At 37.9% G+C, this 136,768-nt stretch overlaps 2 protein-coding genes across 4 annotated transcripts; one reads left to right on the top strand and one right to left on the bottom strand.

Moving 5' to 3' along the window:
- The first annotated feature begins 15,156 nt into the window (after nt 1–15,156).
- Nucleotides 15,157–77,325, top strand: LOC128890584 (uncharacterized). 3 transcript variants are annotated; one of them, XM_054149233.1, is made up of 4 exons: nt 35,637–35,896; nt 44,609–44,673; nt 69,467–69,504; nt 74,064–77,325. In XM_054149233.1, the coding sequence occupies exon 4, from the start codon at nt 74,130–74,132 to the stop codon at nt 74,997–74,999; it is 870 nt and encodes a 289-aa protein (XP_054005208.1). In that variant the 5' UTR covers nt 35,637–35,896; nt 44,609–44,673; nt 69,467–69,504; nt 74,064–74,129; the 3' UTR covers nt 75,000–77,325. The 3 variants fall into 3 exon arrangements, with proteins under 3 accessions (XP_054005206.1, XP_054005208.1, XP_054005207.1); XM_054149231.1 differs by lacking the exons at nt 35,637–35,896; nt 44,609–44,673 and adding an exon at nt 15,157–15,439; XM_054149232.1 differs by lacking the exons at nt 35,637–35,896; nt 44,609–44,673 and adding an exon at nt 66,476–67,173.
- Nucleotides 77,326–77,711: 386 nt separating this feature from the next.
- Nucleotides 77,712–80,252, bottom strand: LOC128890621 (glutamine amidotransferase-like class 1 domain-containing protein 3, mitochondrial). Its single transcript, XM_054149276.1, has 4 exons — nt 80,244–80,252; nt 78,572–78,861; nt 78,201–78,364; nt 77,712–77,926 (listed from the first exon to the last, which is right to left on the bottom strand). The coding sequence occupies exons 1-4, from the start codon at nt 80,250–80,252 to the stop codon at nt 77,712–77,714; spliced, it is 678 nt and encodes a 225-aa protein (XP_054005251.1).
- Between the last annotated feature and the right edge of the window lie 56,516 nt (nt 80,253–136,768).

Raw genomic sequence — 136,768 nt, 5'->3', positions numbered from 1 at the left:
TTAATAAACTTTTTCGATTTTCTGTTTGAGATTACCAGGAGAGCCAAAATCACCTGCGCCAGCGGATAACTTTTCTTTTGCACACATGCATATTATTTTGTAAATAAATGACGTAATATATTTTACCAAAAAAAAAATTTTTTATTTACTTTCCTTAATCATACCTTTAAGGGGAAAAAACATTTATTTAATTTTATGCAATGGTTCCTGAGAAAAAAATGATTGAAAATATGATTTTTTTTGTGCGTTCACAGTGAAATGCCCCCTTAATATACTTTAGTTACAAAATGATATACAATCTTCAAGTTAGGGTGAAACTGTATCATACCCGATTTTCTTTCCCTTCGTTATCTATTCCGATCTTTCTTTACGAATTTCCCTTAACATTAAGAGAATGCGTTTCTGCACGTGGAGACGATCACGCTGTTCAACTTGGCACGAGACGATACTCAAAGGTCGCTCGTACCACGTCTTGTTCAAGTACCGATCAAAATCACATGCCATCGCGAATACGACTGTCTCGTGTCGAGGTTTAAGGTTCACCTCCGAGAAGGTGAAAGAATAGAGGAGGGAGCGTCTTGGCATTTGGGACGGCGATTGTCAAGAATGCAAGGACGAGTTGGATGATACCAGCCTCGCGTATCCTTCTCTCTTCATCTGTATTGTAATAAAACTATTGTATAAACGATCCACTCGTGGTAATCTTACAAACCGAGTACTATTCTGCTGCGTTCTGGAAGAGAAACTAGGAAGCCAGCAGAGTGATTCCACAACACACTGGCAGTCGACATTAGTGATACTCTTCTTGATTTATTCGCAATGATTTTCAGTGCTATAAATGAAATGAGAGTTAGAAAGTGAAGCTATGTGTTTTGTCGTACCAAGTAACAGCGTGTCGAATCTGTTAAAAGTACGGAAAACCTTTTATTCGCTTTCCTCGCATTGCCAGTGAATGGTACAAGAAATACACCAACTCTTGTATTTAAATTTACAACATCTATGTTATTCAAAACAAATCATTAAAATCAATATTGAATTGTATGGTTAACGAATTACATATAATAACTTCGCGTGCAGCGTAAAGAACCTTGTTGTATAGACTAATGACTGTATAATAATATTCCGAGTACTATACCACAAACGGGAAATGAACGCAATTAGCCCCATTACGTAAAAGTTTATTCAAGACAGAAATGATCGCTTTTACTAAAATGCTCCAGTATTTTACGACTACGCTGAGAATGTTCCTTTACTATACAGTTACTAATTGCGCGTTTAACAAGATGCGAACTACAACTTTGTAGAGTATTTACTCTGAAAATTGGATCTTTGGAGATAATTTGGAAATAAAAAATATGTCTGTTTTGAGATTTACGTGGCTCAATGAAAATGAAGTTTGAGAAACACTGAACTAGATCATCGAGCATTCTCAACGAATTCCACCACCTATGTAAATGAGCAAGTTGCAAGAGCGTTGAAGAGGGTTCACGTAAGCGATTTACGATTCGTTTAACAACATAAACGTAAGCGGTTCACCGGTAAGATATATTTGCCTAATGTACCTGGGATGTACGAAAGATCGGTGATTTAATGCAATTAGGTCGTTGCTATGCGCGACAACGCACATATACATACTCTTCAGGGGAGCTGGGTATTGGAAATATCGCACGGAGGAAGAATACATACTGTGATCTCAGCAGCGTATGAACTATTCGAAGAAAGGGTAAACGCAGGTGTCTTTGTAATGTGATATGATGTGCCATTAACGCACTTATAGCCGTATTCATATGTACCCATTGAATGAAATGTAGAATGATGGAAGATGCACATTGACCTATTCGCCATTGGATTCGTAGCAGTGATTTACTGCCTGTTCGGCACAGCCGCGTGAATCTTCTCGCGGGTTTGTTCAGGATGCGCGTTGCTCGCAGTCACGTGAATTTAATATGAAACAGGTAAATTCCAGCGTCTATAGTTTGAATGCGGTAAATTCTTAGCTGGAATTTGATCCATCAATTTGCTACTATGTCAGTAGCTGTATGCCATTTCCATTGTATCAGGTCATCCCGCCAGTTCATGCTATTTCTTGTTCTGGTATTCAAATTAATATGTGGAACGTACTTTTAAGTGTTATGAAAATATGTAATCATCCTCTTTCTTTTAATTAAAGGAGCTATTAATATTCATGAAACTATCAGAAAAAAAATTTCCACATAAATTGGTCAGTTTTTCTTATATGTAGAATGTGCCAGTATTAAAAAATGATAAATTGAGTACTCTTGCACTCGAAGCTTTATAGCCAATCAATGAGTCATAAAAATGTAAACGTGATGTAATGTATATATAGATCAAAGCTACGCATTCTGTACTACTGGGTAATAATAGTGTAACTCACTCGTACGATCTATAAATGTGTTGCTAAACAATGCCACCGATAATAATCGAAATTTATGGGCTTTTTAAGTTGTTACTTCTATCAGTGTTACATCATTTCAGATTTATTGTCATTTGTAATTATTACGTACTTGAGTGGGTATACACATGCGCACTTGGTTCGTGAATTTTGTAACAATTGTGATTGCGTTTTATGTGACACGCCTAACCTGGAGAATTCTGCATGCAGAGTTTGGTCTACGCTGTTCCCAATAAACTCGTCAACAATAGTACAATTATTCTAACCGCTGACATCGATGATTTAATTTATACTATCATTTTAATAAGAAGACGAAGGTCAATGAACATTCAACTTGGATGCGATATTTTTTGTACCGCTATAAGCCAATCTAAATAATTTCTCGCGTTTGTTAGTTTAGAACAGAAAACCATAAGAAAATCAGATTAGGATAGCAGAGAAACTATACGAATGGAGTACAGCTACTATGACATCGATTAAATTCAATTACTTTTATAAACAATGAAGAACAAAATGATCAGTAATCTCATTTAAAAATCATTTTAAGGTTGTAAAATCTTGGGGTTAATACTTTCGCGACGACGAGCAAAGGGAAACTAGAAGACACATTACGCTTGTGTTGATTGTCAGGAAACAAATTACAGAAAAGATATGTACTTTCAAATTACACAGATGTAACTGTTTTCAACATAATTTCATGATGTTTATTTGTTTCTGTTATGCATTTCAGAACGATCGAGACCTATCATTTGATGAGGTAACTAAAAGAGAATTCTGCATATTTGTAGTGACAAGCTCTTCCTATTACCACGTTAGGAGATTTCTAATACTAAATAAGATGACAGTATCTTCAATCAAAGAGAAAACAGTCTATAAGGCCTCTTTGAAAGAGAAAGGCCACTAAATATAGGCATGTTTTTAAGAAATTGTTGAGATTTGCCCTATTCGTGTATATTATACATATACATATACTACTATATATTTTATTATGTATTATAATTTCATTAATAATATATAATATCATATAATATCATTGTATAATAAACAAATTTGATTTGTAATTAGACATTAGATTGATTAGACATCAATAGGTGCTGTAAACAAATTACTTAACAAATCAATTTCTGAAATTACTAGAATCGGTTGTACGGATTGTTTATTTATAAGTAATACATACCATCGTAATTCCACTTTAAACTATACATTTTTATGTTTATCGTAGTTACCATTGTAACTACCATAATTATGACCATACTTCCTAGTTGTTAAGACGTTCCTGTTCTTACAGTTATAAAATTTTAAATACTTTTTAGTAGGTTTTCATAAGTAGCAGCTAGGCTCTTGAAGATACGTTCACTTTAAACGTTCACGTTACTACTATATTGCAAGTTTACGTGAGAAAACAGTTAACAACATGCTGCGTAACGAAACTTGCAATCAACTAAATAGTTTCGAACTGCGTATTCGATTTTGTAAAACTAAAGGCATTGCCTCGGTAATGGAATAAGCAGGCATGACGAAAGTTTACTGCTGAAACTGAACTTTATTATTACTTTCAGTGCCCTGAATCTCACTGTTGGTGTTTCACCAACATCTTTTATAACCTATACTAGAACAAATTAAAAAATACATAGAATTCTGACTGTTTAATAATCCGACTTGGTAGAATCGATACGTTGTAATACTGACACTAGTTTATAAGTTTCATTAATCTAGTCTATTTAATTTTATTCAATTTGGTGAATTAAATTTGGAAAATTCAATTTGGAAAAATATATATTTCCGCTATAAATCTTTTTCTTTTGTTTGTGTTCAGTTCTTCGATTCCACTCGATCAATATTTCACTACAACGTTTTAATCCTGGAAAATATGTTACTATATGTCTACTATGTATCTCCAGCATTCGTTCAAATTACGCCAAAACAATCATTTCATAGGTATTGCGGTAAATTGTACCATAAACAACCAGTTTCATCGTTCATCTTGCCAAACGGTAATTACCATCGTAAACATTAGCCTTAGAAAGTCTGCTGCAAAGAAGATCGAACGATTGCGGGTAGTTTAAATAAAATCGCGCGACGATAGCGCTGTCGTTGCAACAGCTGGATATTCTCTGGGCCGTATGTACTCGCTTTTACTCTCGTTTTCGTGACTATAAGAACCGGGCGACCGCTATGAAAGATCTGGGACAACGATATTGAATGTCGATTGCATTGTTCGGGAGACTCTTCTTCCTTGCTCAATCCTATTTGCATAACAAATTGCTCACGTTGAAATGAGTAAAAATACCTTAAATACTTGGACGATGGGACTAACAATTAACGGACGATAGAGGCTTCGGAAAATATCAGCGAAAGGGTAGAAACTAGAGATCACGGTTTCGAACGGGTATTAAAATATACGGGTACACGGAACACGTGTATTTTTAATACACGGGTATTGAAATACGCTGGCACCCGGATATCTAAATACACGGGTACCCGGGTATCGAAATACACGGCACGCATACATCGAAATATACGGATACAGTATCCAATTAGTTTTGCATACAAACTTTTATGTAAGAAAGAAGCTTTTATTCTAAAATAATGATCCTTGTTAATTTTGAAAAAATTGATAAGTAATAAAACAAATAAATAAAAAAATATATAAACATAAGACGAATAAATGTAACATAATAAATTTTGTAGTGTAATTTGTAAGACTTTATTTATTAGTTAAATTAAATGTTCAAGTCAATGTCCTACCCGTGTATTTCGATGCACGTGTACGTACCTAGATATTCGTGTTTTTCGATACCCGGGTACCCGGGTATTAAAAATACACGGATTAATTAATTTTACCCATGTATCTGGGTATTTCAATACACGTGAAGTAGGGATCTCTAGTAGAAACCAATACGGGCATTACATTTTTGTTTTAAAAGGAACAATGTATTACTTCTTTTAGAAGAATATCCATTGGCAACGTGTTAACGTGTCTTTCCAAATTACAGAAAGTTACGTTACACGATTATATGGAGCAAGATGATTTTTTAAATTTGATTTGTTGGTAACGATCGTTAAAATGACTTTAAAATTCGAGCGACCTGTACAACACAATTTTCATGCAATAAAAAACTCGTGCAAAAACATGATAATATCGATAGAACGCCGTATTCATCGAAAACGCGGCAACTTGAATCGCTTTCTGCGCAGGATAGCAAAATTCATTAGTGCGTTACGATCGCCGTTTCTCCCCTTCGGGAGAACGAAATCGGGACCCGCATCACGCGGAGGATTAATAGGTAAAGTAATGATCGATCACGGTAGATCGAACACGCGGAATGTCAATCTTTGAGAACGGTAGAGGTACAACGGTTGTATATCGATCAGAGATCAATCCACGGGAGACAGCTGTACACAGGAATTGCGGTTACAATCGCGCACCGCACCGAGTCCCATAAGATTTGTCATTTTTACTGGTAACCAACAAGGTGTCGAGAACAGGGATCGTTATCGCGCAACTCGCCAGTATGCCTTCTAAAATTGGTAGCGTGCACTCCGTGGTCCTCATTTTCAACCGTGATACAATGGGCCAGACTCGTGGAAACGATGGTGAACTCGAATAATCAATTCATCGATACATCTATTCACACGGAAGATTGGTTCCCGAGAATGTCGTGTAAATCGAAATCATGACTTTTTGAACGAAAACTGTGTAAATTACAGTGTATATTAATAATATTTAACATAGTTTCCAACGTTATTATAAGTAAAGTGGGTGCATTTTTTAGTGTTACGCATAACGTAAATAAGTAAAAGATTAAAATTTTTCTGCAACTTGTTTTATTACGATTAAGGATTCGTAAAATATTTAGGATACTTTACCTAATAATAACTCATTGTGTGTGTAAAACTCTTAGCCAAAACTAAAGACCAGCGATTTCATTCAATATTAACGAGTAGTATTCAGTTGAGAAAATATTTGTTATAAATTTATATGTGTGATACCTAAATGATTGATTATTAGCGATTAACGATTGACGATGCATTACTTGCAACATGCGACTCGAGTCACGATCATTGAAACAATTATATGTGTTACTATTATTAACTTTTTATGAACAAGTGAAGTGCATAATAGTGACCTATAGGTAAATATTAAATATATAAATGATGTTTGCGAAAACTATACGTTGGTGTCGTATGAAATGTAGGTGAGCAGACAATCTATGATTGATTTGGTAAAACACAATTGATGTAATAATCGAAACCGCGATATTAATTTGTAAGAAAGCACCTAACGATCAATCATTTGTATACTTCTCTCTACGCATTGTGTAGATCGGTGATGTATCTTTGGCGGCCGACTGTAACGTTAGGAGCCATTATTTCGCCGGGGTTAGAGATAAGCTGGTGTGGAACGCCGTTTAATCGTTCATTGGTAATCGGTCGACGCTCGTACCTTGTTATCCGCCTACACTCGAGGCGTCTAGATACCGCACGTAACACTTTAGTGTTGCTACTACAAAAGGGATAATTGCATTCGATCGTGACTCAATCCAGCGTTGCCTTAATGGACGCTCCGAAATGCGAGATTCGCGATCGATGCAACAACTGCCGATTATGGAAGATCTAAAGGTTACGCCGAATAATGGGCTTGGTATTCGTGAAAAGACGTTCTCTATAGTTCTGTCGAACGCTTTGTAATATTTTATACACTGACACGCGATCGTACGAAACTCTGACGTTAACGTTCACGGTTTAATATTTTTCTAAAAGCCGATGCCATAAACGTGATGACACGTAGTAACATTACGACTACGGAGATATCAAGAATTTATGATTGTATTGAATAACGTAAGTTTCAATACTTTCGTAAAATTTAAGAAACGACCTGCGAAACATTACAGATAAAATGCATGAAAAGATGAGATATAAATTTTATGTTGTTCGCCGGTGTTAAAGAGCGGAATTTCACTATTTCTGGTTAGGAGATTTTCTTTATTCAAAGTGGAAACAAACTGAAATTAGATTTCGTAGTATTACCTCATAGATGTATAGGGTGTCTCACTAAAAACAGGTTTTTAAAGTTTAGACTTTTTAGAGAAAAGAATTGCAGCATGCAACAAATCTAGAATATACTCTAGAATATACTCTATTAATTAATGTAGTAATATTAATATTCGTTTTGCATAAGTGCGTGTAATTTTTGATTATGTTCAGCATATATTTCTTGTATTCGGTTTTATAAATGAATCAAATCTGCAGTCTAGTGATAAATGAATATATTAATGATAGTAACAAAAGTACAAGAAAATAAGGTTCTTTTAATTCTACACACCTTTGCTTGCGTAAAGGGAATATTACACATAGAATCACAGGTGCCTAGAACATCCGTGCAATAACGATCATTGATCAATCACGGTTTGCGCATCGCGCGTGGCATTCAAATGAGGAACAAATCCCGTTTAAACAATTTAATTCTACTGCGGACGAGTTCGTCAAAAATAGATCATCTCTTAGATTATTTCCATTAAAAGTTCGAATTTTTCAGTTGAGGTTTTCCTCGGTGCTAAGTATAATTTAACACTGTAACAATATTTCACAACGTGCATTGTGACAGCGCGTTGAAAGAAATTTCGCAAACATGTTCATGCAACACGAAAACGAAACATCGACTAATGTTTACTGGCGAATGCTTTAGATTAGACTGAAATGAAGTCGTTACAATCGGCAGTAAAAAAACCTAGTTATCGTGAAGGATGTTTACATGCATTCAGTCTCATTCCTTTTCTGCTATACTGTGTACTTATACGACACAGGCAGTACAGATCACAGCTAGGATTTTAAACCAGTCGAACTTGATTGTAACGAGCACTAGGAGTCGATAAGGACCGCCGATTTATTTAAAAGTGGGTTAGACATAATTAAAAATAATCCAAATAAAACTTTTATAATACTTCATTTGTAATAATGTCATGAAGATCTAGTGTAAAATATACAAAAATTGAAATTTCTTAAGTGGATGGAATTTCATCAGCCGTTTCATGTGCACTCGTCTGTGCATTACAAATTTTACATTTAAATTATAATGTCAATATGACATCATTTTAAAACTTACTAATGATGATGTAGATTTCGTAAGAATTCTTGCTACAATTGTGGGTTTCTCAACGATGGTTGGGAACAAAAAGCAGATTGCTGTAGGAACGGAATACATTAACAAATATTAAACATACTATGAACCAGTTGCATAATTTCCTTTTAAGACACACTTGTTTTCTTTTTCAAATCTCTATAAAATCTCAAATTTAATTGCCATTCTGGGATTCAACCTATAAATATTATCACGTGTTGTTTTACTTTATAAATAATATTTCTTTCTCTTGTACATTATACTGTTCTTAATTACTAATTGTTGTTTAATAGAAATAATTTACAATAATCATTTTGTTTTAAAATATTTGTAGTAATGTCCTTGTTAACTTAGTCCAGAGTAATGTTTATCAGGTTGAGACAAATTTTATGTTGACAGTATATATATTCATATACATATATTTATATGTATATGCGGGGTGGGCAAATACTTTTGCGAGTAACTGTATATCACGTGCTGCAATGAACATGCTAAATAACGTCATTAAACGTTTCGTAATGGAATGTCATTCGCAACTACGTTAAGAAGTATGTTGTGTTGTGCATCCCATGAATACTATCGCAAAGTAAATGTAAGCAAAGCAATTTATACGAACCACGAAATCATACGAATTTCTATACAGTTGATTAATAGCGCCAGTCTCGTCCGATTGCACTGGATTACATCCCATTAGGGTAGCCGCGTTAGAATCGCGATGTTGAAGAAACAAATCATAAGAATCTATTGGCTTATTAAGAAGGCACTAATACTTTGTACCTTCGATAGAAAATGAGAGTATGGAAAGAAGAGAATGTACGGACGACAATTCAATCTCACCATTATCTTTTCACCGTGCTGTTAATCGCCGGACACGCGGAATGTGATTCCTTTTAAACACGCTTGATATCTGATTGTATTATCGCTAGATTACATACATCTCGATTGTATCTAGAAAAAAAAGTGTGAAATGTTATGTCCTTCTCTCAATTGGCTCTAACGCACACAAGCAAATTTGCACTGTATTCCGTTCGTAGACCTCGTAACTTTTTTCAGGTCGCGTGTTACCGCATTACTAAACGATCGCAAAGATTCGATTGAATCGTAAAAAATGTGTTTTATGAACTGTAAAAGCAGTCATTAGCTTTACATGCAGGCCGTGTCGACATATGTGATCTATATTTCATATAGAAATGCGTTTTATTTAAAGAATAAAGTGTTGTACGTCATTCAAATAGATTCGTAAATCATTGGCTCTTGATTTTATGGTATCAATTATGAGTAAAGTTTGACTGGAAACGGTTTTATAAATTTAAAGAATGATGTCGTTCAGAATTTCCTGTGCCATAAGGTAAATCTTCTATTAATGAATTATTAAGCAATGAATTATGAAAGGAAAGTGTAAATGAAGAATTCTAATCGTTACGTTGGTGGTATAATACAATAACAAACTTCAATTATCCAGAAATAATATAAATGATCAAGAAGTAGAGCTAATATACTTGATCTAATAGAAGATGATAGACGTTACTGATGTCTACATTTTACGGACTAACAATAAGCTAGATTTTTTATGACGTGGAAGGGAAATTCATATTATTTATTAAGACAGAAAGTGGAATGTATTAATATTTAAAAAAAGGAAAATATTAACTCTGACAAAATATCGGGCTGTCTGGAAAGTCCATGCCGATTTTTAGTAGGCGGTATCGGTCTGAATATATCGGAATGGCTGAAAACAAATAAAATGTGTACATTCCTTAACAGGTGGAAAGGTTGTGGAACGAAATGGTACATATATAATTCAATAAATATATATATGAAAATTCACATATGCCTTTGAATTTTTCTTAAAAATAGGCATGAACTTTCCGGACAACCCAATAAATACGTTCAAGGAACACAACACATCAACCATGTACAAGAAATGCAAAACATCAGACATAGCATATCAAGATACGCGCAAGTTATGTGTATCAAAGTTAACATCGAACATCGGAAAATATTTATGTGCTTCGATTCTCTCGTTAATTGATGGAATAACATTAAAAAGGAGAAACACGATTTAATTTCCGTGAACTTTTCCTGCGAATAACGGGGTAATACATTCATGGCTATAAATAGTCGATATAACGTCGTAAAGAGTGTGACAGTAAATGCCTTGATCGAAGAAAGTCGCATAATGACTCGAGCAAATGATGGTCGTTGTTCTCGGCTAGGAAAACGAATCGAAGGCTTCATAGGTGGTAATCTGATGAAGTAAAGAAAATAAATCGACAGAATGTAGTTGTACAAGCATTTCGTTTATTCATTAATATTCATACGATACAAATAATAAATTCTCACTCTAATTATGTTCAAATTAATACCGGTCGTCAAGTAATAAGAAAGTTCATCGATTTAAACGAAATAAATCAAAATAGATCATGTTTCAAGTGGTATTTTTTTAATGCTTTTTCATTTTTGCTCGTTGTTCTCGGAATACATACAATTAAACATACACAAAGAAATGAGTGTTACACCGTGACCGTTTTCTGAATTTATCGTCGGATCCACATAGGTACATCAACCCACCTACCATTGGTTCAGCAATGCAACCTGCCATCAGTGTCACACCGTGACTATTTCCCGAGATTATCCCCATACCTACCATCAACTAACTAACATACCCCCACCACTTAATGTCTCTCACTTTCATGACACATTTCCGTTTCAAATTTCGTGACGATTTTCTCATTATACCACCCAAAAGTAAAAGATTTTCAATCTTAAAGAATGGAACCCTTACTTCTATCTAATCTTCTGAGTCGCCAGAGATGAAATGAATATGGACACAATTAACTCCTAGTCGTACCATTTAATTTAGAACCGCGAGTGGATCCATAGTCGAGTATAAAATCGCTCGATCGTTCCCATGCGACGTAACTTGACTCGTGTTTTTCGTGTTTACTCCGAATTCCGCACGAGTCTCACACGTTGTCGTAATCCAAGAGGTTAAGCACCGCGGACGTCCATCTGATTCCTTAATCAATTACGTTGTACGGTCAAAGCCCTGTATATTTTGTTCCATAATCGAACGTAAGTATTCTTAGCTTGGCGTCTGTACATGGAAGCGTGCCTCAATGGAAGATGAATCGATTTCAATTGACTCCATGAACGCGATTAAATATTGCATCAGCGATTATCCTACCAAGCCAGTTTCCATGATGCAACACTCAGTTGTCCCGGCACGGAGTCTTCGTTCGCATATCAATTTCATTTCATTTTTATGATTGAAAATTTATAACACCATAGTTGTGAACGATGTCGCATTCGAGTCAGCAAATGGAAAGGACCAGGTGCGGTTCAAAGAGTACTTTGTTGTCGTTCAATTGCGTTACTTAATCCAACAGAAAATTTCTATGCAAATTGTAAAAGTGAATACTTGAAATTAAATTTAATTTAACAAGTTAGTTACCTTGTACAAATAGGGATGCTCTATTTCTTCTTTATCATGTTGCAGGGTACACTCGCGAATAATAACTTGAAAAAATGGTAAGCTACCTTTAAGTAGAAAGCATTGTTATTAAATAGGGGCATTGTGCAATTGAAATTATTATGACATCAACTTATGCGATACCTGATAATTAGCGTTGTGATTTCAATGCTACCGAGACCACAGGCGGAACTAATTCGTGGAAGTGTTCGAAAAGGAGTTTACCTTCTTTTTGGTTCCCTGACATTTGTAAAATGGTCTCGAAACAACGGAATGTACATGACGTTGATGTACGATCACGAAAGTGACCCCAGAATGTTGCAGGTTATGAGTTAGACTGGAGCACTCGTACTCGTGCGTTAGGCAATATAAAACGTACAGCACTCAGGAGGATCGCCAAGACTTTCGAAACACACGAACGAATTATGCCCAACAACCAAGGATAATAATCTCAGCTGCAATAATGTTCCATCTTGTGAACGACCGACAAGGTGCAACAGACAATGATTCAAACGACTCCGGGACCGTTCTTCGGTGATTATCAAATGCACACCACCGGCCAATCGTTAAAAGGTACGAAAACTTGTAACGCAAAGGAACAGAACGCTCAGCTCTCAACGACTGCGAATAGAAAACACGTCCTGCCTTTGAACACTGTGACAATGACCTTAATGTAACCAAAAATGTGTGAAGTAACCCGACATAAACGCTCCATTAAGTTTTTGAATCGCGCAAAAGAATTTCGCCGACACCTTTAACGGTTTTCACAAAATCTACTTCCAACACTTTAGGTGACCTACACAGTACACAGTTTTTCCCACTAACAGTTGCATGTACTTCTGTACGCGCGTACAGAGTAATGCGAAATATGTGATTGGTACAAGGAAGCGATAGCATCGAAGATCGATTTCTCGTTGAAACAGATAATTTCGCCTTCTGCCCCAGCTCGAGCCGACGATCGAGATAACGATACCACGAAAGTAAACGCGGAATGTCAAATCAAACCCTGAATCGCATGGGTTTGAGCATAATTCATGTCCACTGAAGCTTAATAATCGATCAATGCGGCGGAAGTAGCGCGATTGTTAGTATCGAGCAAATGGTGATAAGTCGCGTCAACGTGGAATAAATTGTTAAGTGAATAAAACTGTGCCCATTGAACTGTCCGGCACTTCGTTTGCATATTCTCTGTTATTTTACACGGAGTAAGTTCCTTGTCTTTCACGCGTGAATCAGCCGTTCGTGCACTTCTGTCACGGTTAAATATACCTATCTATCGGGATAAATAGTCTTAATTGTAATAGAAACGAGTATACAATAAGATCCAGTGCTAAACGAAACAGCGTTAAACGGGGTCATCTTAACACGTAAATAATGCTGATAAGTAGACTGCGGAAGTTTATGCACGATAAATATGTAACATCCATATGTAAAATATGCATGAAAAATATCCAAAATATGCACGAAAAGTTTGTAGTATAATGTATGTATAATGTATAATAGTATGTAGTATAATAAGTAATATATTATTATGTTACAGAATATTCGCTATGCACACATATATAAAATACTTGTCACAATTATTCTGGTGTATTATAATTCGCGTGATAAAAAAATTACGAGCATTTTATATATAATATATATATTATATATTATATATTATTGCATATGTTTTTAAACATAAATATGCGAAATAAAAAATGTATTTTTACAGTACTTTAGTTTCAAAACAAATTTCTGTCTAAGTCCCATTATTTTAATTATTTCCTATAAAAATATGCATTTGCATAAACTTCAGTCTAGTGGTAAGTGAAACAGATCAAAGAATAAGAAAATTGATCAGTTCTTTTTTTGTTTCATTTTGTAACATTAATAGTTAAATCGTTTTTTATTGCATCAATTACAGACTTATTTATTGCTAATATCCATGTTTATTCATAAAACATTCATAAAAATCAAACACAGTTCGAGTAAAGATGTCATGTCTATGACGAGGAAGGTTCTTCCTCATTTGATATTTTTTTTTTGTGACCCGGTCATCTAAAGTCGTTTGTCTAGGTTTGTCCTGTTCAGCCAACACTTGTTGATAGCAAGACATCGCATCACTGACACTTCATCTTGCCTTTGAACTTCCGTCAAAATTTAAATCATTTTGTACAAACTGAAGAAAAAAACTACCAAATACTACCGCGTAATACTGAAACAGCGTTAAGCGGGGTTTTACTGTACGTCTTTGAACTCTGCATGTATAATATTAGGTTGTCCCAAAAGTTTCTTTCGCTTTATTAATAAGTAATAAATGCACAATATTTTATGTTTTATGTTACATTACTGAATTGTGCACGATTCATTTTGCTCCATTACTGTTACAACATGAATATCTACGAAATTAGATTGTTTATTTATATAAATACGACCACATAAAATAATTGAGTGCATCTCGCGAAAGAAACTTTCGGGACAACCTAATATTTATGGCTATTATTGTAACAAATTTTACTTTATTATTACACGTATTTATCAGCAACTGTAATCTCAGCTTCCACGAAAATTAATTCCTCAATTTACCTTACTAGTAGCTTACTTTATAATCGTTATGTAATCTTAATCATTAATGTTATGAAAATATTTGCCGTCGATCCTTAGAACATACCAATAATTGAACAAGAGATCTACTAGTAAATCCGAAGAATGAACCGTATTGAAATGCTCGTTAAAATTAATGAAGCAATTCATTCTTTGTACAATTGTGTAGTTAGTAAGAACTTACCCGTATTCAACTAGATATGTGCAAATACATTTTATACGGTCTTATTAATAAATCTTACAAAATTACAGTGAATAAGAGGCTCACTAGAATATTGGCAAAAATTTTATCAGCATGTTCAACAAATTATACTGCTGATATAATCATCTCCAGTATGAAGTATATAATTAAACTGTGACCAACAATTTTCACAAATTTCCAAATTTACTCACTCGCTATGATATTTGATAATGTCCCGATTAATTGGATGACAATGAACCGTGGGTTTCTGTGACGTATCAAAGAGTCGTGCAGAATCCCCCCTTCTAGAAGAAGTGCTTTCCTGCGCACGTATAAAACCGGTGAAAGCGCCTGCCGGCCCTCCAGACCATCGCGTAGTACGACAACAGCAGGAGCTCCGACGAATATCGTCACAGCAGACTCAGATCAACAATTTACGATTTTTTATCGATCGAAAATTTGTTTAGCTCAGTCGAAAGTATTCGTTCACCAGTTACGCGTAATCGCTCGGGAGCCGGTACTCTTTCATGTCTGTCGGCTACTTGTGATTAGACTAGCATAGATCAGGAGTGACAATGAAGATGATAGTTGCCAGAACTCTGATCGTCGTGTCTCTAATCGGAACACAGGTGTTGGGATATCCTCCACAAGAGAGACTCATGCCTGGTAAGTGAATTTATTGTTTCTCAACGCTTTCAGAATACAATTCACATTTGGTACTCAGTGTTATTTTCTACTGCTACAAAGTGAACTAAGAGTTACTTCAAATTGATGTTATTGGATTAAAGTGTGTCATAATATAAAATTTTTATAAAATTACGACGTCTCTCTTGTGACAGTTTTTATAAAATTATCTTATATTGTTAAGTGTAGAAATTTTAAGTCATCTATGTCATTTTATTCGTTCTTGTCATTGTAATACGTAGTGACGCTGATGGTGTAGCAATAACAAATACGGAGCTATTCTGTGTGAAGATATGAATTAAAAATGTGGAATGAAATTTTGTCGTGCAAGGTTTCGATTTCGAGAAGATCAAATTTAAAGATTCACCAGACACGAGTACACTTGACTGACAGTGAGTCTTGACTTTTTGCATCTCGGTTCACCTATGCAACTTTTGCTTGATTTTGTGTACATAAAAGTGACCAAGACCGTAATTCAAAAACAAATGTGGGAAGAAATGTTCTAACCTCTGTTTATTTCATCAGGTGAAGTAAACGATGACTGGGATATAGTCTTCTTTACAAACAAACTGTGACATTAAGATTTATGATAAATATCGATAAATGAGCAGCCACTAGTTTATATTGACAATAAGTTAGCAGCAATAACAGGAAGCACGTTTACAAAACAAAAGACGGAGTAAAGTATCATCTTAGTCAAATGCATTCTCATGTGACAAGTTTTCAAAATTACTTTCCCTTACAATAAAACATTGCATTAGAAAATTTGATTCAACATTTTTGATTTGAGTTTTCATACAAAATTAGCCGCACGTGCTACAGCTACATATATCTCGCGGATTACTATATACATAACTAGTATTGCCTACCTGTCGCTGTTAGGTGAATATAACACTAGTGGTATCACCGTAGGAAGGGATTCCTTCCCCTTCCCATTTTCATCACTAGGGTTGGAAATTCCCAAAATTTTCACTTTTCTCATAAACGTAACGATATTATTTCCAAGCTTGTAAAATTCTCGCTCTCTCTTTCTTTATAATATAAAAAATATAATAATTATTTTAAATCAATTTCTTATTGTTGAGAACAGTAAGAAATTATTTAATGTCAACAAATTTGAGTAATTGTTGAAGTGGAAATAATGACGTTAGAAGTTTCGAGACATTAGCTTTCATCATATTTGTAAACAAAGTCACGTATCTATTTTAACTTGTATACCGTTGTTAACCCAAAAGAGACAAAAATAATGATCTCCATTGTTTAAGGTAATTCAACGTTGCTCTGCCAATTAATGTAGCATATTCCAAATCGGTTCTACTTAATCTAGATGCTTAAAGTTCTGAATACAAAGATTCCCTATGCCTTACACGTTCTGTCAATTATAAGCATTTGATTAGAGGTACATTGACACGTGTCAGAGAATCCTCCGCCTCGAGTTGACAGGAGTGCTGGATTATTCTTGATACCCTTTGTTATTTAAGTAACCCCATTTTCGCCTGGAGTGTAATCCGCATTCTAAGCGGATTGCACCACTAACGCGGATGAATCACCTCGATATTATCATCCTCAAAATACACTAATATTACAAAATCAAGAAATCACTTATCATTAACACTTTAGCTTGTCGGTTTCATTATTAATATATAGTAACAATCCCTTTATAGTTCCACGTTAGCAAATACCATCAGGTACATAAAAGGCGCTAATCCCGTAAAGTTTACTGCCTTCAGTCGCGGCAATTATTTCGCCAAGACCATCAATTTTCGCCAATTTTCTTCTTTCTCTTTCCCTTTCATGTCTCCTGTTCTACGTTTGCCTTCGTTCCAGACAACTATAGCCCTACCCGTTTTCCATCCTTCGTTTCTCTTTCTCTTTCACGAAAGTAGAACACTTCCTTCTACAGATGCTAATCATGGTAATCTCACAGTATGCCGTCCCTTCGGTACGTGACAACATTCAAAACTGTTACAGTACCTCGGAGACGTCGACATTTTCTTTGTCCTCCATTGATATGCTTTTTGCGTTGAACCTTGAACGTACGAACCAACACCGCTGGTACTCTATATTATTCTTTGTCGTACAAATAATTTCATCAAATTTATTCATGATTTTCCATTGTTGTGAAATTTTTTTCAATAGATTTCAACAGAATGGAATCATGTGAAAAGTGCATACAAATCCATTGTGAGCAGAGAAGTAAGTTATATGTAGATACGGTTGGAGAAATATTAAGCGTCGACGAAGGGTTCAACATTTCCATACACAGACAATGTTGAAACTGTATACATTAATTATCTATGCGTTCTCTTAAATACTCTATAAATGGGGGGAGGGTGTATTTTATTGAACATTCTCGTTGGTAATCGTGCCAGATTATCATTGATCCGCGAGGATTTACGGTTACGTTTGGATCCTTACAACACGCTTTTAATTGGCCTGGTTACCATCGAATCAAGGTTAAAAGTTCTTTTGAGAATGTTTAGTTTATTATCTTGCAACAAGGGCCTGCGGATCCATGTGTTCAGTAATTTCCTTAAGTTGCGCACGTTTGTTTAAAAATCAAGAAACAGCTCAGAATCAACTGTTCCGTAACTTCGTGTTCGAATGATTACGAATACACATATCACTGACGACATTATCTATCGTTATTTTTGTATCATTTGATAAGAAGTATTTTTTCAAAGAAATATCACGAATAAGAGTTCATGCGAGAATGAGGTATTTATGCAAATTCATACCTTTATATCTACAAATGAAAAACAAATACGTAAATTGAAATATGTTTTGTCTTCGAAATGTTGCAACCTATATTTTATTCGTTATATATTATATATTTATACATTTATAAACATCTTTGTATATTTGTATACTTTTACGCTTGCCATAAATGCATAAATATCTGCAGTCTAGCCATTATAAAGCATTTATACATACAGTCAATCATACGGATTGGTTTCGAAATTAGATTTTACACCAGAATGTGTTCTTTTGAAATGTATGATCGAGGAAAGACTAAAAGCTCCATGATCTTCTTTAATAAATAAATGAGAAATTTACTTCGGAAAGGCACAAAATTAATTCCTACGTCTAATGCTTTATAACAATATTACGTTAAATGAAAACTTTTTGAATAGTCTAGAAAGTTTACACGTGAAAATGGCATAAAATTACGAATAAATCATAATTTTAGACGGAAATAAAAATTTACAGTGACTTTCTCCGTCGAAACAATATTTCCAATTACTTCGCACAATCACAGGATTTCTATTGTGCTTCTAAGGGGTTCCGTAAACTGACACGTATTCTTTCGATGGACTTCCGGTTTCCAATTAACTCCGTATACAGTTAATTTATCGGTGGCCTAATCTGGCAGTCGATAGCACTTGCGTGCAAAGCTCCGATACGAAGAAATTGCGGCTACGTAAGTCGAGGAAGTTCTCAAGCAAACAAGTTCCGTTGTGTGTTTCACCTGGTTGCATTGGCAGCGTGCCGGCGGTGTTTGCTGGCCAGCAAGGACTGCGAGTGCATTTTTGCCAGGAAACATCGATCCCGAAGCAAGCAAGGGCGACGAGCACATTACGGACGCAAGCTCGGTGACTGGCGTTGGCGGAGAAACCAGCGATGGTGTGGGGCAATCAAGGATAATAATAATTCCTCCGCGGGCACACCGACTCAGGGATTACGTGCTGCACGTGATTCCACGTGCTTTTGCACGTGCTAACTGTAACCGATCAACACTAGAAAGAGAACGATCATGAGAGAAAGAAAGTCACGCTCATACGCCTTTCCTCGTACGGGTTAATACCGTCGAAGGAAAAGCATGACCGGTCACGTGCACGCGTCAGAGACTCGATTCGATTCACGCGACCGGTCGTCCTGTCAATTAACCACTGCGTCGTCTTCGCGTCTCTTGTATGTACAACATAGTAGTTCGCCACAATGCGACCTTCAAACCCGTTTTGCATTGGGGCACAGACGCACGTGTTCCCGGAGAAATGCATTTCGAATGGAAGTATAAGTGGCACGATATCTACTCGCACATGCAGAACCATCGGTCTGTAACTTCTGCAACAAACTCACATTGGTCAACCATCTATTGCTTGAATGTAGATGTCTTCAAGTTCTGTTTGTTTGTTAGTTCATTTATGTGAGTGCGTAGTCTTCCAAACTTGACTATATCTTTTTTCTAATCGTAAATGATTCCAAATTTCGAGAGGAAAGTACAAAATAAATTCATCCACAGATTCGACATCATGTTTCCTACGAAAGGAAGCAAAAATCTTCGGGAAATATACCAAATAAACGAGAAAGTATTAGGTTGTCCCAAATGTTTCTTTCGCTTTATTAATAAGTAATACATGGACAATATTTTATGTTTTATGTTATGTGTATTACTGAATTGTGCACGATTCATTTCGCTCCATTACTGTTACAACATGAATATCTATGAAATTAGATTGTTTATTTATATAAACACGACCACATAAAATAATTGAATGCAACTCGCGAAAGAAACTTTCGGGACAACCTAATACATCTGAGAAAGTTGATGTTGATGACCTGATGGTCGATGGGACGTAAAAATAAACTGATTAAGCAGAGATAAAGATCACAGGTTAAACGTGTTGCCAACCATGCCATTGTCGATTGGGATAAGTAAAAGTGAATTCAGAATTCACATCGATCGCAGCAGAAAAAATGTAGATTTCACCATTGATACTTGAAAGTAATTACAATTGACTACCATACAGTTGTAATCAACACTTGCGTCGACACACGTTTGCATCTTTGCTTACGCAGACGAACACGAAACATATACGTTGTACTCGGATTCTTTAAAAACATGATCAACTAATCCATCGATTACCGATAAGGAACTGAACGAAATACGTCAGAAACTACATGTTGGCGCGCGTTGATCCAGTAAGTTATTAGCGAAATCAAGGTACGTAAATGCACGGAAGTGAGTTTACCGTACATGAGCCTTCAGCGTTCTGGATATGCAAATCCGCTATTACTATTGCTCGCTTAAGACAGCACACCAAGGTTACGAGTACAGCAAGGTTATCTTCGAGTATTAATTTATACTTCGTGTTTATAATTTCGTATAATTGATACCGTTAGGTATTTTCAAGATATTCGATCGATTTCATTCATTTTTACATTATACGTAGGCACGTCCTCGTTTAGATTCAAGCACATCGTAACAATTCATTTCAAACGATATACTTTTCTAAACTTTTCTGCAAAACTTATTCACATTCGACGATATCCGACAGTTTGGATTTTAATTTCCAATTTAAATAGAAATTTATTCCTTCGTATCAAATAACTTTTGTACAAACATTTTCTTGATATCTTCATGTCCTCGTGAGACATTGCACCATTCCGTTTTAAACGAAACGCCTTGTATATTGTTACTACCCCCTTATTTCTAGCATCCACTTTCAGAAGATTTCAATAGAATGCGTATCGTACGGTTAATCAGAAATAGAAATTTATTACCGTGAAGCTCCGTTGGTCACGGGTTTATTACACTCTATATCCTTATCAGTGCACAGAAGTTTTGTAACGCACTTGTAAGTCTCGCGATTACGTGGAAAGTTGTACGAGAAAGCAGCAATATCTTCGGGTCATCTACTTTCCAAAGTTCTGTGATACCAAAGCGGGAGCCGTGATTCACTTTTAGGTCAGGCGAATTACGTCCGAGACGTAAGACTAAAAATTCGCAACGATCGCGAGCGCGCAGTGTCTGCGTTTAATTACCCGTGGACTTTTTATGAATAGCAATATCCAAAGCGACCAAATGAACTGTCGTAAGATCGCTATTCTCCCTGCTAGTGTTTTCGTGTCTGAAACATGATCTCGTGCCCAAGGGATTTTTCGAATGCATGGCAACGCTCTAAGCACTCTTATTGGCAGCAGCAGGAGTTGGTTTAAACACCAACTTTCTACCATACAGAAAATATTATTAGTTTCGACGTGACTCGGAGATTTACGAGGATATGAATGCGTACGTTTATTGTGCCGAACGTGAAAAAATCCCCAAAGGACCACGTGGATCGAATTTACTCCAGCAATTAACATTGTTCGGTTGTCGTAATTATAGTTTTATGGTGAGTTATAGCTTCGAGGTGGGAGTTGAATACAGGTTTGTTAGACACGATTGCTGATGTATTTTTTACCCTGTGGCATATACAAATATTAAATTGCAATTAAGCTGCCAGCGTCTATGTTACTGCCAAATGACTACACTTCTTCTCATTCCTTTTCATTGTTTCTTGAGAAACTACGCCAAAGAACTGATCCACAATTCTGTGGCGAAAAGAAACCGTTGGAATAACGGAATTTCAGCACTGTTGTTTCAATTGCATCACTCTAAGTGCCATTGTAACTATACTATGCAATGGGTAAAATACTGAATTCAAACGTGTGAATTTAATTTGTGATTTGTATAAAGAATTGAATACAATTGTAGTTATCCTTGTTCCATACTAAGAATGAGCATGGAACTCCTGGAATCTCAAAGGAAGTACTTTGAAACAATTTGCCAAATCGTATTTATTTAATCTTTCCAGAATACATAATAGAATAATGCGTTTCGATCTTTACATTAGATCCTTTTCAGAAATTCTTTTATATCAAAATAATAAATCAAATTTATGATGGTGAATATAGCAATAGCACACTTAGGAAAAACTTGAATTACTTTTTATCATATGCAAGCATTCATAACGTTTAAATAAATTAAGACAACGTTTTGTAAATTTATCTTACAAGTATTTGACGTTTATTAATTTTGAAGTGCAAATCTTTCAATTATCGTTTAGTATACACCTACGGAGCAGCTGAGACAGCTACGGTAGAATTTCTGATAAAATCTCTGCACGTACAGACCTTTAACACGTGGTAAGATGAAACGCTGCCTAGTTAACAGGTTATTTCTCCCAATCTAAGCAGAAAATGCCATTTTAAGATTTTGTTGCTGATACTCGCAGAAGTACGAGCTTATTCGGGCATCATTTACGCAAATGAAAATTACTTTATACGTAATATTTTAAATCAGTACTTTAGATTAAATGCATCTGTCATTTAATAATTGTTGGTATTTCGTATAACTCTCACATCAATCTCTAACATTAATTTATCACCGGACAGATATATTAATGAATTCCATCGGAAGCTAAATAAGAAGAACTAACTTGAAGGTACACTGGCCTCAAAAATACTTGTCTATACTACTACAAGTACGATGGAGTAATCGCCAATCAACTTGTGCACTCAACCGCATTCTACCAATCGGAAGTCGAAACGTGCCAATGCATTTGTGGTTGTATGAACAAGTTTTTTTGAGGCTCGGTTACATTGCGATACGAGTACATGCTTAAGGAAATACAATGAACTTTTTTATAAGTGAACACGACTTCAACTTTCTTTTAAACGGAAGATGCCGAAAAGACGGTATGATCAAAATCGTACATAATAGTTTCTAACTTGCAATTTTTTAATTTTCGAAATTGGCTAACACATACAAATGTAACTAATTAGAACAATTCTTTCTATTACTATATAGCATAACAACTGCAGTATTACGTATATCTTTCTTGGATCATTTTAAATATACAACTTACCTCATTTAATAAATTGCACATATTACTCAGAATAGACAATAGAATAATGAATATTATTTATTTATTAGATTGAATCACTTACAAAAAATTAAAAATTAAAAATTAAGATTTCATCTCGAAAGAGGCGCTTCATACAATTATGATAGAACTTCACTTAGGTAAGTTCGTTTAATCATATAAAAACAGTCTATAATTCAGAAGATGCCTATAATATGTTTCAGAGAAATTCTCGGTTTTGTTTAGAGGATAAGAGCCCCCTTCGGAGTGTTTGAAAATCTGTGATCTAGATAAAAGTGTGCCCAAACGCTGGCCACCGTTTCAAACGAAAGCGTAGCGGTCGGTTTTTTCTCGTTCGTCTTTTACGATTGTCGAGCGGCACGGGTTCAGGTAGACCTGATTTCCGTCGAGCCATAAACGCGTTGATACTGTTGCACCTTTATGCAGAATTCACGTGCACGAGAGCGTGGCAGCCGGTGCGCTGTCCGATGCACGTGACGAGAGGCGCATTGCGCCGGGCACAGTCACGTGCACCAGCCGAGCACTCTGTCTCGCTAAGGTAAGGGAATGTACAGATTTGTCAGTGTGTTCGACGCATACGATGAAATATACATGAATCATATAAGACGTTCATACGTTCATCGGTTTTGGTAACATCGTTCCGCTACCTTTGTCTCAGGTGGTTGAAGCTTTGTACAAAAAAAAAAACAGTTTGAGAAAAAATATGTGAAGGATGAATTTCTTGTATTCACATACCAGTAGGTAACAGATTCGAGTCTATGCTGGTATCTAATACACATACACACGCACATACAACATATCAATTTAAAAGTTACGACACGTTTTATTTATAATAAAACGGTTAGTTTGATCGAACGTACAATATTATCTAAAAATACTCTTTATTTTGTTACTGCCAGTGGGCGTAATTCTGCTGTGATTTTTCACGTGTGTCAGGTTATGCATACTGACAAGTAATAGAATTGGAACAAGCGTAATATCTCGCATAAGTCAACGTTTTACCCCGTAGCAAACAATCGCGACCTCGTTACTTTTTATTTTAATATATAGTACACACCCGAGGAAATAAGTGTGTTGCTGGTATGGACACGGAAACAGTTGAATTATTGCACGTTTCATTTTTTAACAAATCTTTGCGTACTTATTGCGTACATACAGCGATGTTACGTATATGTATATTTATAAGTACGGCTACAGTCCAGCGAGGTTTTAGAACGGTTGATATTGTCAAGCTGGATCATTCTCTAGGTCAGCCTTACTCTACACTTAATGGGTAATCACGTTTATTGGCCGCTAATAAACCAGAAAACGATTAACTCCTTACCGTAGAAAATCCGGTTCTGTTTTGCTACGTTGAATTTAATACACCATTTATGGCCTGATAATTTATTTACAAGAAACGAATGTCGATATTCGATTTAAAGAGGATCAATGTGCCAAATTATTATTTAAAAATGTCAAACTCACTTTTACTTGAGTACTGATTAACACTTTTTTATCGTGCCGCTACCTATCATATCCTATAACGTTATTTATTATTGGTATCAATGACAGTCATTATATTATGCTTATGTCAGAGGTGTCCAGGTTAAGCTCCTAGAAATCTAAATTATGACATATTTGTCATACTACTTATTGAAATGGTAGGGTATTCTCTGCTTCATTGGTCGTAATTCAGATTTCAGGGAGCTTAACTTGGAAACCTCTGACTTGCGTCATTGCGCCATATGCAAAGATATTTATATCGAATTCAAAAGAAAATGATCATTTTTGCTGTAATAAATAAAAGGATATTTTTATTTATAACAATAGGTGGTCCTTGAACTTATAACACATCTTCAGTAAACATAGTAATACAATTCTTTATATAAATTAGCATTAAATTTTTTTTTTATATCTCATTATTTCATTTTTTCGTAATGCATGACTCAATATTGTTGAGAGTGAAATGTGAATATTTTTTACTCAATATTTAACTAACGTTATTAGGTGTCATTACATTCGCTTATTTTCCACTTTTCCACAACAATAGACTTGACCAAGTTCGTTTTCTTAACAAACACCTCGCAAATCTATGGTCGAGTGTTGAAAATCTGATTTTTATAGAGTTCGTTGCTGCTGTTTTTTTTTTTTGTCGCATTCACAAGTACTCGTTTAAGGTATACTTCTTCCGAAAAAATTCGTGTTGTCAGTGTTCCAAGAGTTATCGACTTGTCCATAGTTGTCTTCCATAGAGCACATGAATTTTGTGCAGACGTCGATTGAAACCGTGAAACCGTGCGGGTGAAACCATGAAGTTTCGTAACATTCGCACGTATCAAATGCTAAATGGAATAGAAACACGCGATCTAAAAGACGCAGACGGACGTCGATCGACGAGTTTCGTTTCAACGTTTCCCATTCCTGGCGACGAGAATGCGCAGACAGCCTGCTAGAATAAAAAAGAAAGACTGTCGTAAGATAGGTTTTACAACACTTCTCTTCGAGTGAAATTGAGAGATTACGTGCATCTCCTTGTTCGTCCTTGCGCACTTAGGTGTTCGCGAACTTCCTGTATCGATGCGATTCCTCTGTTGTACATTAGAGTCGGTGAGCTAAAACCACCATTTTTCAAACTTTCCATGAAACAAGTTTCTTTCATTTTCCTTGTACGGTCACTTCGAATAGAAAGGCACTTTTGTGCTGAGTAAACGTATAATTGCAATTCTTTCACTATGATTTTTCCTGGAATTTTATCGATCCTGTCAATAAGGAATGCTAAGTGGAGAAGTATTTTCACTTATTATTTTCTATGTCTCTTGGAAAATAAGTTATACAATCATTGATGGCGCGAGTTGAATAACCTAGCTAGTCAACTTTGTGTTTGGGACTAGTTTTAAAACTTCAACTCGTTGACTGCCATGATGGTCATTGATAACTAGCACACTAGTCCTACAAGGTGTTGCGGATAGCGTGGTTGTTCCAATTACTAATAATGGTATAAAGTAATAATAAGAAGAATATTACCATTTTGTGCACGGTAGTGCAAATCTTGAGGACATCCTTGGACACGAAAAACATGCATGGCATTTCAACGTGCTGTATCTGTACAAATACACTTACATTTACTGCGTGTATTGCACGTAATGTGGTTGTTTCTATAATTTGGATATTTTTGAATACATCGCATGCTACCATTTATAAACATGTCGCTGCTACGACATCATTCGGTATTGTCGGTAACTGGTTTCGAAGTTCGAGCACAGTCAACAAGTTGATATTCCGGGTCGAAGGATCACCACTCGTGCATGTCGGCTTCTATATTCCAGTCATCCTTGAACGTAAAGATGCAGTCACGCTTAGCTTACAGTTAGTAGGCGAACAAAGAGGGAGAGACAATGAGTAATCTCTCGGGCATTCGAAAAATTCACACCCACGCTCTCCCTTATCTTTGTCGCCGATTGTTTTGCTTTAACCTTTGTCCGAGTAAATAGTTATACGATGGAGAGATTGCAACACTGTTTGTCGGTGTGCACAGATAAAACTTTTAATGAGCACCTCTACGTGATTCTCGTTTTATGTCACATTTTACACTTTCGCTTAATTAAATTTAACGAGCCCGACATAAGGAAGGAGATTAAAAATCATAATATCCGAATATAATATTCCATTACATCTTTTTGCTGGTAATTAAGATTACGAAAGCGGAGAAAGTGAATCTGTGCTGCAAGATTATTTACGGTTTACAGTGCGGCGTACGCATCTCGAATTACAAAATCGACAGCTTTCCGAATTGTGCTGTCTCATTACGGACACCCAGAATTAACCCGTCATTGCATTCGGCTGCATATATCCGCAACATTCCAATATTTCTTAATGTAGCGAACAATTACACCCTCGAAAATAATAAGGAACAATACGAAATAATAAAGAATTTAAGAAAAATAATAAAAATGCAAAAATATACAACAAACATAAAGACACGTTTACAGTAAATCATCGTAATAGTATACGAGAAAATATGCCATATTAAGGCCAGTGACAAGCGTGTCGAATTACAAGTTAAAGCTTTGACGGTATGACATGATTTATAATGTTGTATATACTGTGGTACATAGTGTATTTACATTGAACAAGAACCAGCATAACGTGTTACGCGGTTTAATTGTGAACTAATTAATCAATTAGTAATGACGATCGATAAAAAACGAGAAATTGGGTACGAACGGCGCGTAATCAGGAGGGCAAACAATTAAATGACCTGAAACGGGCCGCGCATTTTTTTTTACGTAAGAGTGCATTTTTCCTGGTGAACGAAGGTAAACGTTTGCGATACCTTAACCGGTGGAAAATTGTCTCTTATTTCTCAATTAAGAAAGAAACGGTTTAAAGTGTATCGCGCCGCTCGGTCTCTTTTTACTGGCGAAGGCTTTCGATATTGGGACAGTGAGAGGAGGGAAGAAACGGTGAGAGGTGATGAATGTCCACGAAATGATATGGGCAGGCCTAAGAGCCATTCCACATGTCGTTGACTGAAACGACCACATAAATTCGTCGACATAGTATAAATACGTGTGTCAAGGCGTTGCGACTGCACATACTTAACCCTTTGATTACGCGGCGATTTTTGCTAGAAATTCAAAGGTTCAGATAATAACGAACGAATAAACAGCAATTTTTTTTGGACAAAGAAATATATTCACTCTGTAACATTGTTCATTCTGTTCTATGATCTTTCTCGATATTTTGGGCAAATCCATGATTCTGTGTTTGTAGAAATCCTCATCAAATTAGTAACTGACCGAACTGCAAAGAGACAACCATCACCACTAACCGTACGAACTTCTTGACCAATCTAATCATTTTTAATGCAGAAAATTTATTATCCAATGCAATATCATAAAATTCCATACCTAGCAGAATAATAACAACGAAATCCTCGCCTCATAAATTACACCTTTCGAAAGTGTGTAGAATCCGCTTACACACTTTTCGTGCTCGGTGTGCATCTTCCGAAACATTGCATTCGGTATGCATCGTTTTAATCGTTACATTTATCACGTATCCAGATTAATAACTGCATCAGAGATTGGCCAAAGCTGTCAGTTGTTCGTCCGATGTTTGAATGCGCTCCTCGGTTTCGTAAGAAATTATTCCCGCGCATTGGCGCCTCTGTGTGCAAACGCAATTGTTCGAGATGCATAATAGTCGGCCACTGAAGAAACGCTATGATAGAAATCTAAGAATCCGTTTATACGGGTCGTTCGTGATTAAAGGATAAGATTAACGGCAACGTTCCAAGCGGGCACAATGACTGGAATCGTTTTACCATGGTCTTCGTCACGAGACGTAGCGGTGGCAAAGATACGTGCCGCGGTTTCATGCAAACGCGGCAACGTGTCAAGATAATCACGAATACACTTGCAACTGCATCTACTCCCAAGAAACCAGATTCCCTTGATCTTGCGCGCCGAGAGAATTATTCCACACCGCAACACGTTGTGGCGCGAAACTATAAAAATAATCGCGCTCTCTTACATATTGCCCTAACACCACTACCGGATAGCATTACACCCACGATTGGTTTGGTTAGCACCACCTTCTCGTTGCTATCAGAACATTCCTTTCATTCTGACACCATTTCTCTTGTCAACGATATCGTAGTAATACTAAGTAATAGTAAGTACTTTTGCTTTTTATAAATTGATATAAATATTGAAAATAAGTTGTTGGTTACGAATAGACTGCGGATGTTCATGCGCTTAAAATATGTCGAAATATACAATTGACACGATGTGAAAGAACCAAACTGTTATCACAGGAGTAAATTACTACGCGAGTATGCAGAATATACATAGCTAGTAGCTCTTAAAATGAAATTTATGCATTTTTCGTCGCTATTATTTATGCAACTTATGACCAGTCGCAAGTCATGGTTTAGCTTTTAAGGTTTTAGCTTTATATGCCGTATCAAGCTTGATCGATCGTAAATTCGAGCATAATCGTGAAAGTGGGTACGAAAGAACGACTTTTATTCCGAAAACCGGAACGTCAACAGAAGAAGAGAAGAAAAGAAAAGAGGGGGGTGGGAGGAATTGCTTAGACTGGAAAGTTAGAGATCGTGGAGTCACGATTTTACCATAAAAATATTGGTCTCCAGCTTCTTTATACATTCTACCAGATCGTTTCGTATATATTATACGGGGTATGTTCAACATGTCTAAAACCTGAGCTGAAAGTTAACGAAATGTGTTTAATAGACACGAATTGGTAAATGTTATTTCCAAGTCATAGATAGTTTCAATTTAATGTGTTGTTATCGAGCAATCAGTACACGGTACGGAGAAACTAACATTGAAAATTTCCAGCAGAAAGTGACTTCATAAAACTATAAAACCGATTATCACTTCATATTCATTCTGTCTGTTATAGTTTTTGCTGCATTTGCGTTTTTGTTGTTGCATCATGAAAGTTATAGTGTGACAGGACGTGTTTCTATTTCGATGACAAAAACTTTGAGCGCCCACTCTTAATAAAATCTTTTTATTAATCTTCAAATATTTCCTATATATCGTAACATATTTTGCATAATTAGATACTTCTCTAGGCGTGTTCAGTTCGCCATTAGACGATTAATGTTCATTGAAACGTGCAATATAATTACATTTATATATTATTGCTTATTTAATTAGCTATTACTTATGTATGCAAATTTTCTGAGCTAGTAGAAAGTGAAATGAAAACTCTAACTGATATCGATTAATAAGTATGAAGGTACGATTTGAGTAGAAACTGTTTAGAATTTTTATTTGCCAATTTTGAATTTGACATTTGAAATGTTATTGTGATCGACAGCAAGGGAGATAAAAAAAATCGAGCATTAGAACGCATCGACAGCGTCAACTGCGATTTACGTGCATTCGAATGCGGCGATCCACAGTTCTCAGGTGCTTCTAATTGGATTGTACGAGAATAACGACCCGACTCGTAACGAGTATCGCTCACGTGAGAAGATGGTAACGCAGCTTAGCCGGTGCTTGAGGTGCAGCGATGAGTTCCATACGCTCACGATAACATTCTCGGTGTATCTACAGGAGTCCGAGACTGTCGTGAACTTTAGCACGAGTTTAGTCCTTGAGTTGAGATGCAGCTCGATGCATCATGCCGTGCTGAGTATCTTGCACCTAGCTCTCGTGACTCGATCGGCTGACCGTTGGAAAAAGTCATTGTGATGCACGATGTTACTTTTCCTTTTTCTCCCTAGAAGACCATAAAACAGGTCTGTAATTAACTTCCTTAGGCTATCACGTAATCCCTTCGATCATATATCGCAAGAAAATACGCATTGGCTTGACATACGTCTCCTATTGTCGTCCTCAATTTCCTTCTAATTGGTTAATGATACTTTTGTAATCATCACTTCGTATAAAGACAGCCACTGCCAGTTCAACAAATTCACATTCAGAATTGTTCAGACCTATCCATTCTTGCGTAACTCAAATTTTCTGCCGTATGACGCAACGAATGCAACGGATTATATATTTTTTTAATAATCGATAATATGATTTATATTTTACAACATAAAAATAAAACCAGTACATATTTATATTCAAATTAAAAGTCCATGAACTCTTAAATTAATCATGATTATGAACAACTTTATAGCACTATGTTATTTAGCATTCTTCACCCGCGTACATGTAAAATGTTGCCAGAAATGTTCATAATTGTGTAATTCATTGAGATCGTGTGTAACTTCTGATTACAGCAGTAGAAAGAAAATGTTTTGTATTATTTATTAATCACACAGTACCATGATACGTATATATAGGGGGTCACGTGACTTACGTAGGCCTTTTAAAAGTGCCATGCACTTTTGCATGATAGACCTTGAGTCGACGAGTCCCTGGAATGCAATTCACCGGGCATTGTTCGTGACTCGTGCTGTCCGCCGACGTAAACTTTACTCGAATATACAGTCGCTCCTTTTCTTTCCCCTATCCACTAACCACTTTCACACTTGTCGATTAACAACTTGACGCAGACACGAAAAACTAATCATTTTTCTAGTGGAAACACAGCAAAAATATCATGTTCCTGTCGTAAACTTCTATGCATGTATATAGTTTGCAACGTCACACAGTTAATAGATAACATAAAACGTTTGTGCACATAACAGTTACTTTTCATAGTTTTTCAACGAGGAAGGAGTTTATTACTCCACTTGTACTTCCTAGATGTATCTACGACCAGCAGTTGATCCTGCTGTGTTTAAACAGATTATATACATATGTACATCTATTCCACATAAATATTAAATGAAAATACTTGGTATTTCTAACAAGTACTTTCTATCTGCACGCATACTTATTTCTGGCAAATGTTCTGTTTCTGTACAGTTTCGTGGAAGTTACTCAGCTTTCTAGTTTCCACGAAAACATTTATTTTTTGATTCCACGCCCAATGTTTCATGTTTCTCATCGTTCTTGCATCGTTTCAACGGTCGAAAAGTGAACGCAAAAACATTTATGCTTGAAGAATGACTTCGGTCTAGCTCGGTCAGGCCGAACCTCGACGAGTCGCTGTCAGTGCACAGACGTGTTCTATAGAAACAAACTACGGGGAATGTGCCTGAATTATTTACGTAATATACACGTAACTATGATATTATTTATATTTTGGTGTTACTTTTCGTCGAAATGGTAGATCATTGACACGCTCCGGAGGTAATCACGAATTGGCGCAATATAAAACTGAGTTTACCGACGCAGTGAATTAAAGTAACGATTTCTTAGCGCTATAGAGTATCGTTTATACGTGACTGTGCTTGCAATTACAGGTAGCTTGTTCGGTGGCTTGTGTTCGCGTTTGATTTTATACCGGTTACCCTCGTCCGGCGCACTTCTCTGAAAAGCAAAACAAGCGTCATAACCGTCGCTGCAGAATCCGTTCAGACGTCTAAAATGCGGCACCGTTTCGCAGAAACCGCTAGTCACGTTTGATGTCACTGCTCTCGGTTTTTTGATTTAGCAACATCGAGCATGCTGCTTTTTATTCGTGAAACGCGTGCCCATTATTACGAAAGTGGCTGAAGTTTCTGTGCCGATCGAGCGACCCAACTTTTTCTTTCTATCAGTCTTAATCAGTCGTCAGTCGATTCTTAATTTATTCATTATTGTGTTTCTTTTCTATTTGTGTCGTACTGAGGTTTTGGTTGAGAGAAGTCACGTGTTATATTATGAATGTTGGTTCTTTTCTCTACGTGAATATTTATATTTCTGTTTAACTCGTATTGTAAACTCACCTATACCATTATTATTGCACCAGCGCACACTCAATCCACCGCTGTATTCCATGTACTAAATAAATAACATCATTATAGTATTCGTAATGAATGTGCAAACAGGCATTTCACACAACCAACAGAATGTGTATAAAATCGAAATCACGGCAATCTTTCCGAGAGCAAGAAGCATTTAGCACTTTGAGCAGTTATTTGAACAGCTTCACAAGTCTCGTAAAACATGCCATACCTTTGAGTTTCACCTTAACTCGTCGTAAGTACGGCATTTCATAAATTCAACCACAGTTTGGCCAACGATTGAATTTCGCTGCAATACCATGTCGGCGGTTCTCCAAACCGTGGCTGTCTTGCGTTAGTCGCGTTGCATTTTCAGACACTCATAAATAAGGAATGTGATCAGTTTGTTCAAATTTCAACGTTTCGAGCAGTTTATCATAACACTTAAAAGTTGATGATGTCGATTGGTTTAAAACTAATTACATTTACCAACAGTGCAACATAGCAGCCATCTTTAAAGACCCGATGGACAACGTGAATTAAAAAAACCCTATTCGAAAAAGAGGAAGAGAATAAAATAAAAACACAAGCATAGCATGGAATTTGGCTAAATGGTAGTTATATTTTATTTAGAATTACCAGAGGGCTGGCGTGTAAACGACTCGTTAATATTCCTAAGTGATCAGCTGAAAAACGTGTTTGCCCATAATGTGTTGAATTTCATGACAGCTCAATTTGTTAATCAAGGGAAAATACTTTCTGATACGCTTAGGCTGGTTGACACGTGCCCAGCTGGCACGTGCAGTTCCTAGTATACAATCAAAGTGAAGGTTTCGAGCGACAGCGCAGCAACGGTATCCACGTGCTGAAAATATAATCACGTCGGATGCAAAGCTCCGGTAACGTAATATAAACGGCGTTGTTGTTGAAATTGAACGAAATCGACTGCTGGTATAATTAGGTAACCGCCTCGCACGCCACCGGAATAATTACACTCGAAAATAATGCCGCGCACCTGATTTTAAAACGATCGTATCGGAAGCCTCATTTACATAAATAGTCGTGCACTTCGTATCACTTTGCTCGTTGGCGGCGAATAACGCGACACGATCACCGTTTAACGCGGAATCTTAAAAAAAGTTGACGATACTATCGATAATCGACACGCGATAAACCAATACACGCGACAGTTTACATTTATTATAGACTTTGAAGATTATAGATGGCGAACCTGCCGACGTTATTGAGTGGTTGGAGTTGCTACTCTGGAAAAGTGGAAATGGATGTTCATTTGTCTCGGGTGATTTGAAATTTATTAACCGTTTCTGGAGGGCTTCCAGGTAACCTTCATATGACGTGAAATTTATACGACGCGATTTCAATTTAACGCACTTCATAACTTGAAGGAATTCTTCCTCTTTTATTTATAGTCGCATTATCCACTTTATAGAGTTCTTCTTCATGAAATTTCCCACATGATAAAATGATTCTTTTTTGTATAGATTAATATATTATACCTAATAAGTGCCCTTAAAGTTCACCTTATAATTTTCAATTGATTTTTAACTTGTGTGTTTTAAATTCGCAATCTTAGATTCGAATCATTCATGGTCTGAGTATATTAATAACATTCTCGACGCTAATAATTGTTCATTACAAGCGGAAGGCGCCTTACGTGTCTTTCACAGAGCAAAATTGATTAAAGGGTAATTTTCTCACGCGAGCTGTCTTGTAATCCCCTTGCTCTCGTGAGCATAAGATCTATGCGAGTGGTATAATGAACCCCTGCAATTTCTACAGGAACGACAGCGTTCGCATTACAGTTAATACACACGTGTGCATAGTCCAACATCGTTTTTATCCAAGGTGTTGCGCTCACTGCGACTCTCGCATTGTCCGTGTTGTTTATCTGGGCTGATTAACAACCTTTTTTTCGTAAGTCTGGCCCCTTATGAAACCTGAAAGAAAATCAATCGTTAGTTTAACGTCGTTTCGTTTCAATAAAAGCAGCACGCAGCCCCGGATTTGTCTTGCGTGTATAGCGCGTTTCACTTTGCACGATCGGTTGACGCGATTAGTCCTCGGGCAACGTTTAATTCGACTCCGATTTCGTTCAGGGCAATATTTTATCGTTCAGCGACGTATCGAACAGTTGCACACGAATCTGGATCACCGATCATTTTCCGCAGCCATTCTGCGAGCTCCGATTGGAAGAGATTTGCATTCCTTCGCTGGAATTACCGACGAAACGAATCCGAGAAGAATAGATGTGCATAGTTTTGCTGGAGGCTGTGCGGCGGACTTCCGGGTACATTATGGTTCTGGTGTAATCAAAATTTCACGACGGAGAATTTATATGCTTCTTCAGGTGGATCGAGCGTAGATTCGCGAGATTCTTCCGCGTCGATGAATTAGACTTTTTGATACAGTCGACGTAATGTTAATTAGTTTTGGAGCAGTCTAGAAATATAATCTCACTTCCTAACGTTTCGAAATAATAAAGTTATCCCCCTTCGGGAGACTAGGTCTAATCCAAAAATTGTGAATGAGAACAAAGTGGAGAAACGTATCTTTGACCTTAACCTGTATAGGAGAAAGTTATCTGATTTGGATCACTTGGACTACTTTAGATCCACTGAACAATGAATAGCGTAGATTGAAACTAAATTTTTCTCTTTGTTTTGACACATTCGCGACCGCTTCAAATTATGTTCCTGGTTATGAAACATTTATAAAAATCTTTTCATTCTATACAGTACATATTTTCAACGTTTATATTCGAAAACATATTTTGTAATTTTTATCTTCGCCCTAAAGATACGAATTCGCGATGCCGAGTTTCAGAATTTTATTATTTTCGTCAGTATTCGGTATTAGAAACGTAAAGTATTTGCCAGTCGCGAATGTGTTAAATTCTTTAAGGCATATGCAAAGATAGAAACGAATAAGTATCTTCATTGAAATGTATGTGTTCTTCTATGAGACTGCTCCCAATTGGAGAAGAAAGAATCGATATCTGTTATTTACGATAGTACTAAACTATCACATTTTATAGGGATAATAAAACAGTATTCATCGATTAGACGTCTAGAAGTATGACGTTCGTATTGAGTAATCGATGTTGCGCGAAATGAGGTGCAATTAAACGCCAGGAAAGAAACCTCGCCGAGGCAAAGGATAAAAGTCAATTGGAAATACACGCGATGCGAATTACGCGAAGAATTCTAATCCTCTTGCCACGACCGCGGAAACCAGATGGCACGGGGATAAGATTCGGTCTGTTCGTTCATTAACAGTAATCAGTTACGAAGCGTCGAAGAAAGCGGAATTCACGGGTTTATTGGGAATGCGCGAAGAATCCTGAATTCCGTGCAAATAGGGAAAGTGAAATTGAAATCATACGCTGTTACTCCACTTGTCGGTGCTCCTTTGCGTTGTGAGATTAAACGATTACACTTCGCGGAAATTTACCGTAGTCGAGCAATTTTGCCATGGATTCAGGTGATTACCGTAAGTCCTCGGAATATCTACCATTCTATAACGTTGAGGGAGTTGGGCAACATCGGGTGTACGCTTTACGTCTCTGTATCGTCCCAGTGATTTAATATTACGGATGATACGGTTCTCAGCTAATGGGACACAAAAGTCCCAAAAGTCCAAAAAGACACCTGTCGTTTATTAAGAAATTCTCAAGCCCCATTTTAGAAACTCTATTATGAAAGATGAGATATAAATAAAATATCTAAAATTACATAATTACTCTCGTTACTGTAGAATTGACCCGTTTTAAGAACATAATCATAAAGATATTGTGACACGTTACGATTAAAAGTTTGTAGTTACTTCACGCAATGTATCGATGTATTTTTCAGTTCGTTAATTAAAAACGTGATTTGATTCGTTCTTAGACCGTAAGAATTATTATTGTCAATTTAACCATATTTCCAAGATAGAGGAGAGCATGCAAATTTTTTTTAGCGATGTTCGTTCATGTGTACCGAATCGGAGAAACAGTTCGAAGGACCAATTGTTGCGTCATTATAGAGCAAGCGAAGTTTGGGTAGGAAACTTGAAACTTATGTAAACTGGAACTTGTGTAACACTTCGTGTAAAATAAACTGAGAATCACTGATCGATTGCACAGGATCTGCTTCAGTCGCTGTACAATGCGTGAACAATTATTGGAATACGAAAGAACAACGTCGTGTGCAAACACGAATGCGCTCGAAGGAAAATACTTATGTTTCCTAAGGGCACACGAGAAAAGAAGTTTCTTACTCGGTATAATGAGTATGTGCCAATGACTTCGGAGATAATTACGTCAATTATCTGGATGCAGAGAGAAAGAGAGAGAGAGAAAAAGAGAGAGAGAGAGAGAGAGAGAGAGAGAGAGAGAGAGAGAGAGAGAAGCGCTCAACGAAACGGAGTTTCACTTTATTTTCGAACACTTGATTAAACAAATTCGATCTATCGTGCCATTATTTGCACGCTTACTTGATTGCTTTCTAACGTAAAAGTTGCACTCTTCCTCGTTGCGTAATTGGATTTAATACGGAAATAGTCTTCTTCGCTCCTTAAATGGAGATAATTTTTCTTTAGGATGCCATAATGTTTCATCGTTTTTCTAACTGTACGCGTAACATCTACGTATCAGTAGTATATGAAGTTTAGAAACACGAGGATAATTTATTAGATATAAATCGCATTAGTTAAGCACTTAAATATAGTCAAGCAGTAAATTCGATTAAATCCGATAAAAGGAAACAGTTATTAATTTATTCAACGCTGGGTGTAATTTCTATATCAAGTATAATCAAGCAGTAATTGTAATTTAATTCGACCAGAGAAAAAACTTTACTAATGTAATTAACACTAAGTGTTAATTTATAATGAATATATCACGTAAACATGAAGATATTGAATTGAATGTAAACGTTATAATCACACGCTTAAATGTAGTTAAGGATTAAGTGCATTTTAAACCGACAAGAGAAAGAGATTGCAAATTTATTTAGCACTCGAACTGCTCTACTATTATAATTTTTCTAATACGACGAAAAGCCATGAGTTCTAAAATGTAAGCCGATATAAAATGGTTTCCCGATACAATTACGAGCTGAGAGCGTAAATTGTTGGTTTCATCGTGCTTTACTAAATAACGTCGGTGTTTAATAATAGACTACGGTAGTTATAACCTCTTGGTAATGTCAGCGTTATTACGACATCCCGGACGCGTTGGCACAAAATTATTATCGACAAGCAACAATGGTTGATGCAATTAGAAACGAGCAGCGCCGGGTGCCTGGCGAACAGAATGTTTCCATTTACGATAAGAATATCGATTTCGAAGTGCTCGGTCGGGCGAAAATTTCTATTGAACACAAAATACGAAAAGCGAGCCACACACAACCGATAGTTAAACGAGGAAACGGAAGAATTCACGATTTTAATGCGATAATCGACGTGGTTCAGTGAGCGTAAACTGTTTCTGGAAGTCGGTCTTTCTTTCGGTGTCGCGGTTCGCTACCTGCTATGGGTGGAACACATTTTCGTATTTTTATGCCTCTAATTCAATTTCAGTATTTTTTCCATACTATCCGAAAGATTAGATTTGTTTGTAGAAACAGGTGAACGTAAACTGTCTTCGTCACGCGCGTGCAAAAAACGTTAAACGACTCAAGTGATTTCAATTAGATACCGATCCGTCGCTCTACCGAATTAATTAAAAGTTTATTTCACTGCGGTAGATAGCTGAACAATGAAACGCAATTAAAATTAATCGTTCATTATATCGGTGACAATCAAGCGCAGCCTTGGGCGCTATGAGTCTCGAATGTATCAGCGTATTCAGCATGAAACTGCTTCTGTACCAGTATATGAGTGTTGCTGGAATTTGGGTAATTGAAATTATATTTCTATCAGTAGCAAATTACTTTGGGATTATTAAAAAGAAATGTTAATTTTAAAAATAAGTTTAACAGATGTTAAGCTGATATTCGAACGTGGGACATTTACTTTATAAGTAAATGTGCATAATGTAGTGTGTCGCATTTCAGGTAAAACGGTTTTCGACATATTAGGTACGTTAACCAGGTCGAAAGTTGCCATTTCAAGAAAAACGTCTGCCAAGTTTGACGTAACACAAAATATATACAAAATTCGATTCAAATACATATTAAAATGGTAATTTTACAATATTCCTTCTAAAACAGATTTTGAAACAAACATGTATAAAGAATTAGAAAATCGATGTTTTTTTTTACCTTCAAACTAAGCATTCTTCTTACATAAGAACTATAGTAACAATTATATAACCAAATTAGAAAAATTTCTTGCTGTTATATAAAATAATGCAGTTTATAGTATATCGTTTGTACCGCGATATAATAAAAACAGAAGCGCACAATCAGCGATAATCTTGTTAAGTTAGCGATCGTATAGATTCTTCTAATTTGTGAACGTTAGTACGTTGAATTTCGTTATTACGGAATACGTTTGCAGTTGCAACGTATTCCAGGTTCTGAAATGTTTCGTAGTGTCATTATTGATCGCCCATTCGTTGCGATTGATTTGCGATTGCACTACTCTACGGAGCGTGTTCGTGGTTCTGGTGAAAGCTAATTTTTTACGAATAAATCGTTCCACGGCAGTTTGAGCACCAAACATTAAGAAACGAACGAGAAAACTAGCTTTTGTGAAATTGTAATCGGAACAAATAAAGTGTGTTATTGCGATTCATTTATGATGTATTATTACCTATAAAATGAGCATGACAGCTTGAATCAATTTGTTGGATATTAGCTTTGAGCCTTTAGGAATTAGCGCGTTGACGATGAAAGTTAATTCTATAACACATAAATGGATTTTACGAATAACTCCGTATTGATTCTAATTTATTACTTATAAATTTTACAATCTAATATCGCCGTGCGGAAGCTATCAAACGAAATTAGTTTCGCATAAAAATAGTAAAAATCAACCGGAATTATTAAATGCAAAATATCGATAAATAAACTGCTAAGTTTTATGCAAATTTTTACTTTTACGAATATATACAAATATGGATATACAATTGAAATTGAAATTAAAGTATTTCTTATCTTCTAAACAGTGTGACGTGTATTTTACTATTTACATTTTATATATATTTGAACTTGTACGCATCCTTGTATATTTTTGTATATTTACGATTGTCATAAATTTAAAATTAGGCATAGTGGAAAGTGGTCATCGATTCACATCGATCTTGTGTGCCAAATTAACGATACGGACGTTGAAGAAGATTTCCGCACGTCATTTGATCTCTCAATCATGAACGTGCTTTCTCATTGCTTGACTGACAACTGTATAATTATCGACTTGGAAGCTTGTGTTATGCTCGTTTATACGATATCGCGAGCTGTGGACGTGAAACGAACCTGCTCGTCCATCTTCACCAATTTAACGATCCGATCGTGCTCGAATCTACAGTCACGTTTCTCACCTGAACGATAATTCGACTTGTTACACCAACGAATATCTGAATTGTTTATAAATCCTTCGATAATTATTCGAGTAACACACAATTATTTGTGACATTACACGAGTAAACATTTTTTCAATGAAAAATCTAATTTTCATTTAGAAGTGAAATCCTGTTTTCTTTAACTTCATTGTCTAACTTTGGCCAACTGTGGGAACAAGTAAATTCACATAAGTTAAAAAACCTTGATCGTACGTATATACAATATATTTTTGTAGAGCCAAGCAACCACCGTTCGAAAGTGGCGGAATGCTTTTTCCTGGACCGCCGAGTCCTTTAACGATTGTATTAATACACTGGGAAGGAATATTTGATGTTTTTCTCCATAGCGTGGCTATAGTTTCCAATTCGATAGAGAATCCAATGGGAATTTGATTGGTTCGTACGGCACGATTAGATCGTTTTAAATTGACTATTTTGCGTGAACAAAAAGAAGATCGTCCGGCTTTCCGACATTACTTTCTCTGCAACGCAGGCTGAAAAGTACGCAATATCGTACGCACTCGGAATCGATTATTTTCAAGCTTATTACGCGCCATCGATTCGCTTTTCTTTGTTTGGGATCGTATCCTTCGTTACTCGGCTATTGAACGCTGCAAATCAGATTAGAGTAATAACTTCCAGTCATCGATGAGAATTAATATAATTACAGGGGTTATTATCGCGCAACGCTTCCTTTCTAATAATCTTCTTTGGTAATCTATGAAGTATTGTATCATACTCCGATGTTTCTCCGCGCATTCGTAAACGGAACGAATGTGGTCATGTGAGGAAACAATCGGAAAATCTTAGTGTTTAAGTAATTCCGTTGCGATTCTGTGCAACGAACAGCCGCATATGAAATTTCATAAGGTGCAATTGAGAAAGGAAACGGAAGGCTACCGCATAACAATTACACGTAACTATATTAATCATCGACTTGTCCATTTTCATTGATTAAAAAAACGTTGTAGCTTTATTAGTCGCTGTGAAACCGTATTGCAACCGAGTAGACAATCGGTTAGAAGTAAGAGAGCCCGTTTAGTTTGAAGAGCGTAAAAAAGTAGCGTATCTCTCTGAAATGCAGTTAAAGCGAGTAATCTAGTTTAACCCGTAATTTTGAAGACCATAGAAAAAGGAAATGATCGTGAGACCTTTCGAGCAGGCGTCCTTGGATCGCGGAAAACGTTTCCAGTGCGTTCGTAAAATGTGTAACTGTTCAATTGCATCGTGAAAAAAAGAGGCAGCTGTAACGACAGCATTCTGTGCTACGAGCATTATAGATTATAGCATTGACACCGAAGTATTAAGTCTTCACTGTAGAATCATTTATCAAAGGATCGTGCAATTCCACCTTTTTATCGTCTGTTCTACTTAAAGATTACAAAATCGTTTCTATCTTGGGCGTTGTATAGTTACAACTCTATACATGAATGAAAGTGTAACATATTCTCCATTGCATACTTTATCTTTTCGACTAGTTAGAGTACTTCTGTGTTTCGACCACAAGTATGTCTTTGGTCCTGTTCAAGAATATCATTATAGATAATGTGAATTCAATGTATAATAATCGCATCTCATAGGAACCAAAGTGTTAATATAGAGCAGCATTCATACGTGTGCGTCAACAGCACACTGCGTTTCGTCATTAGAAAGCGTTTTCATCAAACAGGGAAAGTTCTTTATGTCTGGCAGATAAACGGCAATCGATCTTTCTCAATCTGTCAGCAAATTGACCGAAACACACCGTTGACGATGAAACTCATTTTATTTCACTTAATGAACACGTAAATCTGTCGCATAGACGACTTTGTCGACAGGCTTATTTTCCAGTACACGATTCCTTTAAAGACCTTCGAACGTAATGAGACGTTGATAAAAACAACACGATAAGACGTCGATATCATTAATTGATACATCTAGTCAGTTTCTACGTGATCTGAATTTACCGAGTGCGCACTCGAACGGGATCGTGAACCTGTACGAGCCGCTCCAGAATCGATATAATTTTCCGTGATAAGATTACGTCACATCCCATGCCATTCGATCAAGCTCGGTAACGATAATTACGATACCTGGAGCATCCAGCGACGAATCACGTGTCTAATTAACACCTATATCGAGCAAAGTGTATCGGAATCAAATGCAATTAAGTTGCATCGCTCTTAAGTACCTTCTTACCGTCCAGGTAGAAACTAAGACACGCGCCGATAATCAATGAATTGCCGAACCCGCGAAGTTGTTACCTGGTGAAACTATATGAGCTCGCATGCGATAAGTTTTCGCATTGTTGCATGACTGCCGAGAAACGAGTCGAGCATCCAAGCAAAGCTCGTGTGCAATGCGATAGAGCATGCGCTATCTTGCAATGCCTGTTCGCGTTAGATCGATTCGTTTCCAATAAAAAAATCTGAAAGTGAACCATTTGACCGGGAAATTCGAGAAGAGGAAATCGTCGGGGGAAAAAGGTTGATTGCTCAACGAGAAGAACCCAACGATGCATCGATAAAGAGATTCTTGCATTTGAATAAAGCGGAACGTTTCCGCAATTAGTACGCCAGCGTAGGAGAATCCGGTTCTTCGAATACTTTCTACTAATAACGATTCCGTACCCGATCGGATACACCTGGCATGTCTGTCTATCGGACACTGGACGATCTCTGGACGCACGTTGAATTATTATCATTCTCACCGGCAACCATGACCTACCGAACTCGTAATATGACGTGCAACAAGCGGGATGCGCAAGATGATGTATCCGCAGATCGCTATCGATGGCTTTTCATGCGAAGGTCGGGCATATATCCAGTGATTACTAATTAAAGATACGTACGTCGACATATTGAATTTAATAATTTCTGCTGAGGCAACGTTCGAAATATGATCTTCGATATTCAAGCCAATGCTCGTCGAAGGACGAGGATGACCTCTTGGATCCCGATTATCTTCTATTTCTGTTCCATCGATCATCGCGGCCTTATTCGTTATATTTACAAGTGATAGGAAATTTCTTATGAAAATAAAAGCATGATTTTATACATTCGATATTTCTCTACGTATAATGATATATCTGAGTAACAATGGTATATCCGGAACTAGTTCCATTCGAACAATAATTAAGTGAACAAAGCTCTATTTCGTGACGCGATCAATCAACTTAGTTTTATTCTGACAGAAGTGGATGGATGATCGCCACTCTCTGATGCGTTCGCCTCTGTTCGAAGCAACTGGGTTCTACACGATTATTGCATTAACGTTGCTTAGGATATACGCTTAGCTGAACTCGTGGGTGGCCCCGTTACTCTAAATAAGTATTCAGACACTAAATAAACACGTGGAGTACACATGATTACGGAAACGTTTCGCAAACCACTAACCGCCTTATTGTTTCCCTACAACTAACCTTTAAATCTTTACTAAAACCGTAGCAACAGCTACCATTTTTAATTTACTTCTAATCGAAGTGTCTTGTCGTGGTGGGTTAAGTATTCGAACGAACGTTCATACAATTCATTCTAATCGTTCTAAATTAAATTCCATTTGAACTACATTATCCCAGTTGTGTTATTTTTGATCTGTTACGATAAATCCCAGAAAAAGTCGACCAATTTTCTAAATTTAAAAAGCGAAAATATACGAAATGGCATTATTTTTGTTTTTTATCTTTATCGAATTGCCAAAAATTATATTAACAAAGTAAATAAAAATTTGATTTCCTTCATCTATCAGTTTTATATGAACGAAATAAAAAATATGTCAAATGTGTGAATGGCTGACAATGTTGAAACCAGAAATCGAGAAAAACTTTGAAAAACTCAGTACAAAGGCGGCGCAAGGAATGATGCAGGACCTAACTAACTCATTAATTTCGAGTGTGCGTGTAACTGAGTTCCAACCTGTATACGGTACAATTATCTTCGAAGTTAAGGCAAGCAGCGTGCGCTAGGCTAAGCACTCTTGCGACACGAACACCGTCGCGCTCCGTTCCGATAAGCTCCTTTCGTGTCACAAAAGAGCGTCGCCTATCGCAACCGAGTTGCATACAATTCTTGACTACTTACGGCGAGCCCACGGTGCCGATCGCCCTACTGGCTTCGTACTACGGTAACGGCCGTGGAAACGTTCCGCTTCGACATTGCTACTTGTATATGCAAATCGTGGCTGGCTAGCCCGACAAATCTGAACGGTGAAACGTGCAAGATGTAATAGAGGCACCTGTCCGTCTCTGTCGTCCCTCACTGTCGGAAAACGGTCTCGAATTTCGCGCTGACAACCAGTTGACGGTGTACGAGAACAGTTTGAAGGAATCTGGGTCGAAGTAACCTTACGGCTTGAGTGCAACATTCTAAAGTAGTACTTCCCTCTGTTAGATCCTTCAGTTAACAAATGGAATCATTTTATTTCAACTGCGTCAACTAATTATGCTCCTGAATTTTGATCAACTTTGATTAAACTGTTCTACGTGGAAAGCATTCCATCGTGTAAGAAGCATTTGGAGCATATTGTCACGTTTAAGACATCGTTCGTGAATGAGCACAGCAATTCTTATGAAATGTTTACAAAATTAATAGTTATCTAACGAAACATATCAGTGCTGAAAGCGGAGTAGTTATGTTTCTATTTTACGACTTTTAATTGTAAAGCCACTATGTTATTCTGAATTTATGCTTAATAAAATTTTATAGATTATTTATTTATTTATATTTCGTTTTATGTTACAGGTAAGGATGCAACATCTTTTTATTGGGGATCATTTATCGTTTAAATATAAATACGAGGTGAACAGGTACGATACTTATTTATTACATGTTTATTGCTACCTGAGAGGAAGGTTACGTCACAATTCATTCTAATACATCAGTTTATTACAATTTTAATTCAAGAAACTGTTTCTCTAAAAGAAGCAGTATTTGCATACAAATTTTTAATGGTATACCGGATGTTTATTCACGTTATTCAAATATGTAGTCCCAATCTCACTGCTCAAGGAACAATTTTAGCGCCATGGTCGTTCGAAACGCGCTAACAGGCCGGGCCGTCCAAGCTCATTACGCGGGATGACAAGTTTGAATGACAGCGATAGTGCGCTTTAACGCGTGCCACTCAATGATTCTTTCAACGCTCAATGGACAATGGAACACGGTGTGGTGACGATGTCGAGTGCGGAAAAGCGATGAAAGCGTCGACTGGTCGATCGATTAATAGATATCACGCATTTTGAAGGCTCTGCCTATCGGATCGAGCGCTTGGTCGAACCAGTGGACGGTTTGAGAAATGTTTGCGTAATTTCTTTCCGATTACCGGCACCAACGAAGCGCGCGCCTCGCGCAACTACTCTGGAATACCATTTCAATTCATTTAATGCGATTACGTGCGCGCTCATCGCTCTCTCCACGTGTTACACGTCGACTTTATAATATTATTCGGACTGGTGCAACTGGTGGCCGTTCACGCGCTCGTCCATACAATCGTGCACGCACCGCTGCCGCGACGTGTTTACACGTGGTTTCCTGCTATACGAGCCCACTCCGCTGGCGAGCATGAAGAGAAGTCGACAAGCTAATCAGAGTACGACGTTCGTGCGTAACTATCAGCTCGTGCTCCGTAAAAACCGTGAAGCGCCGACGGTGATCTCGATTGGCGCCGTTATTCATCGGCTTGTTGTAACATGTTGCGATATGTCGGCGAACTAGAGTCTAATTAATGACGCTGATATTAACGGGAATCAACTTCCGATGAAATCGCTCTCTGTACGCGATTTTTCCTTTTGCTCGAAACGGAGTAAATCTCTCAATCAGTGCACGTGAATGGTTAGCAGGAATTTAATCGTTTGATAGAAATAACGTACGTATTTATAGAGGACGAATATTTTTAAATAAGTAGACCTTGCTGTTAGGGTAGCTTCACAATGGAACGAAATCTTATTGTACTTTATCCTTGTAAAAAAAATTGAGGAACGCGTTTAACATTTACCAGTGTGTCTGTGTGAAATTTTAATCCCTTATGTGCTGTTCGTGAATTAGAATTAATTTTAACGTTATTGCAAAAATGAGTGCAACAGTGAACATCGAAAGTACATATTGCAGAACGTGCTCCAAATGTAGAAAATATCAAACTGCCGCAAAAGTGTTTGGATCTTCACACTGTGCATAAAAAGAACTATAAAAAAAATGCTTTTTGTTTAAAAAAAAAAAATGTCTAAGAATATTTGTACAATTATTTTGAACATAGCGTGACACTAAAGCCTCATGCGCAGAATCCGGATTTTAATACTCTGGATTCGTCTTTAGGTGAATGTGTGTGGAACCGAGTGCAATCAGCACCGGTGAATGATGATGGAGAATTACAATAGCGAATAGAAAATGTATGTCAAGTGATTCGAAGGAAGCCAGGAATTTTCGACACAACACGCAATTCAGTAATTCGAAGATGCAGAACACGTGTGAAAATGAAAGGAGGACACATAAACCATTTTGTAGGCATCAAAAGAAGATTACGGAGAGATAATCTTTCGTTTAGAAATCGTATATAGCGAACAGAAGCAAACAGCCAATTGTGTTATCAAAACTACCCTCGCTCCAAATGTGAAGACTGACCGTGGAATGTATGTTGACTTATAATTAGTTTTTTAATTCAGTGAACGCTATAAACATTTAAAATGAAATCTTGTATATTAATTGCAGCTGGGACCATCTGACTCCTAGTTCAAAGAATAATAATAATAATGTACAAACAAGGAGAAAATATTTATTTACGTAATTAGACAACTATTTTGATTTATTTATTATAAATTTACAAAATGCATGAATTTAAAAACTTGCATTTTTATAAAATAATTGCAGAAAAAACGAAATGCTTCAGTGTAAAATCATTCAATTACCAGTTCAATATTTATAGCGTATAACACCGAAACGATTTACCCAGTTACTCTATGGTATAACGTTTTCATGATATTATGAGATACATAGAGAAAGATGAAGATATTAGAAGAACGATGATTCACGAGGAATAAGGAGAAGAATATAGTGAAAGTAGAAAACAGTACCTGAGTTTGCGCAGTCGGGAATCGCTAAACGTGTAATGACATTGACTAAATAGGATCGGAAGCATCATTGGAATATTTATTGAAGACGGCGCGGCGTACGTAGGAAATGGTGAGAAAGCTTGGAAAAGTGAAAGTTCGGAAACATGCCATTTGATTAAATGATACAGGAGATACATGTGTGGATGTCAGTGTCGTAACTGTTATTGGATTTAAGTGACACTTCATAATTCTTCAGTTCGTGATATACAAGATGTGCAACATTTATCCGCTAACTTGTATTTTATATTGGCCATTATTTTAACGCAGCTTTTCTTCTAGATTACATTAATTGAAAATGGTGTTAGTCATCGATACATAAAGTATATACATATAATAATTCTCAATGAAATTGAGAAAGTTCTCTGATCTAGATAAATCGATCCTTTTTCCTTGCATTTTCCTGCAGCGTTATAAACACATTTTTTAATGACTAGATTGAAATTCAATAAATTAATATCTGACACATACTATTTCACGTCATTACTAAAGTACATTATTTTAAACACTTACTAAGCTGAGTAATACAATTTAATGTTAATGATCCTTCATTAGGTAACGCGTACTTTCTCTGTGAATTCTCACATGTCCTTGAAATGGCACATGGTCATATCAAGAATACATCATGAACTGGTTTTAGTTAAACTGGGTATAGTTTACGATTCGACAAAGACATAATGGTGCGTCATATTTATCTTTTTAAAAAAAGTTCAAAGTAGTAATGAAATACATATTATATTTCATAACTGTTGGAATATCGTTGATCTTGAATTGTTTTGCTCGAGAAAATATAATCAGATGCATTGGAAACTAGAACACTTCTTAACGGTAGACTTCCTATAGTGGTCAGGAACTAATTTGCAACCGTATCTTTTTAACTAAATACCAGAAGTTGTTGGGATTTCGAGGCCTCTTTCCTTTTTTAACCCAACCATGCTTTCGAAAGACACAACACCTCATAATTACCGGTCACAGCAATTTCGAGAACCAGGCAAATGCCAAGCTAACGAGCTTAACGTGTGCCAATCGTGGGTGCGTTTGTACGACATTCATTCGACGCACGTCTCAGCCGTTCTACGGTTTTGCAAAATCACTTGCAGCGTCCACGAAATCGCTCTCAAGTTAATTTCGCAGTAGGTGCGCGCTCCTGTCCGCTTTCCGTTTGAGCGACCATAACTGATTTAAGCATTATTCGCGTGAAAATACCATTTCAATAACCATGCAAGCAATTTCTAAACGCATTACTAGGTATTTAATTATTAAATAGATTTAGTGGATTATCGAGTAATTTTGCTTCACACTTGTCATTTTGGATATGTATTTTAGACCATCTTTGTGAATTGCGTTCATCAAAATTTCATAAGTTTGACATGTTCGATGTAGACGTATTTACATCCGTACCATGTAATATGACCTAAGGAAATATTTAAATAACCTTGACGTACACAAAGATTAACGGAAACACTATTTTATTTTAATAATTACTGGGTGTTGAAATTAATTTTGAGCCTTTTTAAAGTAAAATTACCATTCAGTCATAATGGAAAATCGTACAACTTTTATGCTGCGATAAATATTACATTTTGTATAAACGTATCAGGTATTCTAACATAATATAGCAATATAAATATGAAATATTCCTTCCTTCAACTTGAGAAATCGTTCAAGCTAGTAGTTCTCGGATGCAAATAGGTACGATTAAAAAAAAAAAAAAGGAAAACACGTTCAAGACCCGGTTGTGTCAACGCTTCTGCGGAGAACGGCGGGAAGAAATGGGAACTGGTAAAGGGGTAGGAAAGAATGGCGGGCGCCGAGTTTTCTACGGATGCCGGGAAAAAGCGAGTTCCTCATATCTCGCACCTTTTAAGCGATCCGATCTGGTGAAGTAACGTCGCCGCTGGTGTCTCTTTCGTCGACCTCCTTGCGCGGCTTATGTCAGGATCAGATGGACGTTTGCGAGCTCGAACGGCCGCTCGGTCGACCGACGAAAATGGCAGGTGAGACATTCTCTCGCTGGTCAACTAACGTAAATAAGGACGCGCTATTTGTAACGGCTACTTTGTCAAGTATCACTCACCATTTTGATCGCTCCGTCGGGACAACGCTGACACGGAGAAATCGACGAAGAATTCGGGGTACTGTTTTCTTCGAAATGTCTTCCGCCTCGCTGTCAGATTGACGCTCGTCCAATCATCATCGGCGTCGGCTCATCGGGCGCAATAATGGGTGACTCGTTTATTTTTATTACTTTCGAAACAGTTTTTGTAGTCTCTTTTGCAATCAAAGTAATTGACGCAAGCTTTTGAAAGGTATATTTATTTATACGTATATGTTCGTACAAGATTCTGTTAGAGGCTGTCTCGAATGCAATCTCAAATATATTTATACGCCTCCACTACAAGGACCTACTGAAATTCGTCAAAGGAAACTGTTAACGAAATGAGAGTTAGATTGTACAACACTGCATCATCTTACACAAAAAACCTCACACACTTGACCGCAAAGGGTTAATATACAGGAGGTGTCATGAACACAACAAAATCAGGTCGTCATTAAAGGAAAACTTTGACTCAAATAAATAAAATTTGATAGTATACGGCGTAGTCGCTAATAACCTAAGCAGTTGATGCGACGTTCGATCCTATGGAAAAAAACGATTCTGTTAAATTTACAACTCATCTGCTTAATTTATGCCTCCTGCAATCATTATACATTGTTCTATTCATAATTGATCAAAAATGTTTATAAAATAATTGCGAACGAACATTAATCAATTTTGGTTGAACGTTGATTAAGCATTATCATTTACAGAAAAAATACACGACCCTAATACCTATGAATACTAGAACCACGTTGTAAGAGAAATAAAAGCTTTCATAGCTTTTGATTAATGGAAGTGTTCGCTGTATGTTGAAACTCCAATTGGATTTGGACTTATAGTAAAATCAATCTTGCGATCGTCGTTGCACTGATGCGTGATAATGGAGAATTGCGACTAAGCTGTAACGTAATTTAGATTAATCTCTTATTACACTTACCTTTATTGTACTATCTCTTCTTTAGACATCTGTATGGTGAACTTTGCAAATCTATTTATCAGACTTTATACATTACTAACGCCCGCGCAGTCTCAAAACAAATGGTTAGGCAAGTGGTTGAGTTCTTTTTTTTTTATAAGTCATCGAATCTTCCTGCAATTACAAGAGGAATTACAGAACTGAACCGTCCAGGCAATCGTAACGTCCAACGTAAATGGGAGAGAAACAGTTTCCAGCTGGTTGACTACGTAAGGACGCATAGTTCTCTACTATTAGTATGTGAAGTATCACTCTTGGCTACGTATGCCAACAAGAAAACAAGGAAGTCTTCGTCAAGTTCTTCATCTTTGGAGTTTTTTTTATAACGCCTACTATGTCTTACGTCTGCTCGCTATGAAACAATTAGCAATACCTTATCCAGAATATCTATGCAAAATGCAATTACGTGCAAAAAGAAGCATTGAGTAATACGAGTGATTAATGACTGTTGCGAATAACAATTTGTCTCAGAAATTAGGAAGATATCGAAAACGTCAAGATTTAAACAAATCTGTGAAAGTGCAACGGTTAATTTCAAACTTTATATTGCATTGAATTTATTCACAAGAAGTGCGATGCACGGATTTATTATTTAAATATTCAGGAAGGAAATATTATATTTCTTGTGAAATATTTTTTAGAAACGTTTAGAACGTGAATATTTATACTCAACATTGACAAAATATCTGTTTTAAAATAACAAACAGATTAGCAAAGTTTAACAAGATTTTTTACTCTGGTGTTTATTTTTTATGGCCTATATGAGATTTATTATTAGGAAATATTCTGTTCAAATAGAAAACTGTTCAGATATTACTCTGTTCAGATACGGGAGCCTTTACCGTATCTACATTGCGAGAGTAGCTCAAATAATTATCACACGTAGCGACAACGCGTGTAATATTCAAAGTCATCGGTTCACAATTAACAAGTTCGCGACCCTCTGCGATCAGCGCGTCGCAATTTATCCAGCAGAATGAGTGATGAATATTCATACACATGCATCCATCCATCCCAGCGGCGATTCGCGAATGCTCGATCGTAGATCATCGCATAGGGACGAAATGAGGGCTGATGATGAATTCCTCGATTACCAGTCGCGGACGACTTGGACGTGCACGCAGGGAATCGCGAACACGAAACGACCGCTTTCTCCAAGCCCCGAGCAAAGTGGAATATTTTTCCGTCTTCTTGTCCAAGAATTATTCATCCCGTGTATTATTCGTTATTCCAAACGACAGGAGATCGCTCGAGGGATACGACGAAGGCGCGTTGCCCGATATCAGCCAATGATGCCAATACTAAGATCGATCGGATCACGAACAACCATGGTCAAGAACTGCAATAAATTTAAACAGCCGTTTCTTCCGTCCCTCTGTGTCGGCATTTATTATTGACTACAACCACGAGGCATTTTGTTTTTCCTGTCACGCTAAGTTCCCTGCACTTTTTGATCTTACATGTTTCCTCCAAGGATTTATGGCACAACCTATGGAGCAAATAGTTTAAAAAAATCTCCAACTTAACGCATTGACGCAAGATGGCGCGCATATGCGTCATTGAGATTTTTATGAAAGTTAATGTTAACTCTATCGAGAATGCTTGTTTTATCAATTATAAAATGTATGTACTTTTAACGTGTGTAATTAATAACTTGATCATTGTACATAATTACAGACGTTAGATCTACCCGGTTAGTAGAAACTGAATGATTAAAGAATATAAACCTTGTACATGCGTGTCTGAGGTGCATGGATACCGTGGTAAAGAAAATACTAGCATAATAGACCGGAACGGGGAAAATTCATAATTCATAATTAAGAGATACATCTTGTTAGACGATTGAAGACCTGGAAAGATGTGCTAATAAGGACTGATTAAAATCATCTTTGTTATACGTTGCTCTCCAAGAAGAAAGGCTCATTTATGCCATTACCATGTAATTTGGAGCAACACACACACGCACGCACGCTAAGAAGTACCTACACAATCGTACAAAAGAAAGTGTTCGTCACGATCGGTCTCGTTCACAGGGTAATCAGATCATTTTTCGTTCGCTTTCACCAGAATTTTAACGGGACTCGTAAACTGCATGCTTATCAAAAATTAAGTCTTCACAAAGATTTCCAAAGTTGGACCACTTGAGATATTTCCTTAAATTTTAATATTTATAACGAACAAACAGAAAATAGTTTTACCGAATATCACGTTGTATATGTTTAAGTTAGTTCTATGCAACTTGTAAACTTTAGATTTGTTTATATTTGACAGCGCTCCACGTATTCACACGAGATCGACTTATCATTTAAATATCACCGATATTTACTTCGTTTTCAAAATTTGACTTGGTTTGATCAAACAAAGACACAGCTGATAAATAGATTGGATTCTTCGCAACGCAGACAAATGATCATCTACTAACTTTCTACTTCACGCAGAAAGCTCACACCGTGAACGCCGTGAAAGTGCATTAATTTGTATTCTGCGCAATGTTTGTCTCGCGATAAAACGATAAAGTGAAACAAGACACGCTGCCTATTATTTAATTAGGTTACGGAAGGGAAGTTATCATGCTCGTTGTACTTACGAATTTTAATATAAATCGAATTGCACTTTAACACAACGAACTGTACCCTTTAGGGAGGGTAAGTTCGACGATCGTTTCGCAACAGGATATCGTATAAAACTAGGATGTAAAAAATTATTTTGCCACAGAACGCTGACAGATACCTTTGTTATTGCCTTATTCCTTAAATAATGGCAAACCCGACAGGCCGTAAATTACGACCGGTTTTCTGCAGATTTGCATACAAATCGTGCACCAAGGCCCACAATGGCGAGGGCTTGAAACTTTAACACTCTCGAAATTATACAGCACCGCATACCAAAGACATTGCGGAAACCGCTTTGTTCCGGAGTGATTGATGCCGAAGGAACAAATTGGCGGGCGCAATGTCCGCGATCGGCACAGCGCAAGGAGAGTAGAGTAGCGTTTAGAACTTTTCGGAACCAAACGCATATAACTCGAAACATGTATATCTCGATAGCGTCCTTGTCGTCAACTGCGTGCACTTTATCATGAACAGATGATAAACCACTGTGCGGTGAGAAATTTCATCCCACAAGAATTTCTTCCATTGTTAATGCTTAAGTAGGAAATAGATTGTATCTTCGACGATGAATTATTGCGTTGACCGATGAAAGCAAAGCGTAATGTACAGGCGAACACCTTAAAGTGTTTTGTAAGGTACGATACCGATACAATACAGGAGGGCACATTATACAATTTTTTATGAATGTTGTAAATAGAATTTGATTTTACTATCTCTTAGTGGTGCAGCATTAAATTACAGCGGTAAGAAATAACCCAGGATAAAATGTCCTTAACACTGTTGCAGAGTAGAATTAATAAATTAACCTCTAAGAATGATATACAATTTAGATATACTCAGCTGAAATAGAAAGAAAACAAGATGAGCTTGTAAATTACTCATTTATATTATTATGTTGAAATCAATGTGGCCATACGGTCCTCAAGCATCTTGAAGATTGCAATACATAGTTTTCAATAAAAAAATCTTAGGCTCTTCTCTAATGCTCCATGGCACGTCCTAAACGATACCATTTACCATCATATAAGAATGCTAATAAAGACCAAAAAAATCACTAACAATAACAAGCAAGACCACATTTGTATCATATTTATTGGTTATGAGAAGTCGTAGCCAATTTCAAACACAACTCATATTTCTGTTATAATTTATTACCGTATTTGACTTTACAACCCAGTCGTTTTCGTTTTATATCCTATTCATTTTTACTCAAACCTTTTCAAACGCTATTGCACATGTAGCGATTAGCTGAGTGAATGTAAAATTTAACATCACTACTGCCTGTAGTATTACCTAGAAAATGCAACGGATTTCTCTGTCAATACATACATATATAAAATAGCAATGTTACAAGAAAATATACTTGGAAACCGTAGGACACCATAACAGAAGTCATAAACTTCTATGTGTGTCGAAGCAGACATAGGGTCCAACGGGTATGCGATATCGAGTTAGACTGATATGTGGTCAGCAAATGATTAAGAATGCTTACTCCAGATCATCGTGAGAAAGTTGGAACATATTATACGAAATAATGGTCGATTATCGGAAACATCACGTGAATGTAGGAATCGTGCGTGACTCGTGAGCCTTGGCAAGCATAGTGGATATATTGTCCTGTAAGTAACAATCGAGAGAAATACGCACTCTTACGCACTCGTGAATACTCCGACGCCCACCTATCAGGTAGCAGCAATGCGCCACCTACGTCGATCATTCAACTTCAACGCGTAGCGTTGTCTGTCAGCTGCGCCCACTTGTTGACGCGGTGCAACGTGTCGTATTTCTTCCAAGTGGTCATACAGTCACGTTTCAACGAGAAAATCTCTCAACTGTTAAATTTCTGCAATAAAAGGAACAAATTTTATACGTTCGGCTTACCGTGGCGCATGATGAAACAATCGTGGCTAGAATAGTATTCAGATGAAGCATATCCCATCTAAATAGTTATATATAAAATTAAAAGTTCGATACATTTCTTTACACAAGGATGGTTTAATTACATTGTTTATAACATGCTGCAAAGTGCAGATTTTATCTTCTTGAAATTTCCCAGATAATAAAACGATTCTTTTTTATAAAGTTTAGAATAATATATCTAATAAGTTTCCCTGAAATTCATCTTGTAATTTTTAATTCATTTTTAACATAAAAAATGTTATTGCGGATTAAATATAAAAGCTAGGTACATCGTGTCGCTGATATTTTTTTAGATCTATTGATAACCAATATTTTTGTATCACATTATTTTCACGTACATCAAACCGTTTGGTCAAAATTGGAGTAATTTTAAGAAGTTCGAAGTAAATAGATGAAATTGACCGACTCGGTACATTCAGTGTTAACTTGAATCTCATCCAGCCATCATTATCTTCTCGCACGTTCAATTTAGTGCACAAAGCCTTATTCACTCATTACCCTATATAACCACCAATGCTTCATCACGTGAAAATTTCTGAAAGAATGACCGATGGTTGCGGTATTCGTTACTGTTCCACAGTATCGCGATACCTATTCGCACTTTTCCTTCTTGCCGGTTTATATCGCATTACCGTGCCTGCGAAACAAAGCCAATCAAGATCGCTCGATTGACATTTACCAGTCTGCGCACCGTAATAAAGAAAATACCTATCAGCCGAACCACTTTCCATAGCGTGGGACGTGTATTGATGCTCGTAATCGGCGAAAGAATTAGAGCAATCGAAATCTAATGTCATCTATAATGGCCGCTGACCATTGAACTTCTAATCGGAAAACCAGTATCGGTCTCCCGGTCGGGGAGCAAGCAGGTACAGGTTGTTACAATAAAGCCGGCAGGCATGACAAATAACTGAATCGTTTCGTTACCGTGCGCCGCATTAATGGCGAACGTTGGTTCCACAAGGGCGGAACACCCGTGGCGCAAGACGCAATCAAAAAGAAGACTCGAGGACAATTGTGTCCAGCGACAACTGTGTCTGTGACTTCTTTCGTTTTCTATCGCCTTGTAAAACGGGAACCCACACGTCATAAATCAGTTAAGGAATTACGTGTTGACAACTCATAAATAAAGCGACAGCGCGCTGTCGCGCGTATGGGTATGGACACACCTGATGCGGATGAAGAAGTTTGTACAAAGTGAACGGTCAAAGTCGGTATTAACTAAATAGATTTGAATGTAACGATCGATAAACACGGTCGAATTATTATATGAAGAGAAAGTAATGGATCGTAATATCTTGGCTAATATGACTCATTTTGACTCCTACGCCGTTCCACTGCAAGACGAATGATACACTGGATTAGAATATATACGTAATTAGTTACTAGAGAATGCGAATGACTAAAGCGTTCTCGCTCTGATGAGCGCAACATTCTAGACCACGGCTGCACTTGTGCAGAAAAAAAAACGGTTATAAGGATGCTATGTCCTTGACGGTTAAAACGTGCTTTCCTCTTTCAGTTAGAATTCCCATCAATCTCGATTGAATGAATGTCTAGTAAATGAAAGACGTAACTGATTCTAAAGCGTTGATAAACGATCTTCGAAGGAATGGAATTCTATAGCTAAAATCTTATTGCGTGAACTGGGAACGCGTTTACTTTCACAGAATTCGTGCTATTGCCGCAGTAACAAAGTTTTGCGTCCCTCAGAACAGACATCCGAGTGCAAAGGGATATTATTAGATGTGCGAAGATCGTATCGGTAAAAATTGTGGTCAGTGTGTACAATGTATACAGGGTGTCCCAGCCTAAGTGATACAGAGCTCTAACTCCAAAACTACCGGCTGAATGCAAAATTTCAAGTATGGAAATTGCATGGTAAAATGGGGCTAATGTTTCAGCGCAAAGGAACGTTTTTAACGTTCACGTATTTAACGTGATATGATGGTCAAGTTTCGTTTTTCAAATGGAACTGTATATTTTTTTTTTCATTAAGCTTTAATGTATTTACCCGATTTTTATTAATTTTCAAGGAATAACGCTTCAAAGTTTGCTAATTTTTAAGGAAAAATCTGGGTTCGGTCCCGGGCGGTCCCATTGATGCAGTAAGCACCATGCGGTTCTTGAAATCGATACGGAGGGTCTCGTTTGGGATTTTAGGTCCAACGAAGGAAAACGGGAAGAATTCCAATATTCTGGGCCTAGAATCCCAAACGAGACCCTCCGTATCGATTTCAAGAACCGCATAGTGCTTACTGCATCAATAGGACCGCCCGGGGCTGAACCGAGTTTTCTCCTTGAAAATTGAGCGACATGCGAAAATGGCGACCAACACCGGGATTATTTCGGTGAAACAATATCTAGTAAATATGTTGCGAATTATGTCGTGGTTGGTCTTATTTTAATCAGAAAAATGCCAGGAATATAATGGTAACAGTTTTACAACAAAAACGGTAATAATAAAAAAAGTTTGATCGTTGCATTAGCATTGTCTCATCGAGATATCCGATCCCGGATGATCATGTTACTGTCCATTTATCGTAGAGAAACTTGTGCATTTAAGGAGACTGTTGAATTATTATATATATGTATTAATCGGTAGTACACGATAGAATGTTTTAAATTGTTTTTGATGAAACGTTGTCTATGAAAACGGTTCTGGTGATTCTAGAGTAACCACATAATAGAGACTGTCTTTATTGTATTAGGTAAGCCATTATAACTGTGTCCGACTATAACTTAGATAATGCGAAGTTTAAGAAAAAGGTGTAGAAGATTAAGAATCTTCGTGATCGTGCTCGATACGTCAGTCATAACCCAGTCGTCCGCTACCAGGAAGTCAGTCGCCTTATGGCGAGGAGAGAAAGTCATACGAACATCATGAGTCTTGTAAGATTCTACTGTTCTCGAAGGAAATTGTACCGATCACGAGTACTTGCGACTGACGCCGACGCTCTATTTCGAAGCAATCTTTACGAGTTCTTTCATTCTCCGTTCGGTGATAAATTGCCATAGCCTAGGAAGTAAGTTTGAAATCCGTCACTCCAGAATAAATTTACAACCATCAGGTAACCGATACGTGCCTATCGAAATGGAATTAAAGCGTCTTCGCTCTTCCAACTAATGCCTAACATTAAATGAAGAACCAAGCACGTTTTAGACGGGATAACTTCACTTTAGCAAAAATTAATTCACTGTATATATATAAATATATACCGATGTTTACCTTTCAAGGATTACCTTTAGTAATCCAAACGTACCTATGTATAATTCGATGAGAGCATTATACATATAGTACAGGATTCTTCATCAATGTATAGCAGTGGATATCAGTAATCTTATTCACTTTCGTTGCTTACATAATGATTGATAAAATCAAATGTACTTATTTAGTTATAGTCCAGTTACTTAATATATAATTAAATGCGTAATAAAGTACGTAGGTATATGATGTTTAAAGATTGTTATTAAACTCGGCAACGAGCACTAAAATATATGCCGTTCGATAAGGTGTTATTTGATGTCCATGTTCGAACATAAATTTATTGAAGAAAATTAAAAGGCGATTAATAGCCCGGGGTGGTATTTATTTGATTCTTAATTAAAGAGAAAGCGTCGTCAGATTCCCGTATTTCACATTCCTCAAGTAAAAATACGCAGCAATCCACCATTTCCGTATAATTTTGTAAAATTAGCTGCCGATATTCCAGTTCTTTAGAGTTTGCTAAAGCGATAACTCATCGTTAAACAGCGAGTAAGAGCAGGTGATTCGATTCACCTGTTCTTTCATTAAAATACTTTGTAATTATTGGTCTGTTCTGTTGATAATCATTTATTCGATAATATTAACGACACAATCTACGTTTACATAGAATTGTATGTAACATATTTCATTATGAACTATACACTCGTTGCACCGGATAATAGGCTGTTATTATATTATTACATATGTTTGAATATAGCTAAAGACGGTATGATCTCAATCTTTATTACTGTAACTATACATATAAAGCAGAACGTGTGTTTATAGTTTATTACAGAAAATTACTATAACGACATCGTGATATCGAAATTTAAGTTATCAGATCAAATACTTTTTAAATATTCTCTAATTTACAACGTAATTAATTTATTTAATAATACTTTCACTAACCAATAAAATGTATCGAATATTACACATTCCACCGTCAACATTCAAATAATATAATAAAGAGCAGATTTGAATTATATGACGTATAAATTTTATGCTTTTACATGTTTTTACATTTTTACGTGACCATCTATAGAAATTCATAAATATATGCTTTTGAAAACAAAAATCATGGATACAAGCTGAACTAATGTATGCATCCAATAGCGAAAGTGTAATCGAACGCATGGTTTTAATACTGAAAGATATTCTAAAACAAGTGTAACGACTTAACCACATTGCCAAGGCCAATCATGCCTAACGACAAAGACAACTAAAACATCAGCGATACGGAACCTGATACCGTACAATCGTACGTATGGTACTTTCATCTCGCTATTGATCCATTTATAATCGTTGAATAGTATTCCGTATTATTGAATAAAATGTAGGTGCGATGTAGCGTGTATTTCGCACATATATTAACCAGTAGCGTGTGCGTGAAACGTGTTTTTCAACTTCATTACTATTCAAAGATATTTAAGTCTAGCACGTGTCGATAGCCCCTAATCGATGGAAGTTGTGTCTCGTAATCCTACGCATTACTAGTACATGTGTGCTTGGAGAGGACATACTGCATATAACATTCCCTAAGTAAACATAATTGCCACGGACTATAAAGAGTTAACGATAATGTTCGATAATAATAAATACATTACTTTTAATAACCGAGAAATATTAGGTAATGAATAAGCGAAAATATAGTGTATCCGAAGTATAATTTCCATTTATTTTTGTACCATTGTATAACATTGTCGGTTCTATTGGGCATTTAGAATATTATCCGAATAAAAATGCCTCTTGTATTTAATATGAATGTGGAGTAGTCTTTTAGTTCACTTTTATGTACAGTACTTGGTATTTAATTAAAATATTTATCAGTTTGTGATAGTGATGTATGTATATGCTAGTAGTTAATAAAATAACGTATACTTTGCTTTAAAAATTCCATTAATTTTCGATCCTAATAATATTTCTCACCTACGTGCAATCGCTTGAAGGAAGTATTATTTTTAAATGTCGGAAATGTTAATTAATAGCCCCCAGTGCGTGCATTAGTTGCAAATCGCGTCTTGAACATTTCTTACGAGACAAGCTATTTCCTCAATTTGGTGTTGGATTTATTTACCTGCAAATCAATTCGAGAAACCGGCAAATCTTGATCACGAAGCCTTATTAGTCGTTTACTCGATATATGGATCGTGATACGCATTCCATGTTAGGATGCGGAAGCTGGATGCATCCGATCTTAGATAATATGCAATGGTATTCCACCCGCGTCAAGAATTATGGGACTATAAACGTCCATGTGGTTCATCTGATTTATCAAATTTCCAATTTGAATTGGCCGAAAAAAAGTCGAGAGGCAATTAGAAAGTACGATATATGTATTGCAATATATTCAATCACATAACTGATAATAAAATTTGTGTTTTACATAGTTTGCTTGAGGGGTACTTGTTTACCGCTATAAAAGTAAAGTCATTGATATTGGAACGTTTTATAATGATTTTTAACGATTAAAATATGTACCAACTATTTTGGGATGCTTCTTTCCTTTGACGAGCATATCTTCGCATTTCATGCATCAAGTTGTTTTATACATGTAACGTCTTAACATTATCAGAATATAGTTCCGTTAACTTTTACATTACGTAAGTTATGCGTAGACTGCGGATGTTTATGCAAATTTTCAGTTTTATGTACACGATGAAGAACAGAAACGTAAATGAAAGTATGATTTGTTTTCTAAATATTATAACTATGTATTTTATATTTTATATATTTATGCATTTGTGTACATTATTTCATAATTTTGTGTGTTTGAATATTCAAAGAAACTCCAGTGAAAAATAATGTTTGGAAACTTTCTTCGAGGTGAATTTCTCGTGCTAATACAAATCAAAAAATTCCATCTTTTTTCTGCTATATAAGGCTACGTTACTAAAATATACACATATAAAGTTTATATACTTAAACGTTTCATTAATTTTCAATCATCATGAGTAAGGATTTCCGGTCGTCCTTGTAAATTACGACAAGAATGTACAACACGAAATATTTCATTTACCTAGTAATAGTCGACGTTAAATTTTCCACTAATCTAATCGTCGTTAATAACGTTGCACGAGCGTATCTCCGATATTTCCGGATGAAAGCAGCGGGCGGCAGAGAGATGAAGTCGAAAGTGAAAGAGGCAAAGTACGCGCGGTCGGATTTTTCCCTTCGAGAGAAAGTTCTTGATTGGACCCTCACGCTCGCCATGATAAATTAAACGAAAGTTTAAGTCGTCACGATCCCTAGGAGACGATCGCTACCTCGTGTAGCACGCCGACGATACGTAGCCGGAGGTGCTTCGAGATGGTGTGCTGCACTATGGCGAGCCGGATGCTTTCACTCTCGAGAAATATTTTCGAGGGACGAGGTTCTCTTTCTCTCTCGCGATTACAGATTCTCTCCTTCCACAGCCTCCTCGCGAAACGTCCTTTTCAATGCGATCCTCCGGCGAAGAAGGTGTGGCTGCAAACTCCCACGTTCCGTAGCAAGTGATTCCCATGATACCGAGCCTGGACCGTTAATGTTGCGCATCGATGCGCCTTCCCCTTTCTGCGGTTTATGTTTAACACAATCGCGATCACGGACGCGAATTCGCGTCACTCTTGATTCTACTGGTGACGCGAGTTAGCGTAATTTTGAATTCTTTCCCTGGTCATTGTTAACACATTCACGCCCGGCAGATATTTTTAGTTTCTATTAATTAATTTATATTAACGATTAGTTTCATATTTGAATCTTCGAATAATTTATCATTATTATAGAAAATGAAGAAATATGTATATACTGATGAGATCGAATTGCTATTCAGTGTTGATATTCAGTCCACCAGTGTGTAATTTGACCGCTGAATCATGGTGAATATAAATCAGCATGTATGTTCATCGTGTAATATCGCAGCTGAACATGCAATCTACATATGAAAACCTGTACAGAAAACTAAAATTTTCATGTAATATATAAATTCAATTGTGGTGTATTATTACAGAAAAGCGTCATAACGTTACGAATTCCCCTAAAGACTGATATATTCATCTGAAACTGCTTTCAAGTAGAAACATTCGTGATCATGTACATGTACACGTGTGCACAAGCACGATCTCCGAACGTAACCACCCTAGGCAGTTTGAATCTATTGAAATACATAGCAACAAATGAATGAGAAGTGCTCTAGAAGCTAACCGAGCCACGGTGACAAGATCCTTGCTACCTGCGCGAAGATTAATGAAATAGCGTTCAATTAAATCTGAAGCAGCGTCCCTGCCGCGAATAAATGCAGATTATCACAACAGTTCGACGCGTCTTCCATCGTCGGTGTACTTTCAATTACCCTCGGATTGTGTCGGTGTCGTTGATTTTAGATACGGATACAACCGCGTGAAGTTTGCGATCACGATGGCTAGGATTAACGAGGTAGTCTCGCGTCTGGTAACGTTAGTTCCTGGAACACACCGCGTTCGTCACTTGAGATGAAACCGTTCTCGACTAAATTGCGTTTCGAAATCGTTAGGGTATTCGGAATACCGCCTCGATAAAGTGCTTGTCTCATTAACGATTATTGATGGAAAACTTCTAGCATGCAAGTAGGATTTCTTTCGCACAAAGGTGCTTTATTACACCTCTGTTCATCAATTGTGCTATCATTCGAAGAGGTTGAAGGTACGACTTTATAATGCAATACACCAAGCCTGCTCGACCGACCAATCGCGACGCGCGACCGTCTCCTTTGGATAGATCTTTCGTTCTCCATCAATTATTTCTACCTGGATCGTATCCTGCTTTAGTCCTCTTAATTTTTGCCAGAGCACTTTCGTTTGAAATCTATACATTTTATTAACCAGACATTTCTTATGATACCTACCTTACAGTATAAATCATTGCAAATATTTTATATGGAGCCCTGTGAAAATTCTAGTTACATTTAGTAATTAGAATTAAATTTATACTTTATTTAATAAGGAAAGCGTTAAAAATCACTAAAAAAGACTGCAATAAGTTGCATAAGTTGAGTTAGTGCTTATTAAAATTACTTTAAAATATCGTTATTCCAGTTCACTCATCAAATTTCTTTATCATCTTACCTAAGGTAAGTTTCTTTCTGACATTATCATAAATGAGTCTCGCTTACGTCTACAAACGGTTTGGAAATCATTAATAGATTTCCATTTCGCAATTAGAGATACTCCATTCATGTTACCGTCGTTCTTTGATCGTGGTTATCTCTCCCTCTGATATAAACAAAGTTTCCCTTGGCTCGCAGAATCTTCGCGATCAAGTTTCCCGAATAGGATGCAGGAAGTGCGCATTCCTGGCGCGCAACGAATTCGCGTAAATTTATAATAATGTAACCTTGTCTCCCGGATCTTGGAACCAAAGATAGCTTTCCACTTAATATACTAAATGCGAGTATATTAATTAAACCCACGGCACGAGTGCCCCTGGTACGCGAATTTAAACGTCCCGATTATGCTTACGTTGCCGTTCACCAGTCGATAAAATATTACCCAGATATCACTCAGGAAGGTCTCTCAAACATCTCGTTACGCCGCTTTGATGCGGGAGATATTGCTTCTGGCTTCCAGTGGATTTTTCAAAATGGCCCGCAATCTGAAAGTAGGAAGCGCCTAATCCACGATTTCAATCGTCCGGGCACAAATTTTCCCTGCGTTTCGCGGTGGGTACGTAATATCCCAAGTCCTTTCTCATTGCGACTCAGGGCGAAAAAAGGAGCAAGAGTGTGTTTCGTATTTCGAACGATGGTAATCACTTCCTCGTCGGTTTGCCGAACGGTCATAAGAATCCGGTTTGATTTGCGATTTGATTATGTCGTTCCCTTGCGTATTACAATTTCAAAGCAGTCCCGTCTACCTAGCAATGAAAAACTCTATTTTGTGTTTGCGATGTACCGCGGCTGAACGTGTAATCTATTCTATTGCCACTAAACCCATATAGTAGATCACGTGAATTCGTATGTTGTTCTGCCGGAAGTGGTCGTTCGGTTGGAAAAATTCTACTGGAATTGCGATACTAGCTTCGAAAAGGAATTTAATTATTTTCTTGTCGTTACATGAGTGGTCGTGAATGGGAAACTGAGCTCATTAAAAATATAAAAACTTGTAGCTAGTCTTTCTTAGTTATTTCATTGACGAACGAAACTGAGTGCAAGAGCAATTGTACTTACAGTTTAATTTTAAAACTTACTCTTGACAACGAAATTTATTTATATACTTATATCATTAACATTAAAACTACCGACGAAAAATATATATATAACTAACTTTGTAGTGCAGAAGTGTTGTCAAAATCAATGTATGTCATATGTGTATGTATTATCATATATATATTACGTGACACGTTGTCACGTAAACAAACGTGGAAAAAAATTCAATGCGATGAATCCGATGCCACGCAAGAACAAATGCGTACATTACATTCCAGGGTAGACAAAATTAAGTTACAAGCGAACGATAAAGAAAACGATATGAATATCGTAGGAAACAGATCTGAAAGTACATTAAACAACAGAAACGATATAGTACGAGTGTCGTCAGTAGGTAGGTGTAAACAATGTACGCATAGATTGAGAGGACACGAAGATAAACAGTGCGCGCATAGGTCGAAGATAAACAATCATATTGCCGTAGAGAAATCTTCCTGTACTCATTTTCGTGTATAATAGTATGTATGGCTAGTTGTTAATTTAATTATATAAGTATGTTACTTCTAAGAAGAAAAGTTGTAATAAGATTGTATAATATAATGCTAGTTTACAAGCGATAGATTTGTGACAAGTAAAATTTGTGCGAACTTCAACTGTGTTGGATGTTTTACTCTAGGCTTATTGTACAAGTGAAATAGGACTTTGCTTACCTTTTAGTGTCTAGTTCAAACACCATAGTGGAGTCGGAGAACCACAGTTATTTAGATATATATATTTTTGACAATAATCCAGTAATTTTAAGACGAATTTTCAAGTACATACATTAATGTTTTATATGTTACATGCTATATTTTGAGCAGAATATAGTAATTACTATGAAACTGAATGTACAATGTAAAAAATATAAATGAAAACTAACTTAATATCAATGTACAGCAAGCTATCCCGTCGATCTCGTTACAGTAACAGAGGATTCCCCCGAAAAGAGCCCAGATTCGAAATGTTGGGTAATAAACTTTATTCCCATGTGCATGTATACTGTCGCTATATTTGTTCCAGCTTGCAAATTTACATAGTACTTCAATATAATTAAAACAATAATCTGCTGAACCCGTTTTGATCATCTTTCCATCGTATACTTACAGCAAATACGTAGGAGTATGAATGCAATTAGTTCAAGGTGAAACTCAATGAAGACATAAATGCGACAACAGATTCCTTGAAACTGAATCAGTAAGATGTTTAATTATGAAAAGGAATATTCATAATGTTTCTGGACATGAATACACTCAGTTGTTTAATATAGGTACTGAGTAATACTTTATGAGCACCTCCATCTACTCTTTTGACGTGGATAATACCATCCAACATTTTTGAAAGTAAAGGATACATAAAATAAAATGGGACATATCAGAGTTTGTATATTCATTTCTTTTCTGTTATAATATGCAGGGCTGGCGCAAGGCAAGTTCAGCGCGTTCGCTGGAACCCGGCCCCGTATTTTGGCGGTCTACGAAAATGTTGATTAACTTTTTACGGAATGATGATACCATTAACAGATGCAAGACATTTTTTTAATAACGATGATTCAGTTTGAAGGAGTGACAAAAATCATCAAAGTATTATTATTTAATATTCATCTTATAAGAAAATATATAATATGCAACAGAATTTGTAAATAAATAATTTCTCGTTGAATTTGAATGTGAATTCAGGCCCCGCAAAATGTTTGAACCCGGCCCCGCAAAAGGTCACCCCGGCCCTGATAATATGCTATCACTTGTTTCCATTTAAACTAGAAATTGCTACTTGCAGAGGGTTCCCAGTAACAAGCATTGATGATAGAATTTTCTGATAGCTCCTATTCGAAGTGACAACGATAGACTCACGAGCGCAGAAATGGCAGATATGCATGTAACGTTTGGTCGCGCTGATTGCGACGCCGTTTTGGCAAGACACCTATACGCGGCATGTTTTCTTAATAGACATTTGCCAAATAGGAACGGATTCTATAGAATACTGGTTCGTTCCAAAAACGTATTTCTATCGGTGATAGAGGCAGAACCGCTACATCTATATGTTCAGTGTAGCGGCTTTTCAATCGCACCGATGAAAATGATATGGATGGCATTCGAATGATTGCAAAAATGGAGAACGTGGGACGGGTGATTGTCTGGAGAATACAGCACGATGAACAACCGTACTCGTACCACGTGCAAAGGGTGCAAGGACATGCTCACAGTAGCTCTCTTTCACGAATGACCTTCTACACGTGGTTCGCTGCAGATTTGTGTTGCTAACCTAAATTTGTAGCGTTCTATGTATATCAATGACTGACAAAAACTACGTTTTTCAGAGACGGTACGTTGAATCTTCACAATGATCGGTGAGCCGAAGGAAAGCAGTGTTATTACGTGCAAAAAGAATTCGTGACGATTCAATCGGACCAGTTTTTATAACTAGAAGATTAACTGACGATTGTTGTAGTATTTTTCGAATTATTTTTAATTCTGTTATAATCTAATTGTGTTACAATTATAGTTTTTATAATACAATATCGTTACACCCATTCATTTAAAGCACATTAAGACATTATCCATTATATTCTTCTGCTTTGCAGAGCCACAAAAAGTTCTACCTGAAATGTCCATTGATCACTGATTATGAGAATATAAAACAACAACCGTGGAGTAGGACGCGACTTTCCAAGTCGGCAGGTTCATCCTATTATCTCGTTATAGTTAGACAGAAAGAGACGCTGTTTTTCTTTTTTTTTTAACCACAAATGGCGGGAAACAGAAACAATAATGAAACGTCACCTCCGGTTCATGCCGCGAACAATGGAGTAAACAATGTCGAGAGCGCGCCACAAACGGGACAAGTTCCCGCTGGGATGATCCTCATTGTTGTTGAATTCAGAAAGTATCACCAAGGAACGGGGCTTGCGTAAACGGCAGATTAACATTTGATAATCGCTACTGTCGCACAGTAGAAGAAGAACGTACATATGTCCTGAAGAAGTGACGCGTCAACCATACGTTATTACTCAAGAACACGACCACGTATCTTTCGACATCGACCGGCTGATTGTTCTCTTGCACGGATGTTACCGGCAACACATCTTTAGAAAGTGAAGAGGGATATTGATGCGTCTCAAAGACTGATATCTGTGTCATCGCGTAACATAAGGTATGATCGATAGGACGGAGCATGTCATTCGCATTTTGGAGACGAATGTTCTAAACGACGCTATCACCGTCAGTTTTATCATCAACGGGAACAAGAGTTTCCGAATGTAATATGAAAATTGACACGTTACTTGTACCTCTATTATGGATATATTTGGTATATGAATAGGTTTGGAATAAGCTAATTAAAACATTTGAATTCGTAAAAATAATATAAAACAGATTGAATTTTATCTTCGACGTTTTTTACTGTTCAAGCTAATTTATAGGGCAATGTGACGTGGAAAGAATGTTTCTTCATGTGTTCCGATGATTTTTGTATGTAGAAATATGTTTTCAATTCTGGAACTGCATCATGCATCAGTTCCCATTTAAATGTCTCATCCTGTATATATGTACATACATCAAAGAAACTGCACATTTCTGGCAAACGTTCTTGCCTACACATTCAAGATTCTCCGTTTAAATAAAGTTTAACAAGATACGAAATCGCATTTCATTCTTCAATGATGAAATATCGTAATTCTCATAGCACATCGGTGAATCGCCTTTTAAATGTTTAAAGTTCATAGGAGCGGTACTGTGTATACCTAGTAAGCACCAATACTAAACGTCATTCTAATATTCAACGCCTCCTTTGTACTGCTGCAATTCCAAACTAACTAAAATCAAACAACCAGAAACGTTCTTTATCGTCAAATATTTAACATTTATTACTGTATACGATAACACTACGAACGTGTAAACTTACCTCTTTAATTTCACCAAGATTCTTTCATTACACTTGTGTATTTATCCTGAAGTCGTTAGTCCTTCTCGGTGCGAGAAGAAAAATCAGTGGAACTCGATTCGATCGATAGTCTCGGAGATAAACATTCATTTATACAGCCAGTTTTCGTAACTAGTTTAGAAATTTTATAATTAGTTTAGTTAATTATAAGCGTACCAGTGTGCTATTCGCGCAGTACAGTACTTTGTGGAATGTTTACTGCCACCATAAAAGTGCTGATACAACATGCAGATTATAGGCAGATATTAGTTCAGTATTATAGTATTTGGGGTATTCATTAATTTCAAGTTGTATCAGTTACTAGGCAACTGTTTTCAATAAGAATCGTTTGTTATTTGCGGCAACACGAATAGAAATTTATTAAATGTATTTGTTCAAAGTATGATGCATTAATAATAGTATTGAATATATTACAAAGAGTTATAAATATTCCAGTCAGAATATCGAAACATACATTCAGTCCCTCTTCCTTGTTTTCGTTTCTTGTCAGCATTGCGCCGTAGGATTGCAAAAGTCTAAACAAAAGACAAGACGCGTGCACTCCAGCGTATCAAAGGGAATCGGCAAAAAGTTTGGCTAAAGTTTCCTTATTATAGCTTGAGATACTTTCTTCGATTACGTAAAAGTTTTATCCAATTAGAAACGACCATGAGACAGAAATAATTTTCCCTTGAATTCTGTTCCTTGCGAACTTATAGAGAGAAAATCATGGAGCAAAAAATAAGCCGCAAGCAGGAAATGCACGAGGTGAATTTAACTGAGTATCTTGTCTTTCAAACTGTACTTGACAGGTGGAGCCAAGGGAATGACTGTACGAAACGTTTTAACTTTGAAAGCGCTCCACGTGGATCTCCGGAGACGTCGTTGCTAAACGTTTGCAGCCTATCATCGCTGTAATTGACTTTCTCCTCTGACAACGATGAAAGAAAACTGTCGTACCTCCACGCTCGAATAGGTTTCATTAATTAATCCTTTCAAACTCGCCTCCAACTTTGCATTTTTATCGATTTATATTGTGCTATTCTCAACAGCGTAGCTCGCGAAGTTGTGCAAGTCTCATCTCATTTTAAATCCCGACAAATCTAGGCATGTCTGTAACGATATTAGAAGGATTAAATTATTACTGCAGCAAGGATGAAATTAATTAAAAATATCTCTCAGTTATTAACACATTCGCGATCGGCAGATATTGTACGTTTCTAATACCGAGTACTGACGAAAATAATAAAACTCTGAAGCTGGACGTTAGGTGAATAAAAAGATTTTCGTAATTTTTTCATAACCAGAAATAGAATTTGAAGTGACGTGAATTCACGTTAGCGGTCGCGAATGTGTTAACACTAACTCCACTAACATTTACTTTTACATTTTTAGTATGAAATAATTTTATTCCTTTCCTGTATGAAACTCTAACAGAATTTTTAGTAATATTGGTAACGAATCACAGAATCGATATTCATCTCTAAGGTTGATCCTATTTCAAAATTCTCGTTCTTTGTTTCAGATGGAGCTCCAGTCCCCGAGGATGCTGTTGAACACGAGGTAAGAAAAAAACAACGGTAAAAAGCTGATGAAAGGTTGCCTGATAATTGTAACCTTTTATCTTCAAAGTTCAAATAAGAAAATTAGATGCTATTTATAAAATATGTTCACCCAACCTCGTTTACTGTGACTCGGTGTAAATTAATATGGAGTCATTTACTTCGCCAAGTTATTAAACTTGCTGGCTTTTCATTCTACATATTAGCATATTTCGTGATAGTTTATGAGTTTATATTTCATTTATAAAATATGATCTTATTCGCAGCATAAAATAAGAAAGAATACGATTAAACATTTATTGCGCCAGAGAATCATTATAAATGCATCTGCAGTAAAATCCATATTCTCGCCTGCGTTAACTTTTTATTTTAGATGGTGTTTCTTTAAAGATGTTATCCTATCTTACGTTATTCAGTGGTTCCGCAATATATACATTAAGGTTTGTAGATAGTATCTGAATAAATTAAGTAAGAAGGCATAAAAACTTTCAGTAAACTTTCATCCATTCATGCCATTCAAAGTAATGTTTATTATGATAGGTAATAATGACGAGAATTAAAAATGTCTGCATCGAGATTTTATATAACTGTACCAAACTTGGTTTTATTATGTAATTATATAATACTTAGTAATAGAATTCATGTTCTTCATAAATCTTGAAGTATTAAATTAAACATTTCACGAGTATTTAAAAACTATTAAGTTGCGCCTTCTACTTTGGTTATCAATTTAATAACTGTCATTGACGGATACGAGGACATTATCGTGTATTATTATGAAAAATTATGCGATATGAGACGTATATAACATGTCCTAACGAGGAAAACGCATATTCGCATAGAGTTAAGGAAATCAGACAAAAATATTTAACGCAACATTAATTATGACTAATAAACGACGTTATTAGCCTATTACGTGGTTATCTAAAACTATTAAACGTGCCTGACATCGTACCGCCAATTAACAATATTAAAAACCTAAGTAAATATTATTAATTATCATTTCGTTCTGGTTTGGTTATGTATATCAAATTATTCTATACGAGATTATTGACATGCTGTTTCATTTTGAAGGTATTATAATTGATTTTAATTTTAATTATAGGTAATATTTATACATCTGAAGATCATTCTAATTTGTGTAATATCATTTCTTCACATAGCTTCACAAGGCCTGATTGATTACGAAAGGTAATTCTACATATTTTGTACATGGAATGTATTACTTTTACCATTGATCAGCTTTGCGTGGATAAAATTAGATTTTAATTTCAATTTGAACATTTACAGATCTGAACAATCATTCCAAACCAGGTGGTTAATTAACTCTTGCATTATAAACCAAATCTTTCTTCTATTTACGTATACCAACAAGCCCTGATTAATTGTGAAAGGTAATTCTAGCTTCCATGGAATATATCACTTTTTACCATTGATCAGCTCTGCGTGATTAAAATTTGATCGGCAAGCAACGCGTTCGTTTGATTCGACTAAACTAGATTTATGCAAGCGTTCTCTCATTCCAACATGTAAATCGAATCATGGCATTTTAATGAATCATTCTCTATAATGAACTACACCAGTTTCATTCGTATAAATGAAGAGACTCCCTTATTAGTAGTCGATCAATCATTTTTATGATGTGATGATAGTTTTGATCTGGAATGAGATCAAAATAGCGTAGGCCGATATCCCACGATCGCAAAATCGTTGGAACGATTTCGCCTGAGGATTCGCGCGATACTTTCGCGTCTATCGTCTCTGCATCCGTAATAATGCATCCACGTTTCTTTGCGGCGTGATTATTTCTCTCGACATAGTGGATCATCTATCCTATAGCCCGCAGCTCGGTAGACTGATTGCCCTTAATACACATATAATTTATGCCGGCGGAGTGGGAGGTTAGGACTGTGCAGCTAATTGGATTCCCCGCGTACAAATGTTGAGTTAATATAATAATCATCGGCGCGTTGTGTTACTTGTACGAACGAGCCGTAAGATTAATTTGCGTTCTGTAATCGCGTGCTAATAACAGCACCTTTTCTTTCCTTTGCGGTCAGCTGGTGCCACGATCTATCTTCTTGTGCCCTGTATTACGATCGTTGTAGAGGATGTCGGGAGATTTGTCGTGATTTTGATCTCGTTCAAGCGAACGACCCTTTCACTTGTTACTTCATTGCCTTTCTACGATGTTTATTTATTATAAAAATGGGGAAAATAAGAAGGCAACTACTCCTTACGGGTGCTCCTAGGAAAATGTACTGTAACTGGCAAAACTGAATGTCCACCTATGTTCGTGATAAAAAGTGGTGTAAAAACGTATATAATTCACATATTACTCGATTAGCGAACAAGCTTTTACATAAAATGTATTAATTGTTTTTATTAGACAAATGCAATTCTACACCTACTTCAGTGTCACTAAAGTACATATGTATAATTAATAACATTATTTAATAAATTATGTTTCTTATCTTCGTTTTTAAATATTTTATAGCATAACCGTTTACATGAATAATTACTCGTGTATTTTCTCAATCACTTTGCAATCTACTTTTAAGTGATGTAGTGTGTATTTTTTTACAAATGTATTTGTATCTTTAGATATTTGCGTAATATTCTTCTGTTAACACGCTTACTAGTTGAAATAGTATTATACTTATCAATTTTCGAATCCAAAGGATAATTTGTCTTCTATTGCATCACCATTCATACAATAGCTTGGTAGGTGCAGTAAGGAGAAGAAACTATCACAGTAAAAATCTAGCGCGTAATTACGCTAATTGAAATTACTGAAGGATTCTACCTAAGCAATTTACCGTGATATTATCTCCTTTTGTGATCACGGACAGAATTGTTCAAACAGAATCGTGCTCATCCGTTATTACGCGGCATAGCAGCTCATTTATCACCTTCATTTACAAGAGCAAGATGCATTTGTTGTCCATGAATCTCCAAATAACATTCACTTTTAGTTCCTTTGTAAAAGGACGCTCGTGCACATTAAACCCAGCGTCTGTTTGCCGGAAAATGTTCTGCGCTTCATTGATTTATAACTGTTTCTGCATTCGTGACCCATCAGAAACTTAGTACCTTTATTTATGTTCGTCGCCGCGTGGAAGATAATACGTTCTACTTTGGAGAATGCATAAATTCTCACTTGCAATCGTAAATTGTGACCAATGGTACGTCTATCTCGGTACGAAGACGGTAAGAATCACTGCGATCATCGAGTAGAAATATTGCGCGCTTCGAATGGAAGAATTATTGGAAAAATTATTTACACAGTCTTTTAATGTGATAGTTAATTATACTTAAGGAAAGCGTACATCATCTCTGATTATTTAAAATTTGTATCGCTGTTACTTTATCTAATAATATATACGTGATTCTAATTACTCTTAATGAAGCTGATTTATGACATCCTCGATGATAATTTTGTATAATTCAATCCTAATTGTATATAATATCGATTAAAACATGATAGTTCAAAAACAGTAAACATTACATATCGATTTACAGAAAAGTATTCGTATCAATAACTTCAGCATTGTTTACTATAATATCTACTTTTAAGTAACACGTTGTGTATTTTTATTCTATACAAACGTGTAGAATAAAAACTTCTATGTCACGAATTAATCCAACCCCAGCGTAATGAATATTTATACACACGACGAATATTTTAATTTGCAGTTTTTGTTACTCGTAACACAGTTGTACAGCAAGCGACTGTTACACATGTAAAGAGTATCGAATTACCATACAATCGAAGAGCCTGCATACCTTACCCACTGGTAAATAACCAATAATCGAATGTCCAATACGTATCGATAGTTAGCCTCAGATAGGTTTTGAAAAAGGAACCGGTAGAAATGATTACAGAAGCAAAGTGGTATACGAATACAGAGTAGGTAGATATAGTTATAGCGCGCCGCGTTGACCTGACATATTTGTAACAATGATAGGTGTGTCACTAGCGTGTTGCAACTGATTCCAGTGCCTATCGTCTGTATTAACATTGACGCGTGAGCAATGCACGCGTCTGCACGTGCACGTTCCTTATGCAGATAACAGTGCACGCGTAATATCGAACAGTATAGATATAGGTGCAGCACGTATAAATACACGTCATACGCTCGATACAAGTAATATAACTAGTTTTGCAGGCGGTCGTCGACACGAAGATGTCTTAAATGTCAAGGCGAGGACACGACGGAGTTGTCCTAGTAGGCAGACCCTAGCCTTTTATGTGATCAGTCAATGAGCTCCGCGAAAGGAACTCCAACGCATATCATCTTGGCACATCTTTTAACAGAAGTAGAGTTTTATTTGTCGATACTTATCTTTTGTTTTTCATTAAAGCTATCAAACCCCCTACGGGATAAGTGTACTTCTAATCAAATATTATTGTAGGTGCACCAACCTGTATAACATTATATACAAATATGTAGAATTATACTTTACACGAAATTATATAAACATATATAGAACTGTAGCTATTATTTGAAGAAAACGTTCTCCAGTGTAACATTACAACACTTTTTTTGTATGTCCTAGGACTCCGTGGTGTCCGCTTCAAACGTAGACGAAGAATACGAAGATGGCGACGACTCGGACATATACATGGAACCCGACGAAGCCGAGTCAGAAGATGCAGATAAAGGCGAGGAGGAAAAATCGAAGAAATCAACCGAAGACGTATCCATCGAGTTAACCGAGAAGACAGTCGCAGCTTCGAGCAACGCAACAACTCAAAACGTCACCAAGGACCAGGATGCACAAAACACCGAGGAGACTGGCCAAGCAGATGTGTCCGATTCCGAAATCAAGAGTCTAGAGACGGAGAGCCAAAATTTCTTCCCCTCGTTCGCGGAGCTCTTTGCGAATCACAGACTTCCCTTCACGGAGCAGCGATACAGACCCAACAGATTCCTGGGATACTTCCAGCGCGATCGCAGCGGCTTCCAAACCTCGGCAGCGACCGCGAAAGACGTTCAGCATCCTCTTCTAGGTTCCGGAAACTTTGGCGTGATTCGAGGCGGTACGTACTATCCCGAGGAGAAGGAAAACGATGAGTACTCCGCTGATGACAGTGTTTACAATCCCTACTACCACGGCGGAAATCGTGGCCGAGCAAACTATTACAGAAACCCAAAACCGCAACCGGTTCGCGGCGGAGACTTCTTCGCGAACTTCCGCGACTTCGCCGATATCACAGCTCCCCCCAAGTCCAGTTTCTCGCATCTGTCCGTGGTCTACGCGAACAAAAATGGTAGCGCCACTGGACGCATCACGGAGCCGAGGAACATCATCGAAACTTTGAGAATGCTCGAGGAGGAAGGCCAGACGAACGCGGAGGCGACCACCACGACGGAAGTGCCGAGGAAGAAGCAGAGCAAGGGTAAAAGGAAACTGATAAAAATGAAGCAATACGAGGACGACAAGGCCAGGAGATCCCGCATGACTATGGAACCACTGTTAGCATTGAGCTGAACGCGCACCGGGATTCGCGTTGTACGGTAGTGTGGACGCGGACCTCGGGATTCTACCCAAACGCGGAATCTGGCCACGAGATCAGAACCAAAGTCTGAAAATGTGTTGTTATGCTCCACTATCGAAGGAGTTTGCGCCGTAAACAAAAGGGATAGTGACGAAGGAAATCCTCGCGTTTCTATGGAACGTTCTTGAAACATTGCGCGTCCGAATTTTTGGATAAATTTTAAACGCTTCGGACTCGGGTTGGTATCGATTGTGTACTTTCGCATAGATATCCGTCTCACTTCGTGCTTCTCATTTTTCACAATTGTACACGCGTTCCGGTTCGGTATAATTTTCGATCTTTCCAGCAATCGGATCGATTGCGTGGAAACACGAGTACGCGGTCATTAACGTTGACTATGGGAAATAATAATAAGCGATTGATGAAATTACTACCTGAGAAGCGTTACGCTATCCAGTTCGATATATGACGCGATCTGGGCAAAACTAGAAACGACGAAATACCCTGTGTTGTCAAATTTGAACGTTATTATCGCAGGAGTAAGTCATGAATTCGGGTAATTCGACAATCTAGAAAGTGGGCTATCATGAATGCTTTCAGGAAACTGATCTTTTTTGTATTTTTTAGCGAGTAATTAATTGATTGACGAAAACAACAAGTCAAATTGTGAAGTAATACCGAAAGATTGATTTAAATTGAATTACCTAAGGTTGACGAAACTACTGATATTAAATGTTTGAATAATTGAAATAATTTTAAGGGGTATTTATGGTGTACCAATCGAAAGACCAACCATACTTTAGAAATTCCTTTCGAAGGCAATAAAATAAGGAATGGTTCCAAGGTTTTTTTCTGCTACTAATAATACTAGTAAAAAATATTACTCATTACGAAATATTTACAAATGGTTAGATCAGGAGTTACTTTAACGTTAATATGAATCGATAAATACATGTATAAAGTTTACACAAAAATATTTTTTACTTCGAAAAGAATTTGTAACGTATGCTTAATTTTTCTGAATAACACCCGAAAACTCCGTTAAATCGAATGTAACAATGAAAGTAAACTGCAGATTTTATGTATTCATGATACAAATGAATATGGTAAATGTATATTAAACGTAATCAACATGCACCTATGCAAAACGAGATATTAATATTATTATATTAATTAACAGAATATAATCTACATGCAATATGTATATTTTCTATTTGTTTTTTATATTAGTGTATGTCATAAATGCATAAAATTCGCAATCTAATGATATGTTTAAGGAGGAAATTTCTCGATGATTATTATATCGAGTAATTAGGCAATTTACGGGCGCAAACTGTCATCTCGATGTCGGAGGAGTATGTCAAACTCGTTTTATCAGCAATTCACCGATACATTTGAAATTGCTCGAGTGTGCCAGCGTGTGCACTCTCGTCATCCTAGAGTAAGCCTCGGTTTGGCACGAGTAACTCGTACGTAGCAACGTTAATCTCTCTGTTCGTAGGCCGCATGCCTGGTGCACGCAATCTCGTGTTATCGTGACCGTTTCAAGTGCGAAAAACATGAAATTCGCGGCATGCGTTATCATCGGGCGCGAATTCGTTCGCGCGAGGAAAATTTGCGGAGCTTCGATTTGCGTGTCCCCTCCATTCTTGTAAATAAATTATGCCCGCTCTGCCACGCGTTTTCTTTAGTGTTTTAACTAAAGCGGAACCGGACTAACAATTGCGCCTTCATTCGATGAACATGTATTCGTTCGTGGACCTCATTCCTGTGGCTAGCTAGTAGGTGTAAACGTAAGATCAATTGTAAATAAGTATTTCTTTTTAAGTTGCAGAGTGTTTCGCTGCGTTCATCAAATTCACGAAGACTGTCAATTTATTAATTAATCTCGGCTTAAAGTGGCATTTGTTCATTACTTTCCCCCGTAAATTAAACTATCTATTTCACAGACACATCCGCTTGTATTCAGCTTTACGCGTAAACAATTCTTACATCGATAACTCCGGGCGTATTTGTACGCTCGCTTGGAAACATACGTTTCAAACGTGTTTCCTACTATTTTGAAATTCCAAAACCGTTCGATCCTCGATGAAAGTCACGTCGAAGTTTCGGGTTGCACTTCACAAAGGAAAATATTATGGAACGAACGGATTACGCAGATCTTGGTGCATTGTTATTACAATTATTGTTGATTATTTTAAACGTATCGGTAGACGTAACGGTTAATCGTAAAAACACTGTCGATGATTGTGTCTCGTACTGTTTACGCTACTACCAAGAACACGATAAAATAACGAAATAAAATATATTTTTCATAAACCATGAGAACCCACAAAACTACGATCTCTGCCCACGATTTACAGACAGAGCGTTTACTTTCAAGGTAAGTAAACGATGCTAAACATAAATTAACTTTTCTAGTATCTAGGAGTCGAAATATTCGCTTCGCGGTTTTGCCATCATTTTTAGAAAAATTGTGTCGAGTTTACTAATTATCTCTTCTCAAGGTATTATCAGATGGTATCTAAAAGGATTTTAAAGTGGTGAGAAGATTAATTAATTAATAAATAAAATGCGTTAACACAGCAATCACTCGACTAAAAAATTAGTATAGCATAATATTGAGTAATTAAAAATATATTCAATTTATATAAAACATCGACGTACAAGAGGTGAGTACAATACTGTATAAAATACTAATAATCTTATCGATTAACACACTTTGCCAACATATTGACTAACTTCCCAATGCCACTGTGAATCTCTGCATAAGATGCGTGTTTATACATCCAGCCTGGTGTACTAAAAACATTATACTTTCTACATCGAGTTACATCCTTCACTCCTTTCAATTCCACTTTGGCTCCCATATCTTTGACTTTGTTAATAGCATCGCCATGTGGCCAATCTTCTTTTGGTGCTACGTATAAGACAACATATTATTAAAAATCATAGAAAATCTAGACTGTTCGATTATAACATTAAAATAATTTACGAATACACATTTTAAAAAGATATAATAAAGTTCGAGGTATTAAACTCCTTTAAACATAAAGAATAACACATAAGTTTGAAATTTGTTAATTTAACATGGAAAACTGGAAAGAAAAGAAAATGAGAAAATTCATGGATGTAAATAAGTTGCTATATTTTGACATGTAACAAAATTAATGAAGTTTTCTTTAAGTTCTTACATTCTTTCCCCAGCGTAATTTTAACACCTTTGAGTACTTTGGCGATCAAAGCACCCGCAATGCAAATCGACCCAATTGGTTTTTGCTCGCAATAGAAATCTTCGATAAGTTTCTCTAAATCAGGAAGCAAGCTGCAATCAGCTCCCTTTTCCGCGAAGTTACTCCTTTAAGAAATATGGCAAAAAGAAAGTATTTGAGTATCAGAGTATCACATCCATTTATTTTTATTTGGAAAGGGAAAGAAAAGATTTTACTGTCGTACAATCGTTTACTAAACTATCTAACGAGGAGGACAGAAAAAATGTCTAATGTTTCTATGTTTGATTTTAAAAAACCATCACGTTTCTTAAAATATTTATACAAATGCTAACAGCGTTTTTGCAGCGCCAAATCCTCCAGGGATAATGAGTGCTCCGTGCATGCAAGCTTCACATTCGCATATTGGTTTGATACATGATCTGGCCAATCTTGCAGCCTCGACGAGCGCGTTCCTTTGGCCACTGTGACTGTCAGGCTCTTTAGTCAAATGATCGACAACTTCGCAAAGTTCTACATCTGGCGCGTAGAAAGTCGGTAGCATGTCTTTCTGAGAGAGATGTATCGACGTCGAGATGGCTTCTGAAATTTCGGTGCCGTCGAGATATCCGCAACCGCACAAAATCTACGATAAAAATATTTAAAATGAATTATTACGTGTATAAATTAATTTTGTGCCTTTCTAAAGTACATTTAGAAATTATTCATGATGAATTTTAATGATTTGTAATGAATTATATTTATTTATAAAGGAAAACTCATTTCTGTTCAATTATAGTTGTTTACTGAAAAGACATGTTTATGTATTAATTTTTAGTATACAATTGTAATATTTATAGGCTCGGTGAATAACTCCAAAATAAAAAGGCAAAATGTAAATAAATAATAGATTGTTTTACACTGAAATATTATCACTCTTCAATTTAAAAATCTGAAAATAATTACACGAGCCTGTTTGTTTACTGAATCTTATCGGACCGCAAATGTTTACCGGTTCATAAAATTACGAAGATTAAGTTACATCATCTTTAAAACGTACAGTTCATGTCTGCGATTTCTTTTTCGTCACATAAATCACACCTTGGGATATATTTTCAGGCATAATGTAAAACCGAACTCTACTTACAAAACCGAAATTACGGTTTACTGCTTCCTGTTCCATAACTGCCGAACATTTATGACTCGGGTGTTCAAGATACAGAACTAACTAATAAAACACATTTTAAAGTAAAAAGTATTTTCTACAAGAAAGTAGATCCAAGACTCGCGGAAATAACAAAACATTTACCTATACCAACGTTTCACTTTCAATATTTTTGTAAACAATGTATAATTATTGTACGATAATTAAATAAACCTCAGTTCCAATACCTACGTACTTGAAGTGAGTAATCGTTAACAATTCGAATAATACTTTAATATTTCTCTATTCGAATACTCGTCGAATAATAGTTCAACAAAAAATCACAAGCCTGAAATAAATTCGAATATGCGAAACTTCTCTGAGTCTTGAAAGTTTCGAACTTTTCCAAGACCCAGATTCAAACGCTCATCAGTCTACGCGTGACACATTACAAGAATAACGAGCAATTCATAACGACAGTGAGACAATTCATAGCTCTCAAAATTAGACAATTTGAAACTGGAAGTACTTATAGTTAATCCATAAAATTATTCGAGGAAGTTTCATCTTCATTTCGAATCGAATAGAATTTTCCAGTAATTAAAAAATATAGTATAGTACTTACGACAGCTACGGGTACTGGTTCGCAAGAGCGTCTGTATTTTCTGTTACAAATTCGTGTCGTTTGACAACTGGACAACAGAGCTGATGCAAGCACGGAAGAATCATTTTGCAGCAAACGTATAGCCGACCCGCGTAACATAATTCGTGACTGTGAGGTAAAAACTAAAATACCGTTGAAATTTTAATTTTTCATTTGGTCTATATTTGACAAATAATTTTGCACGATGAACTCTTTCATTTTATTAATTGGTGATACTCACCTGTTTCATTTAGCGCGGGTTTCGGTATTGCAGACATCATCGTTCGTGAAATTGAACTTTGACTTCGGTACGTTGACAGCAGAGGGCAGAATTATTCGGAATTACAGGAAGAGTCGTCGATGTAAAATCCGTGAACTATCTCGAAGTTGCGCCTGCTCAATCGATAAGTTCGCTTCGTGGTTGCTGGATCTGGTTTGAAACCATGCTACGCGACGAGGAAGCTGGAGTGAAGCGAGAGAATGAGATAGAGGAATAACTTTACGGTAAAGGGAAAAGGGTAGCGATATAAGAGAAAGTTCGAAGCATCTCCTATACTTAAATAAACATCGGCAAGGTAGGCTGAACTTACTTTATAGCTCGTATAACCTTTAGTGTGCTCTTGGAGCAATTTTCGCGCAGACTATGAATACGAAACACATAATGGGGAACGGTAGAGAGATTTAACAACACCATGAGAAAGACTGCTACACGTGATAATAAATCCTTCCCGTCTCATTGAAATATACAATGAGATCGAAATCTTTTGAGAAAATGAGTTTTGGCTTACAAGGTCTATCCCAAGGTGGAAATCTTTTTAGCGTTGGAAGATCACATGCTATGCACAACAATCTTGGGATAACAGTAATTTGGGACAAATTTGGGATAAATTTGGGATAACAGTAATTATTAATTGTTGAAAAGGTTATGTTTAGAAGATACATTTATTAAATATTCAAACACAACGTAATATACAAAAAGGAAAAATATATTCTTCGTCTGCAGATCAATAATATATATATATATAACACGCATGTTACAACAAAAGAAAAATAGGATTCATTAGATACAAAATAAACACACCGAAATAAAGAAAATTAGAGAAAAAACATAGAGAAAGCGGTCCGCCCCTCCCCTACCTGACCGGAAGTACAATTAGACATTTCGCAATCGCGCCGCATTTAAAAGTTGCGTGATGCCGCAAGAAAACGAATCTAATCCCATATTAATAACACACATTTTGCGATGAAGTACCTATATAATTGAGAAGATTGAGAATTCCTGTCCTGTAGTGTCGAATAACAATTACTCTTCCTTCCAATAGCAATATCCTTAAGGTACCTACCAGAGATTCGAAATACCAATTAGAAGAAATGACAAGCTGAAACTGAGGCTTTCAATTTCCTTCGAAATCACGAATCAAGGAATCTCAGGTTATTCTAATTATCAACCGAAGAAGAGTACACCCTCGAGTGTCGTTTCGTTGGCCCGCCATCTCGTTGCTCCCTTTTCTATGAGATGCACGAAGGCTTACGCATAATCTTATGTAAATCCCGCGCTACCCTTATGCCTGTACGCCGTTCCATATAGGAAGAGCAACTTACGTGGGTCGGTTCTCCGGTTACACATGGAAAGGGATGCTTAGGCGACGGTTCGCTGGTGTTGTACGGGCTAGGGCGCGGGGCTTATATGAATGTTAAAATAAGTTTGAAATTGTCGCGGACAAGTTCGGTCCCGTGGGAGGCAGCCGTCGAGTAATTCCACTGTGCCGGCGGTTTCGGCCCTTCGGTGAGTTTGCAACCAGCCGCGAATTCGTAGCAACTTCTACGGTCCTAGCTGTCGACTTCCGCTACTTGTCGGCATCTTGCTATTAATAATACGCATTTATCGCGTCGGGTTAAGTAAGATACAGTGACCAATAAATAAATAAAACACGAGACTGTTGCTTAACGCTAGCAATCAAGTCGATTTTACATACAATTTGTATTTCGAACTCCTTTCTTATATTACGATTTTGATGCGCTTTGGTACAGACCTTCTTTATCGAAAACTGTTGCATCCCTTTTTCCAGCGGTTTTTTTTTCAATAGGCCTCCGTTTTCGAACAAATTGAGGTCAAACGTCACGGTCTTGGATCCGTTTTGGACCAGGAGTCCAAAATTTAATTATTAAAATATGGAATTATTAATAATGATACACTGGTTTGTACAATACCCTCAAATTTCAAAGATATAGTATGCATTAGAATATGCAGTAGGTTTACGTTGATGCTGTATAACTCTTCGAAGCATAACAACGGGTATTTAAATCCTTAGCGGCCAGCCGTTCAATTCAACGGGTCTCTCGAGCCGAAGAAAAACAAATTGTGTATGTTTTATAAAGGGAAGAAAACATTTTACCGAGGGAATACTGTACACGTTCTTTACGCTGTACAATTTATGTAACATTTTTGGAAAGTTTACGGGGATGTGTTCTAAATATCGTACTGTTGCTTACCAGTTTGGTCAATACCAGTTTGGTCAATTATATATATATAATATACCAAATATTTATATATACATATATACATATATACATATACATATATATATATATATATATATATATATATATATATATATATATATAAATATTTATACAAAGTAGTTAGCACAGAAATAAATCTCAAAAATAAATTTTGCAAATCCCAGTCAAATTAAATAAAAGTGTATGATGGAATTATGATATTCTCGATGTCCTGATCAAAAAATCACGTTTTCTTCGCCTTCAATCAACACTTACTACTACGTTCCTAAAGAAAAATTTTGTTTAAAGGTAAGAAGATTACAAAACTGTATAATTCCAAACAATGAATGTTATATAAAAGATGGTATTTGCAATTTCTTCAAAAAATGGTCATGGGTCACCGCTGACCCCTTGTTCGTAACACGTTCAAGTCTCGTTTAGACCACAGACCAAAGGTAACTGTTTCAGCAACTCGTAACTCGCGTGTCTCGATAATAATCGTCACTGTCGTTTCTTACGCGTCGCGAAAGTTTCGTTCATCCAGGGAGCAGAAGCGGAAACAAACTTAGAGGGAGATACGAGAACTGCGCTTGCTCGTGGCAACGTCGTTGGGGTCACGGGAAGCGAACTGACGCGCGCCGTTTTACCGAATGACAGGCCCGCTGATATTCGGGTAAGACGCGCGTATCGAAGGAAGGGATCGTCGTCGACGTTCTCGAAAAGTTTAAATCACGAATTCGCGGCGAAGGCAGCGCGTACGCGTGGCACGGACTATTTCAGAGGGTCGTCCGAGAATTAGCTGGGTGGGTGGTTGATGGGTAAATGCGATGTGATGCGAGTAACTGAGTGGCTAATTGAATGAAGTGCCTCCCAGGAGCGTCGATCCGTCGCGTGTCACACGTCAGAATTTCCGCACCGGGAACCCGAAATTACGACGATTGTCGGTTCTCTGCCAATTATTAAACCGCGGTATGATTGCCGCCGCGCGGAATTGCGCGGCTCACCTGCGAACCGCGTACACCTCCACGAATCGTTTCTCTATCGACTATCGGATACAGTGACAGAGAAAGTTGGTGTTGATACAATGGAGAGAGCCAGAGAAACGTACCGGGCTGTCAATCATTAATAACCTATCAAGCATATCGACAGTTCGATTTCTACCGATACCGGAATCCATGGGAGGGTACGGAAAGAGAAACGATCGTTTATCAGTTTCTGAATGTCCTGTCGATTGTTTGCTAAGACGTGTTACGCCCATCTGTTAGATAGGGCGAAACTTTAAGCAATTAGTTGAACTATTGGTTGATTTTATTATTACCTTGCTGACTGATTGTTTCAAGCCAAAACTATATGGTATAGTTGGATATTTTTCCACAATTTAATGTAACATGAAAACATCTAAGAAGGAGCTGTTTTCCGGTATACGTCGACGACAGTTTTGAAACTTTCCATGCTTGTAGAACAGCGGTCCTTGAATTTTTTGGCGACGCAATCCTTTTTAACAACTAATTATTTCACGGAGCCCCAACACAATACATTTTTCAAAAACCTCAAATTTTATATATTAACGCTATTTGGGCAAATAGATAATACATGGTCCATTTTGAATTTCAACATTTTGGAATTAAATTCGTAATTAGCAACTCAGAAACTTTCTAATACCGACTTTCATCCAAATTATTTTTCTTTTCGAATGATTTTGAAATACAGGGATTTTTGGGAACGCTGATTCCGAATCTGACTTGATTTGGACGAAACTTGGTATTTGGGAGTATTCAAAAACGTTGATTACAAACCTGAGCTTAAAATTAAAAAATTAAAAATGACGAATTTAATAACCAATAAATAAAGCAGCAGATATCAATATAGTGAGACATAAGTTTGATCATAGTCGAAAACACGTTTGTGAATTGAAATAGACCTCGCTGAGACCTTGTTCGTAGTCGTGTACTCGTGTCTTTGTTAAAAAATCACGAAGAATCCGTTGATGAAAAAGTCTCTAGTCCACGATAAACGGTTACTTGGTGTACAGGTTGCGGTTTTTTTCGAATCCCCTACCATTCCCATGCGTTTCAGAAAACACGATAGGAGGATCGGAGAGTAAGCGTATGGGAGTTTGCAGCATTGCGGATTGGTAAAGCAGGCTGCTTATGCATTCTTGGCGTGAAGGCAATCGTGGGGGATGGCGGATGTTGGCAGGGGTTGGATGCTGTGCGAGAACCAGACAAGAGAACAATTACGCGCCGTCAGCCCCGTGACCGGTAGGATGCCATGAGATGAATCAAAACTAGGTGTGCCATCACCCCTGGGCCAGCTCCATCTTCGCGCAACGAGGCCACGTTCCTTGTCCCGAAGGGGAAAGATCGAATCTAGATCGGTAAGCGAAGTTGGCAGGTTCGACGAATGCTCCCGAGGACCAATTTACGATGACTTGTCGGAGGCTAAGTTTACGTATTTCTCTTATGACTTTGGTTGTCCGTTAGACAAGAATATCGTCGATTAAAACTGAGGATATTGAACCTAGAACATTATAAGGAATTATGCAAATAATTTTAATTTTTGTTGCTTTAAATTGTACGTCTATCTTCTATATATATCTCTATATGTATGTCTAAGAATTGGAGTAAATCCATTCTTAACAATTGAGTGATTTTAAGAACAAATTTCTAATGCATGCGTCGAATCAACCGGCTTAGGAAGTTTAGTATCGATCGTTCGGTGGTAATTATTTTCTACTAAACATAAGAAGTAAATTGCACAAACCCCTTTCCGTTTGATCTATGCAAATCTACAACAACCGAGCATCGTTAAATAGCCGAATATGTTATCGGGACGTTTGTCGTTAGACGTTCGTGCTACAATTACGAGCAACACTTTATCCCAAGAGTTCGAGTAATTAATTTTGCGAGACGCCGTCGCATATTCAACCCTTCGCGAATATGCGCGGGTCGCGAATGTCTATGTGGGTGCCTCCAGCCGTCTGAAACCGTTTTCAGTGGGATTTGTTTCGTGTCGAGAACACCACGCGTTACTAAATCTAAAACGTCCGCTTGCCGCAAGTTTCAAGGAAGTTGAGGTGCCATTAAAATCTCGCTAAAGTTCATCTCGCTGGAATAAATGAATAAATAGGGGGTCTCGTTCGTGACGGAAAGAAGGGGTCGGTTGGCATAAAACGGTAGCATAAAGCGGTTTGCACCGCTACTTTGGTATTAAGCCTCACGCCCCACCAAAAGAATACGGAATTTAAATTTGTCCTCGACAATCTTGACGAAACGAATGGCAACGGAAGCCGAACGCCCCGCGTGCTCTATATTAATTTCGACGTGACGAACAAAGGCAACCGAGGAGGTAAAAATAATGTTGAACTTGTGGCTGGAAGCACCGGTTCTCAAACTACGGTGACACGAGAAATTAATCGTGTAATTTAAATTGTTACAAGTTTTCACAGGTTATGATTTTAAAGCAAGTGAAATTTGAACAAAGCTACTTTATTCATTTATTTAAATATTGCTTTGATACTGATATGCGTAATTAGGCGATTCTATACTTTGGACGGTAAATGGCACTGATGACTAGAAGTAAAAAATTATTAATTTTCTTTTAACAATCGCGTTAACATTCGGAATCCATTCCGCCTGACGTAACGTATAATATCGTAGAATATAAGCGGCACAATGACGAGAAATTATAGATCATGGTCCGGTCTGGGCGATAATTCCGACTTGTAGCCTGTACATGGAAGAAAGAGTCGGTCGTTGCAGAGCACGAACAACTAGCGAGTCTCGAGAATTCGAGGCGAGTTTCGTCGTGAGGGAGTTTTATTGTATTTTTTTCATTAACAAGTCCAGGTCGGTCCCACGAGGGCGGAAAAGTTGGCGGTGAGTTTTAGCGAGACTTTTGTTAATGTTCGGAATTAACGGAGTAAGGAGACTTTAAGTCATAAGGCCTCACGGGAACGCGGGGTTCGACGCGAACTTTCACGATTCTTTATTTCTTTATCAACTCCGACCCCTGGTTCCACCTCCGCCTCATGGAATGCTCGCCAGCTCGACGAACCGTTTCTTCTCGCTACGCCAGCACTCTATAATTACTTTGTTCGGCACAATTCTCTTATTTTCTTTCCCTTTTGCCCCTGCGACGTCGCGAGCGAGTGGAACCGTAGCATTTCCAACTGAAACCTCCTTCCGCGATTTCACACAGGTAAATTGTGCCACCAGTTTTATTAACGTCGCGTCAAATAAAACGGGTTTGGGGTTCGAAAATCGATTTTGCGGTTTTTATGATTCATTTATGTTGATTAGATGAAATAAATGGTTGCGCTTTCGTTACGAATATTACAACGGTATTGTTTATTTAATATATTAAATGTTGGGGTAGATTACACGTCGACTAGTGCTGTGGTACCAAGTTAATTTAAACTTCTTCCATTAAGACGCTTTTTAAGAAATATTGCACCGACTGTGATGGCCAGGTTGTCTTGCTACAGACTCAACAGGATTGTACGCAAGAGGAGGAACGTGATGCATAATATAACATGATTGCATCGTGTACGTTTTGATGTTCCATTACTATGACGATTGACGTATGGATCGTACTAACGGCATTCGGTTCGAGATGAACGTGTCCTCATATCGCACCATACGTCGGAGTGTACACAGTCTCCTGTTACCAATTAACCAACCGTCGAGCTCAAATCAACCCCTATCATAATGGTTTGTAAAAGCGAAAGGCCAAGTGTGAAAAACGTAACAACACTGAACGATATCTTCTTGTTGGAAATCAGCCAAAAATTGTTGCATTAAAAGTTTACATATTTATGTACTAAATTCATGTGTAGGTATGATATGCACACTTATGTACACTTATGTATATTCAAAATCGATTCCAATTCTAAACCAATTATCATTATGTAAATGTTTGTAATCAATACTTGATACTCAATTAATGTTTGTACTCGTTACTTTTATGCATAATTAAAAAGTAATTACTTTTTATAATGCAATTTATGTTTACATGCGATACTTAATTGATTTTATTGTAAAGCTTTGATTCGAATCAAATTAACGAAATCAGTTAAACATCAACTAGTCGATAGTATATTTTAATTTTCTAATGAACATGTCCTAGAATTCATCTGCCGAGAAATGAAATTCCTTAACTAACCGAATGCACACAAATCGAATAAAAAAATCTTCGTACGTATTTCGGTAATGAGGCGAAAATTGAGACAGCTTTATTAAGTCGAGGGATGCTGTCCTGATTAAGTTACAACTCGACCCCTCGGGCGGCTACCAAAGTCACCCTCGCTGCTAATTTTATTTATTACGCAATTTAAAAATCGATGCTACGATAGGAACCGATAAAGGAACACTCGTAAGGTTAGAACACTTCTTAACTTCGCAATGCATATTGTGCATATATTAAACTATATATGTCATATTTATTTGCAATCGTAATTTATTTGATATCCCCTTATATTTGATCAAACTTATGTTTATATATTTTTTCAATAAAAGAGCGATTTTCTTGTAAGACCTACTGTGTTTTATAATTTCGTTTGTCGTCATGCTTGACGCAGAAATATAAACGCATAACATTTACGTTCTAGTTCCATGCTCATGAAACTACACTTTTCTAGAATTAAATTCTGTGTTTTATAACAACTATCTTATCGTACAGGCTGTATTAGACAAATTTGCAAGGAATAAAACGTACTTCAATTTGTGTTCGTCTATTTTGTATAATTTGCTGTCGAGAGGTGACATGAACAGCGAGTTTTTGACGGGAAGATCGATTCCATATAACAAGTCGCTAACTACGAAGGCATAGCAACAACCCGTCGTACGCTAACCAGGTTAATTTAACCTGATTAACCGAAGCCTAAGAGCTGACTTAGTTAGAGGGGCGACTGCACAACGGGGGAGGTAAATATCTCTGCTGTCAGTCTCTACATTTTTAATTAATTAACGATCAATTTGCACACGAAATGCGCTTCCAGAAGTTAAAAGACGCATGCTCACGAGGCTGGAAAACACGGAGCGTTTGAAAAATACGAATTACGAGGTCGTGAACATGCCTATGGAATAAAAACTGGTATACGTTTGAATAAACATAAAAGAAACTATTCTATTTTAAAATTGTGGGTACCGCTAATTGATGCATCATTAAATTGCAGCTATTTGTTTTTATGTTTCGAAATTTTCTCTTGAGGTACATAAGTAATTCTTAGATGCTCAAATTATATAGGATTCAAATTATATGGTGTTCAATAGATGTACGAATTAAAATAAAAATATATTTGTGAGATTTATCGATTACAATGACATTCGTGAACAATTTACAGTGATACTTGCTGTTAATTGACTTGTTTTTAGCATATTGTACAGCAGGACATTTCACACTATGAGTTAAAGTTTTGTGAAAGAATAAATATGATTTTGTCTATAAAATATGCTATGCCCTGTATTAAAAGTATAAAAAGTTCAAGGTAGATGTCCCTAAACAGAAAGCAGGTGCGATTACGTGACGCCTATTATTTTAATGAATGCACTATTTTGTATTAGAGAACAGTCTTATAGTACGTGTACGTTACAGTGCCATGTAGAGATTGCAGAGGTTAGGTGTAAGATCTTGTGATATTGAGCACACGTGACACATCATTGTTGTGAAAAGTTAAGACGGCAAGGAAGATTGGATCCTCCATTTAGCGAGCAGTTAGCAGGTAGCGTGAGCCTAGATTGCAAAATTAGGCGACAGACCAAGCGTCATCCGTTGCACGTTTTGGGAGTACAGGATCCCCTCGAGTGCTGCTGAGCTCGTATATCCCTCCAAGACCGTAGTCCAAAGCAAAGGACTTTATCGGGTGCTTGCTTCGTAATTAGCCACTTTGAATCTCAAAGGTTCCACTGGAATCCCTTAAGATTTCTACCATAACGACGTACTATCTGTTTTAAATCTATTATATTCAATGCCGTATGAAACGATGAAGTTTTAATCAGTTCCAAAAAATCACAAAACAAGTTTCTACCCGCTGTACAAATTTAATTAAATTTGCAAGGCACGCATAAAAATAAATCCAAGTTATTAATGATTATTAAATTAATACTTTATTTCGCGTACTCTTTTAAAAAAGGTTATTTTCAATAAGACGAATGGATTAATATAAAATGAATTAAGCTAATCGATGCGATAAATATAAATTTATGAAGAATGCCTTTTTGCAACGTTACGACTGAATTCTTTCTGAAGACTTATTGTCTCGTGACATTGCGAGTTGGGCGCAACGTTGTCACTGTCGAAGAATCTAAACTAGATCGTTTCCCTCACGGCTCATTTAGAAAAGTGTCAGCTATGTAGGCCAGTGTCCGGCAGTTCCAGGATGCATCGCGACGCAACCGTCCATACGATGTTGCACGTTCACGTGCACACATACGATCTCAATGTACGCAAGCATTCTACGTCAGGGTAATAAAACATTTCGCGTGCGAGGGTATAATTGTCGGGGTCGGCCCGTGCGCGGTTTATACGGTGCTGGTACGATGAGGGGCGGCAAGGGATGGCGAGGGGTATGTAGTCTAGGTTTAGGGGCCCCGGGAGGGTACCGCGCCCCCTTTTTCATCCTGTAGTTATTTATCGCCCTGTTTCCTACTCTCTCTCACTCTCTCGCGGCTCTATATACCCTTGGCTTGACCAGTGGCAAAGGCGGTATAGCTAGTCGGTAACGCCGGTGATAGAACCTGATACGTTTGTTTCTGCTGGCGGTAGATTTACTTCGACCTTCGTCAAGACGTTCATGACCCTCGATTCAAGAATTGCGAGGCATATTTCGTTTCACGCTAACCGAGCCCTCAGATTCCTCTTTCTTATCTCTCCATTCGCGAGCTCCGACGCCAGATCATTTCGTGTGGTTTCCTGGAATCGACGTAGCTTCCGGTAGTCGATCTACCCTGGGAAAAATCTACAAAATTGCATGAATCAAATTCAAAATATATTTGTGAGACTTATTCATTATAACGATATTCATTGATAATTTCCAGAGTTAATTATTGATATATTTTTATCGTAATTAAAATGTTTCATTGTATACGTGAAAGATGTGTTAAACCATTTTAAAATATTTTGGTAATAGGTTGTATTTCTCGACATTCTACAGTAGATTATTTTTCGATGTACATACTTATCACTATAATTGAAAATGACGTATTATACAGAGAATCTGTAAAAAGAACATTAACTTGTGATACATATTCGAAATACCTACAAGCTGTGCATTATCGTTCACAATTTCGACTCGCGTTCTTTTAGTGTTCACGTGAAGTACAGATGAAGTAGAAGAACTGGCTGACGTTTTATGTATTCAGAGGGAGTCGTGGGTTTGGTTTCAGCTTACCGTACTTCAAGCCGACGAGAGGGTGTCGAAAAACATTAAAATTGTGTAGTCTCCACGGGACTTATTACAGGTCAAGAAAATCGGGAAGAATTTTGATTTTCGTAGACAGAACGTTTCAGACAGGAGACTGACGGGACTTGCAATTGAGGGGAAACGCGTTCAGCAGTAACATTCTGTCAGGAGGGTTCGGTATTCTAGCTACGTAAGTGACACATTGACGGGAGCTGACCACCGGTTGGCAGCCCTGACCATCTCCCCAGGGTGGCTAGTTACCGCATGATTGGCCTTCCATTACCATATAACGTGCACACTAACGTGCATGCGGTTCTCCACGATATTCCTGCGCCACCTTTCGATGTGCTTCGATTTCATGGACTTCTAAACAAGACGAAGCATGCAAGATTTTAACAAATTCTACCTGAAGAAGAAGTTACTTGGAAAATGAGGGATTAATCGCATTCCTTATCAATCTTTTCCATTACTTCGTATATTTTTAAACATGCGAATTCTTAAAAAGTTAGTACGAACGAACTATAATCAAAATTGTGCTCGAATGATATAATCTTCATCGCAAGCAACACGAATTGAATATTTGTTTCTGAGACATAATCACGCCGAGAGCAAAGGGCGGTTAAAAAAAAATGGTAACCTATCATTTCGCTAATGGAAATGGGCATCGGTTCCCTCCAGGGCCATTTTTCTTTTCTTTTTTTTTTTTTGTAGCACGCACATTTTTCGAGATTCCAACTCGAGTCGACAAGGTGTAGGGACAAGGCTGTACCGAGGTTACAAAGGTTTTTGCGGCCTTATCTCCCGACCCTTGATATAAGGAACAGGCTCGATGAAGAGAACAACCCTGCCACGGTTAGATGGATATACACGATGCGAATGTACGTAGACATGTGAGGGTGCACTCGCTTAATTACACCAGAGGCCTCGTGGGATGCTGAGAGGTTGAAGCGACCTTACCCTCCCTCTTCCGTCCTTTCGGCTCTCTCCACCTTCCGCTCTCCTCCGCCCCAACCCTCTCGATCCCTCTCTCTTTCTCTCCTCACGTGACGTCTGCAACCTACTCTCCAGACGTAACGCATCTCCGCACCGAGATTTCCAAACTGGCGCGTTGGTAAGCTGGTACTGCATCTCTCCTGGGGACCCGTGGCCGGTTGCAGTCGAATGCACTGTCTGCATCGTTGAGGCGTTCTGCAAACGAACCGCAGCTCGTAATGGCGTACGAGTATTTCCCGTATCCAACGTCGTTGCGCGTGAAACACAGTACTCGTTTCGCGTACCCACCCCTCTCGACATCCCTGTCTTGTAGCAATACATTATACTGAATTTCTTTTTTCATTTTCCAGCTACGTTGCATCTGAATTTTTATATCTTGTAATAGCGTTCCAGGAGACTTTGATTTTTAAGGGTGTCTTTGATACGATTTCAATATTTCACAATTTTAATCACAATCTCAACTGTTTCTGAGTATTTACATAAAACATGTATATTTGTATAACAAATATTCAGATAATGGATTACTTACTTGTTATTCCGAGTTGACTTTAAATGAATGGCTCGAAAAATGAATAACCATGTATCTTTCCACCAGCACCTGTTATTATTTTGTACTGTTTATAAGAAAAAAAATATTGCAACACCTAGTGAATTTGTCAATTTTTTTACTTGCAATCCAACTATAAACGAATAAAAATGATTTTATCACACTTCATTGGCCGCCCATGTTTGATCAAAATCTTCGCTTATTATTTTTATATACTTACCATTTATTTAAACGTAGTACGCCACTACTACGTGACAATTACGTCATAATCGACGTCTCGTGTCAACCCCCCAGCAATTCCGTACATTCTCATCTGGCCTTCGTCTTCGTGCTATGACACCGCCCGTTTATTCGCTATTTGGATGCACTCGCTTCATTAGTTAATTAACGAGGTCGTGGTAAATGGACCTACCGATTCGCTGACCGCCTCGGTCGGGACGCTCTTGATTCCACATCCATTCATCATTCCGACGCCTGTTAGTGGCGCGAAACGTTCTACGTGGTCTAATCCTGTGCCCATAAATAAGATAACAATTTTTCATCCCTCTCCTCCACCTCACGGAGTCTTAACTCGAGGGGTCGCGCCCACGAGGAACGGGCGGCGAGCTGAAGGAACGTGAACGCAGCAGAGAGGGCGGCGGAAGGGATGGCTGAGGCAGACAGAAAACGGAAAAGTTTGTAACCCTCGTTACCGGGTATCGAGTTCCAATTAGATGACGATCGCATTTCTAGTGGCGGGCCGGAAGACGTTTTTGCGTGTACCCGAGACGAACGGGCGATCGCCTACTTACCTTTTCTTCCCATGGGTAAATCAAACGGATACTAATTTGCGACGTTCAGGGAATTCCCTTGATTAGAAGATAGTTATTCGCCCTGTGATCGGGATCGTTGCAATCGTTCTCTGTTCGCTAACGACACTTGGACAATTTTTAGATCCGAAATTGTTTAACTGAAATTCGTAAGTTTGGCTTGTATTTGGAAAACGATACTGCAACAAATAGAAGATACGTATTATATCTTGAGTACGTGTTGAAAAAGTTCAAAGAAACTCTATTTAATTCGCCTTGCGAATTGAAATCAACCGGATAACGCAAGTTTCCAAGGCTCGTTCATTAGTCTAATTATCTGATGAACGAGGAAATCAATGTTATCAGCGAAATTATGAAAAGCGTATTTCGTATCATTTATCACGCATGATATGTATACGGTAACGAACGTTTCGTGGAAACAAGACTGATGGATTCTCCGCGATAAGTGATTTGTGTCCCTAGTCGTTGGCCGACATAATTTTACAATTACGTACTAATGATTACGTACTATACGCAGATAACTAGATACATGTTATAACATATTTATAGAAAAAATATCATTCAGAAATCCTAAATGATGATGATCTTCGATACCAGGTTATAATTTGCATGTTAGTATTCGCGATATTGATACGACGTCATTCCCATAACTATCTTAACATCGAGATCCGTAAGTAAGTCGTTATTTAATCACGAAACCAAGACGAGTATTCCACGCTAGAGTTCTCGGGAAGTTAAGGAACGTTGCAGACGAATATTGTTTCAATAAGTTATCAGGTCTCTTGTAATGCTGCTCATGCATTGGTTTACGCTCTCGTACCTGTGAACTGTTTGGTACACGAAACGAGCGTAATTCGATACGGAATATCGAAGTCAGCGTACCCTCTCGAGAGGTTTCGAAAGCCACGATATGTAGCTCGCGACTCCCCCGGAAGGAAGGTACCAGACAGGATGCCTGGAAGATCGTGACGCAGCAGTGGGAGCGGCGGTAGATGCTGCAGAGGTGGAGGATGCACTCCAATGGTCTCAGCGACAAAGAGCGAGATCAGTGTGACTCTCAGCTCTCCCCTGGGTTCCGAACGACGCCCCCACATGGTTCTCACCTTACTATGGCGCATGGCATAGATGCAACTTTCAAACAAGGTTATTCAAAGAAAAACCTATTCGAGTCCTCGTTCGTTGATATTGAAACTAAGCACATTTGAGTAACGATCTAATAACCAGCTTTTATTCGACATACACCGATACAACGATACACGATGGTTATGAAGAGTAAATATGTTTTCATTCTATGAAAACAATGAGAGGTAATCACGAAGTCTTTATAATTGAATCATACGATTTCGAGACACATACAGTTGATAGCTGAATACTAAGATTTCAGATTTCTAATATTAAATACCAAGAAGTTAAAAGTTGGGGCTTGAGGTATTTTAAAAGATAAGCTAATAAGTAGAGGATTTTAGTAAAATAATACACGAGACTGAAGTTGTCACTGTCACTGTTATTATAATGATACATCGTTGTGTCTGGGCCACTGTTCGTTCGCTCCTTTAAAGAACAACATTAACTCGTTGGATGCGTTTAGTAATTGAAACCTCGTTTATATTTCTGCCGTCGACGTTACATTAGTTTAATTACAATAATTTTAAGTATGCTACACCACTATGGATGATACGGAATTAATTCAATTGACTAATGTACAATTAAGTAATGAAATTTGTGACATGTAATATTGCTATAAATAATTAAATAAACATGGTTTATCTTTTATCGTGTATATACGTTGTTTATAAATGTACTCTACGTTAATCTATGCCAGAGTGACGATGTCTTTTATTTGTTAATGTTACACATATAATGATTCTTCAGAATCATTTTCTTTAAGTTGAACCAACAATAAATGGTATTAAGGAGTTTGAGGAAGGAGCAGCGCGATACCTTGATCGTCGATTTAACACGTCGCGGCTTATTCGAATCCTATCGGATCAAGCGTGTAACGAGATTTATTCATCCGTCTGATATGCTCTCGGAGACACTATAGGAACCTGTATTGACAGTCACTGGGGGTTCGAATAAGTGGTACTCTCCGTGGCTGACTTCGGCCGATGGGGGTGCGACTGAGGAGAGTTTACGTCGACAGTGCACGGTAAACCCCCGGAATTGTGGCTCCCCTTGCGCCTCCAGAGACTCCAGCCCCGAGTATTGAAAATTACATCTTACTCTGCCGTGAACCACCCACCACCGACAACTCTTCTACGAATCATCTCGACCCCCACTTCATGTAACCGTTGCATCGATGCGTCCATAATTGGCCAGAATCACTTCTCGATTGCATCCTGCCGAGGTATACAACCCCCACGTTGTCAAAATTTTCATTTCCTACCTTATAAAATATTCACTAGTATTGCATATAGCTGTTATTATTTGAATATCATGTACACAATGAAAATCATTTGCAAGACATGTTTTGCAAGACAGAACATATATTAAAACATATATTTAAAAAGAAAAACAGAACAAGAACAATTATGGATCAAAGTTACACTCGCCAGAAATATTCACAACGAAGCGAGGAAAGGAAAGGGAAAAAGAAGAAAAAACGGAAACGGTACATCAGTCAGAAAATATTAAAAGGTGAACGGACGAAAATGTCGTTTTGAGAACACGTCAAGTCGCGACGATGGTGTTAGACCGTGGCAAAGAGGAGTTAAGGTGGGTCTCGTGGAAATATCGAAGCGAGGGAAAAGTATAAACATTTAGACAAGTTTAAACTTCGAACTTTCTTTCCGTGCCGCGACGAAGAGAGGTTCGGGATGAGTTGACATTTCCAAGACTTCAATATTTATTAAACTCACCTCCTCCTTCTTTTACCTTTCTGACGTTCCTCTGGTTTCTCCTCTTTTCGCGTGCTATCGGGCGACCCTCTTTTATAACGCATAAACTTCACGATATAGGACCGTATACAGATGACATATAGATTTTATATACGATTACCCCGACAAATTCACCGTCGTTTCTTTTCCGGTCCAATAAACCTAAGTGATTTTGTGACCGTATTTTCGTGGTTTCATTTCGATTGTGCTCTTCTTTGATGCGCCGGAAAAACCACTTGTCTCTGTATACTTTTCCAAGACATTCACTGATTTATACCATTTCCTTCAGTGATCTTCCTTCGCAGAGTATATTTTAGATATAACAATTTCAAAATGTATATTCATTGCGTGACGAAGTAGATATGACATTAAATATATTAAATAATAGTACATTCACGTATTAAATGTTCAAATCGTACTTCGAAGCAGAAATATCCACCAACACCTTAAAATAGAACGTAAAATTAATTATATTGGACTACAATGCTCAACCAAATATTACAAAAGTAGCCCAAAGCACGTTACCAGTTCTTTAATAGAAAATTCTACCACAAGCTGCATATTCATCAGATTATGATCCTTCAATTCATCACTTATTTCCATCTATACATGGCCTTTCCGACCAACGATTCAAAAACATACGAATAAGTCTAAAAATGGCTCGACGAATAGATTACTTCAAGAAACGAATGTTCTTTTTTTTTCTCGCGGTATCCACTGATTGTCAGAAAAGTGGGAAAAAGTCATATCTGCGGCACACATTTACGCGCACACGTGTGGACGACGTTTCTTCGTGGCGTGACGAAGAGAACATCGGCGACGTAACTGGAACAGCCTAGAAGTGGTTGGAATCATCCGAAGTCCAAAGCGAGCGAAGAGCGAGAGGGTCGTAGAGTTGGTAATTGGCAATATGAGTGGCTGGATCCTGCAGGATGTCGGGTCAGTCGCACGCCCCTGGGAGCACCCCCTTTTCTGGGGTGGCGGTGGTCCGCCACTCTTCCCTCTCTGGCCACCCACCTCCGCTTCCGACGACCGGGGTCGGGTGGAAGCAGGAATCAAATTGAGTTTCATACTCGCAGGGACTCTCACTCTGTGTACTCGCCGTAAGCTCGTGCATTCCACTATTGCTTCGTTTCTCCGATTTTAGCATCGCCCGACACTTCCTTTCCGATTCTGGTCATCCGAGCGAAGCCGCGTTGACGATACGCTGTCTTAACATCGCTAATGCCACAGATCCGTCGGATTTCGCTTGCCGTCGGAGCGAAGAAACCATCGAATGTACATTATTATCCATCAAAGCTAGGTCCCGCTGCTTTACAATCTTTTTAAATTGTCATTTATGAAAGGACCAACGTTTAACTTTAAATCGATCTCCGGTTTCAATCTCGACGCTGTTACATAACCTTGGTGAATTATAATTAAGTAAGAATGAAATTTAATAAGGGCCAAAATAGACGAAGTTTCTATTGGTACGATTAGAACATACAGAATAATTTCTTTTCCCCTCGTGGGAAATTCGTTACGAAGACAGATTTAGGCGGAGAGGAGAAGAGATCACTGTTTATCGAAGACATTGATAGTCAGCGTTATCCATTTGTACGGTTGAATCGAGATGAAGTAGTTGACGGGGGTCGAAAATAGGGAGAGGATTTGGTTGTGCGGCGGCGTCTGGACCACGGATAATAGGAAGCTACCGGGGTATCTCTGCTAATCACGTTAAGTCTGGCAGACCGCTTTGTGCCCCGCGAACGAGCCACCGGCCGAAATTCCCAAGTCCGAAACTCATGACCAACACGAACGCAATCCCGCCAGCTTCTCGTCCTTCTCATCCCCATTCTCTTCTCTCTCCAATTACCCACGGTGCTCACGGACCATCCGGCAGAGCGAAACTGAAATTCAACCTCTTCCACTTCCTTTTTATCACGCGGAGCTTATACAACCGAGGGTGGAACACCTGGAAACCAATCGTCTTCTTAAACGCTTCTGTAATCTTTAAGTACTGTTAACCGAAACACTGTGATTAGTAAACGTACCGAGGTGGTTAGCGCTTAATAGGGTCGCATGCTTTTCCTCTAGTCCCGTGGCAAAGGGACGTACCAGTGCGAGGATTCCAGCTTACAATGTCCGACGACACCGACGTGTCATCACTTCAGACAGGATTTGCGACTTCTGAATCTCATTAAAATCATTGGTGCGTGCTTTTCGGATTCCAAGCTCCGCGACGGCGTCGGACGACTCCATTAAGATGACCACGTCCCCGTGATATTGCTCAGACATCTATCACCATACCTTCGTCGCGGTGCTCACTGGCTCTGTTCACAAAGAATAAGTTTCTAATACTAAGCAGACGGATTACGTGGCACGCCTTTTCTGTCGTAGGGCGTTTGGTAGATGATCGATAGTAATTATAACATGGGAATATTTATTCGAAAAGTAAATGTTCGAAATATTCAAGTACTAATTTCAAGTTGTAATTTCAAATATTAATGAAATATTTTTATTGAAAATTGACTTTGGGTAGAAAATTCTACGACACATTCGCAGCTCGACGAAGTTAATTGTTCTCTTCAGAGGGAGATAGCATTAGTTGAATTTTGACTTTCGCCACACTCTCTTCAGTCTTCTTCACTTTATTCTACTCGATTATATGGGAAGCAAATTTGAATAATGTCTTTTATCGACCCCCTTCTTATCCGCTTGGTAGACAGGAAGGTACGTGTGCGTATTTATCGTAAATATTCCAAGTGGTTTTGCTCCCACGGGATGCCGTATCGTTGTAGAAGTCTCGACATTAAGAGGAGTGTGTTTTACTCAAGATTTCGTTATGTATCAAAGCGGGGCGATTAAAAAGTTTTAAGAACAATCGCGATAGAAGTGTCATAAATATACTTCGAATATATAAAAAGTTACATTGACCATATTTGGAGCTTGTATTCCAATAAAATATTTAAGTTTCTCTTGCATTTAAATATATGTCAGCTGAAGAGTGTTCCGTACAGCTAATTTTATAAACGATTTCTTATTTTTACACAAACTTACTTTCACGACAAATAATTTTCATAGAAACAAATAAATAAACTTGTTCTGTGTTTCCAGTAAGTAAATCACTAGTAAATCGTACAAATAATTGATTCCTTATTGCGTTCACGTTACGCAGCTTTCTACGCGAGTCAAGTTGTTCGTGCCATTATTTGAAAAAAAAAATTGCTGAAGCGGCGAGATGTAAAGTCCAAGAACAAACGCGAGGATTCTCCTTGATCAGCCAAGTAGTGCTTAGGTGCCCATCTTTTTTCCACGAGGTCGACTAAATTCTTTCACGGTCGAGGCAGTAGAATGTAGAGCGTAATTTGTAGAAGAAACCCCGACAAAAGGGGTTACTACCCCTTGGGTGTGGGGATAATGCGACCCTTGAGATGCCAGACCACAGAGTGATCTACGATGGTCTATCGCAACCTCCGTGTACTTATATGTACTGTATAAAAGTCTGCCTGGTCAGCCGAATGTCATTCACCGGTCGGGGATAAAAAAAAGTACGATTTTCCAGACCCCAGGAATTAACCTGCCACGAGAAGTATGCTAATTCGAGCAAAAACCAAACCGGTACACTCCGCTTACCCGCTTAGCCATTTGCTTGTTCTAGCTTTCCCGCCCTTTTCCGCTCGTCCCAACCTCGTTACGTCCCTGGCTCGGACTGCCAGACTGAAAACTCATTAACGAATGCAAACGAGCTAACGTTGTGGACAAATTTAATAAAATCGTGCACGCACAATTAGTTTCGCCGGGAGTAAACACGTTCTAGCGAATCCCTCTTCTACCCCACGTCCAGAAATCCGCAACTTCTCACTCTCCTCTAAGAGGGCCGGATATCGCACTAGCACAGCTTAATTCTTCATGCGATATAATCCCTTGAATTATAATGCTTGCTCATCGAACCGAATATATCTTTCCGTTTTACAGAATTTTGTATTTTAACCCCGCATACCCCGAGAGCTCGTCGTTAACAATTATCACTCGCTCTCGACACTCTTATGTTTCTCTTTGACTTTCATTGTCACGCGGTAGACTTTTGATGCGAGCCGAGCGGTCAATAACAAAAATATATCTCGAAGCGGAGCGACGAACTTGACTCGGCAGCAACTTAACGTGGTCGGATAGTACCTGGTATTAGATTCAGTAGAATAAGACAAGCGTCAGACTTACGTCTTTGGGTCGATGTCGTCAAGGGGAGATGGTCCCATTGGTTTTCTCTGGCACATGATTGAAATTATGATCATGTCAAATCATTTAATTATAGCTATATTTATGCAATATAATCTTGTACGCCCACATTCGGAATTATTCAAGTAAATGATCACATTAACCTAAGGAATTACACAAAACTTTAATTTTTTTTCCGTTGATTTTAGTGATCTTTTCTAAGACTTTAGAACTTGTTACTGCTTTATATGCATCGCAAAAGGGCCGCGCACCTTGGGTAAGATATTCAAACGCAATATTCAAATGCTGACCGTAACCCGCAAACTTGATTTTCCGCGTTTATAAATCAACGTCCGTCTTTGTGTGGTCCTGTCGTAACTTGAAAGAACCGATTTTAGGGGTTGGCAAGGACTGGAGCAAACAACATATATAGCCACCGACTACCATTTATGTTCTGCACAGTATGTAGATCTGCTTCAATGGATCAGTATCCATTTTAGTTGAAAAAGTTTGGGTAAGCGTTAATGGACGTAACAAGTTTTCCATTCAGTTGGATATAAACTAATGCTAAATGTTAAATAAGCGAAAACAGAAATTTACACATGTCCAAAAGGCATTAATAAGTTCTACTCTGCTCTTGAATTTCATTTTTCTTTTAAATCGTGTGCTTCAAAGAGTTAACTCAAATGGTGATTCTGATCGAAGTTGTGGTTTAAAATTCAATAAAGAGGAAAGAAATCAAATCGAAAAATCTTCCTGAGACAATATTAGTTTGATCACTTTGAATTACTTGTCTAGATATTCCACTCACTAGTTTTTAATTTTGCTCAAACGCAAGTACTGCTTAATTAATTTGACAGTCCCTAGACTCTTCAGTTGAAATTCTTATTTTTCCAGCATGAGCACAATTATAAGTAAATAGATTGTAAATTTAAATTACTTGTAGTTATTTCAGTTGTTATTGTAGCTTAGAGAAGATCAATGGAACTATTTCTCATCGAAGACGACAATCCAAAGACGCACGTCTGACCAAAGCTTGTCTGATTCTACTGAATCTTATACTACGTACTCGTAAATATATTTTATCGATTTAAAGACCCATGAGCAACTGAAACACAAGATACGAGTATGTAAATACGTATATATGTAATAATATTTTAAAATAATCATCGACTTAAACGTTTCTTACTTAAACATCTTACTTAAACTTAAACATCATTCTTCTTAAATTCTCGGTTTCAATGTAAGAACAATATTTTGTGAATATTTAACATTGACGAAACTATGGAAAAAATAAGTATACACCAAAACGTTGATATAACAAAAAATATGTAAGTATCAGTCAGAGGATCTATCAATCAACTACAGAGTTAACTACTATTAATCTGTTTAACTTCTTTATACATTCAAAGAGAAGGTTTTTTTTATAATACACGTAAACATACGAATGATCCGCATGAGATATCTCGTTAACTGCGAAATGGGACTTCTACGGAATACAACCATGATAGTATCACATAATCACTACCAAAAAAACTTCAGAACTAGTAAAATCACCCAGTATGAATTTGTGAAAAATTTGAAAATCGCGAGTACTTTTAATCAAAAGTTATCCAATTTTTTGTTTCTCGTGTCAAATTTAGTTTCCGACAGAACTCCCGTTTTTGCTTTTAAACATGCAAATGACAATCATTTCTGTGCCCTGCAATCTTTATTTGACGAATGTTTCTCTCACTGTCAATTTTCAAAATAGTCGAGGTAGAAAGTAATTATTATTAGTTTATTCCATATATCAGAGAACTAGTGAAGATACAAATATCTAAAAAAAGATAAACGTTATATGTAACGTCTTACAAGTAGAATCTCTTCTCCCACTTGCAGTATTGTTAAAGTAATAAAATGCAAAATATGTAAGAGACTCATTTCTTCTTTCTTACAATTCATCGAGGAGACTGAGAAGAGATGATAGCTAGATATTTCACCAGAGTTGAAGCAACTTTACCGCGTGTCTTCTTTTCCACCGGAATATACCTTGGTTCATCCCATGCGTTGGTGCCGCAAATTGAATCTTCCCGGACGACAGGATGCTTCATTATTTAACAGCGGCTTCCGCCGGCTATTTGCAAAATTATTGTTACGGAATTGGGACGAGGGTGGTGTTCGAGCTTGGCAAAGAAAGAAGTTCGAGTTCCACTCCCAACTACCATTTAGCTTCCCTCGTAAAGAACCGGGATATATCCTTGTAGCAACATGCTATCTTTTCTGAGAACCTTATGCTCTAGAATTGTTATGTCGGGTAGGAACATTTATTGCGATTTTATGGGACTGTCGATTACACGTTCTGTTAATAATATTGTTGAAACATTTATGACGTAATTATTCCAAGCCGACGAAAGGTTCCCATACCATTGTACACCTGGTCAAAAATTACTTCCATCTGATTACCGGTAACGAGTTGAATTTTGTAACTGGTACGTAAATGCAGTAGACACGGATGAATTTTTCCCGTTAAGGATGTCATGGAGAGACGAAGCAACTTTTACAACACGAGACATATTTAGTTTTCGTAATCATTATCTATGCGTCCATAATAATATTTCAATAATATTCCACGCGACAAAGAAACTTTCAACACGAGTTTCGGTGTAATGTTTGGATGGGTATGATTAATAATAGGTATGTGTAAGTCTCGCGTTTGGTCAACGTAATTCTCAAAGTAAAGACGGACAACACATGAGCGCGTAAGACGGGGTTGCTGAAGGAGAGGTGTTCGAATGTCGACCCTGTCGACCGGAGGAGAATAAAACATTGCGGCGCGCCCCCCGCGAGACATCGGCGGATGATTTGTGAGTGGAAACAATAAGCGCCCCCTGCAATATTCATCACAGTAAACCCCTCTCACGGCTGCCGGTGAAGCTGGCTTCTGGCACGTTCCACCCAAAGAAGAAGAATAGCACGAAGGAGGATTGGGTGGGGAATGTCCAGCTAAAAGTTTGATGGGTTACCGCGTGCCCTAGGGAAAATGGTCGCAAGGCGCATTGCTAGGCACCTCGCGTGGCCCCCGTCGGAGGACCTGAAGGATTTTGGGATTCTATCAAACTGGACAATGCAATAATGCGCAACCCTCTGCTCCACTCCGGTGGTCACATGCGTAAAAAATGGTTGCGCTTAGCGCCCACTCTCCTTCGATGGGTGCTGAGATGTTAGACGCAAGCTGTTTACTACACCTGAACCTTTAATAAAACACGAGATCTGTTTAGTTTACAAATGGATATCGGTTTTGCTTGAAACTGGAGTAGTTGGGTGGAAAAAATATTAATATAAAAGGTATGCTAATCTCTGCTAACAATGTATCTATCGGAAGCCTATTTATATTAATTTTCGATTTAAGGAAACAGACAAGGTTTTCGATATATTGTACCTTGTATATAACAGTACGTAGAAATTTATGTCAGCCTAGATTGATCTTTTTGTGCGTAGAGCTACAGTAATTCTAGCTAAATAGAGTACGCAATTGCCTATTATGGTTTGAATTGTCATTATTATTATGTTTAAGATATTAAATCTTGATTTCTGTGACATGCTTTTTAACTTATCATACTTGTTTAATATTCATTAATATAAAAGATCCTCTTCTAAATTGTAGACTGCTTCTAAATAAACGAGTAGTTAAGGTGTTAAGTATACGAAGTAAACATTGTTAATAAACGAATAGCGTTGTACTCGCATATTGACATAAAAATACGCTCCTTCCGTTACTTTTCCGTAACAGAACGAACTTCTTTCATAAGTATACATAAAGAATGAAATAATTTCAAACAAGCGTATCCATTTCAGTTTTACTTTTAAATCGCCATCTAAATATACATCTCAAGAATCTGCGGTTTCAAAGTTCAAGATACTCTCCGATCGAGGGCCCAGGGGGTTTGTCATCGTCGTAACCATCTTCCTTTCTCTATTCTCAGTCCTTGGGAACGAGATGTCGTTCAAACACATCTCGGCCACGGGCAAACACCGATCTTAGATACTCCGGGACATTTTAAATTGGCCATTATACTATTTAACTTGAGGAACCATTGGTGCGCACCGAAGTGGAGAAGGTTACAGAGTACGAGGTCCTACGGTGGTCCTCGAGCACCACACATGTGATTCCTATTCAAACCAGAGCAAACAGCGTTAACCGTATTTGCTTACGTCCTCGCCGATCTAATGTCTCTGCCTGTTCACCCAAAGACGTTAAACTTTCTATTTGAGCTTCGACAAGGAAAACGTGGCCGCTTTCTTTTGTACCGTTGCTGAAAGCTCGATTTTCATCGATTAAATTTGAATCGGGATCGAGTAGCTTTTTCCGTTTAACGGAAGTTTTCTATGTTGTCTATATCAGACAAAACTTTCTGTTCTCGGTAAGATTACTTAACGTAGCTTGGAGTTAAGTTCCTATCGCCTTCCATTGCCTCTGTTATACCGTAGGGAGTTCGGCGTAATCAGGAAAGAGAATTTATAATTATCTTTGCGTATCAGCTTCGACGATCTGACGTTCGTTCTACACCATTTTAGATAGAAAATCATCCTCGATATCGTTTGACCGTAACTATCCGTAATTCCTATGAGACACGTGAAATATAAATAATATACGCCAATTGTAGGGAATATTCGATGGGAAAAGTAACAGACAGAAATTAGTACCGGCTAACTAGATGCATATTTTTATGAATGTTAATGAACACGTTTCCAGCGCCGTCCGAGAAAATTGGCCCGGGTCCAGTATGCACCCAGAGCAAACAGAAGACAATGAGTCAAGATTTTTAATCAAGTCTCCTGTTCCCTGCAGCGGAATTAACTCAAATTACGCCGCTCTGGGCCATACTCCCAGCATGCATATAGAATTCATGCAGCCTTTTCAAAATCTTCATTGTCCCTAACATAAGAGACGTACCTGATAACAAGCATGACATGATCACACGTCACACAAAAGCTGCTTCTTGTTTCTTTTTAATTATTACCATCGCGTGTCTTTGAATGGAAGTGTTCAATTAGGTGTGTGCGTGTACGTACGCTGAAGTCTTTGTTTGAAGTTGCTAAAAGAATAATTACTCGTTTGAACGTCGAACATTACAGACATCGTAAAACACAAAGTTAATTAATGCTTCGGTATTGCATTACATAAGTAAAAGCAGTTATATCAACAGATGCTGATGTAAAATTATAGATTTATTAAGGCGTATCAACTCGTAGAATTTAAATACATAGAAAAGTTAGAAAATCGCGACGGAAAAGGGGCGAAAGGCGAGCTGCCACGTCGGTTTCCATGGGACTGAGAAATAAAAATGAGTCTGTCGCTTCCCATATTAAGTGTAGGCTGCTACCGTCCAGGACACCCATGGGGCGCGAGTGAGATCGCAGCGACGTATTTAAATAAAACATTGTATCGCGTTGCAATTCACCCTCCCACTCGGATCCCTACCTCCTATCGTCTCCTCCCACCGTTTTCTACAAATAAACAAATTAAGCTGCAACGAATGTGCCGCACTGTAGGGACAACTTCAGCGCTTAACAAACTGTCCTACGTCTGCTCTTCGTAACGTTCGCGTTTATTCTTCGAGTAGCTTTCGCTTCAACGTTTCAGACGATTTATATTGACCGTTTAAAGCAAGCATATTTGTCAGCCCGGGACAAATATGTCTCGCCTAACAAAAGAAATTAATATCCACTACTTCTTTTCGCAATATTGTAAAGGTTATTGAAAAAACGGACCATAATATAACTAATTAACTCGATTATTCCATTTATCTAGAATCACACTGTATAATAAGTACCTATTATTCTCATTTATTCGTTATTCTATCGAAATCTTAGAACCTTTTGTGAAAAGTTGTAAGCAATTGAAGGCTGAGGAAACCGCTTAAGAATACTAAAAGAACAAGGTAACAGATCGGAGGCGTGTTATGAGAAACTCCGTGTTCGATGGGTTGTATCGGTCCATTCCTTCTATCAGTAAACGAAAAATAGGTAGTCGGCACGAAACGCCGTTCGCAACGACAAAGAAGCCGTTCGATGCGTCTCTGCGGTCCCTAGGGAGAATCCAGGACGATTAATCAGCTGTTGGCGAGGCGGAGGAGAGCATGTCCCGTGGGGTACGACGAAGCTTGCACAGTGTTTCTTTTCTTCCGTTGCTGTGATGTACAACGAATCTCGTGAAAACTGCCGACTTTTGTATGGAAAACCTTACGTGTGGCCCCGCGATGACTCGACGATCCGTCCAAATATTTAACTTCCGAAAACCCCAGAAGGATCGCCGCGGTAGACTCTGATTCGCAGGAACGTGCCGCCGTTCATTGAAATTCTCGAGAGAACGGGGATCATCGCCGTTGCTTTCGAAACCTTTCGCCACCAAGATCATTCCAACGTTTTAAGCAGAGATAAAGTGTGATAAAGATTACTACTATCTTGTATAGTTTAACGAGATGATCGTCGTTATGCGTTGCCAAGAGAGAAACAATGTTGAACAGCGAATAAACGACTTTTCATCAGTTATTTGTCTGATAAGAATTGCGATATCAATTATACAATCATTTTCATATTTTCATAAAATATTAGATCTAATAATTGTTTTATTTGAAATCGAATCTGTGGCCATGACATGAAATCATTCATTGGTTGAAATGAATTTGTAAAGTTGTTTTTATAAATAGTATTTTGTTCGATGGATTCTATAATTACAGGATTATATACTTGTATTGATACTTTGAAATTGTAATTTTAATATTGATATACATATGATCAATACCTTTGTAAGTATAAATACATTTTACAGGTTATCAATATAAAATTATTTTATACGTTGACCTTCTTCTTACGTCATATTTGTTATTACATCTCAAAGATTCACATTTATCTAAATTTCCTTGTTAAAGAAACTATTTCTTAAGCAAACATTCCCTATTTGAAAAATAAATTTCATTTTACTTTACAAAAAAAAAAGAACGTTTACTATGATTTTTACAAAACCGTAATATCATTTTGTTAGTTTTTTCCATGAAAAAGTGCACCGTCGAAAGTACACAAACGACGAAATTATTAACTATACTATCATCGTCAAAGAAGAAGAAATCTTAAAAGTGAGCAGAAGGTAAAGCGCAAAGTACACTGTGTGTCAGAATGCCAAGAGAGATCGAGATTTACGCGAGTTTTACATTCCATGACACAGCGACGACGATCCATCATTTACTTGTGTCCGACTCACGAAAGTACCATCCCCTACCATCGGTAATCCCGCAGTTTCCCGTATCACCGAGCCTGAACGGAAACTTTCTTGAAAAACACAACTTTTTCCTGTCATTTTACCTCTTACTCACTTCTTCCTCGGTGTTCTTGTTCTTGCCAGACAAGAACACGCAGGAATGTTTCTGCATGTATCACGTCTCCTCCTACATATAATACCGGCTCGTTCGACAACAGTATAGCTAGACAAGGAGGCGCAAATACCCTGATGATTTCCCAAGGAGAGCACAAGCTGCGAGCGATAGCAGACATTTCGCGATAGCCGCATCGGTGAATATTGTTTCAGATTCGTGGATTATTCGGCAGAGTGAAATTCTGATGGGAGCATCTACCAATCACTGTTCGACCATTATCATTCGTGGCTATCGCTATGCAACAGTCTTCTGTATAACGCTGTTAATACTTTACGCGTAGTATGATACCGTGATAACAAGAATTTTCCTTTTATAATACAAATAATGAAAATAATTCACCTATTAGTGTATGTTGTTTGTATATTTATAAGCTATTCGTTACCTCAGATAAAATTGATAAAAACTTTGATTTACAAACAATATGTAAAATTATTTGAATAATATTTCAATATCATTCGAGTATTGTTTAACTATTATTCCAATATTTTTCATCTACTTCGGTATTCGAATACTTGTTAATTAGAAAGCAAAATTCGACAGGAAGTCACAGTCGTAGCTGCAATACACGATCGACCAAATAAGACGAATACACAAACAGACGCGCATCATTTGTTTAACGTCCCTCGCCGTTGTTTGCGCCGTGCATCCTGCACCCCAAATAATCGGAACCGGTCCTTTTCTCCTGCTCGTGCCTACCGACAAATTGCGACCGCGTTCTCCTGGGAATCCACGAAGTTATGACCGAGGCTGACGACTTTCCGACTCGCGTAATTACCGTTCTGGGCTCGTGCCCCCATGAACTCGTCCCAAAAGTATCGGAAGCCGTACGCACCCTGCATGGACACGTGCGATCATTTTCGACACGAAGTCACGTCATAACACGGTATAGGAATGAATCTATGCGCTAGGAAAATGTGAAACGTTATGTTATACCTAAACTCCGGATTTTATGCGTTCATTCATCGGTACTTTAAGTGGAACATCTTTATAAATTCGGCCAGGATCTTCTTCAAATATTTACTAAAATCAATCTAATAAAAAACTCATGTGACGTAATTAGACTCTGGATGTTTATGCAATTATGTCAAGTGAAAATGTGGGAAAATATACGAGGACGTGCCTTGCGTTTCTAATATAAAACAAATCGCGCAATGTAGAGTTAATCCTTTGCACTCGGAAGAGACATCCGATCGCGAAGGATTAAATCTCAGTTCTTTACCTGAATTTACCTAGATACTCGCAGCCGACTCATAACGTTCCTGATCTTCCTTAGAATCGATAAGATACTCACTTTGCATTCAGATATCAACGAGCCCGAATTCACGTAACAACTTCCATATTATATTTTCCTATGGATAATTCACCAATAGAAAATCGTCGATTGCCTGCCGATAAGAAACACGCGAGCGTAGCGCTCGAATTCATTTAAATTTAAGAGAATCGAACGTACCAGGATTAATGGCTACGTGTTTTTCGCGGAGGAGCAACAAAAATGGGAAGAGCACGGCGTACGGACGGTGCAACGGGTTTACCGCCCTTTGCGCCGATGCGTGCATAGTCAGTTCGTCCCGGCGAGTGCAAAAGGGGTGGAGAGAGTAGGAATAAAGAGACAGCCGGGGTGTACTAGGTTTTCAGACATATATAGGTGGAATATCGCAAGGAAAGGCGCACAGTGGTTGTGCGCACGGCCACCAGGGGCGTGTCCGGTGCCGCCTTCGCAGCTAGCAACCACTGTGAAATCCACCAACCCCCAGGTTCCCTATCCAACGGGGCCACCTATGCACCTTAACTCTTAATTTGGAGAGACCTCGCTCTTAATTGTGGAGCAGTGCTCCGGCCCACTTGCACCTGCGCGATCACCGCGCATAGCTGCAGCCATCTAGAGAGCCACCGACGCCGACGTCCCGAACCCTCCTTGCAAATGGTGATCGCCTTTGGATTAATTTTCAGAACGGAGTTCCGCGGAGCTGCGTTCTCTTTCAAATAGAATCATTTTAATCGAGTAAACTCGACGTACTTACGATAAAGTATGATATTTCGTTGCGATGGTACGCGAAGTAAACTTGACGCGGAAGTATTTAATCAGTCGGCTATGGCGTCCCCTTTTCAGACCCCGCACCTATGTGTGCCGTGAGAATCAAGGTACGACAGGTATGACAGGTACGACACACAGAGAAATATTGGATCGCATAGACGGCTATACAGTAGGTCGTCCCAAATATTCGTGTCGCTTATACTTCTGCTACTCAAACTTACATATATGTGAAACACTCTTAAATAACCAATGGTAACTAAATTTCACGCGTAACGAGTTTACCCGTCAATCACAGCTGACTGGTTAAACGCTTCTAATTTGTACGATCGTGGCACGTCATTGGAGAGATATTTAATAATCCTAGTCTAGGTGTATTAATCAGAAATATATGGAATATATGGTATTCGTAAGATAGAATTACGAAACTAGTGCTTCGATCGCGGATCAAGGATATAATTTTCATGATTCATCGCTTGCCGCTTAGTTTCTCAACTTTTTCACCTGGGTAGACGATATTTATCTTCATATCGTTTTAATATCGCCAGCAAAAGACTGCTAGCTGTTTACACATTCTTCTTATAAACACGAGAGCCTTCTCATCTGAGCTTCCACCCTCGCGCCACATGCTTGGCAGTTCATAGGGATGAAGTTTCTCCTTCGAAATTACCAAGTTCGCTTGGACTTTGCTTGACACTGTTTACGCCAATGGTATTCGAGAAAAAATTTTCCGATTAGAGAAGGATTAATGTTGTTTACTGACTTTAAATTAATTACTATTAACCCCTTCACGAGTAAGCATGTATGGAAATTGCGCACGGTTTGCGAGTAAGCTTTGTTGGGTTAGCTAAAAAGCATTTTATTACTTATATATACATATATTTGAGTACATAATTCATTATACATATTAATAAGAGAGTTTATTTATCTTATTTATTCAATAGTTATACTGTACCTACTTTAGAATATTCTTTTACTTTTCAATGAAAACGGAATCAGAACATTTTATTTGATAAAATACTTTAAAAAGGAATATATAATGTACTGTGCCAGATAAATACGTACTTCCAAAGTGTTAAAATTCATTTATTGTATTTACTGTTCACAGAGACATGTAATGAATATCATTATTCGTGATGGACAGGCATAAAGAAATCAAGACTTACTATCTTAAATATAATAATCATGATAAATGATTACGACTGTGTATTTGTACTATCGTTAGCCAGAATAACTGTCCCTACAGGTAAAAGAATTAAATTGCGCGATACATTTTCTTTGTGTAATTCGTTATATAGACGCAGTCTTTCTTTACCAAATCAATATTTATTTCTTTACTCATCAACATCTACTTTAAATATTCTTATGTGTTAAATTTAATGCTGCAAAACACTCAAATTATCTCTCTGTATCGAGAAAACGCGTTATCTTTTCGATATTATGATGGGCAATGTGTACCAGTACCCATGTTCGTAATTTATGTTTTAGATTGTTATATTTTCTAGTATTTTTTGTTCAAAACAGAAACATTTTATCCGCGTTATTTAAAAAATATCGAGATGTATATCACCATGGCTTGCTAAACTCGAAAATAAATTGGGACAGTGACAATCGCGCGTTTCCAGTAGTGCCAACGACGCAAGGGCGTGCGCGATAGAAAAATATGCTTGTGCATTATTTAAGGTCGCGACACACGGCGTCTCCGGAGACACAGAGACGAGGCGGTACCGACGTCAGAGGTTTCCATCTATCTATCTGCGTATGCTTTCAAACGCGAAATTCACGAAGAAGATGGTTCTCCATATAGATTTGATCTACGCTCCTTCTGGCTTGGAAAACGATCAAACGGGGATGATCGAGACCGAGATGGTAACATGTAATCATCGTCGTTCTTTTTTTGTTGGTAAAACCTAAAAGTAAACATTCTTGGAATCGAGCAGGACATACTTTATTTGAGAACGATACTTTTATGCTCGGAAATAGGTCGTGGTATTCGGTCATCTATTCGAATCGAGTCTGAAATACTTTTTTTCGTATTTTGAATGGTTGAAAAAGGGTTATACTCGTGTATTATTTACATTATTACACCAACTGTATGTACTGCAAAAATACAATAATTGTAATGGAAATCTTTTTATCGATTTCGCATTGACATTTATTTCTTCTATAAAATACAAATATTATAAGAAAATAGTTTTTAGAGACGTCTTCTCTTGTTCTTACAAATTCACGTGCATTCTCGTTATATAACTTTGGAGTGATATTTCTAAGTCGATAATTACTTCATAGATGAAATGAGATTAATATTAAAATATAGATATTGTAATTTGTATATTAAACATTGTTTCGAAAAGTATAAATTCCATGCAACTAATAAAATGGTGCTGCAAAGTTCCTTACACCGCGAGTAGTGTAACATTCATCGAAGTTGATATCGAATTGTTAGCTGGTGTTACTTCGTTGGGAAATAACTAAACACAATAAGATATAATATCTAAGACTAACCGAATTGCTCGACCAATCAAACTCTGCCGGAAGTGAGAAGGCTGAGCGGTTAACCCCGCGTAATGGAGGTCAGCTCCTTCGGGGCTAAAACTCGGACTTTGGAACTGGTCAACCCTCGTCGAAGAGACCGAACTAACTTGCAATCGTTTCAGTCTGGATTGTCACTTTGGTTTCGGTCAAGAACAATCGAAACATCTAATGAGTGGAATTGAATTATCTGTAACTAATCTCACCTCCTCGGAGAAGTTTAACGTGATCGCCATTAAATCGTTTCGTATAATTCGAATTAGTAATGCATGCTTATGTTCATCTAAATTGTCGCGTTAGCAAACAGGCAAAACCTTACGAAGTGACTTCATACTCTGGACAAACAAAACTTTCATTTCACTGACAGAAAGAATATAAATTCTTATTTAATAGAAAATCCAGTGATGATCCAAGTACTAATCCGCGAGGGCCGATCAATTTTCCCCTGGTAACTACTCAATAGCCGATAGAGTTACGAAGTCGTAAAGAAAGAAACACAAGGAAACTAATGGCCGCAGTGTGCGCAGTCAATCGGCAAACCGCGGTACCCACTATAATTCTATCGACACCTACTCGCCCTCCTAAAACCACGCCAAGGTGGCAAGCTTTACGAACACGGTAAAGTGGTAACGATCTTCGAGATTCATGTTTCGATACTTTCACCGAAATTGATATTCTCCGCGAAAGAAATGCGCAGGATAGTAACTAAAGTCGAACCCTTCCCTCTATGTCGGACCTCCAATTTAATTCGTTAAGGGTATATTCTAATCGAGATAGACAATGTTTAGCTATTTTCGAGGATTTTTTCTTGTTTAATCTATCAAGACTTCTTATAAGGAGTTTTTGCATACATATTTATTCACAATTTAACAACATACCTAAGAGAAAACCTAATTGGAAGTCCGACTTTGGTCACTTTCCTCTAATCTTTGATAACGACAGTTCAACGAAAAGCTAAAGTCGATCGATTTTATTCGCGAGGCGTGCTAAAAGGTTTTAATGATTTACGGAAACTGTGATCAAACGAACGCGATCTCCCGCGTGGAACCATCGAGAGCAGGCGATCCCGCGGGACAGTGAATTTCGGAGGAAACCCGAAAGGTACGATAGCTGGCGTTACCACTATAGCAGCCGACTACAGCAATGTTACCGTAGTATGGTTTAACCGACCTTTTTACTTCCCTTCCCTCCACGGACGCAGTCACTGCCGCCAACTCTATTTATCAAATGTACGTTTAATTTTTTCGCGGGCACAATCATACATCATCCTCGAGGCGTGATCCGGTTAGGGCTGGAGGGTCGGGCCCGGTTCCGTAGACGTGGCAGGATTACCAACCGAGAAATTCACCGGAAAATAGAACCCCACCTTTCGCTTCTTGCGCGAATAACTATGTTCTCGGTTGCAGCCTGGAATTGCTACTGATAGATTGACTGAACCGACGAAAGTATACTACCGGATCCGCAACGTCGTACAGTTTTAAAGGAAACGGAAAGAATACCTCGAAATAGCGACGAAGAATACAAGAAACTCGAGAACAGGATCGACGTGGCACGCCGACAGAAGAAACTTTCCAAGAAGTCGATTCTATCGAGACTGACATCTTACGTCACGATATCGATGATCCCCAATCGGAGTCAGTTTTCCAGCACCGAGGAAATTCGTGTCAAGAAAAATCATACTTATCGCTTGCCTATACTGACAGCTGTTGCGGTTGAGGAACGTTCATATGGGTGCTTGGAATAATATGCATTTCATGTATGCATGTTTAGTATTTAAAATGTACTTAGGAGAAGAACGTGTAATTGAAAATAACTTGAAAAACAAGGGGTTTAGATAGGATAGAATTGTATTGAATTTCTAGATCGAATATTTATCCGCTATTTTGTTAAGTTTCTACAAATAATAATTTCGACAAGTTTCATAATTTCTCTTTTAATAAATAAACGATAAATTTACTTTAGGAAGGTATAGAATTTCAAACGTCTTTCTAATAAAATTTCGTTCGTACACCTCGTGAAAATCAAAGAACCTTCGGGAGGACTAGAAATCCATCGACAGCTTTATCCAAGAATGGCAGTGATGGGAGGTTCTCAGGGATCTGAATTCTTCGACATAGCCGTGCCATCTTCTATACACAAGATCGTATCAAAAGCGAAAAGAAAGGTTGCGGCTGGTAGAAGCCACGGTGGCTGCAGCTCAGCCCCGAGAAATTATGGCTCTTGTCACGGCTGTTCATTTGTAGATGGAGTTTTTGCTCCCCGAGGAGGCTGCCCCAATCACGAACCGCGGAAATTGCACCCCCCATCCCCTTCCCTTACTACTTCGCCTTCCCATACTCTCACGAAGCTCGGAGAACTACCCCTTTTCTTCTCTCCTTCTTCCACCTTCGAACTCCGGAACCACCCCGTCCTCTTTTCCCTTACACCCTTCGTCTCACCCTAACTTTTCGCCGACGCCTTACGTACCCGATACCGCTGTGGATCTATTGACGCTCCGCGCACTCGAATCGAAATGATTTATCGAAAATTGGAAACCTGACGATTGTCGATCGTCACCCCTCCCGTGGCTCTAGACAACCGCGTGAACTTCGTTCGGGTGTCGAGAGCGAAAACTCTTATCCATCTGCGCTCGTGTCGACAGAAGAGTTCTCTAAACGCGCGAACATGTTTCTCTTGTCCCGAAAACGTATACGCAACGATAGTTTCTTCAGTCGTTTCTTATTAGTCATTTCCTATCGCGTAAAAGGGAATGTTAATTTTCCTTTGAAAACGATTGCTAAGTGAAGATACTGGGTTAAAATGTTTCATAAATGACATGCTACGAGTGCAACGCCAAGTTTTGTCAATTCCTGTGAGGAAATTCTTAATCGTGTTCATTCGTACGTTTCAAAATACACAAATATAAAAAATACATAAAATGTATATGCACTTCAAATGCTGTTTCAATCAAACAAATTCTCATATCAAGCAATCGACGAATAGTTTTCTTTAATTTATGATTAAATTGTGGATGTTTATTTATTGGAAATAGAATTGTGTATCTGCCCTTGGACAGTAAATTCTCTTTAAAAAAAGTATTTTACTTGATTATCTCAATCAACGTAAAAATTCAATGGCAAATAAAGGCAGTCAAAACTTTCCCGGCGTGTAACGCACAGGGGGTAGCAGAAGGGCGTGAAATCGTTGTGGAAGCGGCATACAGCAATCACGGCATCTGAGGCTTTTAACGCGGTGTAAGCTAAACTCAAAATAATTTAACGAGCAGCGTATGAGCTTTCATCGCGAGTGGCTGTAAAATTTAAAGAGCTTTAAACATCATTCGGATCCAACGGTTTACACGCGCGCGAGACTCCAACGCGAAATCACTTTTTCTCTCGCATTCTCGATTCCAACTGACTTGACGAAATTACTTGGAAAACTTTAGATGGATATGCGTTTGAATTGTTTGGAACCGATTTCCCATGCGATAACGACGTATGGTAATTCGTGCAATTTCCTCCTCCTTGCCCTTGCCTACTGAAAACGAAGTAACATTCTCGTAATTAAAGTTGAGATATATCAAAGAGACGAGACGAGGACACGGAAGACCGTCAGAAGGAACTATCCAGGAGGATCCATCACGTCGCGGTAACGAAGGCATCAACTGATGACACATTTTAATATCTTAAAACAAGCAGCTGGGAAGCCGGAGAATTTCTGTTCACTTCGGCCTCTTGCTGCCTCTCTGTCACGGCGAAGCAACAAAAGATCGCGTCATGCATTATCCTTCCGGTTTTCCAGCTTTCGTCGAAACCTGTAGTAGGGAGAGAAAAGACAGCGAGGTCCTATAGCCCGCAGAGAGGGCTGCAGAGTCGGAGGAGGCGACAAGCGAAGTCCCCAGGTGCCGGCAGAGAGCGATGATTAAGCTCGCATTTTAATCAAAGACCTGGAGTGAAAAGTCTTGTAGTATGGAGATGATAGGATTTCCTGCTTGATAAATCAAATCGGTATTTGCCGCGGTTCGCTACTAATAAATTCTTTTATCTTCGGCTCATCCTCCGCCGCGCGGCCCTTTCTACTGATTTCATATTCAATCCTATCATCGTCGATGTATTATCCTCGCGAATTTAGCTAACGTCAGACGCTCCCTTTTGTCTTTGGCTTCGCCACCGCCAGTGCCTTTTCTTCTCTAAAATATTGTCAATTATTGTAATTGCGTGTTTCGCGTCCTGAATAAGCCGTCGCACCATCCTGTTGGAACCGGATGCAACGGCCGCTCGTGAATTATACACGGATTTTTAACCGCTCGGCAACGACTATTCTGTTTGTCGACGAAGTCACCGAGGTCAAAATGGATTTCTTCAGTCATTATGACTTTTTCCATGAAATTCAGGCTCGCTATTAATGTTGTTTATCTTCCTTCCTGTACTCTCGACTGGGCTAAGATTTGTGCTTTATTTATTGTTGTCAAAGGTTAGAATCATTCTATTCTATTCTTTAAAGGCCACTACTGTTCTAATAGGTACATATATACTTCTTCCTTCTACCAGGAAAAATACAAAAATATTATATAAAATTGAAGAATGATTAATTTTAAATTATGTATACTGAGTTTTACTCATAACCAACAAGTTCCAATAATGTAAAAATTAAAATGTCGTGTCATCTCATGATAGTTTCCTGTCTTATAACTAATTTAAGTACAAAGTAACGTTTCGTATATTGTCACAAATAAATCATATTTCATATTATTCAAGTCTAATTTTTAATTTGAAGTAGATAGATTTAATTAATAGAAGATAATTTTCTTAGACAAGACTTTCTGTATTCGTAAAAATACGAATTTGCATCATCAGTTCAATAATAATAAAGTTCATCAAACGATGGAGGTATTTACACCGACAAACAAATCGTGTTTGGTAAATAAAAACGTTTTCGCGTCGCTAATAAATTTGACGATACTCGCGTGGGTCCATTAAATTAGACACGGGGTGCTCGCATTGTATTTTCAATTTTAGCCGCGGAACTAATACCACCATTCCGAAACAGGCGACTAATATGGTTTGTTATCGACCTATACCGTAAATCAAAGTTGCCTGGAGGCAAATGACCTTCTCTGTTTCAGCTGTCCGCGAACTCCCATGGCAGAACATAGTCGGGTTTGGGCACAAATTTTATGAACTAAATTATTATAACGGGCGAGATGCGAGCAAGCGGATGCTTTACGGCTCCCAACATTCTCGTATAGTTCCCTTTGCTCGTCCGCTGTTCGGAACATCCTTCCTCCTTCTCCTGTGTACGATAGAGCACAAGACACGTCGCCATCATCCATACATTATGTACGGACTAATGCTGTTTTTATTCAACGGTCTCCACACCATATACACGGCCTGCCCCATTTGCGAAACGCTAAACCCCCGGGCATCGTTCTTTACGGCGATATAATTTAATTTTTCAGATTTAAGAACCACCTATTCTCCCTCGTCTACTTCCCTCGTCTCCGCTTGCGCGATCTCCAGGGCGAAGAATTCTCTCCGAAGAAACTCTTGGTACGAGAGTTTATGGATTTTGGATTGTCTGTTGATGCGGACACAAATAAGACGGAGATTTCCCTTCATCCTGGTTCCTTTCTTCGTTTTATTGACAGCGCGAGACGATAATCTTGATGAAAGATTAAAGAGCAGCTTTTCGTCTCGCGTGAAAAACATTGAAGTGAAACGAATGATTACAACTTTTCTAATTGTAAGTGAACGTCATTAGAAATTCATTTGATCGAGTATGAAGACATAATTTCATAAATGAAAATAGTGATAAAGCAATACGTTGCATAGTTCGAACGAAATATTAAAAGGGCCATAAAGTGATGTCATCTCTTTTACATTAAAATCAAACTTTTCTATCTAATGTGCAAATTTTCAATGCCAAATTGATAAAAATCAATTGGTGCGCAATCAGTTGATAAACGATAAACAAGTATTGATATTTCAAATATTTACATAAAACCTAATATCTTAAAAATGTACAATGAACCAAGAACTATGTATAAATCGCTGTCAAATTATTTCTGCAAATATATTATCGCTATACACTATGGAATTCTTTGCACATATAATTCATGCATTTGCACTACCCCATTATATAATCTTCCTTTTCCTTTCTGATCATAAAAAAACAGTCGACACGTCGTCATTATTAAATAAGAGTTAAATACGATTAATTCTTCTACATACGGAACAAGTTGCGCACCAAAATTTTTTTTGAATCCGTCTTTTGTCCCTTACTTTCTATTTCATGGCCCCTTTCGTAACCCGCATCCTAAATTCCGATTTTCTTTAGATTCCAGAGCAGAATCTTGGAGCAGGTGGCCGGGACACCATCGCGGCGTACTTTTGCGAGCGTTACTCCTGATACGGGCGACGCGATTGCCGCGTCAAAGAGATCGAAATTGAAAATTTGAATGACAACCATGCACTCTCGCCCGGACGTGCGTCAGGGACGTACGCCTAAGGTGAGTAGATGAGAGATCCAGTGAGAGCACCTTGAGATGCGAATGAACAAAAAAGAAAGAGGGGATGGAAAAGGGATGCCGTGTTCTCAAAGGGGACATACCGTGGATGATATTTTATTCGTGGCCCTCTGCCCCCTTTCCCCCCTTCTTCTTTTCCGACATCTTTCAGGTCTTCTCAGTCCCGTTGATGCCGTTCTCGCCGCACCAACGTAAGTAGCGCTGGCAAACGGGACTGGAGGCCTGGTCTGATGGATTTCACGACTCCATGGGGTCCCCTCAATCTACAGTCACCCCTCACCCCTGACCTCGCTGTCGTTCCGACCTCTGTGCGTTTCTCTACACACGTTTTCACACGTACGCGCTCACGTATGCCCGCGTAAGTATCACGCATCTCCACCTTCAGCCTCGCCTTCGTCTTACCGACTACCAAACTCTCTTCGCGCGCACTTTAAAAAATGGTCACGGGACCGCTCTCGATACACGATCCGCGATCGGTACCGTTACTTTATAAAGACGTAAATTCACCCTACCGATTCGAGGGGATGCGTATTAGTGGTGTGACATAATCTAGAAGTAACTTCGGAGATGGACGAAGAACTATGCATCGGAACGGAGTGGTATTTTATGTACAGGAAATACTATTCTAATACATTTTGTTGTAAAGTACAATTTGTATAATATGTATCGCCTTCCTATTTATATCCGAACCATACGGACTTTTCAGTCCTTATCCAATATGATTTGTTTGTAGAAATAGCGCCCTTAACTGTAATATGTACAACCATCGATCTAACAGGAATGTATTAAAGACGTTACGTTGAGTCACGTGCAATTGTACGGGATCATCCAAGTGACAATGTGATTACTAAAACATTGTCGTAACATAGTCAATAAAGCCGTGATACTACTACCTACGTGGGCGATCTCCCTCAGTTCCCAACGTTACGACTACGATCGTGGAAAGAAGATCGGCACATGTTGTCAGGCGTACCCTCGCGTGGAAGTCAGAAGCGAACGCAATGGGAAATTCAGAGGAAGCGTAAAACCTTCCTTGGTGACAAATCCATTGGTCGTATTCCGTAGAATTTTCAATTATTGCTTAAATAAAATATCGCTGTACGAGAACGATGGAAACGAAAAACAGGGCGGTACGATATGACGTAAAACCACCCTTACGGTGTCTCTAACTGAATTGTACATGCCTCGACGGTACCCTTATACGATCGCATCTTGGGAGGAGAAAAAATGGCTACGCAGCTCGTAAAATTATCGAGCAACAATAAACGCGGACTCGAGTACGGAATGACCACGATAAAACTCCGATGGAACTGGCGATGGAATCCAATTCGAAGTGGTTCCCGAAGAACGAACAACGAAATAACATCGTTTCGTGGATAAGGAATTAAGTAAGCATAAACAATAGATTAGAAATAAAGGGTTTTCCAAAAGGGGCTTTAGAAGTTTGTTCTTTAAATACAAATGGTACGGAATATATCAGATTTAATTTTTGATTGCAATTAAACGTAAAAGTTAATATTGTATAAATGGGCATCGCGACTAGGTTGACATGTTCATTGTCATGTATTACGATCTTCGTAAATGAAACTTTGTGTGAATGTAAAGCATACTGTAGTATACAAAGAACAGTTTCTTTTCCTTGTAACCTTTCTTATAATGTCATAATGTATCTATTTCGCAGATGATTAGCTCGTTATTTCTCTCAACGAATAAGTCTTTGTCTACTTTATCACAGAACGTTTTTAATGTGTTTTACATTTTGATAATTGAACTATATGCACGGAAAAGGACAGTTACAGATAATTATTAAAAATATACTTGATCCGTTAGGAGTAAGACATTTATCTGAAAGTACCAAAACACTAAACAAGAATAAAACTGAATTGAAATCCATTTGAAATCATAAGATTCAACATCTTCTACGTATTCTTTGAATTTTATAGCTTATGTATGTACGCTTCATCCGTAGGATATAACGGCACCGAGATACGGCGGAGAAACGAGAATTGTATTTCTAGGTATTGTACCTTTTTCGTTGTAACCGGTCAAGCGAAAACAAACGACATTGAAGTTTTTAATATTCGCCGTAAACAGGCTGCATCTACCTCTGGAATGAACTTTGAATTAGCAGAGACATATTCATACGTGGAGTTTGCATCGAGGGTCGTTCCTCGGAGGGCACTCCGTCATCTCACTGCTTCTCGCTCACCACACCTTCCCCGTACTGTCCCATGCATGTCCTTAGGGAGAGGCTGCTCATTAATTAAGTCTTTTTGCAGACTGACCCGCACAAGTGGCAGCGAAAGCTTAAAAAGCAACCGGACCTCCATCACCTACGGGCGACCGTCTCATCTTCATTTGTCCACCGATACTCGACCATAATGTGCAGGTTATATTTGTTTTCTTCTTTGCTGACCCTTCAGACACCGAGGTCTAGGTCTTAAGTACGGACCTTTTTCGACGAGTTCACTTCAAACATTTCTTTTATTAACCTTAAGTAGATCGTATTCGTATTTCCTACACGATTAAAATCACGAACTAGTTATTTATTGGTTTCAAATGATTTTGGACAGTTTTAGAAAAAGCATATATTCTACTTATAATATTGTACTTAGTATTTAAACAATGATGGGGAATACGACTTTGCTGTGATATTACTGTTTCACGAATTACTTTCTCTATGGAATTCAACGAGCCTTCGCCTTCGAATCGACCGTCACGCCCGAAATGTATTAAGTTCATTGTAATAAAACAAATTATTCAATAAGAACACTTACGAGCCTTGATTTTCTCCGCTTCATTACGCTAGATATACCAGTCGGCGCGCGTATGCGAATCATTTGAAATTTTGAGGAGGCCTGTACGACCGCACAGGGTCGTAGAATGGTCGCAAGTGAGTTTCCTCGGCGTGTTAGCGGCAAATTGTTAAGGGATAGGGAATACTACGTACGTGAACATGACATCTGAGCCGTGCTGGAACTACGGGAACGTACATATTGCCTTCACTCACGTATGCAAATAAGTTCCGGGTCAATTCGAAGAACCTCAAAGGTGTGAAACGCAGTAAGAGTAAGTGATTCTCGATACTGTACACCTACGTTTAAAAAATACATTTCTTATCTCCTTCAAGTAAATATGGTCGACGACATGAATTTGATAAATTCAACTAAAGGGGAAGTAATGTTTGTTTTGATAATAATGTTGCCAGTTAGGTCTTATTTAATAATGATTACTGTGGTTTTCTAGATATTATTATATGTATGCTGACGGAAAAAATATCGTACAAATCCATTTATAAATAGACGGAATAGTTTCTTGTATGACGTCTATCATATAATGCAACGTGATATATTACAGCTACCTTTCGAATATTTTCACGTTAATTTTAGTTCGATTAGAAGCAAAAATATACATGGAATTAAATAGCTTACATCTACATTTCGTTTGCTGGAATAATATTAGGAGGGAGCAATATTTGCCTGCAGAGATCAGAACACATTATTTGGAACTTTTTGTCGACAAGTCCAGACTTGTGGCAATTGACGAAGAGGAATCGAGGAGGGGAACGTTTTCAACCGCGAGATAGCCTTCACCCTCTCTCACTATCGCCACGGCCCAAACGAAACAAACAATATGTTAGCAACCCTCGACGATATTTCGAATTTGAATTTAAATAACTTGGCAGGATCGGCTCTGGGACTCTGGGACCACGCACGAGTGTTCCTTCTCTCGTTTCTCGTATTTTCTCTCTCTCTCTGCCTCTCTCATTCTTCCGCGTTTCACCTCTTTTTCCTCGTTTCCTCGATCTCGCTTCCGTACGTGCCGCGATATTTAACTTTGACACACGCGCGCATAGGTAAATTCTGACTTATAAAGTCGTTAGTCCATGCAGTCTCAAACGCCAGGGACGAGAAAGTTCGAATGGGGGAATACTTGACACTGGCCGCGTGTTAATTCTTAATTGATCTAATATTTATAATATCGTCCAGTCTCGGAGACCTAGCCAGATTTCCCTTGGTGACCGGAGTTACGGTGCCGTGGTTATATTGAAAAATATCGAGCCGTCAAAATGTTTGCACGACCTTTACCTCCTTTTTTTTTTCCACTCGTATACCCTTTCTGTATGGAATTTTTTCGCCCCCCCCCCCCCCGACCAAAGCAGAGCTTGATTAAAGTTTACTCTCCGCGGGTTGGCAAATATGTCGCTAAAAGTAGTTTCGCTCCGGAACGATTCGATAACTTCTTCAAAATGTCACGGACTTAAAGGATCTATTCAACGATAATCGCACGTTCCGGCATATTGAAATTTCGTGCAAAAATTATTTATATGAAATAAGTCGTTCATCAAAATTCAATAAAGTACATTTATATAAAATTGATATCAAAAACAAAATATTTGAACCAGTGATACCTAACTAGAATTTCTATTTTCATCTTTCTGACAAGCGTAGCGTTAAACTGTAGCCTTTACTATTTTTTACGCTTAAAAAGAAAATGTTATTTGCGAGTAGACGGAAAACATCTATGACACAAAATGCAATCTTGTAGAGTACCATCGTGTCAAAATTAATCCTCACGTATCATGGAGCTCAAGTAATAATTGTATTCGAGATTAAAAGACAGACTCTCAAAAATTCTTAGAGAACAGGTTGAATTCCCTGCGAAAGTTGTCAGGATTGTCCTGTCGACGCGTAACAGTAGGTTCGTGCATTATTCCTGCGACGAGATGGATCCGTCTTTGGGCAAATGGCAAGCGGTAAGGACCAGTCGAGCAAGCTGTCGCCTCGTCGCGCGCCGAGTGACAACGTTAATATTTGAGAATCCGCTTATCGCGTGCTTAATATGCAAGGGTTAATATGAAGGCGCCCCCCAGGAGTCGTAAGGTGGTAGCGCACGTATGCTGGATACGTCCATGCCACCCTTTACCCGCGAGTAACCCAGGGCTAACATTGCTGCATATTTCATATTTATATTAACCTGATTAAGACGTGTCGTCCCGCAGCTTAATGCAGATATGTGGAGTTTGTTTCTGAACTGACATTCATTTTAATGGAATTTGTAATTAAATGAGCTATGCCGCGCCTCGCGTATCTCACACGCGTGCTCAAAACGCGACCCTCCTTATATCGTCGCGACCCTTTCAATCTCCTGCTCATCCGATTTTACCCTTACCTGGGGAAACAAGGTGATGCGCGTCCTTGCGATAAAGTAGGCCAAAGTTCCACGTAAATATAGAACGATACGGTGCCATATGTCCCATTAGTTTTCTCTTTTATTGTTTTAATGAATTTCTCGGGATCATCCCCTATTACAAACATCAATGGCGAAACTGGCCTTGGACGAATCAACGAAAGGTACTTCGCAGAACTTCTTAGATGATGATATTTAACGAGTGTCGTTGATAATGAATTCCGTTTGGTACGTGTACACCAAGCGATTCATGAATATTGCAGGTTAGAGTGCGCAGTATTATTCGGTTACGAGGCGTGATTAGCGTCTCCGTCAACTCACATCAAACTTTCCCGATTAATCAACCTGGTCTGCCCCAACGGTGCGGCGTGCACGCTCTCTGGCTCTCTGTCTCCCTTTCTGTTACCGATCCCTCTTTCTCTTTCTCCTTCCAGTTGGTGGGCCTTCCCTTCCGCGGTGGTGACGATGCGGCCGTAATGTAAACTAATTAAACTGGAGGCCAGGCACTAATGTATCCATTATGCCGTCCTGCCCTCGACCGAGCTTCGCGCCGGACCCTCAGATCTCTCCTGCCACCTTTATTCCTTTGCTATGTCTCGCGGTTCGCACAGTCTCTGCCCTTGATTCGACCACAGCTCACTGCGAACGTTAAATATCACATCTAATGCTGTCTTAACCCTACCCCCTCCACCTGACCTACACTGAAAAATACTTAGCGATGAATGATTTTAAGTACCGAGTGCTACCCATTGGCCTGATATACATAGTTAGGTAATGGCCTAATGGACAAGCAACTCGATACCAAAGTATTAGTCAGGAAGTACTGGAACGCATTGTAATCCCTAGTACAACACCTGTCCTGATAACTGGATATGTCCCAATAAATGGCCATTTAACTGAATTTCACAAAAGCAAGGTGCATTAGCAACCTTGACATTATATGATTGTCCAATATGAAAGTTTTTTCAAACAAAATTTTAAAAACTAAACACACAACGCAGTTGAAATGAGTTATTTTTAATATAATGGAAGTGAATCTATTATTTCTTAATGTACTGTATAATATTATTAAGATGCATAGTAGAACATCGATTGTTGCCGAGAATCAATCTTCTGTAATAAACGAGGCAGCACTTTATTCGGTAGCAGTCTAATATGAACTATGAATACTTCTTAAATCCATATACATTTCGTATTGTATTTGTCTCAAAGAAGGTACGAGCAAAATCGTGTGCTCTTGGATGATTTATTTCACTCAACGATCGATACATTTTTAAACGATCACGGTATACGTTTCTTTAGCGAACCCCAGCATCGACGAAGGCAACAATGGCCTTCGTCAAAATAATTAAGTGCATCGTACGCAATTCTTCCTTCTCCCTGAAAAAATATCCATCAACCCTTAGCAGCGCACCCTCAAGTACCAACGAGGGGGCGCGACTATCAATTATTAACACCTCCATCTGTTGGGACATCTTTCCAGAGCCCTCTACTCGTAGAGTGTTACACAATGAGCCACTACATCATATTACATGTTGCAGTGGTCGTCATAGCGAGTGCATCTTTCGATTTTCCATTCGGACGTGTTATGAATTATTAAATCAAAACTCAATATCATAAAATGTTTGTGACTAACTTTGAGTAAAACATCTTATATCTTCTTGGTGAAACATTATAATGGTTACTGTATCAAGTAAACAAAAACATATGAGATACATGAAATTTCAAGAAAACACTTGCTCATATTTGTATCATTTCTATAATTTTTATATTTCTTCTTTTGTTTTAAATATAAAATTCTGTTCTCTCTACTGGAGGATAATCGTTGAAGTGAAGTCCAAAATGCACGTGATGCTTATTATAGGCGGCGTTCTTGATTCGTCAACAAAATTAGCCTCAGTAGAGCAATCCCTTAGCAACGTCGTGTAGAAGTGCTTTATACGACGGAGGATGCAGTACGGTGTTTTAATCAAGTGGCATAGCATATTGCGCCCTGAGCTAAATGCGACTCTGCGCCACCCGCCCCGCAGGGGTTCCTTTTACAAATTGGTACCTATCGCGCCCCCCGCAGTTGTGTCAACGATACGTCATGGCACCCTGAATGCATTATTGGTGAATTCGACATTAGACGGTATTGTGTCATTGTACCTGCACAAGTTCATATTTCACCGTGTTCGAACGTGCCGCAAACGTTCAAAGTTTGAGAGTCACTTGTTGAACAAATGTTACATTTTTGCATCCAAGAGTGGCTTGAAAATTTATCCTGTGTAATCACTGGACTGCGGATTTCATGCATTTATGGCGTACAATAATATAGAAAACACATATAAAATGTACATATATAATGTATGTTGAATCTATTCTACAATTAATATAATAACATTGTTATTTTATTTTGTATAAGTCCACGTAATATTTGGTTCCTCGGTATCTCGAATTGTTTTCGACGTATAAATGCAATTTGAAAAAAAAATCAGAAGCATTTACTGGTATGAATACACAAACGATTTTACTTGATTGCCGCGATCATTCGGGTTTGAATTTATGCGCGCGTCCGTGAAATTGCAATTTCATTTACATATGTAATTTCACGGATACACGTACAAACTTCAATTCCAATTCTCGCGCACATTTTTTTGTGTTACTTTTTGTGTTATTCGTTTGTAATATTGAGTTTGTAACCTGATTTATGAAGTGGATAAATTTTTTTTTCATTTTAACGATACAATTTGTTCAGACTAGAGTATAAGTAAATTTAATACATATAAATAGAAATGTTCAAATCTGTTCCTCGTTCTTCATTTTTTAATACTCTATATCTACCAACTCTCTGCATGTAGCAGTTTTTAATCAAACTGCTAAATAAGAACAAGTGATATTCCATGATTGTGGTTATATAGTTGATTTAGATTTATTATGCAATAATTAATTTAAAAATGAATTGTAAGTAAAGAAATAAGAGTTATTTATAAATAAAGAAAAAATATTTATAAAATAATTGTGTTCGGTGCCGATAAAAGCATCGATAATTGAATATGATGATATTTTATCTAGTCCCGACAGTGAGAAGAAGGGGAAGTCAGCGAATCGATCTGTTCGCTCGTAAAAGCTGCAGTCATTATATTTTTATGCGCCAACTGTCACTGCACAGCAGGTTGTGTTTATAGGCGTAAAACAATTTTCAGCATAGAAAATCACGCGTTATACTTTCGTATTATAGCATAACGGCGCACCATTCACTAGGGTTCATGGGGCTAGCGTAGCATTCGTTACGGGGTATTCATAAACCATCATAACTTTACTCGCGTGGGTTACGGGACGTTCCTTTCGCCTCCATTCGAAACACACGCGCTAACCTTTCACTGCAAATGAGTCATTAGAATTCGCCAAAGTTTGCGAAACTTTTACTTTTGGGGCAACAAACTTTTGAACTAAAATTGTAATTCTTATAGCAGGTACGTTTTGAACATTTTGAAAAATTTTAATCTAAGAATTGAGAATATAGTTCCATTCGTGTTCTTCAAGGAGCAACTTTCAAAAATAGTATCATTCTACAATTGGCCGAATAAAAATTATTTTAAGATTATGCGTACAATATTAAAGAGTAGATTTCTTTGTTACGCACAATAGGCTATTCGTTCATGGTTTTACACAAAAATGCAGGATAATTTGAGAACTATATATAGTAGTATATACCAGTAATAGTATCAAAAATACTCTAGTGAAAGTACTTTATCCCTTACTTATTGGATTTCTTAGTCGAATTTTTGTTTCGCAAGAATTCAATTTTGTTTTGCTTTCGATGAGCGTTGGTGAGTGCACGATCCAACGCATAACTGCGTCGACCGTTATCCTGCCTCTTGTACACGTCCTGAACGATAGTTTGCCAGAGATACGGGCTAGTCCTTCAGGGCTCGCAAACCCAACGGCTGGCCACGGCGCCCACGGGAGAAGCCCCGACAACTATCCTCGAACAGAGGAGCAGAGAAACTTCCGAATCCCGCGAACTGCAACTACGGCAGTTAGCCGCGTCGCTGTTTTTGATAAGGATATTAATAAAGTTTAACGCCCGTACCGGCATGCTAATAACGCGACTCCAATGTGAGAAACGCTATATTCGATGATGTATCGGTACTCATTCTTTCTCTATAATGGCGAAACAACAGTTTCAACGCTGTACTATCTCTACATTGATTTCATTTTATTAATCCTTGCTGGAGTGAAGTTTAAACGTGGTTTTCGGTCAGGTTTTGATGACATATTCTTTTTTTAAACTCTTTTGAATTAATTGTACATTTGCAATTATACCTCACAAAATTATTAACGTTAAAGTATCATGTATCTGTATGTTTTTCAGAATGTGTCAATAAATAGATTCGTATGTAAAAAAACTCAGGACGAGTATTAGACAATATCCCATACGCTGTTTTATCTTTACATTCCAATCGTTCAGTTTTCTGATAGATTTAAGGTGACAACTAAATTTACTAAATTGTGCATAGAAATTATTAGCAAAAAACTATAATGAAATACAAAGAAAGGAACTTGACATTTACCAATTTCAGTAAGAATTTGTAGTAATTTGTTTCAGATAAAATTTCAGTTATTCGAAACGTTATAAAATAACAAGTAGGTACTCGATTGAATCGTACGTAGAATATTTAAACTTTTCACGTTAAAATTCGAACAAATGACAAAAACATGCCTGAAATGAGAAAACTGGCAAGCTAATAAACGTACCATTCCGATAATTGTATTCTTTGGTGTCTACGCCAATGACATTACCATCGATTTAAATCAAATTATTTTGAGTAAAACCCAACAGCGTCCAGCGTTGTTGTTCTATTGAACTTCTCAAGTTTGGCGAAAGTTGCGAGGAACAAATCTTAGTTCTGCGGTGACAACGAATTGTCCCGTCCTCCTATAGAGGTGACCAGTTCTCAAGCCCTCCCCCTCACGCCCCTTGATACTCAGGTTGTACAGCTTTCAGCAGAGTCGGCAACAGGAGTTCCTGAAGTCGCGACGAAGGCACGAAGCCAGCTAGTGGCCCCCACAGGGGCTGTGCACTGACTTTCGCCCCTATCTACCCTAAACCACGCTCTGGAAGCTTCTCTTCGTCCTCCAGCCAGTAGATCGCTAGTGGCTTGGACTCGACTTCTGAAGACGGTATCCCCTCCCAACGCTTTGCCTGTTTCCCCATGCGTCTCTTAATATCAGTGATACGCCTGATGCCTTCCGGCGGTCTTTTAATTCTTCGTACACACGCATCCCTCACGGTACCTCGCGCGAAACAGTGTGGCTGGTAAAAAGATACCGTCCTTATAGCGAGATAAATTTATTACTTGTTTTAAAATAAAAACGTACATCAGTTGCAGTACATTTATGTATTTTTAGATCGCTTCGCAATTGTCTTTCCCGCCAAACAACCTATTCAGAATTTTGTCCACCGGCACCGTTGGTAACGTAACGCTACTAACACGTGTCTATCATTGGAATGCTTGTGGATATTGCAGAATGATTTAAATGAAACGAGTCAAAAAATACTTACAAATTTAATCGATAAAGTATATAAATTATAGATTTTGTTATAAAGAAAAATAACTAACGAATTACAAAAGTAGTAAATTTCAAACCTCAATCTTTATATAATTATAAACCTAAAGTTGAAAGTAATGTTTACAGTAACACAGAGCATTCGACGAAGTAAGTTTACTTACCAATGCAAAATTTGCATTTTGAACGAGGTAAATTCACCTGGAGTAGAACGAAACAAAGACACCGTTGGGAATGCAGACGAAGTGTGGGAATAGCTGACTGAAGCTCGTAAAACGTCGCTGGGTACTTTAATTGGCAAAATATGCTAAAAGTCAAGATCATGATGAGATTTATTTGTTCACTCTTCCCCCGATCGTGCCAACGTGCTTGGAAATTTATCAAAACCCAAGAGAGCAGTCCCATGTATATCAACGTTATTGTATTGCTTCGGGACACATCTACCTATAAGATTCATCGATGTATGTGAAGGGATTTCCAAAAGGGCCTTTAGAGTTTTGTTTTTGAATCAAATACAAATGACATGGAATATATTCGATTTTTTAAAATTTAAACGAAAGATAAGTGACTAAAATTAAATGTGAAAAATGATGTTTAAATGTCCACCATGATCGTATTCTGACGAGTGTATTTTATTATTAGAAAGCAAAATCCTAAATCCCCATTTGTAAAATCTTTTATACAAGAATAATTATACCTTAAGATCTCTATTATATTTAACAATTTTTAAAATGAGTTATTCAAAGCTTTTTCAATAATAATCAAAATGCCAACAGGAAAAGTGAGCCACTCTTGCTACTTATTTCACCATAATTTTCACTTTTATTTAATATGCATCAATATTATCTCGAATCGCTTATAACCCTACAAAGTAGTTGATGCGATTGTAAGTAATTGATATAAACTAAAAAAAATATTATCCTGAAAATGAAACGGAAATTTAACAGAGAAGTAATCCGAAGTAGCATAGATTTATTGTTCTCGGCGAGGCTTCCATTCTTTTCCAAAACCGCTAAGATTAAAGGGCAGGATTCTGTAAAATCTTTGCATCCCCTAAGGTCGAAAGAAGAACCATCTTGAGGAAGTAGGAGGGTAACGGAGACGAGCATTCAACCACCAATTCGTTCCGGTCGTAAATGCTTTGGTGGTGAGTTTAGAAATGCGTAGACCGCGTCAAAAACCACGACTACACGTTTTGGAAACCGCTTGCAGTCGTAAAGGTATTAGGGAACATGATGTTCCAACATTGTCCGCACAACGCGACATTACTTGCCTGTTTAGGCGATCGGAGCGGCGTACCGTTACCAGATTTATGATCTTCTTTCTGATCCTCGCGAGACTCCTTCGAAAGGACTTTTGCCTTTAACTTCGACGTCCTGGCAGCCCACTCACAGTCCGTCGAAATTTGTTCGCTCGTAGGGAAACCAGGAATGGGCGGGTACCGAGGGTGCGGGTGGACTCCCAGGACGTTCAACGAAGGCTAATCCTCGGAATAGAGGATCATCCAATTACGGTGCAGGTGACCCGAGCGTCATTTGTATTCATTTCGCCTTCGTCTTACCTCCTTGTTGGCAGTAGGTGAGTCTTGCCGCGCAAATGGCTGTCCTTCTCCTTCTTTCGGACTCTCTTACGCTATTTGCCCACTGCCAACATCAAAGCGAGAGATTATCCGACTGAGTGTTAAACAAAGACTTAGCCGGACTTTCGAGTGGGGCTTTCCCAGGGATTATTCGCTCCGCGCCGTTTTAAAGCAATTAATTTAAACCCAGTTGCTGTGACCACACAGACTCTAATCCTACCTATGAATGAGGGGTTAGACAGCGATGGTTGTAAATCTGTCTCTTCGTATCGTCATACACAAAGTCAAATTTAGCTACTGGACCGATTGTACCAAAGTTACAAAAATACAATCGCCCAAAGTTAACCCTTTGCAGTCGATAAACGAACAATAGTTCACTTATATTCTAGCATGCGTCATCCACTTTATTTCAAAAATCGCGAGGAGTAATAATCCTGAAAGAATTTTTCGACGCGTATTGGCGAGAAACGTTGACGCACAAACATATTACGAAGGTTCCATTTACTACCATTAGAAATTAAACGTACGCTTTCACTTTGTGCTATAAATCATATATCGACCGTAATGGAGATTTCACTGAAATCAGTTGAGAAGGAACAATTTATGTTCGATTTTTATTTTCTCTCCATTGATACGTCGACTTTGATACAACTGACACAATTGTACCCATTTCACGCGTAGTTAATTAAAACTGAGGAAAGTTCTTTATTCCCTCTTAATGCAAACTATACATAAAATATTTCACTAAACTTTCGGAAAATTGATGAAACCATCTAACAAGTTACGGTACTGCCAGATTGACTATCTTACAGAGTTAGTCAGAATGGCGCACGCCATCGATCACAGGCGTAATAGGAAATGCACATATGACGAGGTCTTCATGGCTCGTTGCACGTCGAAGTAAAGCCTAGAGGCACGTTTATAATAGAGAGAGCATTGCACTTGTCCGATCTGATGCGGTCTAAAATCTGACGCTCCCTGCGGATACCGACGGCCCCCTAGTTGATGGTCTCGTTTCCCCTACAAGTGGCTGCTGTATCTCTACATTTAGCGAATTTGAACGATAGCTGCGTTCTAAAAAGACTGAGAGGGCTGAGTTACAAAAGGGGGTGAGCTCAGTGATAGGATGACCACATCTGTTTGCAATTGAAACAAGTGGCTCGATCCTCTTGGTTTTATCGGTTAATGTCTAGCGTGTAACAAAATCTACTTTGATGGTCCTTGATGTACGCGTGATACTGCTTCGAAAATCTGTTCAAAGACTATGCGTAATGTACTACAAGGCTAAATCGTTATTGCTTCATTGCTCTACTCCTATTTTTGTTATCGTAATAACTTGCACGCGATTACTTTGAAAAACGAACATCAGATAGAATGGAGAAGAAATCATCGTTGCAGTTCGTGAGAACAAAGGGGCGAGAACAGATAATACTTTGAGGACATTCGCTTTATGGATAAATGTCGACAGTCGTTTCCATACCGGTAAGCAGACGTGATGTTTCAATAAGAGCCGGCAGTTAGGCGTCTCTAACGTGCATTTTGGCCGCTTGGCATTGTCATTCCCATATCTGAACGACCGTTATTTGCAACACTATCGCAGCTATCTTACGTGGCACATCTACCTTTATACGCACGTGAAATCATCCCCATAAGGCATTACTTTTGATTACACCTCTTGCAATAGGATGCGCGGTACAATATCTGCGGTATAGGGCGGGTTCGTATGTTCTTATAAGAACTTGTTTAACGAAAAATGTAAATTGAGGTAAATTGGTGAGTAGCTATATGTTTAGCACTTGTACTAGTTGAACTAAACTACTGGACAAAATTAGCGGAACACTTTTTTAAATGTTCATAATTATGAAAGTTTTCAATCGATTCGGAAGCGGATCGAGGTCCTGCATCCGTTCGTGGTCAGCTCACGTTCTATTGGATTCAGGTCTGGCTTCATTTATAACTGGGTCAATTTCGACCCATCGGACTCCATATACTCCTGTATATCAAGTTTTATCAAAATCTAGTCATTTTTCGCGTTTTGTGTCGTTATGTTGTATCCGCCATTTTGAATTTCTAAATTTTGAGTTCAGATTTGGAATCGGCGACCCCGATAACCCCTGTATACTAAGTTTCATCCAAATCGAATCAATTTTCTTATTTGGTCCGCCATATTGGATCCGCCATTTTGAATATCTAAAGTTTGAGTTCAGATTTGGAATCAGCGACCTCAAAAACCCCTGTATACCAATTTCATCTAAATCGAATCAATTTTCTTATTTGGTCCGCCATATTGGATCCGCCATTTTGAATATCTAAAGTTTGAATTCAGATTTGGAATCAGCGACCTCAAAAACCCCTGTATACCAAATTTCATCAAAATCGATCGTCAGGAAAAATGGATATAAATATTTCTCTTTTAACACTTTATTTACCGGGAGCCTATTTATAGGCTTTTTAATTCCAGTATTAAGCTTTTTGAATGTATTTACTGTGTTGATGGTTGTCTACGAACAGTGTTCATGTGTTTGGAAACAGACTTGACTTTCAATGTACCCAGTAACAGTATGGAGGAATTATTGTTAGCCTAGATTGGCATATTCTGCTGTAAAAAATTCTTTTTAAATTAAAGGCTGTTTCTAAATAGCCCGGTAGATAAAGTGTTAAGGAACTTTGAGGAATTCTCCAACCAGGAAATACCACAATGTTTACTATTATGTCAAGGAATTTAGAGGAGTGTTCCATCCAGGAAATATTAGAATGTTTACTAGTATTTCTCGGAATTGGAACGGCCTGGACGCTATATGTATATACATAGTATATGTAGGTCACAGCGCCTGTCAGTCGTTTAAAATTGTCTATAAAATAAGAAACTTTGAGGTGCCATAGCTCAGCGTAGAATAGCCCGATTTGATTCTACCAAAATTCAATTTGAAGGGTACAATTTCTACTACCTAATACATAGTTGTTATCATTGTCAGATACTTTTAAACAATTGTTTTTTTTATAACAATGTATGTGACTTTGAAGTGCCTAACTCGGCGTAGAATCGTCTGATTCGATTCTATTAAAATTCAAATTAAAGGGTGGAATTTCTACTATCTAATAGGTAGTTACTATCATTGCTAGATACCTTTAAACAATTGTTTTTTTGTAAATACATAATTATTAAATATTACCCTCATTGTACCATGTAACTCGGCGTGGAATCGTCCGATTCGATTTTAACAAAATTCAAATTGAAGAACGGAATTTGAATTATCTAATAGATTGTTATGATCATTGTTAGATACCCTTAAACATTTGTTTTATTTATTGCTGTACTGGCCAGAAATATAATCCTTTTAATTTAAACATTTAACATTTAAAAAAGTGTTCCGCTAATTTTGTCCAGCAGTTTAGTTAAGTATTATATGAGATGAAGCTTGTACTTGGATTTAGGCATTCTATTGCTTTGAATTTAAAAAAGGAAGTTCTAAATAAACACTATCTGTAACTTTATCAAATGGTATTAAAATAATAAGTAATACTCTGTTCTTAAATTATTTCTTATTGATTCTGTTATTATTGATTTTCACACATAGTTGCTTATCACTTACTAAATACTGAGTTTTACCAAATTTAAACACAAGCTTTTGTATATAATACAAAAGAAATGAGTAAACATGAAATGCACAGTACGTTATAAACATCATTAGAATTTACCAAAGAACGTTAGCTGCAACCCTTATGTCGAAACACATAGAATTGACAGGTGTGTGGACGTCAATCGGTCTTGCTATCGCCGAGTGTCTTAGGTGAATGATGAGTTACACGACGTGGAATCGGTAGAAGGCGAAGTGTCATGGTGCACATGCACCGAAATGGAGTATACCGCTTTTGTCTGGCATTAGGGGTGGATATAGCGGTCGAGACGCCTCGTTGGCCACCAAAGGCCGATGGCTTTCTCTCAATCTGTCATAGCGGTCGCGAAACCGTGGTTCTCCATGCCACTGGCTCTCCTCTCCTTCGTCTCTGTTTATAGACACCAACGAAGCTTCGGGTCCGTAATCCAAACAGAGGGTGCCGTACTCACTCACTGTAACCATCCACCATGTGTTCATTTACCAATAGATAACTACCGGTTTGCAGGCAAGTATCTGCGGACGAGAAGTGCAAATCTTACCCGACTTGATTTACCCTGTAAAATGGAATAATTACAAGTAAACATTTTATTTTATTAATAGGAATATTTGGATAGGAATTAAGAGTAGATAATAGGGCAGATATTAATTCAAAGGGGAGCATACGAATACTGCATGCGATACGTTTTTCCAATTTCTGTGCTGTATTTATGAAATTATGTAAAATTCCTTTAAATAAGTCAAATCATTTTGATAATATTTTTTAACGAGAAATATCAGAGTGGAACTCTCTGTTGTAAACAGGTTTAAAGATATAGCATTTCGAGTACCGTAATAAAGGTTAAGTTTAATATTAGCCGACCATAAATATCGCCTAGTGTTTCGACTACCTCTTGTAAACGAAAACTTGAAAACTCGGTACGTAATATTAACATATTCGCGACCGCTGACGTGAATTCACGTCACTTCAAATTCTATTCCTGATTACAAAAAAAATGATAAAAATCTCAAGTTCCTGCTGGCGAACAGCACATTGCAATAGTTTTGCGTGACAGAGCGATACTAATCATTACCGACTTATCCATTGCGAAAATCCAGTTGATCCCGATAATTGGATGCCATACCTTGCGCTTCTTCGTAGGGATGGAAACACGTCATATCTCGACGGAAATCTCGCGCAGAGCGTCTCCGGTTACCATAGGGTTGGTCCAACATGGAGAGGATGATTCACGTATCGGTACAGACGTACTCGCAGCGTTAGGTACCGGCGCATTTGTGACGTCAGTTTGATAGGACATAAATTCTGAGTTAGCCGAGGCAGAAACCTTGAGCGCGCTACCGCGACGTACCATGTGTTCCGATAAAGAGCATCTGTACACGACTGCGCAAGAAAAGAATTCCTCCTCTCCTGTTTCCATCGCGTAACACCCCTTTCGGGAACCCCTTCTTCTGCAGTGGAAGCCCCATTTTACCTCGACCACAGCGCTAATTCACGGTCGGTGACATCTCGTTGCCTTCGTAACAAGTACTATTGTCCTGGACAACTCGATCGGACGCCATTGTGCCACTCTTGAGCCAACGCTGCGCATCCGAAGTGGTACCTGATGGGAGGAATGTTCAGTGAGCAATTTTTCAAATTGATCGCGGCGCGCGGTATGATTGTTTGTTTGGAAACACCGACTCTACGTCCTTTCTGTCTAGCTCTCCATCGAACAATGAGCACTCGCAGATGTCGTTAATCGTTTTCGACATCAGATCACCCGAGCCTTAGCGTGATTTTTTAATTTCAGTCTGTTTTGGTAAACTGCAAACGTGCTGCAAAAGAATCTCATGCGTTATAAATAATGAAAGTGACGTTTAAGTTGAATTAGTACCTTGTTTTTAGTTTAGGTTCATTCAAGTAAATTGTAGATATGTTACAATAGAATACTTACGCCTTTAAGGCAATTATAATTCAATCATAAACAAACAAACAAATGTCAAATATCGAGTAAATGTAGTATCGTTCCTCATATCTA

Source organism: Hylaeus anthracinus, unplaced genomic scaffold (genome assembly GCF_026225885.1).
Source record: "Hylaeus anthracinus isolate JK02 unplaced genomic scaffold, UHH_iyHylAnth1.0_haploid 12001, whole genome shotgun sequence".
Classification (NCBI taxonomy): domain Eukaryota; kingdom Metazoa; phylum Arthropoda; class Insecta; order Hymenoptera; family Colletidae; genus Hylaeus; species Hylaeus anthracinus.
The sequence above is the reverse complement of the archived record's forward strand: the minus strand, read 5'-3'. Positions and strand labels throughout refer to the sequence as shown.

What these genes read in the sequence shown, in the direction of transcription:
- LOC128890621 (XM_054149276.1), bottom strand. An exon ending in TTTGGCGCTGCAAAAACGCT is followed by an intron (nt 78,365 to 78,571) that starts GTTAGCATTTGT and finishes TATTTCTTAAAG; the next exon opens with GAGTAACTTCGCGGAAAAGG. An exon ending in AATTACGCTGGGGAAAGAAT is followed by an intron (nt 77,927 to 78,200) that starts GTAAGAACTTAA and finishes TCTTATACGTAG; the next exon opens with CACCAAAAGAAGATTGGCCA.
- LOC128890584 (XM_054149231.1), top strand. Translation starts at nt 15,349, where the DNA reads ATGAAGATGATAGTTGCCAGAACTCTGATCGTCGTGTCTCTAATCGGA. An exon ending in ACAAGAGAGACTCATGCCTG is followed by an intron (nt 15,440 to 69,466) that starts GTAAGTGAATTT and finishes TCTTTGTTTCAG; the next exon opens with ATGGAGCTCCAGTCCCCGAG. An exon ending in AGGATGCTGTTGAACACGAG is followed by an intron (nt 69,505 to 74,063) that starts GTAAGAAAAAAA and finishes TGTATGTCCTAG; the next exon opens with GACTCCGTGGTGTCCGCTTC.